The sequence below is a fragment of the Papaver somniferum genome, chromosome 10, assembly GCF_003573695.1.
Source record: "Papaver somniferum cultivar HN1 chromosome 10, ASM357369v1, whole genome shotgun sequence".
Classification (NCBI taxonomy): domain Eukaryota; kingdom Viridiplantae; phylum Streptophyta; class Magnoliopsida; order Ranunculales; family Papaveraceae; genus Papaver; species Papaver somniferum.
Window position 1 is genome coordinate 21,541,000 of NC_039367.1, and position 144,179 is coordinate 21,685,178.

Sequence of the window (144,179 nt, forward strand, 5' to 3'; positions counted from 1 at the left end):
TGAGTCTTTAGTACGCAAGTATGGCATAACTCACAAGGTTGCTACTCCGTACCACCCTCAGACTAGTGGACAAGTGGAAGTGTCTAATAGGGAAATTAAGCACATTCTGGAGAAGACGGTCAACCCGTCCAGGAAAGATTGGTCATTGAGATTGAATGATGCTTTGTGGGCCTATAGAACAGCTTATAAGACACCAATTGGCATGTCCCCCTATCGTCTAGTGTATGGAAAGCCGTGCCATCTACCTGTGGAATTAGAACATCGTGCCTACTGGGCAATCAAAGAGCTGAACTTCTCTCTGGACGAAGCTGGAATTCAAAGGAAACTTCAACTCAACGAGTTGGAAGAATTGAGAAATGAGGCTTATGACAGTGCCAAGCTGTACAAGCAAAGATGAAGATATTTCATGATAAGCGTATTCTGCGCAAATCCTTCACTCCTGGTCAGAAAGTCTTGCTGTATGACTCCCGATTACATCTTTTTCCAGGAAAACTGCGTTCCAGATGGAAGGGTCCGTACCTAGTACGCACAGTTTTTCCTCATGGAGCTGTAGAGCTGGAGGATGTCTCCAACAAGAACGTTTTCAAAGTCAACGGGCAGAGATTAAAGCCATTCCTTGAGCCATTTCCACCCGACATTGAAACAACCAACCTGGAGGACCCAGTCTATGTGGACTAAACTGGTCCACTCTTTCCCTAAATAACCAAAAAGTTTTCCAAATCTTTCCCTAAAAACCAAAATTTTCGTTTTCCCAACAAAACCAAATTTTTTCCAAAAAGTCCAATCCCATTAAAAACCAAATTTTCTTGTAGATAATGTGTTAGTTAAATTTCCTTTTGTATATTTTGTGCTCATCCATTGTGACTCCTAATATGATGGATTTTTGCCTTGAATAACGGAGTTTTAATCGAGCTGCGCCGTACAATCGGGTATTCTCTCTCCTTTTACTCTACTCAGCATGTTCCTCTTCATATATTGTTTTATAATTCTTTCCATATTTTGAAACATTGAGGACAATGTTTAGTTTAGGTTTGGGGGTAGTAGATACCATGATAATTTGCCATAATTGAAAACGAACTCCTTCTTCTTTTTGAAAAAATTGAAAAATTCCAAAAAAAATTGAAAAATCAAAATTCAAAAAAATTAAAAATTAAAAAAAAATCATAAAAATGGAGCTCATTTACCTTGAAATGTTGACTCTTGTGCAAATATGTATTTATTAGGAGTCTTAGTCTAGATATTTAGGCACCCTGATTCTAGCACAATTCACATAGTGATAAGAAATTTGCACGCGCACGATCTACCAATACATGTATGGCCTCGATCTTCAAGGTGTTTGATAGGAAGTTACGATTGCCAATCACTTTAGAATACTGAACGAAACTTGACTAGCTTGTTCTTTGGTTGGTTGGGATAGAAGGTGGAGGTTACATTAAGAAAGACAACCATCGAATTTAACTGGGTGCATCAAAAAGGGCTACCTCTTGCAAAGTGTCATGTAATTTTGTTTCCTTTTGTATGTATCAAAAGTGTTTCCAAAAAAAAAAAAAAAAAAAAAAAAAAAAAAATATCAGAAAAATACAAAAAAAAATCAAGTATTTATCAATTCCATCATCTCTTGTTCCAAAAATAAAAAGAGAATAGTCAATGTAAATAAGAGTCATGTAAAGTCATTTTGTTGTTTTTTGTAATAAGCAAGGAGGGTGTATGCCATTGATGTACAACGCGAGTAATTGTGAAATACCTCCAACTCATTCACAATTCTCGTAAAGTCCGGACAGCTAGCTAGATTTCGACCTCAGTTCTTAGCCTGAGAAACTATCTCTTGGTGATTAGTAGTCATAACTTCAGATCTTTCTTTACACATGTGTAGATACACTTTACACTCTTATCACATGTCTTTTTTGTTATCAGTGCTAGGATTGTGCCTTCGATAGCTAGATTGACATCTCCATTTTGCTGTGAGCTTAAACTGTTTTGCACATGTCACATTTGATGGAATCTGAGCTTATATTTTGACCTAGAACTTTGTAGGTACGTTCTAAGCAAACCTTCACGAGACTTCAACTCGTCCACTAGGGACACTTAGTGGTTTAAAAGGCTTAGTGCATACGCTAAATGCATTCGAGAGACCAGCGACAGTGGTATAGTTAGGATTTCCTTAGTTTTGTTTTACTTGAGGACAAGTAAAATTCAATTTGATGAGTGCCAAATATGTATATATTTATCCCTTTTTGTTGGCATTTAACTCATCTTTTGCATTAATTCTACATTTTATCCCATATTCTGTATTTTCATTGTTTTCAAGAATAAATATTTTTTACTTAATTTTGCATTTTTAGGTAATAAATAAAGTTGGATGAGTTGCGGAGCAAAAAGAGCAGAAAAGTAGTGAAAAGCCGGGAGAAATTACGCAAGGAAGCCGCAAAGAATGGAGCGCACGTCCAAAAAGCTGGAAATGGGCTCAAGAAGAAGAAAGTTGTTCTTAAAGAAGAAGTGGGCTCAAGGTTTTCCAAGCCCAAACTCATTTCCCAAACCCATATTCTATACCCAAAACCTAAAACCCAAATCCATACCCGCTTGCGTCTTCAGCCGTCAGATCAGTTCTCAGAAGCATCCGACGGTCGCTCCCTTGATGTGCATCGAAGTCTGATATCTCCGCCTTACACTACAGTACCTAACTCCATCAAGTACCGTTCGTTCGTTGTATCTCTTCATCCGACGGTCGCTCATCGCCTTCCTCCGCATCGCCGTCAGATCCACCTACCATCTTCCCATCCATCGGTCCAGCTTCGCGAAACATCAAAATCCTCTACACCTGCTCAACACCCTAGTCCTAACCTATACCCTTGCCAAACACACCCTTCTCAAACCCCATCGACACCATCTTTCCCCCCTCTCTGCAACAGTACCACCATGTCCGTCTCCATCACCACCATCCCTTCCCCCAAATCACTCCACCATCCTCTCCCCAATCATTCAACCATCACCATTCGAGCCATCATTCCCCTACTCCTCTAGCTTTCTATAACATCAATTCTTCTATCTTTTCCTCTCACAGGAACCCTAGAAGAGAAATTGATGAAATAGATGAGCTAGAAAAGCAATTAGGGCATGGGAAGAACAAGAGAAGCATCAGGAGAAGGATTGGAGGCATGGGTCGACATCCACCAGTGTCAACAGTGATTAGGTAAAAAATTTAATAATTTTATAAGAACCCTAATTTTTCTGATTTGGGAAATTTTTGGGGAAATCAATTGTACGTTTAATTGAAGCATGGGTTAGTCCAATTAGGGTTGTTATCATAGTTAGGTAGGATTTTATTTGATTTATTTTGTATTTTCACCAAACCCTAATTGGACTGATGTAGTCCTGATTTTTGGGATTTTGTTGTTGGGTATAAATAGGTGTAAGGGTTGTGAATTAGAGGGGGGATGCTCTCTGGACTAGCCAGTAGAGAATTTGCCACAAAATTTTATGCAATTCCAATTTCAGTCTTCTTATGCAATTAACAGTTGATTGTTATGTTATGTTTGAATTATTTCTGTATGATGAATGCTTGTGTTTGTAACATGTTGAGCATGAGCTAAGTAGTACTAAGCTAAGGCTCTGTTGAAGCCTTGTGTACTGTCAATTGACAGGTTGCTAGGATAGTTCTCCTGATGTATGTTTTGATTGAGCAAATGGGAGATACCAATGCTCATAGTGCCTGTGATTGGATGTGCTGTCAAAAGACAGCCAATGCTAGGGGCAAACTATTGAGCAATTTAGTATTCTTCTATTTCTAGATGTATGCATAGGATCAAATTCAACCTAGAAACATGTTGTTTGATTAGGACACAAGGTGGATCCTAAGCCTTGGCTTAACCACCAATCCCTTTGCAGTCACCTCTATTCAGTTCTATTTTGCTTCCTGATCAGTTATTCTCCTTGCCTGTTTTTCTTGTTTAAATTCCTGCAATTTATAGCTGTTGTGCACTGAAATCAGTGCACAATCCTCACCTTGCCCTTGGCTTATAGCCTTGGTTCCCTGCTATTGTTAGTCTGCTGTGCTGCTTTGTTGTGTAACTGTTTTAGTTCTTTGAATCTGCCACATTACCTTGCTTTGCTCACTGCCATAGTGCCCTGTCTCCATTGTTAGCTTAGGTTTCTCTCTAGTTTGCTCCCACTCCCTGTGGACTTTCCCCTGCTTACCTTCTATATCATAACTTGGCCTTGTATACTTGCAAGCTTTTTCTGTGTGTCTTTGCTTGTCACACCACCCAGTCCGTGAACCGGCGAAGTTCTCATTCCCGAGAATTTCTGCTGGAGTTTGTAAACTCTGCCCGGTAACTTAAGTCCGCGAACCTAGTCTGCGAACTTGAGAAGGTTATATATTTGAAGATGATTTCTGAACTTCAAATTTAAAAATACTAAGGAATGCAGTTTGCAAACCGTGTCTATAAAAGTTCATGAACCGATTCAAGTGAATCAAATCATCTTTGCTTCAATTGTGTCTTGTGTAGTACATAAGATTTCCTTGCAATTGAACAACCCTCTAACTAGTTTGTTTGAAGTCATTTGAACTAGTTACGGTGAAGAAGAACATGGTTGATATGAAATGATCATATGGCTAACCATTTGGTTCACTGTTGTTGAACCAACAAGTGCATACGTTTGAGTACGGTTAACAAACCTAGAAGCGTGCATTGTCAAGTGTGTTTAACAAGCTAAGTTTTCGATCTAACGGTTGAGAAATATTAGCCTGAATCAAAATCAGGTTTTCATCTAACGGTAAATATTGAATTGCTTTGTTACTAAGCTAACATTGATTGCAAACCCTGATTTGAAAGACTATATAAAGGAGACATCTAGTATTGTGCAAAACTAATCCCCACACCTCACATGTGATACTACTTTGCATACTAGAGTCGATTCTCCTTTAACCTTTGGTTTTCTTCTTCTAAAACCAGGTTAACGACTTAAAGACTTCATTGGGATTATGAAGCCATACCGATACTAATTTTATCGTAGTTGTGTGATCTGATCTTGCATCTTCTATTGTACGAGTACAATCAGATTGATTGGCTTGAGATTGATATCTCCGATAGGCAAGATATAAAAAGTAATCACAAACATCTTCGTCTCATTGTTTGTGATACCGCAACATCTTGTTTCGCTACCATACGATTAAGATTGTTATGAGGTGACTGATAACTCTAGGTTGTTCTTCGGGAATACAAGACCGAATTATCAATTGGTTCCTGTTCACCTTGATTATTATCAAAAGACGGAACAAATCCTTTAGGGTTTATCTGTGGGAGACATATTGATCCTTTGATAGACTTGTCTGTGGGAGATATATTTGTTTATTGTCAAAGCTTGCGATTTTGGGTCGTATCAACTCTTAGTTGTGGGTGAGATTAGCTAAGGGAATCAAGTGCGCAGTATCCTGCTGGGATCGGAGGCGTAGGAGCATAACTGTACCTTAGATCAGTGGGAGATTAATTGGGGTTCAACTACAGTCCAGTCCGAAGTTAGCTTGGAGTAGGATAGTGTCTGTAGCGGCTTAATACAATGTGTGTTCAATCTGGACTAGGTCCCGGGTTTTTTCTACATTTGCAGTTTCCTCGTTAACAAAATTTCTAGTGTCTGTGTTATTTCAATTTCTGCATTATATTGTTTTATCTTTATAATTGAAATAATACAGGTTGTGCGTTTAGATCATCAATTAGAATAATCCAAACTTTGGTTGTCGATTGTCATTGATTGATCCTTGGATATTGGTCTTTGGTACCATCTAAGTTATTCCTTGTGTTTGATTAAAAACTTGCTGATTTCTATTAGCTCGAGTAAGTCAAAACAAGAAAGAGATATTAACTCCTTGAGATACTTTTACCTAGATTGAGTCTGACTGTCTAGTTGATTCTCTAGAAAGTATTTCGGAGTTAGTCCATACAGATTGCTAAGCGAAATATTGGGTGGTGGTGTTAGACCCCCGCTTTTTCAATCTCTATGAAAATTTCATGAGGATCCCACTAGTTTTCGTACCTTTGCCAATTTATATTGACAAAAAGAGGGAGAATTAATGTGTAGTTTCATACTAAAAATACATATGGTTTACAGATCATTATGTAAGGGGGAGTGGTTTTCATGTTGAGATGAAGTATTGACTAAGGGGGAGTGATGCATATCACCATAGTATTATTGTCAAAATTTTGATACAATTAAACTTTGATATTGTATAATAATACTATGACACTGTATAACAATGATTGAGAGCATTTGTTTTCTCATTGTTATTGCTATGAATCTTCAACAACTATGATGCTGAGTTGAACACGTTTAGAATCATGGAGTACTTGGAAGTGACGAAGCTTTTGAGTCGTGTTGAAGATGCCAAGGAGATCAAGCATTTCGATGAGAATCTACAAATTTTTATTTATTTTGTAATCCATATGTATTGATAGTTCTGTCACTAAAATTGACAAAGAGGGAGATTGTTAGAGCACTGCTCGGTCGAACCTCGCATGCGTTGCTATATAAAGCATGTTTGTCAATGTTAGTGATCAAAACTATAAGTCTTGATTTCTATCCTATTTATAGATGTCTCGGACTAGGACATAGATTGTATAGTTAAGCTTAGTTTTCACGACGTTCATCATTTGAAGACGAAGAACTACTAAGGGAAACTTGTGGAACTTCATCGACAAAAGGTATGTGGAGACTTAAACACATCTATCACTTGGAAAGTCTATTTCTACTCCATCTCATATATTGAGACATAATTCGTATTACAATATAGTTTTCTATATACACATTTGAGATTTCGAGCTGAGTTTAACTCGCTTACATATTTATCGAAATATGTGTTGGCAAGATTTCGCTTCGAACAAGTTCATCTCATATCATGTGAAAATTCCTGAGTAACATCTTACATGGTTTGTGTAATACAATCATTTGGTGTTGTCTTGGAATGTGTCGTAATGATTATTTCAATAACTTGAAAATTGCTTTGATGCTAATAGTGTGTGAAAATGGCTATTGTCATCCTCTAAGAAAGTTTCAATGATTGAAATAAGAGTTTAGAACACTTAACCATTATTGGATATGTCATGTTGTGCACTCTTGCACATATGTAATCCATGTACGGGAACCATAGTATGCGCACCCGTTTGCATACCTGTTGGTTTGAGAAATCCGGGAACCTAAGTATGCGTACTGGCGTACAAGTTCATGTCCGAGAATTTTTACTGGGATTTGAAGTTTGCGTACTGGCGTAACTCAATCTTAGTCAGGGTATTTCAAGTATGCGTACCCGTTTGCATACTTGAAGGTTAAAGTTCTAAAATCGGGTTTAAACATGAACAAAAACATTTATTTAATAAGAAATGAAATCTTTGCAAACTGTGGCTATAATGTTCATGATCGATTCGAGTGAATCAAACCGATTTTGCTTCCATTGTGTTCTTGTATCATTCTATGAGAAGATAGCAATTGAATGACTCTTTAACTAGTTTCATTTGAGTCATTTGAACTAGTTATGGTTAAGATGAATAAGGTTGATATGAGAGTAATCATATGGCTAACCTCGGTTAACTATTTATTGAACCAACATGGTGTACACGTGTAGGTACGGTTACATAAACCTAAATGAGGGTACATTTCATTTTTGTGTAACAAGTTAAGTTCGATCTAACGGTTGAAAGATATTAGCTTAATTGAATCAGGTTTTTCATCTAACAATGAATATTGAATGCTTTGTTACCAAGGTAACTTGGATTGCAAACCCTGATTTGAAAACTATATAAAGGAGAACTCTAGCAACTGGGAAACCTAATCCCCACACCTCCTGTGTGTTACTAGTTGCATAACTAGAGTCGATTATCCTTTAACCTTAGATTTCTGTCGAGACCCTGTAGGTTAACGACTTCAAAGACTTCATTGGGATTGTGAAGCCAGACCCAACTATTTTCTTTGTAGTTGCGTGTTCTGATCTTGCCCGATTCTATCATATTGAGTACAATTGAAATAATTGATTCAAGATTAATTTCTGCAATAGGCAAGATAAAAGTAATCACAAACATCTTCGTCTCATCGTTTGTGATTCCACAATATCTTATTTCGCTAGTCGATTAACATTATTGTGAGGTGATTGATAATACTAGGCTGTTCTTCGGGAATATAAGTCCGATTTATCAATTGGTTCATGTTCACCTTGATTTATCAAAATAAGGAACAAAAACTCTTGGGTATTTCTGCGGGAAACAGATTTATTCAATCTATATACTTTTCTGTGTGAGACATATTTGTTTATCAAGTCTTCGACTTCGGGTCGTAGCAACTCTTGGTTGTGGGTGAGATCAACTAAGGGAATCAAGTACATAATATCCTGCTGGGATCAGAGACGTAAGGAACACAACTGTACCTTGAATCAACGTGAGATTGATTATGGTTCAATTACAGTCCAGTCCGAAGTTATTTGGTAGTAGGCTAGAGTCTGTAGCGGCTTAATACAGTGTGGTGCTCAATCTGGACTAGGTCCCGGGGTTTTTCTGCATTTGCGGTTTCCTCGTTAACAAAATTCTGGCGTCTGTGTTATTTCTTTTCCGCATTATATTTTGTTATATAATTGAAATATCACAGGTTGTGCGTTAACATCAATCAATTAGAATATCCAACCTTTGGTTGTTGATTACATTGATTGACACTTGAACATTGGTCTTTGGTACCGTTCAAGTAACTCCTCTTATATTCAATCGGGATCGCACATTTCTATTTGCTGATTACGGATTGAATTAAGAGTTAAAGATATTAAGCTCTTTGATATACTTTACTCTAGATTGAGTCTGACTGTCTAGTTGATTCTCTAGAAAGTATATTGGAGTAAGTCCTCTCAAATTTCCAAACGAATTGTTGGGTGTGGTTGTTAGACCCCCGCATTTTCATCTTCTACATGCAAATTCGAGTTGTAACAAGAACCAAGTTTCATAATCATACATGACTATATAAACCATTGAAGAATTTATTACAACTGTTCTATATTTATTTCATCATCTTTAATTTAAAATTTCTCCATGTTTTCTTGTTATCTTCAATTGCCTCTTGCAAACAGTATTTTTTCAATCACCAGAACCCATGGCAGCTAGCACCATCTCGTCCAACAACACTTCCCATCTCTACTTTTACGACCATAAATTCAGTCTAGGTCTTTCGTGATTCAGACATAAACTAAATGGAAGACACATCTCCTGACTGTTAAATTCCACCAAAGCCATGTCAATTCAAACCCATAATTGCAGCAACAACCTTTAGCAGATATCCATCAGAACCACTATCGTCTCCACTTCTACATCAATGAGAGCAACATCTTCTTCTTCACTGATTTCTCGGTTAAAATTAAACCTATCTGCCGATTCATCACAAACCTTTGACAAACACCCATGTATCCATGACAAAAAACTCTTATGTCTAATAATTTCTCAACTAAACTCTGTCAAATTTGTCAGTTGATTAGTACCCAATTTTCATAACATTATCACGAATCACTTACCTCGAAAATAATCAACAATATCCATGTTTCAGACACCATTTAAATAACAACGTCCCCTTTCTTCAACTGATCATTGAATTTGCAATACCAAATTTTTTACTGATATACACGTAATTCCAAAAATCCATGTAACTCCTCATTCTTTTCATAATCCTCTCAATTGATCCACACAAATTGATGGCAATATAGACAGTGGTGGAGGTCTGCTCGGCTGTAGGGAAAAGGAGGAGGTATAAATGTAACGCAATTGTGTTGTAGAAGGTAATGGTTAATCAGCGGTTACTCATATTTGAGATCCCATCTTGACTGTTAATCTAGTTTAGGGCATAAAAATTAGGACACATACTATGTGGGCGTTAGGATAAGTGTAGGCATTGTTAGCAATCATAAGACCAATAAGGTAATGGCATATTTTTTGTAACAGAATTATAACAAAGTTTAGTCAACAGTTTGACTTGAAAGTCAACGCCAGTTTTAGGTACCAACCGTTAATATTTTAAATGTTGGGTACCAAAACTAGGTGTTGGTCATTTTCTGGATACTTTTCGTTAAATAACCCTCTTTTATTGTTAGTTCAAACTCATTAATTTGATAGTCGCAAAACCAAGTGACAGGAATTCAAAAGTTTGGACTAACTTTGAATTTCACTCATTTGACAGTACCTTAATCTTTAATTATTGGAGGTTGTTTTTTCCGGAACCATTTTGGTTTATATACATATTTCACTGACAGTGCAAACTTGTGTTTTATATACAGTAAAAAAGATTCTTACATGATTAACAAGAACCTGAGACTGGCATAAATATGACGAAAGTCATATCAGAAGTCAATTTGGTTGGAAATTCTAGAGAATGGTGGATAGATAGCGGAGCTACTAGGCACGTTTGTGCCGATAGGAACATGTTTACTTATTATCAAAGTGTGAATGATGATATACTTTTCATGGGAAATTGTCTGACATCAAAAGTCATCAGAAAGGGAAAAATTGTTCTCAAAATGATTTTCGGAAAAGAACTCACTTTGAATAACGTTGTACATGCTTCAACTATTCGCATTAATTTAACCTCTTGTTCATTACTAGTAAATCATGGATTTAAAATTGTTTTTATATCCGACAAAGCTATCATATCAAAGCATAATATATATGTGGGTAAAGGGATCCTTGTGTGATAGGTTGTCTAAATTAAATTTATTCATGAATATTCCCAAAGGGAATAAAAAAGAAATTTCTTCTTCTTATTTGGTTGACTCAACAAATATATGTCATGCTTCTTCTAAAAATAATTAACATGGATCTAATACCCAAGCGTCACATTGATTTGAATCATAGATGTGAAATTTGTTTAGAAGCAAAATTAAAAAGGTCATCCTTTCATCTGGTTGAAGAAATACTGAACTATTATATTTGGTTCATACTGATGTTTGTGACTTTAAATCAGTGCAAACAAGAAATTAAAAAAAGTATTTTATTATTTTTATTGATGATTGCACTTGTTATTGCTAAGTCTATCTAATGAGAGGGATGCAATAGACATATTTAAGCACAATAAGAATGAGGTTGGAAACCAATTGAATAGAAAGATTAAGATTCTGAAAAGTGATAGAGGCATTGAGTATATATGATTCACCATTCGCGGAATTTTGTTCGGAGCATGGAATTATCCACCAAACCACTGCTCCTTTATAATCCACAATCAAACGGTATTGCGAAACGCAAGAATCGTACATTGAAAGAAATGATGAATGCTCTACTATTAAGTTCAAGATTGTCGGGGAAGCTGTGCTTACCACAAATTATATCCTTAAAAACTACCACATAAGAAAAAGAAAATTACCTCTTATGAATTACGGAAAGGCCATAAACCTCCCTATAAATTCTTAAAGGTGCGGGGTGTCTTGCAAAAGTGGAAGTTTTTATTTTACCTAAAAAGGTAAAAATAGGTCCCAAGTAACCTTTGATGGAATTTTCATTGGATATGCAGAAAATAGTAGTGCTTATAGATTTTTAATGCATAAATCGAAAATTTCAGATATTCACACAAATACGATAACTGAATATAGAAATGCAGTACTTTTCGAAGATATCTTAATCATGTAAAGATGGAAGTAAAGATACGAGTTTAAGTGATTCAAATGAACAATTGAGTAAGAAGAGAACTTTTGGTCAAATTGATGGAAATCAATCTAATCAAAATAGTTCTAACTTACGGATTGACGAGCTAGACGAAATAAAATAATGAGAAATTGGATATGATTTTCTGACATTCTTTCTTGATAGAAAATGAACCTCAATATTGTAAAGAGGCAACGCCTACTCCAGAAGCACCTTTCTAAAAAGAGGCTATAAATAGAGAGTTTGAATTTGTTTTGCAAAATCATACTTGGGAATGGGTTGATCTTCCCCTTGGTTGTAAACCTTTGGATTGCAAGTGGATTTTCAAAAGAACGATGAAAACAGATAGTTCAATGTACAAGTACAAGGCAAGACCTGTATCTAAGGGTTATAAATAAAATTCAGGATTAAATTATTTAGATACATACTCTCTTGTAACGAGAATAATCTCATGTCCAAGTATTAATTGCAATTGCTGCATTATATAACCTTGAGATACATCAAATGGATGTTAGAACAAATTTATTAAATGGTAAATTAAATGTGGAAATCTACATGGAACAACCTGAGGGTTTTGTGGTTCCTGGTCAAGAAAAGAAAGTTTAGAAATTGGTAAAATCACTTTATGGATTAAAACAAGTATCGAAGCAATGACACCAAGAATTTGATAGTGTGATGATATCCAATGGTTTTAAAATAAGGGAATGTGATAAATGTGTCTATTTCAAGCATACACCAAAGAGTTATGTGATTTTGTCTCTTTACGTTGATGATATGCTTATCACAGGTAATATAACATGGAAGTTGTTACAGATACAAAGAAACTGCTAAAGAGCAAGTTTGACATGAAAGACCCAGGTGTTGCTGATGTTATTTTAGGAATAAAAATTTCTAAGACATCAGATGTCTAAGTATTATCTCAATCCCATTACATTGAGAGCATACTAAGTAAATTTGATAAAAGTGATGGAAGTGTTTCAAAAACTCCTACTGATCCAACTCTTCATCTAGCGAAAAATCGTGATCAAAGCATATCACAAGTAGAGTATTCTCGTATAATTGGTAGCTTAATGTATGTGATGAACTGTACTCGTCCGGACATAGCTTGTGCAGTAAATAAATTAAGCAGATTTACGAGTAATCCTAGAATGCACAATTGGAAGGCTATAATCCGATTATTAAAATACTTGAGATATACACTTAATCACGGATCACACTATACGAGATATCCACCTGTATTAGAAATATACTCTGGCGTGAATTGGATATCAGATTCTAAAGGTATTAAATCCACTAGTGGGTATGTATTTACAATAGGTGGTGGAGTAGTATCTTGGAAATCTTCTAAACAAACGTGTATATCCAGATCCAAAATGGAATATGAGTTTACTGCTTTAGATAAAACAGGGGAAGAAACAACGTGGCTTCAAAACTGTTTAGAAGATATTCCAATATGGCCAAAACTAGTGCTTACAATATGTATTCATTATGATAGTCAATCTGCAATTGGCAGCGCAAGGAGTGATATATATATAATGGTAAGTCTGGACATATAAGAAGGAGACACAAGACCGTAAAAGAATTGCTCCCAACTAGAATTATAACGATCGATCATGTGAAATCCAAGGACAACCTAGCGGATCCATTTACTAAATGTTTGTCCAAAAAGAAAGTCTTTAGATCATCGAGGGGAATGGGCTTAAAGCTTACATCTAACGAATCGTATTAAGGGAAACCCAACGTAGTTTACTTGAGATCCCAAGATTTAGGTTCAACGGGATAACAGGAGTTAAGAAAGATTCACTTGAAGCACTGGGGAACGTAAAATATAAATAGGTTTCTACCTATTGCTATGATGAAACAGTGTTGCCTGTCGCGTAGTTAAGGTAAGCATTGCTTTTAATGACTCCTAATACTGGAAATTACAAATAGGGTATTGTTGATAGTGGTTTTTAGATTAGGGTTAAAATCGTAAAACTGTACATCTGACATGATATCACTATGACCATTAGCGCATTTATTGGACCAATCAGTATGCCTACGTAAGAATTACCAAGGGTACCTTTTTTTATATATACATGTGTCATGTTCCACGGCAGAACCCTTAACATTGACCGACATCATCTATGCCAAACCCTAATTCTCATGCTACCGTGCCAATGACAAACCATACCAGCCACATCTCCGCGCAAAGGCATGCTAACCATGCCAGCCGCACCACCGTGCCAATGGCAAACCATGCCATCCACGTCTCCGCGCCAAGGCATGCCAACCATGCCAGCCACACCACCATGCCAATGAAAAACCATGTCAGCCACATCTCCGCGCCAAGGCATGCCAACCATGCCAGCCGCACCACCGTGCCAATGGCAAACCATGACAGCAACGTCTCCGCGCCAAGGCATGCCAACCATGCCAGCCGCATCAACGTGCCAATAGAAAACCATGCCATCCACGTCTCTGCGCCAAGGCATGCCAACCATGCCAGCCGCACCACCGTGCCAATGGAAAACCATGCCAGCCACGTCTCCACGCCAAGGCATGCCAACCATGCCAGCCGCACCAACTTGCCAATGGAAAACCATGTCAGCCACGTCTATGCGCCAAGGCATGCCATCCGCACCACAGGCGCCAATGGCATGCCATGCCAGCGGCATCTATGCACCACATGCGCCAATGGCATGTCGTGCCAGCTGCATCTGCGCGCCAAGGCATGCCAACCATGCCAGCCGCGACACCGTGCCAATGGCAAACCATGCCATCCACGTTCCCATGCCAAAGCCATGCTGGCCTCGCTACATGCCGCCGGCTGCCAAAACGAAGGGTTGCAACAATCAACGACCACCCTTCCATCTGAGACGCAGATCTTAGCCGCCCAAGGTCACCAAACAACGCATGGTAACCTTTGGACCAACGCCAAAAACCTAGTTTTGGACGCGCCTAAACCACGCCAAGGCATGCCGACCATGCCACATGTGCCAATGACATGCTGTGCCAGCCACCTTGCCGCGCCTAAACCATGCCATGCCGGCCTTTCCTTTACGACTGCCAAAACGAAGGGTTGCAACAATCAAAGGCCACCCTTCCATCTGAGACGCAGATCTTAGCCGTCCAAGGTCACCAACCAATGCATGGTAACCTTTGGCCCAACGCCAAAACCCTAGTTTTGGCCGCGCCTAAACCGCGCCAAAGCATGCCGACCATGCCACATGTGCCAATGGCATGCTATGCCATCCACCTTGCCGCGCCTAAACCATGCCATGCCGTCCTTTCCTTTACGGCTGCCAAAATGAAGGGTTGCAACAATCAACGACCACCCTTCCATCTGAGACGCATATCTTAGTCGTCCAAGGTCACCAACCAACGCATGGTAACCTTTGGCCCAACGTCAAAACCCTAGTTTTGTCCGCGCCTAAACCGCGCCAAGGCATGCCGACCATGCCATATGTACCAATGGAATGATATGCCCTAAACCATGCCATGCCGGACTTTCCTTTACGGCTGCCAAAACGAAGGGTTGAAACAATCAACATCCACCCTTCCATCTGAGACGCAGATCTCAGCTGTCCAAGGTCACCAACCAACGCATGGTAACCTTTGGCCCAACGCCAAAACCCTAGTTTTGGCCGCGCCTAAACCGCGCCAAGGCATGACGACCGTGCCACATGTGCCAATGGCATGCCGTGCCAGCCACCTTGCGACGCCTAAACTATGCCGTGCCGGCCTTTCCTTTACGACTGTCAAAACGAAGGGTTGAAACAATCAACGACCACCCTTCCATCTGAGATACAGATCTTAGCCGTCCAAGGTCACCAACCAACGCATGGTAACCTTTGGCCCAACGCCAAAACCACGCCAAGGCATGCCAACCATGCCACATGTGCCAATGGCATGTCGCGCCAGCCACACCTCCACGCCAAGGCATGCCAACCATGCCATCCGCACTGCTACGCCAAAATCCTAGCTTGGACACGCCTAATCATATCAAAGCCGTGCCGGCCATACTTTTATACCGCTGGCTACCAAGCGAAGGGTTGCAATAATCAACGTCTACCCTTCCTCTCAAGATGCAAAATCTCGACCGTCGAAGGTCACCACCGAACCCGCAAGTCTCCCAAGCTCAACTTGCCAAACAGGAGCAACATGCTACATGTTTTCCACAGAAACACTCGAGACATCAACACATATCACAAACTGGGGATGCTCATTGGGTATTGGTTTGGCGGCTTACAGTGTGCGGCATGCACTACGCCCGTTACAAGACAGTGTCATGAGAATGAGGCGGTTAGTAAATACAAGGAGTAATGGTGAAACGCTTTCCTTCATTATGGAACATCAATTCCAGGCACTTCCGGTTACCACCTCCTCCCATTTACTCATCCGTTTTCCATTTCTTACGAGACCAGAGTACGTTTCACTTCAACTTGTATAAATATGTCTTACCTATTACCACTAAAAAACAAGTTTTGATTAGGAGCATACAACACTCAGAAAACATTTGTTAGCTTTCCCATATGTTATCTCACGCTTTCTGATACAAGTCAAACAACTACTCTTCCAGAACCAACTAATCTGGTCTCAACACTCTCTCCGCTTCCCTCCCCAAAACCAACCATTCTCCTCCTCTTTGTGACCGAAGCAAGTCTGGAACGACCATTTCTTGGTTTAGGCCAGATTTGTACAAATTGATCTCTCGAATCTAAAGTACTCCCTTGCAATACATTTTTTAGGGTTTAGACTTGTTTCTCACCCACTCACACAAAATTACCGAAATCAGCAGAAACCGTTTTCACCCTCAAACAATTGGCGACCACAGTGGGAGATCAATCTCTTGGTTGCAATATCGATTTCCAATTTCCGATATCACCTTTCACTTCCAACTTCAACATGGTGGAACTCAGATCCGGATCAGCTGCAAACTCTGAGAATACCAACGCAGAATCTGTCCCTGGCGTTAACCCTACTTCCAGCGGCATCACTACACCACCTACTAACCCCAGCAACACCGAAATCACTCCTTCAGGTGTAACACCACCAATCACCAGCGCCAGAGCCGCTGCCGCCTCTAATGTTCCTGCACAACTTGCTAATTCCTGGCAGCACCAAAAGAGCTCCTTCAGGCGTTACGCCGCCAGTCACCAGGGCCAGAGCTGCCGCTACCGCTCCTAATGCTTCGTCAAGCATGGCGCCTCCAACCTTCACTAAGACTTCAATTACCCTACCAATGGGACGAGAAACCGGAGGAACCAGAGGAAGCCGACCCTATATCACCGTCACTGATTTGATGGAACGACTGGAGGTTCTCGCAAGAGCCCAGACGGACATGGTCTCGAGGCAGAAAGAAGTACTCGTCTTTCTCAAAGCCCTGATAGAGCGGATACCACAGGAGTCACGCCCTCCAGAGCCGATGAGAAACTCCTCCAACACCCCTGGCGCCAGCACCTCGGCAGAACGCATCTCCGCGGACGAAGAGATTCGTGCCAGAACCTCATTGGAAAGAAATCAGCCGTCCAATTTTGTCACACGAGAGGATCTGGAGCAACTTGTTCGGAATCGAATCAAGAGTGACGAAATAGACATTCATCATCATCAACCCCCTTACCCACCTGGAATACAAAGAATTACTCTTCCAAGAGGATACTCCTCTCCTCAATTCACCCTGTACGACGACACCGGAAATGCACGTGAGCATATCTCTCGATTCCTGGAGTCCTTAAGTGAACACGAATACAATCACGTTCTTCGTCTGAGGAAGTTTTCTAAATCGCTTACCGGAAGAGCGTACACGTGGTACAACAACATCGCGCCAAACAGCATCCCCAACTGGGGTGACATGGTTACCGCATTTTACAAGAAGTACTTCTTTGTGTCTGAACAAGTTACCTTCTCGGACCTAGGAAGGATGTACCAACGGGACAACGAACATCCAAATGATTTTTTCAAGAGATTCAGGGTTCAAGCACTAGACTGTCAGGACCCAAACGTGACCGAGCAACAGTTAGTGAATTCATGCATCAACGATATGGCTCCCATTTACCGCGCCTTGCTAGAAAACCTGCGTTTTCAGACATTCTCTGAACTCCATGAAGCTGCCAAGCGATCAACAACGACAGCACCAACATTATTAGAAAGAGCTAGACCAACCAGAGCCGAAGACGTGCGCGAAACTCGCGGGAATAGACGTCTCATCAACAAGCAGTACAAGGCCGGTCCCTCCTCTGTGAGCGTAGTAACGAGGGAGGAAAAAGGAAGGCCCCAGCTGCAAACCAGCAGCCTAAACACGAAGCACCAGCACGACGAGCAACTCCGCCACGGAAGGACGCCACTAAAGCTCTCGTGCGTCATCACGAAGCTGAAGGAAATGCTCTGGATTTTCCATTTTCCATTGAGGAGGTGATCGAACTTTTAGAAGCATGGATTCAAGATGATGTTATCAGACTACCATCTCCCAGACGCCCACCGACCGAGGCCGAGATGGCAAACCCCAAATACTGCCACTACCACAGATTTGTTCATCACCCAACCAGTGATTGTAATAGACTAAAGCATATCTTCAAAGAAAAGATATAAGAATGGGAACTTCAGCTGGGAAACGAGGGAGTACATCGAGATCCACTTCCGGTGAGAAATTGTGGAGTCTATTGGGACTCCGTGCACGATACTGTAAGTCCATGATGCAGCATGTATATGAAATTCTCTACCTTTCCAAGGTGCATCGTCAAGATATCTTCACAGCTCTCAATCGTGTCGTGTCGGGCAAACGGATTTTTCCTACTACGGAAGCCGCGCCAAGAGCCCAAGCTCTCTCAGGAAGCGGAACTGAAAAGGACAACTGGGGACTGTTGACCACGTCCTATTTAAGAGGTAGTGAATTCGGCAACACACTAATCGACGCGTTCTCTGACTTTAACATTGTACCTTCAAGACTCTGAAAGCTGCGTGATTTTCAAAAAAAGAGACTACCCATCCCCCATCCGTGATTAAGAACCCGGAAGGGGAAGCCTTGAACGCGTACAGCTACATTAACCTCGAGATCAAGATGGGAGACGTTATAATGCTTAGCAAGTTCCATTTGTCAAAGAACTAGGTTACGACATGATATTAGGGCACTTGTGGGTACTCGATAACAAGGAGAAACTGGGAAAATTCCCTCTACCAATTTCAATGCCCGAAAGAATCTCCAACAAGCCGTCCCACCTGATGCCGTACCAATGGAACTCGGTCACCTGGAGAAAACCGGTTGGCGCTAACTCATAGATTCCAAACGCAAGTAAGTTTGGCCGAACGATCTTTTCTACAACCAGTCATTTATTCTCTTATCCCGTCATGGGGACTCAGTGCGATTACCGGCGCGGATGCTGTCAAGAGATGTGAGTAGGGCGCTGGGCCATTCAAACGCTTTGCTAAGAATTTGGAAGATGCAATCGAAACTGACGAGACCAAGATTCAAGTGGTTACACAACACCCGAACTCGTTTCAAATCAGAGATATGGTGGTGAAAGCGACCTCGTTTCAAGTCGGAAAGATGACGGTGAAGATAGCTGTTCGGACCGATTTACCCAAGGAAAAAGAAGACGAGCCATATCTGGTGGCGGATGTTCTTATGGGGGTTTATTGCAAGCTCATCAACACAGACAAGCTGGGGGGTGTGATGGTTCACTCGCGGTGGCTCAAGACTTTCAATCCCTAAAAACGCTGTACTACTTCCTCTTCCAGCACTCTCTCTTTAGTATTTTCTTCAGCAATTTCTCTTTCCACTCGATATTTGTACCCCCCCGAGATGAATGCACCGCTTGCATTCTTCATTAGGGTATCGTTTTTTGTTTAAAAGCATACCTTTCCTTCCAAAATGAGTTCCCCGAATCTCAAAATTAAAAAAAAAAAACAAAAAAAAAAACATATACCAAAGAAACCATATACCAAATAAATCCCAAACCATTGAGAAACCATTAACCATCAGATCACAACCAGAAATACCTTATTCAATTATCCAAAGCTATGAAGGAAAAAATATACAGACATGGAAAGTCGAACAACCCATTCTAATGGAAGATTTGGGTCTTTCAAATGAGAAGTTTTATTCAAAGAGGGAAACCGCAAGCGGGATGCTAATTGGAGAAACCCTAACTTCGCCACAAATACAAGAAAGGTAAAAATGAGTCTGCAAAGCATCAGGACGACTAAGCAACAAATAGAAACAGTAAAAAAGGAGAAGCTAGTCATCGAAATCTAATGTGTGAATTGCCAACGCCTCAGTCAGAGCTCTTTCAAACACTTTCCTAACAATCTATCGGGCAACAAAATTCCATCCGAAAGCCGCATCAGCAATAGAAACCTCGACATTCCACCCAGAAGTCGTCTCATCAGCAACAAGATCTGTCTCTTTACCGACATCCGCCTCAACAACCGACCTAGCATATGCCATCATGACTCCCCTAATGTCATCGACAACAGTTTCGTCGTCTACTCCGAAGCTGTTTCAGTTCACCAACCGCAGCATCATCGTCTTCCTCGGAAGTCTTCTCAGCGACCTTTCGAGGAGAATTTCCCGATTCATTTACATCAGAATCAAGGGTTATGACACCGTCCTGTACAGGAGATCTACGTTGATTTTCCCCTAAAAGTTTCACAAACTCGGTCTTCCGCCGTTTCAACTGAGAAGCAAACTGTCCCGCCCTAGCAGTGGGCCGTCAAGAATTTTTGTTGCACCAAAGCCTCTCAACGCACTGGGAGGCTTTGCCGCCTTCCCGTTATTCCTCCAAAGGTATGTCCCGAATAATTCGCCAGCTTCACGGAATAGAGATTCAATTCTATTCAATGCCTCCCCATGAGAAGAAAACTGGCTTTCATCGATTCCAAAGTTTCTCCCCGAAGAGTTGGAAGTATGTCTGTCACTGGAAGATCCCATTATGCGCTACAAAACCAGAGAAGAGGGGTAAGTTTTCACCATGTCTACACCAGCAACCTACATAAGAAAGAGGACAAAATGGGAAACCAGGAGAAAACACGAGACGATACCTGTAGAGAGGATAAGCACGATTTCAGGACGACCTGTGCGAATGAAGGATTCAAGATCATCTCTTATATCCCGCAGAACGATGATGTCCCGAAAAGGAAAGCCTTCTACAAGCCGCGAATTGAGGCGTGACATCATATTCTAATGGAACCATTTTCTACCATCAAATATAAGGAAATGCATGGCCATGCGAGATAAATTAGGGTTTGGTGAGAAAAACATGAAGTACATGTTTAAGACACACTTGCCTGCATTGTTACTTCTCTGTCACAGCACTGAGACATGAAAACAAAACCGAAAAGGTGACATGAGGAGAAGGAGTAACGCCCCCTTTCTATAGGAATAACACTTTCGGAGTTTGAATAAGGAAAAGACTTCCTATGTGAGTCAAGTAAGGAAAAGAGGCAATTGGGCCCGCGAAGACAAGCCACCATCGTGCCAAGCCGTCCGCTCCATGCTTGCCTCGCCAAACCGTGTCATTCCTTGCCCCACCGTGCCGCACCATGTCTTACCACGTCAAGCCATCGACCAAGCCCATTCCCACACTCGCGTCGTACCAAGTACAAACCAACCAACGCAATGCCTGCGGCCCCCTTCCAAACCGCTGCAACGCCAACAACTCGCCGAGCCAGCGTCTCAGTGTTCCCTAACCCATCCAAGATGACGCATGAACAAACTAAGCCGATGATATTCATATCACCACTTCACGGTCTACATCGCAGATAGAATCTATGCAAGGCCGCCAAACACGAGAATCATGAACTCTCCTTACCTCTCGAAAAAGGTTAGTCGGACCTTCTTGACCATCTTTTCACGACTTGTCGCTTAGATTTTTGTACTCGCATGTCACCATCTTATGCTTACCTCGCAACAATGCTCCTGTTCCGAGCTAAGCAGGGGACTTAATGTTGATGGTGGTTTTTAGCCTAGGGTTAAAATCGTAAAACTATACATCTGACATGATGTCACTATGACCATTAGCACATTTATTGGACCAATCAGCATGCCTACGTAAGAATTACCAGGGTACCTTTTTTATATATATACATGTGTCATGTTCCACGGCAGAACCCTTAACATTGACCGACATCATCTATGCCAAATCCTAATTCTCATGCTACCGTGCCAATGGCAAACCATGCAATCCACGTCTCCGCGCCAAGGCATGCCAACCATGCCAGCCGCACCACCGTGCCAATGGCAAACCATGCCAGCCAGGTCTCCGCACCAAGGCATGCCAACCATGCCAGCCGTACCACCGTGCCAATGGCAAAACATGCCAGCCACGTCTCCGCGCCAAGGCATGCCAACCATGCCAGCCGCACCAGCGTGCCAATGGAAAACCATGCCATCCACGTCTCCGCGCCAAGGCATGCCAACCATGCCAGCCGCACCACCGTGCCAATGACAAACCATGCCAGCCACGTCTCCGCGCCAAGGCATGCCAACCATGCCAGTCACACCACCATGCCAGCCGCACCACCGTGCCAATGGCAAACCATGCCAGCCACGTCTTCGCGCCAAGGCATGCCATGCTAGCCGCATCTCTGCACCACATGCACCAATGGCATGCCGTGCCAGACGCATCTCCGCGCCAAGGCATGCCAAAAATGCCAACTCGATACCGTGTCAATGGCAAACTATGCCAACCACGTTCCCATGCCAAAGCCATGCCGGCCCCGCTACATGCCGCCGGCTGCCAAAACGAAGGGTTGCAACAATCAACAGCCACCCTTCCATCTGAGACGCACATCTTAGCCGTCCAAGATCACCAACCAACACATGGTAACCTTTGGCCCAACGCCAAAACCTCTCCAAGGCATGCCGTCCATGTCACATGTGCCAATGGCATGCTATGCCAGCCACCTTGCCGCGCCTAAACCATGCCATGCCGGCCTTTCCTCTACGGCTTCCAAAACGAAGGGTTGCAACAATCAATGACCACCCTTCCATATGAGACGCAGATCTTAGCCGGCCAAGGTCACCAACCAACGCATGGTAACCTCTGGCCCAACGCCAAAACCCTAGTTTTAGCCGCGCCTAAACCTTGCCAAGGCATACCGACCATGCCACATGTGCCAATGGCATGCTATGCCAGCCACCTTGTCGCGCCTAAACCATTCCATGCCGGCCTTTCCTTTACGGCTGCCAAAACGAAGGGTTGCAACACTCAACGGCCACCCTTCCATCTGAGACGCAGTTCTTAGCTGTCCAAGGTCACCATCCAACGCATGGTAACCTTTGGCACAACGCCAAAATCCTAGTTTTGGCCGCGCCTAAACCTATGCCAAGGCATGCCGACCATGCGACATGTGCCAATGGCATGCCGTGCCAACCACCTTGCCGCGCCTAAACCTTGCCATGCCAGCCTTTCCTTTACGTCTGCCATAACGAAGGGTTGCAACAATCAACGACCACCCTTCCATCTGAGACGCAGATCTTATCCGTCCAAGGTCACCAACCAACGCATGGTAACCTTTGGCCCAACGCCAAAACCGTAGTTTTGGCCGCTCCTAAACCGCGCCAAGGCATGCTGACCATGCCACATGTGCCAATGGCATGCCGTGCCATCCAACTTGCCACGCCTAAACCATGTTATGCCGGCCTTTCCTTTACGGCTGCCAAAACGAAGGGTTGCAACAATCAACGGCCACCCTTCCATCTGAGATGCATATCTTAGCCGTCCAAGGGCACCAACCAACGCATGATAACCTTTGTCCCAACGCCAAAACCCTAGTTTTGGTCGCGCTTAAACCGCGCCAAGGCATGCTGACCATGTCACATGTGCCAATGGCATGCTATGCCAGCCACCTTGCCGCGCCTAAACCATGCCATGCCGACCTTTCTTTTACGGCTGCCAAAACGAAGGGTTGCAACAATCAGCGACCACCCTTCCACCTGAGATACATATCTTAGCCGTCCAAGGTCACCAACCAACGCATGGTAACCTTTGGCCCAATGCCGAAACCCTAGTTTTGGCCGTGCCTAAACCACGCCAAGGCATGCCAACCATGCCACATGTGCCAATGGCATGCCGCGCCAGCCACACCTCCGCGCCAAGGCATGACAACCATGTCAGCCGCACTACTATGATAAAATCCTGGCTTGGCCACGCATAATCATACCAAAGCCATGTCGGCCATGCTTTCATACCGCTGGATACCAAGCGAAGGGTTGCAATAATCAACTGCTACCCTTCCTCTCAAGATGCAAAATCTCGACCGTCGAAGGTCACCACCGAGCGGGCTAGTCTTCGAAGATCAACTTGCCAAACAGCAACAACATGCTACATGTTTTCCATAGAAACACTCGAGACATCAACACATATCACAAACTGGGGGATGCTCATTGGGTATTGGTTTGGAGGCTTACAGCGTGCGGCGTACACTACGCCCGTTACAAGACAGTGTCATAAGGATGAGGTGGTTAGTAAATACAGGAAGTAATGGTGAAACACATTCCGTCATTATGGAACATAAATTCCAGGCGTTACCGGTTACCACCTCCTCCCATTTACTCATCCGTTTTCCATTTATTACGAGACCAGAGTACGTTTCACTTCGACTTGTATAAATAGGTCTTATCTATTTCCATCAAAAAATAAGTTTTAATCAGGATCATACAACACTCAGAAAATATTTGTTAGCTTTCCCATCTGTTAGCTTACGCTTTCTGATATAAGTCAAAACAACTATTCTTCCAGAACCAACTATTCTAGTCTCAACACTCTCTTCGCTTCCCTTCCCAAAACCAACCGTTCTCCTCCTCTTTGTGACCGAAGCAAGTCTGGAACGACCATTTCTTGGTTTAGGCCGGATTTGTACAGATTGATCTCTCGAATCTAAAGTACTCCCTTGCAGTACATTGTTTAGGGTTTAGACTCGTTTCTTACCCACTCACGCGAAATTACCGAAATCAACAGAAACCGTTTTCACCCTCAAACAGGTATAAAAGGATACTCTTAACAGGAAATCACGTATATGAAGTGAGAAGTGTGGCCGCTTAAGAGAGAACCTTTGATAGGCTAAGTTCATCTAAAAGCGCTTCATGAATTCCGGGAATTGTTTAGGGCTGAAACAAACATAACCATAAGAACCAATTTGGTGAAGAATAAATTGTGTGATAGTTGTTGCCTTGGTTTACACTAAACGACTGACAGTTCAAAGCCTTTGACAGACTGACCCAGTAGTAATCCCGATAGTTATGCACTAAGGAAGGTTCAAGGCGAAAGCTACATATCCCCATGCAATTTGTTTCCCTTCGAACTATCTTCGATGTCTGTTGCATTTTCATTTGCATTGTTAGTCAGTGAACTTTCATTCATGTGAGGGATTGTTAGAAAATTAAGCAGAATTTTCATATGAATGGAAAATCTCTTGTCTAATACCTAATGTAGTTGGGTTTGAGTTGATTGGATTTCGCCAATTAAGTTTCTGGCCCAGTTAGTTAGGGTAGTTTCGATTTAGAAACTAAAAGAAATTAGAAACGTTAAAGGACATAACCTTTCATACGAAACACTTGGAAATAAAACAACTCCATGAACCATCGTGATGCTTCAGTGAAGAGGTATTACTATATTCTATAAATATCCGCACATATAGGTTAGAAAAGAATATCAATTAGAAACTTAATTATCATTCTACTGCATTCTAAAATCATCAATTAAGTTTGTGTCAAAGAGAGAGTTCATCATTTCAAATTTTGGTTCGCCGTTTCTCGAAGTTTGGAGTGCTACTAAATCGAGAAGAAAGTCGTTGTATCATGGAAGACATACATCGATAGTCCGTAAGCACCCATGCAATGTGAATCTGTCTCAAGGATAGGGGATATAATCATTCCCCGAATTTGGCATGGTCTAATTTGGGTTCGTATCCTTCTTCTTATCTGTTTCTTATTGAGGGAGGATCCTCTCACACCATGGGAGACATTTTTCTATATGAAACTTATATGGTAGTGTATTTGTAGCTAATATTTTGGGGATATGCTCGTCTTAAAAGGCTCTATATACCCACAAATAATGAGCTCATTCCGAAATATCAAACCTCACCATCTATCAATCTTAATTTTAGCGGTTGAAAATCCGTTGATTTTCGACGGTTGAGTTTTAAAATAGTAGATGGTGGAGTTATACGTATCAGAATTTTTGTAATTTTTTATGGATATGTGGATCTTGGTAAGACGGACATATCCCCAAAATATTAGCTTCAAATATGTTGTTGTTTAGATTTTAATTTTTTTTTTAAATATATATGGGATAATCTTATAAAGCATGGACAACATATAGTCTCAAAAAAAAATTGAACTTAATTTCTTACAGGAATGATTCAGAATATTATATATTGAGTGCATCTACGTGCACCCCTGCTAAACTAGGGGTGCACGTTCCTCCCTTTACCATTGGCTTATATTAAACCATGGTTTATTGGAGTAAATAAGATCATAAATATGACGTGGGGAATTGAGCTGTGTCTCTCCATTGTTTTTTACCTTTTTTTTTTAGTTTTTACATTTAAACTAAGCTGTCAAGTAAGAGAAACGAAAAAGAGAAAAACGATTTTGATTAAAGAAACGATCTCCCAAAGACATCTCTACAAATCAAAGCTCATTTTCTAGCTTGGAGATATGTTTTGAACAAATAATTCTCTTTAAATTTGGTGATGTTGTTTTTGCTTTGGATTTAATCTTTCATTAGTCTACTGTCTTTTTATTTCCTTATAACTTTGTTTTATAACTTTCTTCTTTTTAATGAACCCCCTTCTCTGAATAAAAAAGAAGAAGAAAAGCAAAAAAGCTCTACAAATCCAAATCAAGCACAACAAGTGAATTAATAAATCAACCCTCAAAAATCCCAAACATAAAGTCTTCATGAGACTATAATCTAACCCTACCGAATCGTGAATAATCTTTGAGATTATAATTGATAAACTTATATGCTGTTTGCATAACTATCTTTGTCAATTCATGTCAATCATCTTCCAAAATCTACACAAATAAATGAAACAGTCCACACGGTATGATACATATCAGGGAAATCCTTAGCCAAACCATCCATTAAGTTTCACATCATACATTCATCCCTTCCATCATAGTCAAGATATTAAAAGAAAACCAATTTCATAAGAAAAAAGAGGGTGAAATGTAAAGAAAGGAAAGGAAAGCCGAGTCATCTGGTTTTATTTCCAATATTTGTTCCCCAATTCCTCGTATCATGATAGGCTGTACTGATTTTCTCAGAAAAAAAATAAAAATAAACTATAGTTAAATTTAATCCAATGATAATGGGAGGAATGTGCACCCCTGGTCTAGCACCTCTTAAATTAAAATCTGAGGACCAGCTTTTTTTTGGGCTTCACCCGCATGTTCTTTATTAAAAGAAACAACGGAAAAAGAAAAACCTAGGGTTTGGACGGGAAGGAACTCCGATTTTTTCTCCCTTTCTTTGCGTTTCACGTTTTCTCGGATTTGCGCGTTCATGGCGCAAAATCAAGTTCCGCCTGATTTAGGCGAACAATCACAGCCTGTATATCATGCACGTGGTCGTTTCTTAAACAATACTAACCATGTTAAATCACGCTCGAAATCAAGATCACGACAGTTCTATAGGCCGAAGGAAAATAACCCTAATTCTAGCGGGTCTGGAAAACAGGTTGTAGATGGTAATATGGTTGCGGGTGATGGTGGTAATCGATCATGGGCATCCATAGTTAAGAAGAGAACTCATGTTCTTTCTAAGATTGATGCAGACTCTTTGTCACATCCTCCAGTTAGAACATCAATATGTGAAGTTTTTATTACAATTCCGCGTGAAACTCATGTTAGAATTAGAGTTGTTTGAAAGTTTAGTTTGGTTGGTCGTTTAGATTTTAGAACACTCAAATTTGATGCTGTTAAGAGGGAATTATTGAATCAATGGAAGCTGGGAGGCTCGGTTCAATTTATTCCATGGGTTAAAGGTTATTTTGTTATCAAGTTAGACAATGAGGATGATCGCAAGAGGGTTAGCTATGATGGTCCGTGGAAGATTAATGAGCAACATCTTAAAATTCAGCCATGGAGACCAATGTTTGATCCTGAGTCGTACAAGGTTACAATGGCTGTTGTTTGGGTTTGTTTTCCAGCTCTTCCATGGGAATATTGGGATGAGGAATCATTGTTTAGAATGGCTAGAGGTTTAGGTAAGCCATGTGCGGTTGATCCGCGAACCTTAAATTATGAGTATGGTTATTTTGTTGCGGTTTTGATTGATATTGATTTCTCGAAGCCACTTGGTAAGATTATTATTAATGGTGAAGATGGTGAGGAAACTTTTGTTCAAAATTATGAAATCCTTAATTGGCCTAGCTTTTGTGATCACTGCATATCCATTGGTCATATTAATGTTGAGTGTCGTATTAAGAAACATAGAGATTTACAAGAACAAGCTGACGCTGAAAAGGATCCAGAGATCAAGAACAGAATTGAAGCTGAGATTGCTGAGCTTCGAAATTTTTGGAAGAAGGAGAAAATATCAAAGGATAAAGTCCCAAATCTGGTGGATCAATCGGACGCAAAAACTACGCCACCATTACTTATTCCAACAACGAAAGTCCCAATTACAAAGGTTTTTGCTGGAACCCATAGATATATTGATAGCCCTTCAATGAGTATTTTTGATGAATCTATTCCTCCAGTTAATAATGTGGGTGCGTCTGATGATGCTCTGCATAGTGATAATTCGGAGAAGTGCAAAGATAGCGCAAGCCAGCGCAAAGATTGCGCTTCTTCTGAATGCAATGATTGTGTTGCTGTGGAGATGCTTAATGATGGTGCTTTAAGTGCTTCTTTAGTCACGACTTCTTCTGAGGATATTGACTTGGTGGATGATGAAGAACTTGATGCTATTAAAAAACTTGAAGAGTTGAAGAAAAGGACTTATGATTTGCAAAGAGATGCGGAGGTGGCCAGAATTGAGCAAGAAATGGCTTATACTAGGGTTGAGACTCTTAGAAAACTATCTCTGGATAAGAGGAATCTGGCCCTTGAGCAGGAGAAGCAAGTTGAGATCAATTTTGTTCAAGATAATATTGAAAACCTTGTTGAAACTATAGCTACAGGTTTACTCCCTACAAATCCTGTGTTGGAACCTGTTGACGAGGCTGGTTTTAGTGCTGCTACTAAAACATCTAGAAGATCATCTTTGGAAAATTTTGTTGATAATATAACTTTATCAAACAGATTTGATTCTGGCATTGAGGAAAAAGAGGCGGAGGAGGTTGTTTCTGATATTCCTCCTGATACTTCACAACCAAGTACTAATCTTGTAGATGTTGAATCTAAGAAGCTTGAATAGAGTGCTCTGATGGATCAAAAGGAGCGGGAAAAGAAGGCAGCAACAGACAAATTGAAACAAGAAACTTTGGAAAAGAAAACGGCTGGCACTACAAAAGCTAAACCAAAAAAGAAACCGGGCACTAAACCTGCGGAGAGTACTAGCCATTTTGAAACAAGAAATAAGATGAAATTAAGGGGTTCAGCAAGCCCTACACGTGATAGGGGTAATGAATGAGGGTCTTCTATTGGAATGCTCAAGGCTTGGCCAAAGATGGTGCAAAGGCCAAGTTAAAAGAGCTCTATCACTTGCACAAACCTGATGTCATTTGTATTGCATAACCGAAAGTTTTTTGCACTACACATTTTGTTAGGTCTTTAAGATTGGATGAGTTTTGTGAAGATGTTATCACTAATGTGGATGCTGGTGAAAAAGGTAACATATGGGTTCTGTGGAAGAATTCTTTGGCAAGACCAGGTATTTTATATTCTTCCAAACAAGCAATTACTTTAGACTTTGATGGTGTTTGGATTACGGCTGTGCATGCTTCTTGTGATCCAGTTACAAGGAGATTATTGTGGCAAAAATTGGGGTTTGGTTTTATATCTATTCCTTGGTTGGTGCTTGGCGATTTTAATTGTGTTCTTCGTCTGGATGAAAAGAATGGCGGTAGGCCAACTTTAAGTATTTATATGAATGAATTTCGAAGTTGGATTTCTGATAATGGGCTAGTGGAAGCGGATTCGATTGGCAAAAAATACACTTGGTATAATTGTCAGAGTGGTGATCGTCGTACTGTTTCAAGGAATGATAGGGCGATTGTGAATGATGCTTGGATTACAAATATGAAAATTGGAGGTGCAAAGCTTTGCCAAGGGTCTGTTCAAATCATTCCCCTCTTTTTGGGTTTGCTTTTGACAGTCCAAGGCCGGCAAGAGCTCCATTTAGAATCCAAAAGATGTGGTTTGATCATCTTGGGTTTTATGCAGCTGGTAAAAGATAACTGGAATTTGCGCCTTGTTGGTGCGCCTCCTTTTGTTTTTGCTGGAAAGTTAAAACGTTTGAAGGAAGTCTTGAAGCTATGGAATAGAACTGTGTTTGGTGATGTTCAATTTTGCTTGAAACATGCTGAACTTAGTCTTGAATCTGAAAATGATCTTCTAGATTTATATCCGGCGGATGAAGTCCAATTCACTAAGGTGGCAGATGCCAAGAATGTTGTGGATGCAATGCGGACTGATTTTGCAGTAATTCTTAAGATGAAATCGAGAGTTACTTGGTTGGAGGATGGTGACCAAAACACTCGATTTTTTCATAATAGCATTAGTATGAGGAGAAGTCAAAATACAATATCTGAACTTCGGATTTCATCTAACTCTACTTTGTTTTTGCAGGATGAAATTAAAGATTTCATTGTCAATCACTATAAGGATAAGTTTCATGGTGGAGCGGCTGTCGTTGATCCAAATTTGTTTGAGTTTGAACATGAAAGAATCTCAGTCCCTGAGAGTTCTTTTATGAATGTTGTGCCAACTCTAGACGAGATTAAAAGAGCTGTTTTTGACTTGGGAGCAGATTCGGCGCCTGGCCCAGATGGTTTCTCGGGTTCTTTCTACAAACATTGTTGGAATATTATTGCTACTGATCTTTTTAGTGCCATTAAAAATTGTTGTTTGATGAGGAAAATTCCTAATGGCATTAATTCTAGTTTTATTGTTCTCATTCCAAAAAACACAAGGTCGGATGCTATTAAGGATTTTAGGCCTATTGGTTTGAGTAATTTTTTCTTCAAAATCATTACAAAATTTTTGGCTACCAGACTTGGTACAGTTCTGAATAGACTGATTTTGAAGAACAAGTGGCTTTTATGAAGGGAAGGACCATTCATGAAAATATAGCTCTTGCGTCTGAATTGATTAATGAGATTTCTACGCCAAGGAACTTTGGTAATGTCGGCTTAAAACTTGACATTTCTCAAGCTTTTGATACTGTAAGTCGGGAGTTTATAACTGAAGTTTTCCGTCAATATGGTTTTTCTGAAACCTGGTGCTCTTGGATTCATAATATTCTTAGTTCGGCAAGGATTTTTGTGCTAATAAATGGCAGTCCAAAGGGTTTCTTTAGCATCACTAGAGGGTTGCGCCAAGGTGATCCTCTTTCACCTTTGATTTTTGTTCTTATTGAAGATATTTTGAGTTGTAATCTCTCTAAATTGTTTACTAATATAAGTATGCACAACATGGTTAGTAAGAAAGGTGTGGCTCTAACACACCTTCTCTTTGCGGATGATATTCTTGTTTTCTGCAGAGGTGATCTTCATAGTTTGCAAAATTTGAAGACTATGCTTATTGTCTATGAGAAGGCTTCAGGCCAGTGCGTAAATTATGCGAAGAACAAATTTTATTACGGCGGTGGAACTTATTCTCGGAGTATTGCTATTGCTAATTATTTGGGCATGGAAAGAGCCTTATTTCCGGATAAATATATGGGAATTCAATTGAAGCCTGGCATTGTGCGGCACATTCATGTCAGGCAGGTAGTTGAAAAGATTATGGACAAGTTGGCTGGTTGGAAGGGTAAACTTTTATCTTTTCAAGCTAGACTGGTTTTGATCAGATCAGTGATTGCTAGCTATGTTATTCACTCTATGGCTATTTATAAATGGCCTTGCAATATCATTAAACAGGTTGAGAGGGCCATTAGGAATTTTCTTTGGTCGGGTGAAAAACGTAAGTTCTTTACGGTGTTGTTTGACAACCTGTGTTGTTCAAGACGTGAAGGTGGTCTAGGCCTTAGAAGATTGGTTTATGTTAACAAGGATATGCTTATGAAGTTATGGATTTCAATTCGCGGACAAGACTTGGGCCAGATTTTTGAGGGCGAAGTACTTCAAATTGAATGGAGTTTTGATTGATTACAAACTGGGTTCTACAGTTTTTCATGTAATCAGGTGGGTTTATGATTTTGTGCAGCAACACACTAGGAAAATTATAGGTGATGGCTCTAATACTTCCTTATTCTTTGATAATTGACTTGGTGATTTTTCGATTGCGAAGAGATTAGGTATTACTTCCAAAGGCCCTAATGATTTTAAGGCTAAGGTTAGTGATATCATTTTTGATGGTGCTTGGGCTATTCCTCAAAGCACTCGGGATTTGATGGTTCGGCTCATTATTGATGTTGGAAACTTGCTTATTATTGCTGGGGGCGATGATTATAAGATTTGGGATTTAGATAGCAAAGTAGTCTTCTCAGTTAAATCTGCAAAGGCTGCCATTAGAGAGAATGTGAAAACTCTGCCAACTGCAACTTTATTTTCTCGGCCAGTTGTGCACCCTACTCTAAGTGTTAAATATTGGAAGATCTGAGAAAAGCAGTGTTGTGCTAGTGATGATAATGTTATTAAGAAGACTGGAAGGTTTTTGCCTTCAATGTGCCGTTTGTGTAGACGGGATTGCGAAACTCTTAGTCATATTACTTGGCAGTGCAGATTTTCCAAGATAATTTGGGATTGGGCGGCTCGTATTTTTAATCTACAACCAAGAAAAGATTTGGTGGCTTCGTATAAGGCTGCTAAGGGGTGCAGTAGGATGATTAAGGATCTGTGGTTGGTTGCTAATCTTGCAATCACTACGGAGTTATGGAGACTGCGCAACAAAGTTTATTTTGAAGATGCTGTTGTACATTGGCTAGGTTTTAAAGGTAGATTTTATCATTTAATTCGTGATAACTCAATACGAATGAAGGGCCATATGAATAATACAATGGAGGATTTACGCATCTTGAATTATTTCAAAGTGAAGCATAGATCGTGCAAAGTTTCTTCTCCAATTGAGGTAAGGTGGTGTCCTCCTAACCAAGATGAAATCATGATTTGCTGTGATGGTGCGTCCCTTGGAAATCCATGCCCGGCTGGTGTTGGCGTTACTTTTCGTGATGCAAACGCAGCTGTTTGGGTGTCCTCTGCGTTGGCCTGGGATTGCAGACAAACTTTTATGCGGAAGCGTGCGCAGTTATATATGGTGCTATGTTGGCCAGAAGGTGGAATTTTAGGAGTATCTGCGTACAATCTGATTCGATGAGTTGCATTCAAGCTTTCCAAAATGAGGGTTTACCTTGGCAATTAAATCAGAAGTGGAGATTGGCGAGGAGTTTTTACTCCAATATTCGCTACACTCATAAATATAGGGAAATTAATTTTTCTGCAGATGCTTCGGCTAAGCAAGCATGTTTGCTAGATGAGGACATTTTTGAGTTTTATGAGGGGAGGTCAATTTCTATGCTTTCTGTAGAATGGCCAGGTGAGGTTTATTTCTGTTTTAAATAGGCTAGTTTTGTTGGTAGCCCATGGCTAGCTCATTATAGCCTAGGACATGTACAATTTTTGCTTTTTAATCTATTTTATTGACCGAGTAAAAAAAATAAAAAAAAATAAAAGAAACAACGGAAAATGGGTCATTTGCCCAAATATTTTTAAAACATGGTTCTAATGGACGAATAAAAATTAATATGGGTGAAATGGACACCAAAAAAATAGCAGGAATGAAATTGGATTCATCCTGCCTTAAACTTAAAAAATAGCGAGGATGAAACTGGATGCATCCTGATGTGAATTAAAAATTAAAAAAAAGTATTTGAAAATGGATAGGATAAAACTATTTACATCCTGACTATTTTTACACTCTCGTCTATTTAAACAGTATCAAATTTTACATATTTTTTTCATCTAGAAATTATCGTTATTGGGTTAATCGATCAATTTTGTGAAAAAACAAACGGTAGAATGCTCAGATTTTTTTGGTTCATTTGTGTAACCAACTCTCCAACTTTCGGAACACAGTGGTGCTCCCCGGAAAACAACCAGATTTCTTTTTGTAGTTTCTCGATACTTGTCATCTAAAGGCTAAAGGGCGGGGAATCCAAATGGAACCAAAATATATATACCAACAATGTGAAGACAGACAAGAAGTTTTGTCACGTATTACAGAACATAACCTGCTCTGATTAAATCCCAAATCACACCCTCCCCAGGAAACAAAAACCAGTTTTACTTGTCTCTGAATAAGCCAACACTCAAAATTGTCGTCTTCAAACATCCATACTTTCCCGTCCCTTTCTTTTCATTTGGTTTGAAAATTTTAACTCTTATTCAATGATACGTGTTAGCTGGTGATAATCGTTCGTTCACATTAAGTCCTGGTTGGATCGGTCCCACTTATCCACAGTGTCACATGTCAATTTTTGTCTTAAGTGGGTCAACGTCAGAAGTCTTTCTTTGGCAAAAATGCTGTCCAAAATGGGCGCTGCTAGGTTTACCGAGGAACCCGATCCTCGCGAAAAATCCCTTCCGTGGATTAAGGCTGTAGTTCCATCTCGGTGTGAGAGGCGGGACAAATCGTGAAATTCGACCCATGATCTATATCTCATTTTCGATCCGGTTACATCTTATTGTATGTCCGTCTCTATTGAGACAGACGTGTATCCGAGACTAATTAGGAAAGTCTCAGATGTACACGACTCATAGATGATAAACTAGGAAAGACTTATTTTAGGAAACCGAGACTGATATGGAATGTGTTTATTGTAGGAGTCTTATTCTAGGAAACCGAGACTGATATGGAATGTGTTTATTCTAGGACTTTTTAGTTTAGCTTAAAGAAGGGTCGCACATATATATACTCTTGTAATCAATTTCTGAAGATTAAGAAATAAATACACAAATTCGTAACATGGCATCAAGAGCCTGGTTCAAAACCTAAAAAAAAAAAAAACAAACCTAAAGATGGCTAGCGAAATTGAATCATCCAAAGGGAAGACGGTGGAATATGATGTGCAAAAGAAGAACCCTGTATATTACCTAGGTTCGAGTGATGGACCAGGAAATATCATCACGCCAATAAGTTTGAGAGGAAATAATTATGATGAATGGGCAAGAGCCATAAGAAGATCGTTAATAGCCAAGAGAAAATTTGGTTTTATTGATGGAACAGTTACAAGACCTGTAGATCCGGATCAATTAGAAGAATGGATAGCTGTGCAATCAACGCTGGTTTCATGGATCAGTAACACGTTGGAGTTGTCAGTGAGATCAACTCTGGGAGATTATGAGGATGCAAGCCTATTATGGGCACACTTGAAGAGAAGATTTTGCGTCGTTAGTGGAACAAGAATTTGCCAACTAAAAGCATCTTTAAGTGACTGTAAACAGAAGAAAACGGAGGAAGTTGCTATATATTTTGGAAGATTGAACAAAATATGGGATGAGATGGTGACTTATACGAAGATACCCCAATGCAAGTGTGGACAATGCACATGTGATATTGCGTCTCAGGTAAGTACGTTGAGAGACGAAGATTTCTTGCATTATTTTCTGATTGGGTTGGATTCTATATACAGTTCTTTGCGTGAACAATTGCTTGCAAGAGAACCATTGCCGTCTGTGGATGTGGCATATCAGACAATTGTGAACTCAGAACGCCTGAAAATTGGAGATGGAGTGGTGACTACAGAGATGCAAGAGAATACTATGGTTTTTAAGGTGCAATCTGAGCAACGGATGCTTAATAGTGCTTATGATCCCACCAAGTACTGCAAAACTTGTAGCAGACAAGGACACTCGGATGATGGTTGTTTTAAGATTATTGGATATCCAGAATGGTGGGGAGACAGACCAAAGAATGGAAGAGGAGGAAGAACTGGAGGCAGAGGACGTACTGGAAGAGGAGGTAGAGGACAAGGAGGAAATCCTGTTCGTGCTCATAACCTGCATATTTCGGCAGCAAAGGAGAGTGCTGGTACGTCATCAACTGATGGAATGGGTCTCGCAGGAGTTACAGCAGCACAGGTTCAACAGGTGATGGAGTTTTTAAACTCAAGAAAGTCTGGTTCTCATCTACAAGGTAAAAAGAATGAAACATCCTGGATTGTTGATACAGGTGCAACAAATCATGTTACGTATGAACTTCTTAACATGATAAGTGTAAGAGATATTAGGGCATGTTCAGTTGGATTGCCTGATGGAAAATATGCATACTCTGAGAAAATTGGAACTGTGATTCTCCCTGATGGATTGAAACTTGAAAATGTCCTTTATGTACCACAGATAACCTGTAACCTAATTTCAGTCACACAACTTATTGATGAGATGAGTTGTATTATTCAATGTACTAAAAAATTATGTCTTATACAGGACCGGTCTACGAGGAGGATGATTGGAGTGGCTGAGAGACAAGGTGGACTATATATTTTCTGTGGTGTGCTGCATGTTGAAGTTATGGCTGTGCATGAAGATTCATATGAGTTGTGGCATCAGCGTATGGGACATCCTTCAGAAAAAGTTTTGCAGAAATTGCAAGGTGTGAGTAGATTAATAAAGAAGAATAATGATGCTTGTGATATTTGTCCCCGGGCAAAGCATCGTAGAAGCAGTTTTGCTAGTAGTTTGAGTAAATCGAATTGTATTTTTGATTTAGTTCATATATATTTATGGGGTCCTTATAAGATCAGTTCATCATGTGGAGCTCAATATTTCCTGACAATAGTAGATGATTTTTCAAGAGGTGTTTGGATTTATTTAATTCAGAATAAAACAACAGTTGAATTAATATTTCGTGAATTTGTTGCTCTTGTGAAGCGTCAATTTAACAAAGATATTAAAATTGTTAGAAGTGATAATGGAACGGAATTTAATGCATTATGTGGGTATTTTAAGACTAGTGGAATAGTCTTTGAGACGTCATGTGTAGGTACTCCACAACAGAATGGCAGAGTTGAGAGAAAACATCAACATATAATGAATGTGGCACGGGCTTTAAGATTTCAAGCAAACTTGCCGAAACGGTTTTGGGGAGAGTGTGCATTGACAGCGGTGTACTTGATCAATCGTACGCCTACTCCTATCCTAAATAATAAAACACCATATGAAGTATTGTTTGGAAAACCACCTTTATATAAACAGTTGAAGGTCTTTGGATGTTTGTGTTATGTATATGATCAAAGTAGCAAAGGAGATAAGTTTGCTAGTCGAGGAAGAAGGTGTGTGTTTCTGGGTTATCCATTCGGTAAGAAGGCATGGAAAGTGTATGATCTCGACACAAGAAGGTTTCTAGTGTCTAGAGATGTAAAATTCTATGAAACACAATTTCCATATAAGACCGAGTTTGATGGTACTAGAACTCATATAACGAATGATGTTGCTGGCACTACATATGAGACAGACGTTGGTGATGAACAATCAATAATAGCTGGCGGTGAAGAGGCTGCAGAAATACAGCGACAGATAGATGCAGATATCGTTGTACAGACTGCAGAACCTGGTGGAAATGTAGCAGCGCAGACTGAGACATCTACAGAAACTGTAGCGGAACAGACAACGACGTCTGTGACGCCTGCAGAAACTGCAGCAGTAAAAACTGCGACATCAGCTGAAGATAACGCTGTTAAGAACAAATCTACAGCGACAGAAACGCAGGCAGCTGTGAATGGTGATGGAAAACCCACAGATATCGTTGATGTGAACAAAGATTTGGGTAAGGGCAAGCGTCAGAAGTTCCCCTCAAGTAGGATGAAAGTTTTTGTGATGCACACCATTCGAGAACATAGTCCATCTCACTCTCAATCATCACAGTCATCATCCTCAGGTACACCTTATCCTTTGACATATTATGTTAGTTGTGACAGGTTTTCTGACATGCATAAAAATTATATTGCTGCACTGTCTGCAAAGTCTGAGCCGACAAATTTCAGAGAAGCAATGACACATCCAGGTTGGAGGAAAGCAATGGCGGAAGAAATACGGGCTTTAGAAGAACAAGGCACATGGGATCTCACCGAATTTCCACCTGGTAAGAAGGCTCTAGGAAGTAAATGGATATACACCGAAAAATATGATGAAAATGGTACTTTGGTACATTTAAAGGCAAGACTTGTGATTTTTGGAAATCATCAAGTTGAAGGTTTGGATTACAATGAGACGTTTTCTCCAGTGGCAAAGATGACAACTGTTCGTATGTTTTTGGCTGTGGCTGCGGCTAAGCAGTGAGATGTGCATCAGATGGATGTGCATAATGCATTCCTACATGGAGATTTGGAAGAGGAAGTATATATGAAGATACCACCTGGATTTGCTAAGGGTAATCCTAATATGGTGTGTAAGATGAAGAAATCATTGTATGGCCTAAAACAAGCACCGCGGTGTTGGTTTGCGAAGCTGTCCACTGCATTGAAGAATTATGGGTTTCGGCAATCGTACTCAGATTATTCTCTCTTTACTATGCTAAAGGGAAAGATGCAACTTAATGTGCTGGTGTATGTTGATGATTTGATTATTGCAGGAAATAATCTGGTTGCGCTTACACAATTTAAAGCATACTTGGGTCAATGTTTTAAGATGAAAGATTTGGGAAAGTTGAAATACTTCCTAGGATTGGAAGTGGCAAGGAGTAAAAAGGGTTTCTACATATGTCAACGAAAATATGCGTTGGATATTATAATGGAAACAGGTTTATTGGGTGCGAAACCTGCAGAATTTCCTATGGAAACAAATCATCGTCTTGCCTTAGCAACAGGAGAGTTGCTTAATGATGTAGAGAAGTATAGAAGATTGATTGGGCGTTTAATATATTTATCCGTCACCAGACCAGACCTTGCTTACACAGTGCATATCTTATCTCAGTTTATGCAGCGACCTAGACTGGAGCATTGGGAAGCAGCACTTCGTGTGATTAGATATTTAAAAAAAAATCCTGGACAAGGAATTCTGTTGCGCTCTGATAGTAGTTTCAAATTGAGAGGTTGGTGTGATTCGGATTGGGCAAGTTGTCCTATATCTAGGCGCTCACTGACGGGGTGGTTTGTTCTCTTTGGTGATTCACCAGTATCTTGGAAGACTAAGAAGCAACAAACTGTGTCTCGTAGCTCGGCTGAAGCAGAATATCGTTCCATGGCGGCGGCTACATGTGAATTAACATGGTTGAAACAGTTACTCCGAGATTTGGGAGTTCACCATACACAAGCAATGAGTCTTCTTTGCGATAGTCAATCAGCGCTATATATTGCGAAGAACCCTGTGTTTCATGAAAGAACGAAACACATTGAAGTGGACTGTCATCTAGTCAGAGATGCGATAATAAGGAAGATTATTTCACCTTCTTATACTCCTACCACAATACAGTTGGCGGATATATTCACGAAGTCGTTGGGAAAAGCTCAGTTCCATGGTCTATTGTCCAAGATGGGCATTTGTGACCTGCATGCTCCGTCTTGAGGGGGGGTATTGAGACAGACGTGTATCTGAGACTAATTAGGAAAGTCTCAGATGTACACGACTCATAGATGCTAAACTAGGAAAGACTTGTTCTAGGAAACCGAGACTGATATGGAATGTGTTTATTCTAGGAGTCTTATTTTAGGAAACCGAGTCTGATATGGAATGTGTTTATTGTAGGACTCTTTAATTTAGCTTAAAGAAGAGTCGCACATATATATACTCTTGTAATCAATTTCTGAAGATTAAGAAATAAATACACAAATTCGTAACAGTCTCTCATAGAGTTGAGACCCAATAACTAAAAGACTAGCCTAGTCCCTTGCTACTCTACTGGTCGCCCTCAATATTGCAACTGGGGGATGCAAAATCCCAGCCTAATAACAGCGAAGCTCATGTGTAGGGACAGTTTTTCATTTCATTTTGACCAGTGTTATCATGCACCCCAGTACACAACTAGTACTAGTATATATTTATAAGCTGTCAGATTTGGTATTATAGAGATGCACACGCATAGATGTAAAATCTGGCGGATCAAAAGCACATGTTCATTGTGCCCCAGGAAACACTTGTACAATCGAGCTGTTGCATGAGACCGAGATACAAATGCTGTCCATCGACTGGCTAGCAAAGTACTGACAATTTAAATTTGTCCCAAAACTGTATCGGTATCATCGACTTGTTTGTTTTCATCGAAAAAGAAAAATCAGCTGTGCAAGTTGTAATCATAAAAACAAAATCAACCAAGAAACAAAAAATCTTATCTGTAAGTTTTATATATATACCCATGTTCATTTATAATCCTTATGTAATCGCTCCATTCTTCTCATTGACTGGAACTAATCAATTTTTTTGCCATTAATTGAGCTGTAAGAAAACCTTAACAAGCAAGCTAGGAAGAACAAGAAAAATATGGAGATGACACCGGTTAAGTGCGAAGTAAACACCGGTGTAAGACGTCGTTTGTGTAATGAAAACAATGAAACTCGAGTTGTTAAAAATGTCAAGAGAAGACGAAGAGAACCCATTGTAGGTGTTACTAGTACCAGTACCAATACCGAGTCGAAAGAACAACAACAGGTTGATGGATCTTCTGCTACTAGTACTACAACTACAACAATCAAAAGAAGTTCGAGATTTCGTGGTGTTAGTAGGTATGAGTTTATAACTTTACTCTCTTTTTCGAAATACTAGTTGGTTAAGCATCCATCTGACTTAGGGACATGCACACAGGCATAGATGGACTGGTAGATTTGAAGCTCATCTATGGGATAAAGGCTCCTGGAATGTAACGCAAAAGAAGAAAGGAAAACAAGGTAATCAACAGTATGTAAAACATTCAAAGTTTCTACTTTTGTTTTTGATTTGTAGTAGTTGCCATTCATTTCCACTTACATACTCAAGGATACTATTTTCTGGTGTTGTTCATTGTTCTCGGACCTTATTGTTGCCATCAAACAGTTTATCTTGGAGCATATGATGATGAAGAATGCGCAGCAAGAGCTTACGATTTAGCTGCACTCAAGTACTGGGGTCCGACGACTTTCACAAATTTCCCGGTATTTTAACTTGAAAACTCTCGGCATGTTCTTTGTTACTATTGGAAGAGAATAGAGTGATTAAATTTCATTTCTGATTTTGGTAGCTAACTGATTATGAGAAAGCGATTCAAATAATGCAAAATGTGACAAAGGAAGAGTACTTGGCCTCTTTGAGAAGGAAAAGCAGTGGTTTCTCAAGAGGAGTGTCAAAATATAGAGGTGTTGCAAGGCATCATCATAATGGGAGATGGGAAGCAAGAATAGGAAGGGTTTTTGGGAACAAGTATCTTTACCTTGGTACTTACAGTAAGTCTCATGTATTAAGCAAATGATACTACGTTTACTAAGTTTCATTAACTGTACTATAAGAATTACATTACATACTTGTCTTGTGTGCTGATCTATAGGTACTCAAGAAGAGGCTGCACATGCATATGATATTGCAGCAATCGAATATCGAGGGATTAACGCAGTAACAAATTTCGATTTGAGCACATATATAAGGTGGCTAAGACCAGGGACTAATGCACTAGTTCCTTGTCAAGAACAACAATCCAACTCAGAACCGCAGACATTCCCCAAATCGTCCATGTTAATCCCATCGAACAGTCTCACAGTAGACGAGTTTGGTTCACCTAGAAATCAAGAAGCTCTTGGGAAAGAAATTTCAGTCAGTTCTTGCAGTAACAGGTCATCTTCGTCACCCACTGCACTAAGTCTGTTATTACGGTCATCGGTATTCAGAGAACTTGTGGAGAGAAACTCTTATGCAACCAACGACGAAACCGACGCGGAAGTAGCTAGACACCAAGCTCGGGTAGCAGGTGAAGATGAATTCAACAGGATTCTTTGCCGCAGAATCGCAGATCTCCCATATGGGTGTCCTCCATCAGAGGATATGCCTAGTATCGAACTGCAACGACAAGGAGAGAGTGAGAGTGCCTCCCCAGTATATAATCAGAGCGGACAATCTCTTTGGAATGGTATGCTAACTATGCCTCCTACACTGCACTGAGATTATGCCCTTAGGTGCACTAAATCACCACATATGAATGTATCACCTCTACCGTTGCATCATTAAATAAATCTGAAGTTCTGAACTGATTGGGCTTTATGGACAGAATCAAATTTCATGTGCTGGCTGCTCCATGTATTTATTTCTCGTACTCCAATACTTGTGATGGCTATAATGCAAGAGAATCATCATATTTATTGAACTATTGAACATCTGTAAGAAAAAAGCACTTTACCTGCTGCTTATACTCCAAAGAACCTAGCTTCCCATCCTGAAAGAACAAACAAAAGGACAACGATTGAATATTGGAGAGCTCCCTACGAGTTTCGGAAACCTGTTTGACATCCAGTTTAAATAAAAAAGATACTAACGCAACAGTTTCGTAACCTAGTTCGTGATAAAAGAAGGTGGAAGCCATATTCTGCTTGCAATGCTAACAGCCATCAGACAGTTGTTCCAGGCCAACAACCACAGACCCCAATCGTTTTGCATGCGACATATTGATCTCAAGTTATAGTGTGCGTCACATCTTTAAGACGTAGTCATGTTATAAACCGTACATAAACAGACGCCCCTGGCAGATGCTAGTGCCAAAGACGAAAGGTGAATAAGTCGCTGCAGGATATCCCTTTGTTATACAGAGTACAATAATTCTTTTCAGCCCACCTTAAATCTCACGGTCAATCCGTTTTTTCTTATTTTTCAATCTCTAGAAAAAAAAAATTAATCATCTCAAAGTACAAGTCTTTCCATTGTCTATTATCTCAAAGTTTCAAACATCGGATCCATGGAATAAAGTTGTTTAGTACATTGAACAGTTCACTGCAACATTAAGATTTTTTCTTATAAATCTGAAATTTAATCCGCTGAACCCAGATATCAAACCGATGTTCATCGATTCAGGTAATTTTTATCTCTATGTACATCGATTTACTGGCTTATTACAACGCTCATGAAAAGTGAATTGAATGAGCTGAAGGAATTGGAGAAGGAGATGTTTTATGAGATGAAGAAAACATTGATGAGGTAATATACTGATTTTGATTCTCTCTTTATCTAGACCTTTTCAAGATTCAGTTCTATTAGATTATTGAGACATATTTTGTATGTACGGAAAATGATGGATTCATAATTTTTTATTCATTTCATAGATTGTTGTATCGTTTTTATATTTTGCAAACACTTATAGTCCAAGGTTACAGTCATCGTTTGGATAATCAACCAACTCAGAATTTATTAGTTTTAATTCTAACTGATGTTGCTTCCTTTGGAGTGTTCTTTTTGTTTTTTGGATGTACAATAAAATTACTCCATCTCATCATACTTTATGAAAATAAAGAATACTCTTTCTTGTTATGTGTTGCATTAAGGTTTAAATTGTTGAATCCTAGAGCTATAAGCAAGACCAATTCACCATTACACCTAAAAAGATAGTGCTTCACGATGATGATACAATGAACTTAACAAATGGAACGTTCATAAGATTCAGATATGCAGTGATTATTGCAGATTTAGTCCTATCATAGCTCTCACCGAAGAATGTAGGTTCCATTGGTGTGTTACTGGCAACTCAAATGTAAAATCACCCATAAACAACATTTGTATTGCTCTCTTAAGTGTTTTTTTATGGAACCTACCATGACTTGGAGTATTGATAGACTTTGTAGTGTAGCTTTTGCAGAATTCACTCAAAACCAAGTGCCTGAGAACATATGCAGTGACTGCATTGCCAGGTTCAGAAACATCAATCTAACTAGTACTAATGGCTTCTACTTGTTCTTGCAGGTTTTCTATGGTCCTGCAATGCTAACCTAAAAATCGTCAAAATTATACAACAAAAACAAGAAAACCAGTGACTTTACCCCCCTGTACTACAGTGACACTGCGGTTGTTAAACCTAGCTATAGATTCAAATGGAGAAGAAGAAACACCAATAGTATCTATCGATCTTCTCCCTGGAGAGATCACATTGAACAATATATTTACTCGATTGCCTTCTGAGACAGTCTTACATTGCAAACTCGTTTGCAAAAGTTGGAGAAATCTTTTACGTTCGTGCAAGCACTTCCCTTATATGCACTTACGACGACAACAGTTGGATGATTCTAAGGTAAGTTACATACTCACATGTAATCATTCCTGCAGAAACGTGGACTACCACCTTTACTAAAGAGAGTATTCTACTTGTAGTAATAGTAAAGCAAATCTTACTAATAATAAGCCGTCTATCTTAGGGTTGAGCACATTTGTTAAGATCTTCCATCCTACTAGTCCGTTTTATTCTTTTGTTCTTGGTTCATGCAACGGCTTGATTATGTGCCAACCTTTGATGCATAACCCCGAAACCCTTTACCTATCTAATCCAATGACAAGAGAATATCTGAATATTCCGATAACGAAGGATTTAGGTGTTTGTGGATTCGGTTATGATACTTCCGCTGGTGTATACATAATTGTACGAGTAGATCGATGTTACCGTGAGTGGGTTTATAAGGTACGTGCGTACACTGTTGGGAGTGGAATTGGGTGGAGAATGAAAGAAAACATTACATCTCATTTAATACAGCGTCCAGGTATTCCTTCAAATGGAGCTCTTCACTGGCTTGATGTCATTAAATACAGGATTTGGGCTTTCGATTTGGCAGAAGAAGAGTTCAGGTGTATCCCATCACCACAACTCCACCGTGCAGCTGGTGATTATTTTGAACTCCGGTTATTGGGGGAGTGTTTATCTATGGTTCATTACAGGAAGAATTCAACATCAGTCATGGACATATGGTTACTAGGAGAAATAACAATAAGAAAGGAAAGAGGAATGGTAGTGATACTGTCAATGAGAAACTGGAATACTACCAACTGTTATCTTGGAATTGGAACAAAGAGTTTAGTTTAAAAGAAGTTTTATCAGGTGAGCATCATAACGTGTAGCATAACGTTGTTCCTTATGCTCTTACAAAGGATGGTGAACTTCTATTGTTTTGTAGAACAACAACCAAGATATATCGTTATACGGTGAAATCTTCCATTTCTGACAAGGAAAATCTTGATAATGTTGATGGTCATGGTAAATTGTATTTGCATGATGCGATACCATATAAGAAAAGCTTTGTTTCCCTGAAAGATCTTGGAGAAGATGTTAAGATATTTGATCTAGGTAGGTGCATGTGAAATATGGTGTTATTCATTCTTCCCATCTATGGACTTTTTTTTAAGCATCCCACCTATGGATTTGAGTAATTAGTGGTATTTATTTTATTTTATTTGCTTTTTCTTTTTTGTAATGTGGACCCAAGTATATACTTTTATGCCTTGGTCCAAATTTGAAATTTCAGTTCATTTTGTCTTAAGTAGAGGCTTCACTTACCATAATTTGTTCTAACCTGAGTCAGTCATCCGTAGATTTTCTTTTTTTAGCCAGCCAACTTCTTTTAGAACGGATACTTTCACAAATTGAGAAATAATAGGTAGTTTTGGCGGTCATCTTCGTTTCTCAAAGGTTGATGCGTTTTAGGAGGTTCCAAATTCGAGTCCTCAATAGCACAATATTACAGAATTTGGCATGCAAGGTAGAGTTAGCTTATCCCTTACTACTTCATCAGGTCCCCCTATCCGCTTCAACGTTCAACTAATGTGGTAATACGTTGTTGGAGCTTAGCTTGTTAGTCTTTCGACTAGTTTATTGTGATAATACTTTTTACCTAATAATTCAATACTTTATAATAATAATAATAATAAAAATATATATTATGAAGTAGTTGAAGTGTCCCTGATCTAAGTATCTCCCGAGTATGTTAAGATTAAACTTAAATTCTAATTTTATCTTTTTAAGTTTTAGTTATAGAAGAAGAAAAAGGATTCGAGGAATTTGAGAGATATAAGAGATTCCAGTGCGGAATTTGACGTCGGGGAATCCTCGTTACAATCGATATTAAAACATCTTAGGAGCATTGCTGCATCCATATTGTCGGCATTGAGTTATAAACAATCGACATTGAAAAAATGTTTTCCGAGCATGCAGACAAAGAGTAATTTCACAATAGAGATATTGTACCTCTGTCAGCCTAGACGTAATTAATACATATAATACCGACTCCGGACATGTAAAAAATCCCAAAAAACATTACATTGGTGTCAGCATTGTATTCAACCACAAAACAATACCGACTACAACTGTTGACATTGAGTTCATCTTAAAAGCAATACTGACTACTGCAATCGGCATCTCATTCATACATCAATTAATGTCGATAGTTACTATGTAACTGAAAATCATACCTAAATTTTACAACTTATCAATTAAATGCAATTTATTTTTGAGATTTTTATTTTGCTTGAGCGAGATTTCGACTGCAGGGTCAAGGAAATGCCTAAAACATTATTCCGATTTCGGTTTTATTTTTATAAAAAATATTAATTAAGTAAGAAACTTTTGGAACCGTAGCTCAATTATGATGAGTCGAGGAAGTAAGGAAGAAAAAAAGAGATACCATCAATTTATGTTTAAAATTTTCTTTTTTAAAGGGGAATAAAAGAATAAAAAGAAAAGGAGGATATATACTAAAAAGATATCCACTTAACCAGAATCTAACCCTATATAATTGTTAGTATCCCTCAATTCATGGGAATATCCCGCAATTGTGAGTTCTTCTTTTACTCAGAGCATTGGTGTTTTTGGATTCTTCAGGGTTTACCTATTACGTTCTCAAGCCATTTCCAATTTCCCGTACGGTGGACTATATCGATATCTATGTTAGATACCATGTGCTTGTAACAGACCCAATATAGATTTTTGCAGCAATAAGACTTAGAAAAAGGTGAAATTTTGCGTCTCTCAAAATTCTCAAATATTCCCAAAAAGGAAAATAAGACCAAAAGAGTAGAATATAACCCAAAAAATACCGCCAACGTTCCTGAAATGATGACGTACATGACTGCATGTTTAATGCAGTACTAGCAAATCTCGGAGTGCATTAATAGTGTGTTCAAAATATTGACCGGTCAACTTGACTCGTGTTAACTGGTCAACATCACAATTTGACTGGTCAAGAAAACTACTTCGAGTGTCCATTAGGGATGCACCTTTGTCCTTGACTAGTCAACAATGCACAGTCAACTGGTCAACAGTACGTTGGGTCAGTCAACTGGACTCTAAAAGTCCTTGTTCACCGAAAAATATTGTGAAAAGTCTGCTATGGAGGGGGAAAAGGATAACAAAATATCGCAAAAAGAAAAAAAAATGTCTCATTTGAAATTTTGATAAGAAAAGGTAAGTGCCCGAAATTACACCCTTTTTTAACACTGTTTAATTGGGGGTCCTGGAAAATAATTAGTGGCCCCTAGCTACATGACAAAAAATGTCATGAAATAGTAATTGGTGGTTACCCTTGTCCTTATATTTTTTAATGGCTAAACTGTCCCTAAATGATTAGTGTTAATAGTTAGTTAAGTTAGTGTGGTTAGATTAAAATTATAATTTTTTAGAATTAAAATTCGAAAACAAAAAGGGTTTATGAAGAGTTGTTGTCATCTCAAAATGAGGGTGCTGATGAAGATCCCATTGATCATAATGAAGAAACCAATTTTCAAAATGAAAACACGAAGTTCAAAATACTCGTGTAAATTTCTTATACTCTTCGAATTGTCTGGATGGTGCTCTAAGTGGTATATATATACACACTATGCCAGAACTCAGAGAAAGAGTCATCATTGTCGAGGGATATATACCCCAACGACTCTGAAAAGTCGTCAATTAATTGACACCACCATTGACGATTCAAACCTGTAACTTTTTCAGGTTATGAAAAATCGTCATGGTAATACGATAATCCTTGACGACTCTAACAAGGATCGTCATCCAAAAATTTAACACGTAAACAATCCTCAAATTCCAAATGACGGCCTGCAATTTTTTCAGGTTATGAAAAATTGTCATGGTAATATGATAAACCTTTACGACTTTAACAAGAGTCGTCACCCAATATTTTTACACGTAGACGACCCTCAAATTCCAAATGACGACCCCATGATAACTGGTAGCGACCCTCAAGTTACGAATGACGATTCTCTAATACTTAAATTGATGACTCTATGATAAACTTTCTCTGTTTATAGTGTCGTGGAGGAAAGCATGACTTAAGTTGACGACTCAATGCTTTCTCTGTTTATAGTGCCATGGAGGAAAACATTATTTGGAAAACATAACAAAGGCCCGTTAGCTTCAAAGCCCTTTGTAGCAAAATCTGATAATAACTACAAAGATAAGTGAGTAAGCATTAAAATCATCACAGTTCTTTAAGGTTATTTGGATGCACATTAATCGTACACGTATATGCTATTGTTAAAGTTACTCTTGAACTTAGCTTCTAATCTCTGCATTTTTCTCTATAAGAGCCTTTGTTGCTTGTTTCACTTGCCATGTACTTTGATCGCCTTTGTAGCTATAATGGCCACTACTCTCAAGATGATGGCTTTATTCACCGTCTTTTGCTTTCTCTTTTCGTCGAGGTTTAATTTTTCTACGTTTCATCATGCATGCCTTTGTTTTTGTTTTTGATTTGTTTCTGATGATAGAATGACAGTAGATAGACAAAGCTTCTGATCTTCAAGTGCTTATTGTATTTAATTTGTTTGCATGGTTACAGCTTCAGGTCAACAGTGAAGGATTCCATCCGGCGGAAGCGCTAAAAATGAGTAAGAATTAGAAAAGTTCATACAAATGACAACTCTTTAAAACTTAAGTTGACGACCCTTTCCATTTTTAGGACAGATGCTGTTTGTTTGCCTTTAACTTTTAAAAAGGGACCGTTCGCAAAGGATCGTTATATGTTTCTATATTACGGCAACGACTCTAAACTAGAGCAAAGAAAATGAAAAACCAAAATTAAGGTCGTTATCTCCCTCCTCGTATACCCTAACGATTTTTCGTAGTCTCTACATGCATATGAAAAATCGTTAGGCTTTAGGATTTTCGGGTTGACGACTCTTTAACTATAACTGTTTTTTTTCTTCTTCGTGTCGTTAATGAAAGAGTAGATAGTTGAGAGAGGGAGAGGGAAGGAGAAGAAATTCCGATTCTTTTTGTAAAAAGATGGAAATGAAATGGAGGCTCGGGGTTAATGGTGAATAGAATTTTAAGTTTTATTATTAGTGAAGGACAAATTAGTATTTTCACTATATATTGAAATCTCCTAAAGTATCTGGAATGGGTATAAATTTGGTGAAGCCCCCTGTTATTTCGAGGGCCACCAATTAAACGGTGTTTTTTAAGTCCCTTCTCGCCTAACAACTTTACTCGGTATTAGGGTGTAAAATCAAGAAACGTAAGGTCGCATGTGGAGTTAAAAGAATCTAACAAGTTAGTTTAATTAGTTATATAGGATAAGTTAGAATTCTCTAAATAAACCTGAAATATGTCAAGTCCAGAAACTTCTGTAATGTAAACAAATAAAGATAAGAAAAGAAATCTCTAGATCGAGTAGTCTAGCGCAGGTTCTTGTAGCCTACATATAGGCATTTGTATCAAGATTTGTAAGCAAGCGAGTGTTACAAGTTTTCTATTAAAAAAATTCGACAAGAACATACATTAGTTCCAGCTAACAACATACTGTCGTGTACCCGGTATCGAAATGACTCGAGTGCCCCTATCATATTCGAGTCGGTTATTAGTACTTAGCTTACTGTAGTTCCTTTTATCATTTGTAAGGGTACTAAATAGTACTTGTCTTTACTCTTAACCTAGCTATATAAGGCTAATGGTCTGTAATGGAAACGCTATCGAATTATTAATGAATCCAAGTAGAATTTCTTCTTCGTGTAGGCTGTGTTCTTTGAACCAGTAGGCTCTTACCGTGAGGTTTGAGAATAAACCCTATCTATCTTTACCAATTTATGATCCAAATCTTGTCATCGTACTCAGGTACATGACAATTGGTATCTAGAGCTATTTCGATCCATACCCTAATCATGGATGCAGAAATGGATTTAGAGGAAAAGTGGGTGCAAATGAATGGAAAATTGGTACCAATAATCAAGTTAGAGAGGTTAGCAAGAGATGATTTAGATGGATGCATAAAGTGGTATAAGTTTTGGATGGAAAGAATTAACTCTCCATCTCAAAATTCTTGCCTTCGGAGATGGTCAAAAAATATGGACAAGGCGTTGAAGAGATTGAAATCGATCCAGTTTATTAGATATACTTCTCCATCTCTTCCACCTCCTTTCAGGGTGAAAGAAATTTCTACAGATATTTGTGACTCTTCCGTTGAGTTGATTCCTTCTTACTTCTTTGAAGAAATGGTTGATTCAACAAATAGTTTGAGTTCTCAAGCTGAAGAAGTTTCAACTGTGGTTAACTCAATTCCTTCCGCTGTCAACGAAGAGGAAGTTTCTCTCAATTTATGGTCAAATGGATTCAAAATCTGGGAAGTAAATCAGTTCACGAATGAACTACTGGTGAGAAATTGCGTCAAATTTTTTTCAGAACACCGGGAATATGTTGACTTTTTGAACGAATTATTATTTCTCCACAGCAAAATTTTAGGTATGGCTTATATCCACTTCAAACTTGATGATTCTCGTTTGTTATTTGATCGTGGAAAGTATTTTGGAACGTTGATTCTTAGCTCTGGGTTTAAATCAGATTATGGGTTTCTAGATTCGATCATTCATGTATTTGCTAAAGATACTGAGATTCGAAATGATAGTAAAATGTTTGTTAAAATGCCTAAGAGAGAATCTGGGAGTTTGAGCAGTGACAGAGATGATTTTGTCTTACAACTTCATCAAGATAAGATGTTTGTTAAAACATTTCCGTTGGATACTGTGTGTTTTGAGTACAAATTTTTTTTCAACCACACATTGCACACTAGGAAATCTTCTCAGGGTTGTTTATGGTCTGCTGATAAAGTATTTGATCGTGGAAAAGAGTTCCAACTTCTCAAGGGGTTATTTTCTTTTAACTGTGAATCTGAAGACTATTTAGATGCCATTACTTCTTCTGTGATTGTTATTCTTGGGTACTGTTTCGATTTGCTGTTAGAGTATTCAAATATGACTTTGTTTGTTCAAAATGGTGATAGCTATGATGATAGCCAGATGTTTCATAACAGGCCTCAACAAAGCAATGTTCCCTGAACTACTTTGATATTTCAAGGGCCAAGGCAAGGTAACCACACTGAAAAATTTGTTCATGTGCTTGTTAGTGAGCATGGGTTTGAATCATATTCTTCCTTTTGTGCTTCGATTTTCTTGGTGTCTGTTACAACTGGTGATCGTGGTCGGTTGTTTTCAGAATCATCACAAGGACATAGTACAACACTGCCTACTTATTTGTCTGCGTGGACGCTCATGTGTGAGATTAAGAATGTTAGTTGTTTCATCAAATGCTTGAGATGTGGGAAGAGGAAAATTTTATTTTCCAGCTGAAGTATGTTTTGCCTAATGCGATGTCGATTCGTCAGTTTGAGGCTTTTGGTGTTGGTTGTATTCATAAAGAAGATTTTAACCCAGCAACTGCATGTTCTAACCAAGTGATTAAAGTCTTGACTTCAGCTAGTGATCGGAAATTTTCTTGTCATATACCACTGTGGAGTTTGACTTGTGGTGCAGGCAATGTGGTTTTTCCTTCTGCTGCAGTGATTTTCTATGGGTTATTAATGCTTATAGCTGCTAGACGAGGAGCTGATGTTCTACTTGGTGAGTGGTTGGGGGTTTGTGGTGTTTCACATGGGCATACAATTATGCTACCATAACCTTTCCAGGAGTTTCCCCTGTTGAAGCTCATTTTATCAGTTCCCAGAAGTGTGAGAGTTTTTTCACAATCCTCGAGAATCAGTTACTTCTTACCTACACCTAATATCTATAGCAGTGGTATGATGCCAGGGGGAATTCTAATGGGAACTCCAATCTTAGTCACGGAGTTTCAGATTCTAAAAATGTTATTGTGGATGGGGTACTTACGGAGGAAATTCTGATTGGTTCCATCTGGTTTGTGGAGTATAGCTAGTTATGATGTTTTCAATTGGGTTTTTATTGCGCTAGCTGGAGCACCTGGTACTATTTGTTGTGGTCGCTGGTTATTTGATAGAGGAAAAATGCGTAAATCCATATCAGGGGATTTTCGTTTGAGGAGTTTTTCTGGTGCGGATGACAGTATGTTGCAGATTCAAGTTAGTTTATTTGCTGCTACAAGGGTCCTTTATGATGAATTGTTGAAGATTGGTGTTGTTTCCCATGAACATACAGATGTAGCACAATCTGTTTTCCTTGAATTTAAACTCATATTTATGCTTCCTTTGCGGATTTTCACAATTGTAAGAATGTTTGTTTATCCTTTGAGCCGCGACTGTTCAGGTACTTCACAAGATAAAGGAATTCTCTATGTTGGACCATTACAGGTCAAAGAAAAAATGAGTATGAAATTTCTGAAATATAATCAGATTGGTAATTACACCTTGGATAATGCTCGTCGATGCTTGCCTGGTTGCAGTCAGTTGTTAGGTTTCTTATTTCGAAACAAAGTACGTTACCGAGGAGTGTAATTCTGTGAATGGGCATCAGAAATCACACTTACTCCCACAAGGATTGATGGAGTTGTTTTAGATGTTTGGATTAGTTGTTTATCATGCAGTGGCAGTTGGTTGTTGGTGGTGGAGAAAGATGAACTACTTCAGTTGGATATTTTATTGGTGATAACCAACAGCTCTTGGCGCAACTGAATATCTCTACAACTATTGGCAGCACAGTACAAGGGACAAAGAGGTCATCAACTCACATGCTTGCAACTATACTAGATACGATTGTATGGTCACTGAGAAATCTATTCTGCTTGCAACTCACATGTACTCTAGTTTTGATGATAAAAGCGGGCAGACCTACAACAGTCAGCTAAGTTCACTGGTTGATCTTGAGGCAGTAACTACCATCAGGTGTGCGCAAATGCAGTCCGCAAGGGAGTGGGCAAAATGGTAGGTGGACTTCTGAACCTAGTGTTGGAGTGTTTAGGTACATGACACATACGAGCAAGGATTTTGTTACCATTATAATGTCGTGGGAAGCTGACAAGAATAAAACTAGTTTGAAGGCCGTGGACGCTTCCACACAAATCTCAGGGAACACAACCACTGCGTGTTTGGGATTGGGAAGATATTTTAACCCTAATACTAAAAGACTACACATGCTTTTTCTTTTTTTTGACTTAAAAGGGTTAACTTCATCGACAAAAATCACAAAAATCACAGGAGAAGAAACGCATGGGAGAGTCCAAGGGAAGTCAAAGGCCAACGAAAACAACAAAGAAAATTCCTTTTCGCACAAGAGAATCACGAACAGGAACGTAGAACAAACAAACTTCTTACTACAGGAGAAATTAAAGTCAGACCAACTGATAGGGCATTGCTCGGTCGAACTCACAAGTGTTGCTATATCAAGCTTGTTGTCAAATTTATTTTATTAAAACTATATTTTGATTTCTAGTCTATAATTAGTCAAGTCTCGGATTAGGATAGAAGTATAAACTTGAGAATGGGACATCACCGCATTCTATCGTTTGAAGGTAAAGATCAACTGAAGTTTTTGGAGAACTTCTTCAACAAGAGGTAAGTGAAGACTGAACCACCTATTTCTCAATTTATATTCATATTTGTATATGTGAGACTATGTCGCATGGCTAATTAAACTATTGCAAGCATATCAAGAATTTCGAGTCAAGTTTATCTTGGTAGTAATATCGTTCTCGAAATATATATGACTAAGCGTAATGAACATTTGTTCATACTTGATGAATTTCGGTTAAGAACAATTCATTGTTCATGATCTAAATTGTGATTCAAGATTATCATTCTAAAATAGCCTTGAATAGTGATGTGTGTCATTGATGGTATTTGGGAATGTTTCAAATTGATTTAGAGAGAAACATAGAACTACTGTAAATCTGGACACAAAACAGTATACATACCAGTTTCACACATTGGAAAAATTGTTATAGGTCTGGAGCCGTAGTACATGTACTCAGTACACATACTGGAGTAGCTATAGTTAGGCAACGATTTTTTGGTACGCATACCCGGTATCCATACCATAAAAAGTTTGTTGCTCGTGAACCAGGAATGGTGCGCATACCAAGTATCCATACCGTAAAGAAACTATTGGTTTTGAAACCAAAGTGGTATCCATACCCAGTAGCAAACCGGAAAAGTTCTGTGAGTTCCTGAACTCAATTTTGTTTTAAAGGTACACATACCCGGCACATGTACCATGACAAAAACAGTCACGAACAAGGTAGAGTACACGTACCTGGTACACCGACTTTCCCTGTAGAATATTTTCAGATGCACAAAATATATTTTTGTGAGATAATTGACATTTGAATAAATCTCTAAAAACACTATATAGACATGATTGATCACATTATAACCTATGGTTGTTAATAAGCACTTAGATGCTATATTTTATATCCATATTTATATTAGCTAAGACTCGATATTTTGACTAATAACATAATTTTAGTGCTTTTGTAGAAATTACAAGTGGATTCGATCCTCAGATAAAAAATGGCTAAATAGAAGCAGTATGGCGTTTGGGGCATATATGTTACTCCCTGTGTCAAGAAGACGAAGCTTAATGGACAGTGGGCCACCAAGTTAACCATTTAAACTAGCCCACCCACACATACATTTCACGGCCAGAAGGTGGTGATGTTTTGAGAACAGACGGGGACCTGAGCAGCTGCCGTCACCACCATTTCCAATGGTGCGAAGATTAATTTGTTGACGAGAAAACAGGGCAAGGAAGGAGTTGGAGACTTCAGATGAATTGGAAAACCAATCAACATCAAGGTTAAAGATGTCCCTGGATTTAATAGCATCTATTGTTCTAATGGCTGAAATTCGACAATGGGTTTTGTTCTTGCTGTCCTGATTTTGAGAAATTGATTAATTGAATCAATTAGGTGAAGAAAGGCGTGAATGAGGATGGTTTGTTGTGGACTGAAATGGGTCTAATTTGATCTCAAATGATTTGAGATGCAGTCAATTGAATGAAGGCTTGAGTAGTTGAATTGACGGTGTATGAACCTGATTGCAGCAGCGGTTATTCTTTAAGTAACTACAATAGGTATGGCAGGTCCGTTGCAGGCAGCATTTTTGTATAGGAAAGAACAACAGCAATGGCAGCTGTTGGTACTGAATTTAAGGGATTTCTGGTGGTTGTTTTTGAGAGATTGAGAATGGATACTAGATGATGCTGCTACTGCAATTAATTGCTCGAATGAATGGCATGAAGTTTTATTGTTTTAGGGTCCTGGTATGCTTGGGAAATTCGTGGTCTTGTGAATTCGAAATTGCAGGTGCAACTAAGATATAAGAGGAGCTTCATACAACCAGCTGGAGGCTACCTCTGTACGTACTGAAGTTGCACTGCAGTTGCTCGCAGAATTGCCTGAAAGAAGAATTTAGAAATAGAAAGTGGTGATGTGGTGCTCACTGGTTGCATTCGATGGAGGCCATTAGCTGACGCAGTAGATGATGTAGGAGTTGTGTTAACTGAACTCGTTCTGTTGTGTATGCCGGTGTTGGTTCGAATGAAGATGGATTTGGCCTGAAATGATCTTGATGCGGTCGTGGTTAATGGAAATGGCTACAACAATGCGGTTGTTTGGAGATATTTGTGGTTGTTGATGCGAACGGAGAAGAAGGCTTGTTTACTGTGATGGAGCTGCACTATGGAGTCGTTGTTGCTTACTCGACTGTACGTACAACAATGATATTTAGGAGTTCGATTCATTGAAGCATATGGACTGAATAAGAAGAACTGATGGGGGAAACAATGGAATTACGATGGTCGTGAATTGTGGCCGACAGTGCAGCTGGAGTTCGTACCTTGTGTATCGATGAAGCAAACAAAAGAGTTGTTGTTGCCCGCTGAATGGAGAGTTGGACGTGACTGAGAAGGTGGCAGTAGCGAGAATGGAGATGACATCGAACTGCCGATACTCTAATGGCAGATGGCTGCAGAAGAAGAAATTTGTGTTGATGAACGAGAACAAAGGGAGTTGGTTTATCTGTCTTGAGCTTGGCAGTAAGGAATAAGGATGCAGGATTGGTTAGACAACAGTTTGAGGAACAAAGGGTTTATATGAAAGTTCTCGATGGAGAAATAGTCACAGCAACAGGGGATGAAGAAACGGAGACCTGGCCGGACGATGAAGGAAATTCGATGGGGTGTTGCGCAGTTGATGGATATCAGTCGATGGCAGGCAAATAATTGCCGTGTACACAGCCAAGTTGGTGGCGCTGTTAACATGGTGAAGTTGGAGGTTAAGAAGAGCTTTTGATTCCAGGGACGTTTAGAAAGAAATGGAAGTTTTTGCTCGATTTGATTTGGGTTTGGCAGAGACTACACATGGAGCTGTTGCCGGTGAATTATAACTGCAGTTGAGAGAAGATCGGAGTTGTACTGCTGGTGATGATGGCGATAGTTTGGATTATTGATGCTGTAGCCGGACTTGGATTATTGATGTGTTGGTTGGATGATATGCTGGTTTGTTGTGGGCTGAATATGGAAAGTGGTGTCGAGGCCAGAGTTCAGGAAATCAGTGCGATATTGGACTGGGCCTAAGCATTTTACTATGTCTTAGTCAGATTTGTTTGCAAGACTATAAGAAGAAGGAAAATTTGCTATTTGGTCCTAAGTCCATATAGTTATTTATAGTAGGGTCCCCAGAATTTTCTTTTGTCCGAAGGTCCAAAATTAATTAAAACATGGAAATGGTCATAATACCCTCGACTACCAAACATGTGTGTCTACATGCTCATTATATTGAGTACATATCTGCTACATTGTTTACAAATTCGAGTACATATCTGCTACACTGCTTACATAATTTGAGTACATATCTACTACACTGCTTACATAATTTGGGTACATATCTGCTACACTGCTTGCAGGTTAAATTTCATTATTTGCGTAAGTTCATCACTTACTTTAGTTGTTTTTTACAATATAATTCATCAGTACATATATGATGTACTTAAAAGAAACGGGTTAAAATGAAATTTTTCACTACATATATGTAAAAATTCATATACTACAAAAAACAGGATCTCTCTAGTGCTCCACTCCCATTGGACCACGTCCTCCCAAAGCGCCAACACTCTTCTTAACAGTAGACATATTGAACCTGTAAATGTGACCAAAATGTAACAATTAAAACACAACAACAATCCATATATGAATAATAGATAAAAATGAACAGTACAAGTAATATGACAAACATCAAAATTAATATTACCTAACGATGGTTCAATTTTATTTTGGTATTCCATATATGCATTGCCAAAATCATAAGAATTAACTGACTAAAATCTATGTATAAAACAGATTCAAAAAGCAGTTTTTCAATATTTAATATATGTACTGTTATTTCACTATATAAAACAACTCCATGGAAGAAAAAAATAACAGAATCGAGATAGTCTTATTTCAGTATCGCATATATGTACTTGTGGATGAAACAACAACAAGTGATAAAACTAAGAATAAAACATAATCAAAAGCAGTTCGTATAAGTATGCCACATATGTACTGCTGATTCATGAACTAAAAAACAACTACATGCAATGAATCTATCAAAAAAACATAATCGAGATAATCTTATTTGAGTATCGAAGATATGTACTTATGGATCAAACAACAAGTGATAAAACTAAGAATAAAATAGAATCAAAAGTAGTTTGTATTAGTATGCAACATATGTATTGATGGATAATACCCCTGAAACAACAAATAAGTATGATTTTGAGAAAATAAAGAACGGAAATAACAAGAAAATCAAATTGAGAGTTCAAATAAGTTAAAACCATCGTAATCTAACCAAAAAATCGAATAATTACGATCAAGAAAAACAATACGTCATATACATATTGATGTTTAATACACAAGCAAAAGCTGAAACCAAACATATAGAAGCATTGTAAACACAGAAAAATCGGTACGTCATATACGTACTGATGGTTAATACACAAAACCAAACTAAAACCAAACCAAAAGCCACCAAAATGAAACTAAAATACCAGATCTACAAACGAAACGAACGTAAAACATGATTTTATAACTAAATCTGGACTATTTCCATCAAAACCCACCAATACATCATATACGTATTGATGATTAATACACAAAAGCAAACTAAAAACAAACCAAAGACCAACAAAATGGGATTAAAACATCAGATCTACTAATGAAATGAACATAAAACATGACTTTCTATCGAGATCTGAAGGATTTTTACCAAAATTGAAGTAAAAAATTAACGAATCAAGCATGAAGATCGTAAACACAAAAAAAACGAATTCAATTCCTCTTTTCGGAACCCTAAAATCTGAATTTTGAATTTTTCTCCATGAAATTAAGAGATTTGGATCTCAGATTAAGATAAAATCAAGAATAAACTTAAAATAATTAAAGATCAATATAGGTAAATCAACTTACAAGATACCTCAGGATATCTTCATAGCCGGAGCTCTTCACCAAAGCACATATGAGAAAATGAAGAAGAAAAAGAATAGATCGAGAAAATGAAGAAAAAATGGATTTGGTTACTGCTTTTATATACTTAAGGGTGTTTTCGGTATTTAAAAATACGTCCTCATATGTTCAACACGTGTACAGGACCAGGGGATAAAGTTTTAGGTCCAATTTTGTTGTTTTCTTTTTATTATGGACCTCCAATTACTGGGCTTTAGTGGGTGGACCTGCCACTAACTAAGACCATTGTAATAGTACCTATTGGTAAATCCTACTAAGAAGAAAAGGAACACAGAGAAGAAGAGGGAGACCGGTTTTGGGGGTTGCGGCTACAGAGCCAAAACCAGAGGAGAAAGGAGGCGGCTACACTGTCGTTTGGTGAGAATTTTGAAGCGGACAAACAAGGAGAGAAGAAGAGGATCGATGCCGGTGATACGGTTTAATTATCTTTCTCTTGTTATTATTTTTGATGGGTTTTGAGAAACCCATAATCATGTCTTGCTAGAATTTTATAACTAGGGTTTGTGTTGAAACCACTCTTGAGCATTAGACCACTTTGATTGGAAACACATATGGTTTTGAGGCTATTTTGATTTGAATAAATTAATTTCATGATCTTATTTATTGATTAATTGAAATATGGGTTGTCGCTTCACCGGTTTTGTATAACCTTTGTGCATAATTGTTAGAATCGAAAATATATCTGTCTACTTATTTGATATTCCATGCTTGGGTTAAATCCTTTGATTGGGTATACTTAGAATAGCCAGGTATTATTTGAGGACCTAAATTTAGATTCGTATAACCTTCTCGCTAACGCAATTTGATGGTTCATGCTTTGGTTTAGTCTTTTGATGTGCCATGCTTAGAGTGTCCTAGTGATATTTACGACTCTAATAAATATAATAGGTGATGTTGATAGAACGGACGATAAATAAATATTCATGAATTATGTTTCATTTCAGTAATTGAATGGAAATAGTGGTGGATACTATAAACCCTGGTTACCGACTCTCCCATTGGATTTTTTTTATTAGTTTAGTTTAATTTTATTATTTCGTTTTACATTTCTCATTCTAAAAAAAAAAAAACATTTCTGGTGGGTTCATTGGAGATATTGATTAGTATATCTCCACCGCTCCTTGTGGGTTCGACCCGTACTTGTCTCTGTCTACTAGTTAGACACCATGCGATTGCGGTATTATATATCTAGGCAATCCCGAAAGCTTATCAATTTTTGGCGCCGCTGCCGGGGAGTGGTTGCAAAATACTCTCTAATTGATATCTTTTTGTACATAATTTTATTTTGTTTTTCTTTTAGATTTCTTTTGGTTCTTTTTATGCATTTTATTTGATTTTTTTTAGGTACCTTAGCCTGAAGTGTTGTGGGCGAAAGTATGCACTCGCAAGACTTTTGCAAGAACCACTCGGAAGATCCATTAGAGGTTTGCTTAGCTCATTTTGGGTATGATTTTGATGATGATAGTGTTATTTGTGAAGTCAATGCCTTATTAGACTCCACACCACTGCTAGACACTAATAAATGGAAGCCCAAACTAGAACCTCTAGTTCATCCCGAGTCTCGACTAGTTTCATCAGTCGAGAAAGCTCCGACCTTGACCCATAAACCATTGTCAGACCTATCTAGTTCTTATTTTTCACATAATGAAACTATTCTAGATGATATTGGGTCTGCGAGTCGTGATATTATTTCTCAATTGAGCCCCTGTTCAACGAGTAAATTTGAACCAATATCTGCCGAGCAAGTTATTTCTTTGGACTTAGAACCTGATTTAAGGATTTCAACAACTGTTCAATTCTTTAAGCAATCATTACTAATTATCTGCGAATCTGATTTACTTTACAGTACCACATATGGCTGGGTAGGTTCGAATAAGATTGAATTTAGTTTCTGCTTTCTGGGTATTAATCATTCTTGCTGCAGGTTCATGTTTTCGACTGACCAGATTAGTTGGTTGATCCTCAACTTTTTAGGCTGTACATATATGATTGCCAGCTTACTTTGAGGTACTAACCTCACCTTGTTTGAGAACGTGCTACTGGTAAAAAGGGAGACAAATACCTTTCGCTTCATGGGAGTCAACCCATCAGATTTGTTCCCTTCACTCTATCTTTTATATTTATTTGTTTAGTTTTTGCATATTTTATTTTAGAATTTCCCACCTAAATTTCTAATTGGATGACTCAATTACATTGAGGACAATGTAATATTTAAGTGTGGGGGAGTGGCACTGTTGTTGGGAATTTTGAATTAATTTTTTTTTTATATTACGACCAGCTGTGTAGCGGGTCTAAAAAAAAAGATGATCAGCAGTGTAGCGGGTCTTAAAAAAATTATTATCATTATAACTTTTAGGGTTATGACCAGTTGTGTAGCGGGTCTTATGTATGGTATTTATCATGACCAGCTGTGTAGCGGGTATTTTGTAGGGTATTTTTTTATGACCAGTTGTGTAGCGGGTATAATTCTCTCTTATGATGTGACCAGCTGTTTAGCGGGTCAATTTTTTGTTTTGTTCTAGGACTAGCAAAATATAAGTGTGGGGGTATTGATAAGCACGTAGATGCTATATTTTATGTCCATACTTATATTAGTTAAGACTCGATATTTTGACTAATAACACAATTTTAGTGCTGTTGTAGAAATTACAAGTGAATTCGATCCTCGGATCAAAAATGGCTAAATAGAAGCAGTATGGCGTTTGCCGCATATATGTTACTCCCTGTGTCAAGAAGACAAAACTTAATGGACTGTGGGCCACCAAGTTAACCAGTTAAGCTAGCCCACCCACACATACATTTCACGGCCAGAAGGTGGTGATGTTTTGAGAACAGAACGGGGACCTGAGCAGCTGCCTTCACCACCATTTCCAATGGTGCGTAGATTAATTTGTTGACGAGAAAACAGGGCAAGGAATGAGTTGGAGACTTCAGATGAATTGGAAAACCAATCAACATCAAGGTTAAAGATGTCCCTGGATTTAATATCATCTATTGTTCTAATGGCTGAAATTCGACAATGGGTTTTGTTCTTGCTGTCCTGATTTTGAGAAATTGATTCATTGAATCAATTAGGTGAAGAAAGGCGTGAATGAGGATGGTTTGTTGTGGACTGAAATGGGTCTAATTTGATCTCAAATGATTTGAGATGCAGTCAATTGAATGAAGGCTTGAGTAGTTGAATTGACGGTGAATGAACCTGATTGTAGCAGCGGCTATTCTTTAAGTAACTACAATGGGTATGGCAGGTCCGTTGCAGGCAGCATTTTTGTACAGGAAAGAACAACAGCAATGGCAGCTGTTGGTACTGAATTTAAGGGATTTCTGGTGGTTGTTTTTGAGAGATTGAGAATGGATACTAGATGATGCTGCTACTGCAATTAATTGCTCGAATGAATGGCATGAAGTTTTATTGTTTTAGAGTCCTGGTATGCTTGGGAAATTCGTGGTCTTGTGAATTCGAAATTGCAGGTGCAACTAAGATATAAGAGGAGCTTCATACAACCAGCTGGAGGCTACCTCTGGACGTACTGAAGTTGCACTGCAGTTGCTCGCAGAATTGCCTGAAAGAAAAATTTAGAAATAGAAAGTGGTGATGTGGTGCTCACTGGTTGCATTCGATGGAGGCCATTAGATGACGCAGTAGATGATGGAGGAGTTTGAACTCGTTCTGTTGTGTATGCGGTGTTGGTTCGAATGAAGATGGATTTGGCCTGAAATGATCTTGATGCGATCGTGGTTAATGGAAATGGCTACAGCAATGCGGTTGTTTGGAGAGACTTGTGGCTGTTGATGCGAACGGAGAAGAAGGCTTGTTTACTGTGATGGAGCTCCACTATGGAGTCGTTGTTGCTTACTCGACTGTACGTACAACAATGATATTTAGGAGTTCGATTCATTGAAGCATATGGAATGAATAAGAAGAACTGATGGGGGAAACAATGTAATTACTATGGTCGTGAATTGTGGCCGACAGTGCAGCTGGAGTTCGTACCTTGTGTGTCGATGAAGCAAACAAAAGAGTTGTTGTCGCCCGCTGAATGGAGAGTTGGACGTGACTGAGAAGGTGGCAGTAGCGAGAATGGAGATGGCATCGAACTGCCGATACTCTAATGGCAGATGGATGCAGAAGAAGAAATCTGTGTTGATGAACGAGAACAAAGGGAGTTGGTTTATCTGTCTTGAGCTTGGCAGTAAGGATGCAGGATTGGTTAGACAACAGTTGAGGAACAAAGGGTTTATATGAAAGTTTTCGATGGAGAAATAGTCACAGCAACAGGGGATGAAGAAACGGAGACCTGGCCGGACGATGAAGGAAATTCGATGGAGTGTTGCGCAGTTGATGGATATCAGTCGATGGCAGGCAAATAATTGTCGTGTACACAGCCAAGTTGGTGGCGCTATTAACATGGTGAAGTTGGAGGTTAAGAAGAGCTTTTGATTCCAGGGACGTTTAAAAAGAAATGGAAGTTTTTGCTCGATTTGATTTGGGTTTGGCAGAGACTACACATGGAGCTGTTGCCGGTGAATTATAACTGGAGTTGAGAGAAGATCGGAGTTGTACTGCTGGTGATGATGACGATAGTTTGGATTATCGATGCTGTAGCCGGACTTGGATTATTGATGTGTTGGTTGGATGATATGCTGGTTTGCTGTGGGCTGAATATGGAAAGTGGTGTCGAGGCCAGAGTGCAGTAAATCAGTGCGATATTGGACTGGGCCTAAGAATTTTACTATGTCTTAATCAGATTTGTTTGCAAGACTATAAGGAGAAAAGGAACACAGAAAAGAAGAGGGAGACCGGTTTTGGGGGTTGCGGCTACAGAGCCAAAACCAGAGGAGAAAGGAGGCGGCTACACTGTCGTTTGGTGAGAATTTTGGTGCCGACAAAACAAGGAGAAAAGAAGAGGGTCGATTGCCGGTGATGACGGTGATACGGTTTAGTTATATTTTTCTTGTTATTATTTTTGATGGGTTTTGAGAAATCCATAATCATGTCTTGCTAGAACTTTATAACTAGGGTTTGTGTTGAAACCACTCTTGAGCATTAGACCACTTTGATTGGAAACACATATGATTTTGAGGCTATTTTGATTTGAATAAATTAATTTCATGATCTTATTTATTGTTTAATTGAAATATGGGTTGTCGCTTCACCGGTTTTGTATAACCTTTGTGCATAATTGTTAGAATCGAAAATATATCTGTCTACTTATTTGATATTCCATGCTTGGGTTAAATCCTTTGATTGGGTATGCTTAGAATAGCCAGGTATTATTTGAGGACCTAAATTTAGTTTCGTATAACCTTCTCGCTAACGCAATTTGATGGTTCATGCTTTGGTTTAGTCTTTTGATGTGCCATGCTTACGGTGTCCTAGTGATATTTGCGACTCTAATAAATATAATAGGTGATGTTGATAGAACGGAAGATAAATAAATATTTATGAATTATGTTTCATTTCAGTAATTGAATAGAAATAGTGGTGGATACTATAAACCCTGGTTACCGACTCTCCCATTGGATTTCTTTTATTAGTTTAGTTTAATTTTATTATTTCGTTTTACATTTCTCATTCTAAAAAAAAAAAAACATTTCTGGTGGGTTCATTAGAGATATTGATTAGAGTATCTCCACCGCTCCCTGTGGGTTCGACCCATACTTGCCTCTGTCTACTAGTTAGACACCATGCGATTGCGGTATTATTATATAGGGTATTCTCATATCCTATCAGTTGTGATTCAATCTTAAAGTCTTAAGTGTTATATGAAAATGATTAAGCTTATGGTTCGATCGGCTAGTCTTGGCTAACCGTCCATGAACAGTGTCTTTATATACGGTTCGGTTACGGTTCATCCTAACCAGAGTGTATATTTTGGTATGTTAATCTAATTTGAAAGATTCATCTAACTGTGGATATTGTTTTCTTGGTTCCAACTTCCAAATCTATTTTAGCTTAAACCTAAAACAACTTATACTTAAGTCTATATGAGGGAGAACCTCGAGCAACTAGGATTTTTAAATCCCTAACACTATTCTTGTATGTCCTAGTTGTAAACTAGAGTCGTCATCTCCCCCAAACCCTTTCTAGTGTTTATCAACCAAAAAGACTTCACCTAAGGATTCGTGAAGACATGTCCAACTATCTTTATCTTTATATTTCGAGTATCCTGAGCTTGTTTTGATTGTTGAGATGCTCACTCGAACAAGATAGATAGAAATCGTAAAGTTCTCTGCATCTCAAACTTTGTGATTCCACAGGTTTTATACTTGTGAGGTGAATAAGAATCTAGGAGGGAGTCATAAGTTCCGGAATTTTAGGTTTGATAGACTTTATCTGTTGCAATCGGTTTCGTGTCTCCCCTTGATCTACGATCAAAAAGGAAATCACATATATGCTTATCTGCGGGAGGCAGATTGGTTTAAAGTCTTCAATTGGTTTGAATCAACTTTTAGGATATAAAGGACGTCAGCTAAGGGAATCAAATGGGGAGGAGTCCTGCTGTGATTCAAGAGGCGTAAGGAGCATGACTGTAACTGAATTGCTGTGAGGGTTTAATTTCCGTCTCAACTACATTCCAGTCCGAAGTTATTTGTAGTAGGCTAGATTTTGTAGCATTTTAATACAGTTTGGTGTTCAATCTGGACTAGGTCCCACGTTTTTTTTGCATTTGCGGTTTCCTCGTTAACAAAATTTATGGTGTATGTGTTATTTCTTTCTCACATTATATTGTTTATCTTTATAATTGAAATTTCACAGTTGTGCGTAAATCAATCAAAGTATATGCATACATCTTTGTTTGTTGGATACGACTTGATTGATTCCTGGATATTTATCTTTGGAATAGTCCAAGAACTCTCACACGTAAATCAGGTTCATAGACTAGTCTCTGTAAATTTTCTGATTGTGGGATAAAGAGATATAACTATGATTATTATTCCTTAATTGAGATTCATTAACTTGAACTCTCGGAATTGTATTTAGGTTTTTTCCATACATGTTTACTAAGAAAAAGTTGGTGGTGTATTTTGGTACCCCTGCATTTTCACCAAAAAGCTAACACACAAAACTAATACTTTTTTTTTGCTTGGGGTTCTAAGGCCTCTACCTAAGCTTTCCTGACAAATTTCCTTCATACTTTCACAACTTAACCTTACAAGTTCTCGTTGAGTCCTCTTCAATGTATTTCTTTGAGAGGAAGATGACCAGTTCTCCTCCCGAATTCACCATCAGAACAATATTCTCCTCAATACAATTTTCAATCAACACTTTATCTTCCATGTTCTTTGATAGCATTTGAGGGAGCTAGAAGATTTAGATGCAATTTTAAGCAGGTGTAAGACTCCACTCTTCTCTCAATTTCCTTCCACCAAACCCACCTTGTTGATGAAGTCACTTTACACAATAAAAGGATTCATTTTAGGTGATTGTTTCTTTTTGAGGGAAAAATTCTTCTTGCTTTAACTAAGGTCCAATCACCCTCTGAAGAACCTTTATTCCCATCACCTTTATCATTAATGAATTATAAGTTTATCCATTTGTTACTTTATCATTCTTTGCATCACTACCCACTGAACCATTCTTACAACTATTCACTTGAGTATTACCTTCTATTAGAGCACTGCTCGGTCAAACTCGCAAGCATTGCTATCTCAAGCTTGTTTGTCAATGTTAGTGATCAAACTATAAGTGTTGATTTCTAGTCTACTTATAGCGATGTCTCGGACTAGGATAGATTGTTTAGTTGAGCATTAGACTTCACGGTGTTCATCATTTGAAGACGAAGAACTACTAAAGAGAGCTTGTGGAACTTCATCAACAAAAGGTATGTGGAGACTGAAACTCATTTATCACTTGGAAAGTCTATTTCTACTTTATCTCCTATATTGAGCCAAAAATCGTATTGTTATATAGTATTCGATTATGCACATTTGAGATTTCGGGCTGAGTTTAACTCGCTTACATATTTCTCGAAATATGTGTTAGTAAGCTTTCGCTTCGACCAAGTTCATCTTATATTCTTGACGAAAGTCAAAAGATGATCATGTGAAAATTGCCGAGTAACATATTATATGGTTTGTGTGATACAATCATTTGGTGTAGACTTGGAATGTTTCGTAATGATTATTTCAATAAATTAAAAATTGCTTTGATACTAATAGTTCATGAAAACAGCTATTGTCATCCTCTAAGAATGTTTCAATGATTGAAATAGAGTTTGGAACACTTAACCATTATTGGATTATGAACATAGCATGTGTTCTTGCATATATGTAATCCATATCCGGGAACCATAGTATGCATACCCGTATCCGTACCTGTTGGTTTGTGAAAGTCAGGGAGCCTAAGTACACATACCGGTACGTGTACTGGCGTAAGGTTTGGATCCGGGAATTTCTTCTTAGTTTAAAGGTATGCGTAACCGTTCGCATACTGGCGAACCCAAACTTAGTCCGGCTACTTAAGTATGCATTCCCGTTTGTGTACTTGAGTGGTTAAAGTTCTAAAATCGGTTTGTTCATGAACTAACACATTTATATAATAAGGAATGCAATCTTTGCAAACCGTGGCTACAATGTTCATGAATTGGTTCGAGTAAATTAAACCGATTTTGCTTCAATTGTGTTCTTGCACACTTCTATGAGAATATAACAATTGAACAACTCTACAACTAGTTTCATTTGAGTCATTTGAACTAGTTGTGGTTAAGATGAATAAGGTTGACATGAAAGTGATAATATAGATAACTTTGGTTAACTACTGTTGAGCCAACCTAGTGTACACGTTTAGGTACGGTTAATCAAACCTTAATGAAGGTACATTTCATTTATGTGTAACAAGCTAAGTTCGATCTAACAGTTGAAATATATTAGCTTGAATCTAATCAGGTTTTCATCTAACGGTGAATATTGAATGCTTTGTTACCAAGGTAACTTAAATTGCAAACCATGATTTGAAAACTATATAAGGGAGAACTCTAGCAACTGGGAAACCTAATCCCTACACCTTCTCTATGATACTAGTTGCGACTAGAATCACTTCTCCTTTAACCTTAGGTTTTTCACGTAACCCTGTAGGTTAACGACTTGAAGACTTCATTGGGATTGTGAAGCCAGACCCAACTATTTTCTCTGTAGTTGCGTGTTCTGATCTTACTTCTACTATCGTGATTGAGTATTATCTTTGCTAAGATTTGCTTGAAATTTACCTCCGATAGGTAAGATTAAAAGTAGTCACAAACATCTTCGTCTCATCGTTTGTGATTCCACAATATCTTGTTTCACTTTCATACGATTAAGATTATTATGAGGTGATTGATAATACTTGGTTGTTCTTCGGGAATATAAGTCCGGTTTATCAATTGGTTCCTGTGCACCTTGATTTATCATAAGACGAAACAAAACTCATATGTTTTTTTGTGGGAGACAGGTTTATCTATTCCAATAGACTTTTCCGTGTGAGACATATTTGTTTATCAAGTCTTCTACTTTGGGTGTAGCTGATGAGTGCCAAATATTGTATATATTTATCCCTTTTTGTTGGCATTTAACTCATCTTTTGTGCATTAATTCTACATTTTATCCCATATTATGTATTTTCTTTGTTTTCAAGAATAAATATTTTTATTAATTAATTTTGCATTTTTAGGTAATAAATAAAGTTTGGATGAATAGCGGAGCGGAAAAGAGCAGAAAAGTAGTGAAAATCCGGGAGGAATTACACAAGGAAGCCACGAAGAATGTTGTGCACAAGACCAAAAGGCTAGAAGTGGGCTTGAAGAAGAAGAATTGTCCTTAAAGAAGATATGGGCTTGGCATACCCAAGGCCCAAAACCCTTACTCAAACACATTTCCACTATCCAAGCCCGTCTCGGATTTCAGCCGTCAGATCGAAGCATCTCAGCATCCTACGGTCGCTCCATCATCGCACATCAAACTCCGAAGCCCCCGCTTTACATCGCAACGCCCATCTCCATCTTGGGTCGTCCGTTTTGCTACATCCCTTCATCCGACGGTCGCTCCACGCTTACCTCCGTATCGCCGTTGGATCCACCTACCATCTTCCCATCCATCGCTCCTTGTCGCAGATCATCAAACCGCGCTATCCCCGCTTCACACCGTAGAACCCGATACCCTATACCCAAACAAACACTTCCTTTCTCCCAAAACAGTCGAGCTTCTTCCCCTTCTCCCAAAATCAGTTGCAGAACCACCACCACCTCCATACCCTGTCTCTGCAAACTGTCACTACCTCGCCTTTTCCACCACCATCACGTCCCCTTCTTCTCTAGCCATCTATTACATCAACTTCTCAACCCGAAAACCCTAGTTTAGAAGTTGATGAAATAGGTGAGGTTAGAGACAGAAATTGAAGCAGCCGAGAAGACCAGGAAGGTCAGAGGAAGCATGGGTCGAGACTACATGGAAGAAATTTCCTCGATTTGGGTGAGTATCACTAACCCTAATTTCTCTGTAATTTGGGGGTTTCTCTAGAAACCCTAATTCATGTTGGGACCGTACCAGGAGAGGATTAGAGTAGGGAAATGGGCTCAATTAGACCCATGACATTAGAAAAACAGTAAACCTAATTGTACTGTTTTATTTTGGGATTTTGGGAAAATGGGTGATAACCCTAATTTGATGTTTTGGGTATAAATAGAACTGGAGGGTGTGTGTGAGAGAATATCTCTGGGCTAGCCAGTGAACAATATTTTCAATCAATTTTCATTTTCCAATTTCTATTTTAGCAACAGTTGATTGTGTGTAACCTGTATGCATGTTGCATCTTAATTTAGTTTGTTTGATGAATGTTGTTGTTATACTCATGTCTAGTATGAGCTAATTCACTGCAACTAAGGCTCTGATGAAGCCTAGTGCACTGTTAGATGATGCATGGTTAGGATAGTTTTCCTGATGCCTGTCTTGCTTGAGCAATGGGAAGTACTCAGTGCTCTGGCATGCCTGTGATTGATTGTGCTGTCAAAAGACAGTCAATGCTAGGGGCATATCAGTGAGCAAGCTGATTTTCCTCCCATTCTAGATGTATGCATAGGATTTCCAACTCAACCTAGATTGCATTGCTTGACTAGGGCACAAGGTGGATTCAATTGCCTTAGTAACTTCACACAGTTCTGCATCTTTCTCCTTTTCTGTCACTGTTTTGCTCAATACCTTTGCCTTAGGCTGCTGCCTTTGTTTCACTATCACTGTCACCATAGTTACTGCCCTTAGCTCACTGTAAACTTTAGCTAGGAAGACTTCATCACACTCACCACTCCCTGTGGACAAACCCCTACTCATCCCTATACTATAAAACTTGGCCTTGTATACTTGCAAGTTTTGTGTGCAACCTCATTTTCACACCAAGTTTTTGGCGCCGCTGCCGGGGAGCTGGCTGCCATATTTTTGAAGTTTTCATAGCTGTTGTGGCCTTGCTGTGCTTGCAGAGTTGTCTGAGCTCATTGCTATCTTGTTCACTTGCAGGTGCTGCTGGAGCTGTGCTGTATTGTTGTTGCTGCTGTTGCTGCTGCTGTTGCTGCTGCTGCCAAGTGAAGCAACTGGGCTGCCAACTGAAGCTGCTGGGCTCTGCCTTCTACTGGTGGGCTTGTACTTCTCTGAATTGGGCTTCACCAACTTCAACTGAACTGGGCTTGCCAAGTGCTGCTGGGCTTTTTCAAAAAGTTTTTCCCAAATCACAAGACTGCGACAATTCGTCAAAGTCTGAATAGCTTTGTGCAATTAGAGGGTGAGACCTTAGCTAGATACCTGGAGAGATTCAATGAATTATTGCTCCAATGTCCCCATCATGGTTTTGAAAAATGGAGACTTGTGCAAATTTTGTATGAGGGTCTAGATGTGTCCACCCGAACAACGGTTGAGTCAATGTGTAATGGTCTATTCGTAGACAAAACTGCTGATGCGTCTTGGGACTTCTTGATTGAAGTAGCTGAAAAGACGCAACAGTGGGAATCCATCCGTGAACCCAGAAAGACTACATCCGAAGCTAAGGCTTTTAGGATTGAAGCAGATTTCGAGGGAAGAGCAAACATGGCATCGATAGTTAGGAGATTAGAAGAGTTAAAACTACATAAAAATTCAAAACCTTCCACCACTACTCTCCGAGAACATGTCGCTTCGTCTGTATGTGCCGCTTGTAACGATCCCAACCATCAATTCCAAAATTGCCCCGATTTGCTTGCAATCCAGGAATCTAGGCTTGAACAGGCACATGCCATGTTTCAAAAACAAGAGCATAACCCCTATTCACAGACCTACAATCCAGGATGGAGAAACCACCCTAACTTTTCATGGTCCAAAGGACCCACTCAGGGAGGACCATCTCAACCCAATCAGAGCTATCAAAACAATCAGGGATCTCAGAACAATCAAGGTTATCAATATCCTAGGAACCCTCAACAACAATCAAACTCTCAACAACAATCATATCCTCAACACAATACCGACAAGAGATTATCCGCCCTAGAGGAGATTTTCCAGAGTCTAGTGCAAAGTCAGAAAAGTCTTGATCAAAAGATGGGTCAAATCTGTGATTCCATAAGTGAGAGAGAAAAGGGTAAACTTCCTAGCCAACCCCAACAAAATCCAAAGAGGATATTTCAAACAGGCACAACATCCTGCACTGAAACCTCACCCGATCAAGTCCATGCCATTACCACCCTCCGAAGCGGTAAAGTCATCGAGAACAACGTGGGAGAACCTAATGAATCTGATACAAATTCCACGCTGTCTCCACAACCCCAGAAAACCAAAGAATCTGAGCAAGTTGGAAAGCCTGACAATTCTACTGCTGTGAATGTCCCTTTGCCAACTCATTCTCCTGTTGCCCCATTTCCTCAAAGATTGATCTATCAACAGAAAAGTACCCATTATAATGAGATGTTAGATCTGTTCAAGAGAGTCAAACATCAACATTCCTTTTCTTGAAGCAATTAGGCAAATCCTTGCTTATGCTAAATTCCTCAAAGACTTGTGTACTCAAAAGCGCAAGCTTAATGTGCACAAACGTGCTTTCTTAGCTGAACAGGTGAGTTCCATCATTCTGAACAAAACTCCACCCAAGTTTAGGGATCCAGGATGTCCAACAATTTCTTGCACTATAGGAGAACACACGGTCAATAAAGCGTTATTAGACCTGGGTGCAAGTGTTAACCTACTGCCATATTCTGTTTATGAGCAGTTAGGTCTTGGGGAGTTGAAGCCAACATCTATCACTCTACAACTGGCAGACCGATCTGTCAAGATTCCTCGTGGAGTGGTCGAAGACGTTTTGATCAAGGTTGACAAATTCTATTTTCCCGTAGACTTCATTGTCTTAGACACTCAACCTGTACAAAACCCAGACTGTCACATTCCTGTCATCTTAGGACGTCCTTTCTTGGCTACGTCCAACGCGATCATTAATTGTCGTAATGGAGTGTTGAAACTGTCTTTTGGCAACATGACGGTAGAATTGAATGTGTTCGATATTAGTCAACAACCTGTGAATCTTGATGATGATGATGTGCATGAAGTTAATATGATTGAAGGATTAATACAAGATTCGTTGACTAACATTCTATCCGTTGACCCCTTTCAAGCATGTATGGAGAACTTTAACTCAGATTCCTATGATGATACATACTGTAGTGACGTCCTATCTCTGCTCGAATCTGTACCTCAAATGGACGTCACTGAAAGAAGATATGAAGTGGAACCACCCTTACTCTCTGATTCCAAGCTCATTCCATCCATTGTTGAGCCACCCAAGCTTGAATTGAAAACATTGCCTAGTACGTTGAAGTACGCATTCCTAGGTTCTTCTGATACTCTACCTGTCATTATTTCATCATGTTTAGACACGGAACAGGAAAGTAAGCTTTTAGAAGTACTTAAGGAACACAAAGAGGCCTTAGGATGGACCATCTCAGACCTCAAAGGAATAAGCCCCACCATTTGCATGCACCACATTAATCTCGAAGAGAATGCCAAACCATCTAGGGAAATGCAAAGGAGACTTAATCCTAACATGAGAGATGTAGTCAAAGGAGAAATCCTGAAACTACTTGATGCGGGTATCATATACCCAATACCAGATAGTAAATGGGTTAGTCCCATTCAAGTTGTGCCTAAGAAGTCAGGCATTACTGTAGTTCAGAACGACAAGAATGAGTTAGTCCCTTCACGTACAACCACAGGATGGCGAGTATGTATCGACTACAGAAAGTTGAACACAGTAACTAGGAAGGATCACTTCCCACTCCCTTTCATAGACCAAATGCTAGAACGTGTGTCTGGACACAGTCACTACTGTTTTCTAGATGGCTTTTCCGGTTATAACCAAATCCACATTGCACCAGAAGATCAGGAAAAAACTACGTTCACGTGTCCCTTTGGGACATTTGCTTATAGACGCATGCCCTTTGGCTTGTGTAATGCACCTGCTACTTTTCAGCGATGCATGATGAGCATTTTTTCTGACATGATAGATAGTTTTCTCGAGATCTTCATGGATGATTTCTCCGTGTTCGGTTCTTCGTTTGATAAATGTTTAAGACATCTTACCCTTGTGCTGTCCAGATGTAAGAAAAGGAACCTTGTTCTAAATTGGGAAAAGTGCCATTTTATGGTGAATTCAGGAATAGTTCTAGGACACATCATCTCGGAAAAATGCATTGAAGTAGATAAAGCTAAAGTAGACCTCATCCGACATTTAACAAAACCCCGCTCTGTGAGGGAAATTCGATCATTTTTAGGTCATGCTGGTTTTTACCGGCGATTCATCAAAGACTTTAGCAAAATCTCAAGACCTCTGTGTAGTCTACTCGCCAAAGATGTTACCTTCAATTTCGATGATGCTTGTGTGAAAGCTTGGGAGGAATTAAAAACTCTTCTCACCGCCGCTCCTATAGTCCGACCACCCAACTGGGAACTACCGTTTGAACTCATGTGTGATGCCTCTGATTATGCTGTTGGTGCTGTTTTAGGACAGCGTGTTGATAGACTACCATACGTGATATACTACGCTAGCAAAACCCTTAATGATACTCAACTCAATTACACAACTACCGAGAAGGAATTGCTTGATGTCGTTTTCGCATTAGACAAGTTTAGATCTTATCTCATAGGATCTAAGATCATCATATACACTGACCATGCGGCTTTGAAGTATCTTCTTTCCAAGAAGGATTCTAAAGCTCGCCTTATTCGATGGATACTCTTATTACAGGAATTCGATCTCGAAATCCGTGATAAGAAAGGTTGTGAGAATGTGGTTGCTGATCATTTGTCTAGATTAACCATTGAGTCTATTGATGAGTCCATGCTAATCAGAGAATCATTTCCTGATGAGCAATTGATGTCTGTGTCAAACCTTCCTTGGTTTGCCGACATCGTTAACTACCTTGCTGAAGGTAGGATGCCCTCACATTGGTCGAGACAAGACCGCTATAAGTTTTTGGCTGAAGTTAAACATTTCCTTTGGGATGACCCATATTTGTTTAAGTACTGCCGGGACCAAATCATTAGGAGATGTGTCCCCAACACCGCACAGAAAGATGTGATATCTTTCTGTCATGACCAAGCATGTGGAGGCCATTTCAGTGCCAAGAAAACCGCTGCAAATATCTTGCAGTGTGGATTCTATTGGCCATCATTGTTCAAGGATTTCCATGATTATTGTGTTGCTTGTGAACGCTGTCAAAAGCTAGGAAGCATTTCGAGGAGAAACATGATGCCATTGAACCCCATTTTGATTGTGGAGATTTTTGATGTTTGGGGGATCGACTTCATGGGTCCATTCCCTATTTCTGACGGTATATTGTACATCCTAGTCGCAGTTGATTACGTTTCTAAGTGGGTAGAAGCCATAGCAACCAGAACAAATGACCACAAGGTGGTACTTTCATTTCTAAAGGAAAACATATTTGCACGTTTTGGTACCCCTAGAGCTATCATCAGTGACGGCGGTTCACATTTTCGTAACAAGTACTTTGAGTCTTTAGTACGCAAGTATGGCATAACTCACAAGGTTGCTACTCCGTACCACCCTCAGACGAGTGGACAAGTAGAAGTTTCTAATAGGGAAATTAAGCACATTCTCGAGAAGACAGTTAACCCGTCTAGGAAAGATTGGTCATTAAGATTGAATGATGCTTTGTGGGCCTTTAGAACAGCTTATAAGACACCAATTGGCATGTCCCCCTATCGTCTAGTGTATGGAAAGTCGTGCCATCTACCTGTGGAATTAGAACATCGTGCCTACTGGGCAATCAAAGAGCTGAACTTCTCTCTGGACGAAGCTGGAATTCAAAGGAAACTTCAACTCAACGAGTTAGAAGAATTGAGAAATGAGGCTTATGACAGTGCCAAGTTATATAAACAGAAGATGAAGATGTTTCATGATAAGCGTATTCTGCGCAAATCCTTCACTCCTGGTCAGAAAGTCTTGCTGTATGACTCCCGATTACATCTTTTTCCGGGAAAACTGCGTTCCAGATGGAAGGGTCCGTACCTAGTACGCACAGTTTTTCCTCATGGAGCTGTGGAGCTAGAAGATGTCTCCAACAAGAACATTTTCAAAGTAAATGGGCAGAGATTGAAGCCATTCCTTGAACCATTTCCACCCGACATTGAAACAACCAACCTGGAGGACCCGGTCTATGTGGACTAAACTGGTCCACTCTTTCCCTAAATAACCAAAAAGTTTTCCAAATGTTTCCCTAAAAACCAAAATTTTTCTTTTTCCCATCAAAACCAAATGTCTCCCGACAAAACCAAATTTTTCCCAAAAAGTCCAATCCCATTAAAAACCAAATTTTCTTGTAGATAATGTGTTAGTTAAATTTCCTTTTGTATATATTTTGTGCTCATCCATTGTGACTCCTAATATGATGGATTTTTGCCTTGAATAACGGAGTTTTAATCGAGCTTTCGCCGTACAATCGGGTATTCTCTCTCCTTTTACTCTACTCAGCATGTTCCTCTTCATATATTGTTTTATAATTCTTTCCATATTTTTAAACATTGAGGACAATGTTTAGTTTAGGTTTGGGGGTATAGAGTAGATACTTTGATAATTTGCCATAATTGAAAACAAAACTCCATCTTTTTGAAAAAATTGAAAAATTCCAAAAAAAAAAAAAAATTAAAAAATGAAAAATCATAAAAATGGAGCTCATTTACCTTGAAATGTTGACTCTTGTGCAAATATGTATTTTTATTAGGAGTCTTAGTCTAGATATTTAGGCACCCTGATTCTAGCACAATTCACATAGTGATAAGAAATTTGCACGCGCACGATCTACCAATACATGTATGGCCTCGATCTTCAAGGTGTTTGATAGGAAGTTACGATTGCCAATCACTTTAGAATACTGAACTAAACTTGACTAGCTTGTTCTTTGGTTGGTTGGGATAGAAGGTGGAGGTTACATTAAGAAAAACAACCATCGAATTTAACTGGGTGCATCAAAAAGGGCTACCTCTTGCAAAGTGTCATGTAATTTTTTGTTTCTTTTTGTTATGTATCAAAAGAGCTACCATATGTAAAAATCAATTTTTAGCTACAAAAAAAAAATAAAAAAAAATCAAGTATTTATCAATTCCATCCTCTCTTGTTCCAAAAATAAAAGAGAGTAGTCAATGTAAATAAGAGTCTTGTAAAGAGTCATCTTTTGTTTTATTGTAATAAGCAAGGAAGGGTGTATGCCATTGATGTACAACGCGAGTAATTGTGAAATACCTCCAACTCATTCACAATTCTCGTAAAGTCCGGACAGCTAGCTAGATTTCGACCTTGGTTCTTAGCCTGAGAAACTATCTCTTGGTGATTAGTAGTCATAACATCCGATCTTTCTTTACACATGTGTAGATACACTTTACACTCTTATCACATGTCTTTATTTGTTATCAGTGCTAGGATTGTGCCTTCGATAGCTAGATTGACATCTCCATTTTGCTGTGAGCTTAACTGACTTGCACATGTCACATTTGATGGAATCTGAGCTTATATTTTGACCTAGAACTTTGTAGGTACGTTCTAAGCAAACCTTCACGAGACTTCAACTCGTCCACTAGGGACACTTAGTGGTTTAAAAGGCTTAGTGCATACGCTAAATGCATTCGAGAGACCAGCGACAGTGGTATAGGTAGGATTTCCTTAGTTTTGTTTTACTTGAGGACAAGTAAAATTCAGGTTTGGGGGTATTTGATGAGTGCCAAATATTGTATATGTTTATCCCTTTTTGTTGGCATTTAAGTCATCTTTTGTGCATTAATTCTACATTTTATCCCATATTCTGTATTTTCTTTGTTTTCAAGAATAAATATTTTTATTAATTAATTTTGCATTTTTAGGTAATAAATAAAGTTTGGATGAATAGCGGAGCGGAAAAGAGCAGAAAAGTAGTGAAAAGCCGGGAGGAATTACACAAGGAAGCCACGAAGAATGTTGTGCACAAGACCAAAAGGCTAGAAGTGGGCTTGAAGAAGAAGAATTGTCCTTAAAGAAGATATGGGCTTGGCATACCCAAGGCCCAAAACCCTTACTCAAACACATTTCCACTATCCAAGCCCGTCTCGGATTTCAGCCGTCAGATCGAAGCATCTCAGCATCCTACGGTCGCTCCATCATCGCACATCAAACTCCGAAGCCCCCGCTTTACATCGCAACGCCCATCTCCATCTTGGGTCGTCCGTTTTGCTACATCCCTTCATCCGACGGTCGCTCCACGCTTACCTCCGTATCGCCGTTGGATCCACCTACCATCTTCCCATCCATCGCTCCTTGTCGCAGATCATCAAACCGCGCTATCCCCGCTTCACACCGTAGAACCCGATACCCTATACCCAAACAAACACTTCCTTTCTCCCAAAACAGTCGAGCTTCTTCCCCTTCTCCCAAAATCAGTTGCAGAACCACCACCACCTCCATACCCTGTCTCTGCAAACTGTCACTACCTCGCCTTTTCCACCACCATCACGTCCCCTTCTTCTCTAGCCATCTATTACATCAACTTCTCAACCCGAAAACCCTAGTTTAGAAGTTGATGAAATAGGTGAGGTTAGAGACAGAAATTGAAGCAGCCGAGAAGAGCAGGAAGGTCAGAGGAAGCATGGGTCGAGACTACATGGAAGAAATTTCCTCGATTTGGGTGAGTATCACTAACCCTAATTTCTCTGTAATTTGGGGGTTTCTCTAGAAACCCTAATTCATGTTGGGACCGTACCAGGAGAGGATTAGAGTAGGGAAATGGGCTCAATTAGACCCATGACATTAGAAAAACAGTAAACCTAATTGTACTGTTTTATTTTGGGATTTTGGGAAAATGGGTGATAACCCTAATTTGATGTTTTGGGTATAAATAGAACTGGAGGGTGTGTGTGAGAGGATATGCCTGGAATAGCCGGCGTCCAGAACTTAGTTCTGTTAAATGTTCATTTTGCTGTTCACTGTTTATCCATTTTAATGTTTTGATTTTCTCCATTTTATGTCACTGTGATGTTGTTATGTGTTGTTCCTGTTATGAACTCCACTGTTTTGTTATGTTTGTTCTTTGCTGTCACTCCCATATTCCTGTTATGTTATGTTTCTGTAATGTTTGTATCATGTTCTGTAATGTTCTTGTTATGTATGTTCTAAACCTCAAATGCTAGGACTAGATGAAACCATGAATCAATAAGATAGTCTTCATCATGTGCAGCTCATGTCCAATGTTGTTAAGCCCTTAGACTAGTTGTACTTTAATCAGACAATTAGTACTTTGGTAACTATTTTAGCTGTGAGTAGAATATCCCCTAGGTTAATGGTGGATTCAACATCCTAGTGTTCTTTCATCACTCATGTTTACTGTTTTGTGTGAATGTTAGGCTAAAGCCTTTAGAGCATTGTGTTGATTGAGCAGTGGGGAGAAACTAGTGCTCACTAGTGACTGTGAGCAAACTAGTTCTCTTCCCACTCTAGTAGTATGCCTAGAGCCACTGCCTTGGCCTTGCATTGTCACCACTGTTAGCTTCTCATCTTCACTGCCCTTGGCTTAGGCCTTGGTATGTAACTGTTTCCAGTCGCTGTCATCACCTAGTAGTTTCTTTGATATTTTTTTAGTTTACTTGTTCATTGTCTCACATTTTGTCACTTTCATTGTCACCTTAACTTTTACTTTGTTCCACTCTGTTTTGCTTTTGTTTTCTGTTTAGTCTCATTGTTTAGTTTCACTTCCATTCTGTTTAGTTTCATTGTTTTGCTTTTGTTTAATTTCACTTTGTTCCATTCTGTTTAGTTTCATTGATCTGTTTACTTTTGTTCTGTTTAGTTCATTTTGTTCATAGTTACTGTTTACTTTTGATTCTGTTCACTGTCCAAATTCAATTCTATTTTCTGTCACAAAAGCCCACTGTAAATTCTTAAGGTTATAGCCAAAGGCTAAAAGCCCAAGTCACTTCAGGCCCAGTCCAGTTCATTGTTTGAGCCTGAGCCCAAGTTCACAGTTAACCAAAGCCCATAGCCCATTGTTATCACCTTAACTCAAAAGCCCAATAGCAATTTAGAACCCAAAAATAGCTAGAAAACTCCAAAACACACCCAGTCTCTGTGGATCGACCCGTACTTGCACGAGCTACAACTGACGACCGTGCACTTGCGGTATTACTGTAGGCCCGCGTTTCATTTCGCTTCAAATTTATACGCTTCCCCGGGCCCATCAAGTTTTTGGGTTGATCCTCAACTCTTTAGACTTTTGGTGTATGGTGAATTTTTTGTATATAATCCAGTAGCTAAAATTTCTTAAAAACCCTTTTGTTCCTTTTGTATATATTTTGCTAAATCCAATATGATCTCGGCTGACATATGTTGGATTCTTGCCGTGAATAACGGAGTTTTAATTCTGCTTTCGCCGAAATCGGGTATTCTCTCTCCTTTTACTCTACTCAGCATGTTCCTCTTCATATATTGTTTTATAATTCTTTCCATATTTTGAAACATTGAGGACAATGTTTAGTTTAGGTTTGGGGGTATAGAGTAGATACTTTGATAATTTGCCATAATTGAAAACGAACTCCTCCTTCTTTTTGAAAAAAATTGAAAAATCAAAATTGAAAAAAAAAAAAATTAAAAAATGAAAAATCATAAAAATGGAGCTCATTTACCTTGAAATGTTGACTCTTGTGCAAATATGTATTTTTATTAGGAGTCTTAGTCTAGATATTTAGGCACCCTGATTCTAGCACAATTCACATAGTGATAAGAAATTTGCACGCGCACGATCTACCAATACATGTATGTCCTCGATCTTCAAGGTGTTTGATAGGAAGTTACGATTGCCAATCACTTTAGAATACTGAACGAAACTTGACTAGCTTGTTCTTTGGTTGGTTGGGATAGAAGGTGGAGGTTACATTAAGAAAGACAACCATCGAATTTAACTGGGTGCATCAAAAAGGGCTACCTCTTGCAAAGTGTCATGTAATCTTTTGTTTCCTTTTGTACATGTATCAAAAGTGTTTCCAAAAAAATCAAGTATTTATCAATTCCATCATCTCTTGTTCCAAAAATAAAAAGAGAATAGTCAATGTAAATAAGAGTCATGTAAAGAGTCATTTTGTTGTTTCATTGTAATAAGCAAGGAGGGTGTATGCCATTGATGTACAACGCGAGTAATTGTGAAATACCTCCAACTCATTCACAATTCTCGTAAAGTCCGGACAGCTAGCTAGATTTCGACCTTGGTTCTTAGCCTGAGAAACTCTCTCTTGGTGATTAGTAGTCATAACATCCGATCTTTCTTTACACATGTGTAGATACACTTTACACTCTTATCACATGTCTTTATTTGTTATCAGTGCTAGGATTGTGCCTTCGATAGCTAGATTGACATCTCCATTTTGCTGTGAGCTTAACTGACTTGCACATGTCACATTTGATGGAATCTGAGCTTATATTTTGACCTAGAACTTTGTAGGTACGTTCTAAGCAAACCTTCACGAGACTTCAACTCGTCCACTAGGGACACTTAGTGGTTTAAAAGGCTTAGTGCATACGCTAAATGCATTCGAGAGACCAGCGACAGTGGTATAGGTAGGATTTCCTTAGTTTTGTTTTACTTGAGGACAAGTAAAATTCAGGTTTGGGGGTATTTGATGAGTGCCAAATATTGTATATATTTATCCCTTTTTGTTGGCATTTAACTCATCTTTTGTGCATTAATTCTACATTTTATCCCATATTCTGTATTTTCATTGTTTTCAAGAATAAATATTTTTCTTACTTAATTTTGCATTTTTAGGTAATAAATAAAGTTTGGATGAATAGCAGAGCGGAAAAGAGCAGAAAAGTAGTGAAAAGCCGGGAGGAATTACACAAGGAAGCCGCGAAGAATGGTGTGCACAAGACCAAAAGGCTAGAAATGGGCTTGAAGAAGAAGAATTGTCCTTAAAGAAGATATGGGCTTGGCATACCCAAGGCCCAAAACCCTTACTCAAACACATTTCCACTATCCAAGCCCATCTCGGATTTCAACCGTCAGATCGAAGCATCTCAGCATCCTACGGTCGCTCCATCATCGCACATCAAACTCCGAAGCCCCCGCTTTACATCGCAACGCCCATCTCCATCTTGGGTCGTCCGTTTTGCTACATCCCTTCATCCGACGGTCGCTCCACGCTTACCTCCGTATCGCCGTTGGATCCACCTACCATCTTCCCATCCATCGCTCCTTGTCGCAGATCATCAAACCGCGCTATCCCCGCTTCACACCGTAGAACCCGATACCCTATACCCAAACAAACACTTCCTTTCTCCCAAAACAGTCGAGCTTCTTCCCCTTCTCCCAAAATCAGTTGCAGAACCACCACCACCTCCATGCCCTGTCTCTGCAAACTGTCACTACCTCGCCTTCTCCACCACCATCACTTCTTCCCCGACCGTAGCAGATACCACCATCACGTCCCCTTCTTCTCTAGCCATCTATTACATCAACTTCTCAACCCGAAAACCCTAGTTTAGAAGTTGATGAAATAGGTGAGGTTAGAGACAGAAATTGAAGCAGCCGAGAAGACCAGGAAGGTCAGAGGAAGCATGGGTCGAGACTACATGGAAGAAATTTCCTCGATTTGGGTGAGTATCACTAACCCTAATTTATCTGTAATTTGGGGGTTTCTCTAGAAACCCTAATTCATGTTGGGACCGTACCAGGAGAGGATTAGAGTAGGGAAATGGGCTCAATTAGACCCATGACATTAGAAAAACAGTAAACCTAATTGTACTGTTTTATTTTGGGATTTTGGGAAAATGGGTGATAACCCTAATTTGATGTTTTGGGTATAAATAGAACTGGAGGGTGTGTGTGAGAGAATATCTCTGGGCTAGCCAGTGAACAATATTTTCAATCAATTTTCATTTTCCAATTTCTATTTTAGCAACAGTTGATTGTGTGTAACCTGTATGCATGTTGCATCTTAATTTAGTTTGTTTGATGAATGTTGTTGTTATACTCATGTCTAGCATGAGCTAATTCACTGCAACTAAGGCTCTGATGAAGCCTAGTGCACTGTTAGATGATGCATGGTTAGGATAGTTTTCCTGATGCCTGTCTTGCTTGAGCAATGGGAAGTACTCAGTGCTCTGGCATGCCTGTGATTGATTGTGCTGTCAAAAGACAGTCAATGCTAGGGGCATATCAGTGAGCAAGCTGATTTTCCTCCCATTCTAGATGTATGCATAGGATTTCCAACTCAACCTAGATTGCATTGCTTGACTAGGGCACAAGGTGGATTCAATTGCCTTAGTAACTTCACACAGTTCTGCATCTTTCTCCTTTTCTGTCACTGTTTTGCTCAATACCTTTGCCTTAGGCTGCTGCCTTTGTTTCACTATCACTGTCACCATAGTTACTGCCCTTAGCTCACTGTAAACTTTAGCTAGGAAGACTTCATCACACTCACCACTCCCTGTGGACAAACCCCTACTCATCCCTATACTATAAAACTTGGCCTTGTATACTTGCAAGTTTTGTGTGCAACCTCATTTTCACACCAGTAGCAACTCTTGGTTGTGGGTGAGATCAGTTAAGGGAATCAAGTGCATAGAATCCTGCTGGGGTTCAGAGACGTAAGGAGCGCAATTGTACCTTGATCAGTGTGATTGATTAGGGCTCAATTACATTCCAGTCTGAAGTTCATTGGTAGTAAGCTAGTGTCTGTAGCGGCTTAATACAGTGTGGTGTTGAAAGCTGGACTAGGTCTCGGGGTTTTTCTGCATTTGTGGTTTCCTCGTTAACAAAATTTATGATGTCTGTGTTATTTCTTTTCCGCATTATATGTTGTTATATAATAGAAATGTCACAGGTTGTGTGTTAAGTTCAATCAATTCTTGAATCCGGCCTTTGGGTTGTTGATTAATTGATTGACACTTGGATATTGGTCTGTGATACCGTCCAAGTTATTTCTCTTATTCAAACAGGGCTCACAAATTCCTATTTGTTTGATTGCAGATTGAATTGAGAAATTGAGATATAACTCTTTAATATATACCTTTCTATAGATTGAGTCTGACTGTCTAGTTGATTCTCTTGAAAGTATATTGTAGTTTGTCCATTCAGATTGCCAAACGAAATATTGGGTATGGTTGTTAGACCCCTGCTTTTTCACCTTCAATGGAGCTTGTTCCATTTGCAGTTTTCACAGAATACCCAAAAACATTATTTGCAGAAGAAATATTTTTTTCCACCAATAACGGTTTCAATTTCATAGTTCCTACCACTACCACTTGGTGAGATCCACCTTGCCAGAATCTATCAATACAACCATATCCGCAATCCCTTTAGACAAACCATCACATTCAGTCACATTTGAAAAAGATGAATCAATTCCTATAATTACCCATTTTATAAATTTCCCCCAGAAACATTTCTACCACTGTTTCCATTCAAAACTCCCTTCATCGACACCAATTGCAAATTCATGTCCTTCTTGGGGTTGCATCTATACTTTCTTTTCCAAGCACAATTCTTATTGAAATGACCAAAGACCATACAATTAGAGCACAATTCTTATTGCATCTATACTTTCACTAGAAGTTTCATTTTTATCTTACCATCAATTAGCAAAAGAATGCTAGTTATTGATGGGGTAATATGATACTAGGTCTACATGCCCAGGTCACAATAATGACATCACCTTGTCCTAGAATAGTAAGAGAGGGAACCTCCTTTCCATTATACTACCTTCCTCTTTTTATAGGTTTTCCCCGAGTTTCCCCTTTTTATGACATCATGCCACGTATTCTCAAAGTCTTCTTATTTACCCTTATTGTCGTTACTATTAATAGAACCTTTGGTTTTCCATTAATTCCTCTCTAATCCTTTATTTATGGATATATCCATGGAGATTTGGTCGTTAGTCCCCAGTCTCGATATCCGGCATCATTATTATCACTATTATTGACATCTATTACCGTTGGTGGCAGCTCGATTTCATTATTTGTTACACATTGCTCGAGTAACCCGACGACCTTCTCTAGGCTGCATGGTATGGTTGGTAACCTTCTATTATCCAACCTGACACTCTTTCCCCCTTCTCGTCCTCCATTATATTGTTGGAGGGGAGGTGTCTTCCAATCCTCTTGTCAATTGTTTAGGCGCGTATTACGTGGTGTGTTGATGCCTTGTTGACTGTATATCTCCAAGTATGGTCCATACTCAAATCATAGATACATTCAACAATTCTTGTCGTTGCTTCTTCCAATTTAACGAAGGTTTGGAATCGGAAGTTGGCTAGATTTATTCTAAACGCGGGTATCATTCCTGGAATACAAATTTCTACCAAAGGTTCCTCCTTATCTTCCACATGAGATTCGAACACAAAGTGTCTAACCCGAGTAATGTATTTCCCTATTTTTGCTCCTAGTCACTGGTTATATTTGCTCAGATCTATCGCCCTAACTTTCCTTTTGGCTGAGTAAAATTTTCTAAGGAAAATATAGGACATGGAAACCCACGAGTCTATGTTTGCTGGCTTCAGGTTATCGTACAAGTGAAGGTTGTATTTGTAAGTGACTTAGGGAACTCTTTCAGGCATAATCTCATATTGGATGCATGCTAATTCATGGTTGATAAGAACCGTCTAAGATGTTCTCGCGCGTTTCCTTGCACTTTGTATGCTTTAAACTTTTGCGATGTATAGTCTTCCGGGTAATGATACTTGAAAACTTCATGAGAGTACGAACTATTCATGAAGTCGTAATTATCTTGCTTCACCATGCGGTAAGTCGTCTTTAGGTACTTCTCTATTGCTTCTTGTGACATTCTCGGGGAGCGTCCTCCCCATATTTGTTTCTTTTAGACGCCTCCTTAGTGGCCCTTTGTGTTACTTCCGCTGCCTGTTTCATGAGTTTTCTCAACTCTTCTTGTACCCACATACTTACATAATTCGTTTAATTTAATTACTAAATATCCTTTTGTATAGTAACCTCAATAACCTCTTTTGGTAAATCTAGGATGGTTGATGCTCTCGCCTTCCACCCATGATTTCCACGACCGAACCAAATCACCCCAATAACTTATTTTTCTTTTAAATAAAGTAACATAATATTTTATAACTCTTTTTAAAAGTCTTTGTACCATAATATTTCATAACTCTTTTAAAAAGTCGTTGTACAGTATAATCACTACTCTTTTTCAAGACGTTGTCGTGTTTTATTTTCATTACTGCTCTTTTTATTCACAGTTGGATATCATAACAAACTAAGACGTTTCATAGGATAAAGGTAGTGAAAATTACAACCTATTACGACATAAGCAGTGAACGTCGTAAAACAACAGTAGTAAAAGGGATTTTCCCCGTAGTGTGTCTCCGGGTATGACCTTCCAACTCTCTCCGCATATCTTGTAGAGTAAATGGTGTTGGGAATGTGTCGCCTGATGTTTGTTTTTTTCCTACGCATCTTATGTCCTTCCTTCATGTGGTCTTTGTACGATTAGATGCGTAACTATCCCTCTTATCAGTACTTCACTGTCTTCACACGCGTTTTCTATCGTCATCTCGTCAAGGTTGACTGGTCGACCGGTCAGTTGCTTCCCCGCGCGACTGCTTTGGTGTTTTCCGGGTATGTCATGTTGGAAGAGAGACGAGCCTCCCGCTGTGGTCGCCAAATGTTGATGGGATAATATGATACTAGGTTTACACGTCCAGTTCACAACAATGACAACACCTTTTCCTAGAACAGTAAGAGAGAGAACCTCATTTCCATTGTACTACCTTCCTCTTTTTATAAGCTTTCCCTAAGTTTCCCATTTTTATGACATCATGCCACATGTCTTCAAGTCTTCTTATATATCCTTATTACCATTCACACTAATATAACCTTTAGTTTTTCTTTAATTCCTCTCATATTCTTTGTGTTTATGGATGTATCCATGGCCATTTGAGCTTTATTCCCAAAGTATCCATATTACTTCATGGGATTGGCCTCTCTTTAGGGGTTACCTTGTCTCATTAAAGGGTAGTTATTTTTTCATGTATCGACATAAGTAGGATATACGAAATCACTGGAAGCAACTTATATTTGTATGTGAAGGCTGTGCAGGCAGTACCCCTCTTGCATCAATTCTTCTAATCCTAATATAGTCATAATCCTCTGAAACATTCTTTTTCTTATTTGTCTGCATTTCTAGATGGTTTTAAACTCCCAAGCATTAGTTATAAGTGCAATTTTTAAGCAAATCTTTTTTACCAGGAAAATACTATGTAGTGGATATTGAATATGCAAAAATGGATGGTTATTTGGGACCATACAAGGTGAAAGGTATCAAATTCAGATTTTCTTCGAGGTAACAAGCCAACCGGTTAAAAAGAAGGTATTCAACCAAATGCACTATTCCCTTAGGTTTGTGATTGAGTGCTCTTTTCGAGATATGCCAAGGTACCCGTATAGAAAATAAGTTCGGATAGTCCTTGCAATGATGGCCATTCATAACTATATAAGGAGACATGGTACTAGAGGATAGACATTTTGAAGATGTTGATAACGGTGTTTATGGTGCAACTAGTGAACCGGACAACGAAGAAGAACATAACATTACCAACCGAAGGGGATAAAAAAAAATGAAAAAATTGAGAGATGAAATTGCTAAAAGTTTAATGGGAACTCAATTACTAAAAGAAAACAGATATATTGTGAAATTTATTCATAAAAAAAATCAAAAACAAAAATAAGAATCAATATCAATATTATAATAATTGATAATTGTTTGATTTTAGTTTTATCTCAACTTATATATATAACATAAAGAAATAGTTATTCAAAATATATACAAATATCTTAATACAATAAAACAGAGTAAATAGTAAACGATTATGCATGTTTTTGTCATTTGCTACAACTACAGTAGTTTACCAAACACAATTTGATCACTTTTTTAATCAGCTTTAGCTTTTAGTATTGTTATCAAATACTTAACTACATTTTTTACACAGCACAACATAGCAGAAAAGTAGGGTTAATTGGTTTTTAGTACTTACATTTTGTCCAACATTAGTGTTTGGTCTAATATTTGTCCAACTTAAGGGTTGGTACTTGGAAATAGCGTTGACTTTGGTTGACTCCATTAAGTCTAATTTTAATTAAATTATCAGCTAAATATTTATACATTTACTATTTCACCCTTACTTGGACTAATTTACCCTCATTGTCACACGTACTTTCGACACACTTCAAAATTAAGAAAACCTAACCTAACTCTAGATACCACTTTCTTCCCATGTTCGTTTTTCTCTCTTGCGTTTCCTAATACACCACATCGCCACCGTCTTGCGACCAGATCTTGCTTATACAGTTGATTATCATCGAAAACAATATATAAAAAATAACAATTCATTCATCAATCAATCAAAACAATTACCAAAAAATATACCCATACCCGCAGCGATTTCAATTTCGTCATCATGGAACTAAAACATCAAAACTAGTTTGAGAATTTTCTGTACAAGCTTCACTCGAATCTAGTTATTTTCTCGGTTATAATTCCATCTATACCACCTGCAAGTATATATTAACAATAGAAAGAACACCATTTTTTTTATTTACTCACTGAATCCTACTACTGTTACTCATTTTATTTCACTTTTCCCCAAAACCCTAAATCGAATCTTGATTTCTTCAATTTTTGGATAAAATCAGATGTTGATAATTACACATTATTATTCGATCAAAATCTGTTAACCAATTTTAGGAAAACCCTTCTTTATCAATCTGTTCTTCACTATGTGGTTTGATTCACTTTCGAATCAAAACTCCATCCAAACGGAAGTGAATCAATGTCGTCTTCTTATTGTCAGGGTTTAAGAATTATCAGGGTTGGGGGAAGGAAGAGAAGATAGGTTTGGCAATAGAAAAGAGACGGAGAAAGTGAGAAGGTGGTTATCATTGTGATGGTGTTGCAGCGGTAGTAGTGATAGTGATACGGAGAAAGTGATGATGGTGGCGTCAAGGATTTGGAGAACAACCTATTTGGTTTTGAAACTGTTCTGAATGAATTCGGGTTAGTGAAAAAAATTGTGTAAATATTAATAAATTCAAGGGTATGAAAGTAAACTTGTTTATTAAATATATATTTTACAATTTTTTAATAACTGTTAACAGAGGTGAAGATTTTAAGTAGTCAAGGCAGGTCAACGTCATTTCTAAGTACTAACCCCTAAATTGGACAAAAGTTAGACCAAATACTAATGTTGGACAAAATATAAGTATCAAACATCAATTAACCCCAGAAAAATATTTTTGGAAAAGCGTTTTTTGCAAAAGCCACCTCACTGTCAAATTAACTAAGCCTAAATGTTGCTGCTACGACTGAATTCGTACGCAGACGTGGTTACTTTATATTTTTAACATGGTAATTTTACTTTTTATATATAACGTGGTATTTTTGGTTTAGATGGTATTTGAAGAAATATCCTACCAAGTCCTCGAAATGATATTCAAGAAGAAATCAGTATTGAAGTACTGCTTTGTAATTTCAAACCTATTTTGTACTCCCTCCGTTCTTTTTTAATAGGCCAGTTTTGTTTTTAGCGAAATTTAAGGAAATTAAGAGAAGTAATCATTGAAAGTGGTCCTCATGACACTTGTCAATAAAAGAAGTGAAGTGAAATGGTCCCCATGACACTTGTTAGCAAAAGAAGTAAAGTGAAGCGGTCCACATGACACTTGTCATCAAAAGAAGTTAAGAGAAAAGTGATCCCAAAAAATTAAAATAACATTTGATTTTCCCAATTAGAAAACTGGCATATTTTTTTAAAACTTTTATTTATAGAAACTGGCATATTAAAAAAGAACGGAGGGAGTACATCTCTTTGGAAGACTTATAAATTAAGTAAGCTTTTCAGCAATCAATTACTTAACATACGGCCAGTTCTTTCCACGACTAAAAAGTTCCAACCGATTGATATTTTGTCATTTCTACAAGACTTCTGGAGGCATGGAAAATTTGTCTGCATATTTGACAGTAACGGCAGTTCCAAATTTGCTATAAAAATTCATCATGTAAGCGAAACCTAAGACAATGACCATCCATAGAGATGTGCTATGCACTATGAATTAGTTCAAAACAAATTCATCGGTAGCGATTGACAAGTTTTGTCATATTGGAGGTGAGTTTGAAGCAGGATATATAGTACTATCATGTGATAATGTCTATCAAAAATGAATTGGAATTAAAATAAATCGATGAAAGAAAATCCGAAAGCATTTATAACTATTACATAATATCCTCTTAATAGTTGGCGCTTTCTTATAACATAAAAAAAATAAAAATAAAAAGTATTCACACACGGAATGAAATGAAATCGAACAGAATAATAAAATATCCCGTGTCGAGTTAATCCCTGGTGCATATATATATATAGAAAAATTATTGACTAACCCGATAAATGGAGTATAATTTGGTTTATTGACTTTAAAATCAGCGTTCCATGAGGTCCCAAATTCGAGTCCTCGATTGCACAATATTACAAAAGTTAACATGGAAGGTAGAGTTAGTTTGCCCCCTTACAATATATAATCAACCCTATCCAGTTCGTCTTCCTTAATTAATTTCTCATGAGGCTTATCGGTGGGCTTACACAACAACCTGTTCAACTAATGTAGTGGTACGCGGTTGGAGCTTAGCCTGTTACGCTTAACTAGTTTCTTGGAAATTGGAATACTCTTTATCATATAATAGTAATAAAAAGAAATTGACCTTATAAAAGAAATAAATAATAGTTTATCAAATGAAGCTTATACCGAGATCAAGTATCCTCACATCTTCACCAAGATCTTTAAGGGAAACAAAGCTTTTCTTATATGGAATTGCATTATAGAAATACAATTTACGATGAGCACCATCATTTAGCTCTTCCTTGTTGTATACGGACCTAGTAGATTTCACCGTATAGCGATGTATATTGGTTGTTGCTCTACTAAACAACAGAAGTTCGCCATTCTTTGCAAGAGCAAAAGGATCAAAAGATATCACCGGATCATGATGCGGACATAAAACTTCTGTTAAACTGAACTCTTTGCTCCAAGGATTAGATAGGTAAAGCGTTTTGTGTTTAGACGTAATATGACTCGGTTTGCATAAAATCAACCCGTTGCATGAACCAAGAATTAGATTATATGTAGGACAAGGATGGTGGATAGTAACAACAGGGTCAACCCTAACATAGACGACTCAAGATTATTAGCACTAGCATTAAAAGAAGAAAACTCTCCGTAGTAAAGTTGGAATTTTCCGGTGCCATCACCTGAAAGTCCACATGTGAGAATGTAACTTACTTTAGAATCATCCAATTGTTGTCGTCTTAAGTGCATATACGGGAAGTGCTTACACGAACATAAAAGAATTCTCTAGCTTTTGCAAACGAGTTTGCAGTCTAAGACCGTCTGAGAAGGTAATCGAGAAAATATGTCTAATGTGATCTCTGTTGGGAAAAGATCAACCATATCATTCGTATTATTTTTTCTACAACTCTTGGCACGTAATAAAAACAATCAAAATCAAATAAATGGATTCAAATCTATTTAGAGGTTTCTCATCTGGTTTTAAGCTCACAGGGTTCCAAAAATAGATGAAAGTACTATTTTACCCTTTTCCAAATAATAAAAACTTAAAACCTAATAACTCTTAATCTAAAAGCCCCAAATCAGAAAACCAAAACCCTCACCTGACTCCCATCTCTCTCTCGCCGTTAACGACAGCCGAAGAAAAAAAAATCTTCAATTGATTTGATCGTCGTAATCTTTGATTAGAAATTAAAACCCCGTAATTTATTTCCTGTTTGCGTTTAATTTGATGGTTTACTTTCGAAATTAGGTTTTCCAACCAAAAAATTGCAGTTACAGTTATAAGGTCATCATATCGATAGATTTATAACCTAACGATTTTTCATCTGCATTTTTTTATTTAAAAAAATCGTCAACGTGTAAGATATAGGAGATAACGACCCTAATTCTGGATTTTATGATTTAATGGCCTAGGTTAGAGTCGTTAGTGTTTTATGGGATCATTGACGATCCTTCAATGACGACTTGTTTTTATACAATAACGACTCTCGATGACCAAAATATCACCTCTCTGTCCAAAATATATGAGAGGATCGTCATCCCTTTACTTTGGGTCGTCATTTTAAATTTGAGAATCGTCACCATACATACATAGAGTCGTCAACTGTAATTTGTGGGTCGTTAGGGGTATTATTATTGTGTTGACAACCCTTTTAATGGGAGCACTGCAAATCTTAAACGACTAGTACCTCCGGTATGAACTTCATTAAATTGGAGTCTTCTAAGACTAGTTCCAGTACACATCCAAGCCATTGCCTTTAAAAGAACAATAAAGTCCAAATACTATCACGTCTACTGACCACATAGATTAATCTTAAAGAAGATTAAATCACCACAAGAATCCAACTGGTAGTAATCTAGCATATATTCCTAGCACACTTGAAACTTGATTTGGGAATTAGTACCTTGTAGACAGATCAGGCACACGGAAAACTCATTTTCATAGAAATTGATTCGTAGTGTCCGCAATAGATAAAGGAAAAATTGGAAATATGTCCCGTTTTCATTAATTGAGTTGGAGATCCATCCCCAAACGAAAAAAATTAAGGAATCTATCCCATCCATCCAAAAACTCAGTTAAATAGTCAATACTTCATTTTGACTGGTCATACTCTCTAAAATTTTTACCTACATACCCTCATTTTTATAACAAATGTTTACGGAGAAGATTAGAAACTGACTGAACAAAGAAAAGAAAAGGAGAAATTCATGCAGTGAAGGTATATAAAAATCGTATACAGTCAAAGTAGTTTGCCGATGATAAACTGATCGAAGCACTAAGTTTGATCCTATATGGATCGAATATCACTGCGTAAACAATACAAGATTTCCTGCTTCTCCTCTTTCAATCTTCAAATGGATCTTTACTTGCAAAATTGAGATATGGATGATGAATTGTAAATATCGGTTAGTATATCAAACTCACCTGTGTGATTGATTGTATTTCGCAGCTGTAATGTTTAATTTCGTTTAATTGTAACATGAAATATATGCTTGATTGGTTATATCAAACCCAGTTAGGAAACCAAAGATGATTATTTAAGGAACTTGTAATGGAAATTCTAATGGAACAACCAAGCAGCAGACCATAATACTATGCTTCCCCACTCAAAAAATTTCATTTTTGGTAATTTGTACATAACTGCGTCGATTCAATTTCCCAATATGTCTCCCACGTCTGTATCAGTTGAAGAACGTAAGTGTGTTATCTTCAAAAATGATGAAGAAATCAGTTTACAATGTTATAAGGACATCTGGGTCTTTTATTTGCACGTGTGTTGTCGTATGTGTGTCTAATTGACTCGTTAAATGAGTTTTTGGATGGATGGGATAGATTTCTTAATTTTTTCCCTTTGGGGACGGATTCCCAATTCAATTAGTGAAAATTAAATCAACACACATCTAACAGTGTCAATTTTAGTAAATCAAAATTGTAAGCAAAACCCAAGAACTTTCCATGCCAACGTATGAAAGGGTGTGAAACCCACATGAAGTAGACAAAGTGAAAATGACACCGTATCGGAATACCACAGAATGTTCACTCCAGATACATTGGATACACGTAGATGCTGGTTCTTGATATCTAATTCTGACTTGCATTACCCTAGTCAACAGCTACACCAAGGAGTAAAATGAAACATCGAAATCCCCGAAACGGAGCTAAATTCTAATGGCAGATGGTGGTGGAGATGAGATTGTGGAGGAGGAAGACTTCTCCGAAAATTGTAATGGCAGCTTAGAGTCGCTTGGGGTTTATACATAACCAAATGATGACTCCAGGAGGTATATTTATACAGAGTATTTGGGTTGTAGAGTCGTGTATGTATATAGACAAATCCTATAACGACTCTTTCTTAGGGTCGTTATGTTATAAAATAAAAGTTGCCGATTTTTCATAATCTGGAAAAGTTGTAGGTTTGAGTCATTTGGGTTTAGACCCCCGATATTGACGACTCTTTCACTGGGTGGTTACCAATTAGTTGTGATTCGACCACTTTGAGCAACATATAGACCATTAGAAGAGTATGAAGTTTACCTGGTTATTTTGAGCAACATTTCTCCCACTTAAATCACTCATTTGTATAAACCCTAGTTTTCCCTCTAAAACCTACTCTTCTTCTTCTCAACTCACAAAAATCGAACTTTTTTTTTTTCAATTCTAACTCTAAAACTTGATTTTAATCTAATCTAATTAATTAACTATTAACACTAATCATATAGGGGCATTTTAGCCATTTAAAAAAATTTGGGTTAAGGGATGCTTTTGAATTAGGTTTTGGTAACCTTTTTTGTCTTACAGTGCAGGCCCCCTAATTATTTTCTGGGGCCCCCAACTAAATGAGGATATCTATAGATGAAAAACATTTTGTAGATATGACTAAAAGTAGGTGAATGAAACTTCTCGGAGAAACTAAGCTTTTTAATGGGAAGAACTTTGCGTTTTGGAAGTCTCAGATGGAAGACTACCTGTATGAGAAAGACATTGTTGATCCGTTGGGTGGAGTTGCGAAAAAGGAAGCACGCAAAGACGATGAATGGACAACTTTTGATCGCAAGTGTGTAGCCATGATTCGTAGATGTCTAACGGAGGAAGTCTACAATAACGTACAAGAGGAAACTAGTACGAAGGATCTTATGGATAAACTTGAAAAGTTGTATCAAAAGTCATCATCCTCGGGGAAGAATATGTTGTGTGAACAATTATTTAATCTGAAGATGCAAGAAGGCGAAGCGATTTCAGCACATCTTGGGAAGTTTAAATTTATTATTTCTCAGCTTTCAAAAGTTAGTATTACTTTTGATGATGAAGTTCAAGCTTTGCGGTTGTTTTCGTCATTATCAAAGAGTTGGGAGACTGCAAGGACAACCATTAGCAATTTTGCAGGGAGCGAGAAGTTGAAGCTTGATGATGTGCATCAAAGGTTGATCGCTGGAGAGGAAAGAAGAATAGAACAAGTTTTTGGTTCTAATACTTCAAGCTCTGCCTTAAGTTTGCAGGAAGAAGATAGAGGCAGGAGTTCAAATCGGAACAACAACAACAAATCAAGATGGAAGTCTAGAGGGAAGTCTAGGGGGAGATCTCAATCCCGGCCTAGAGGTGTTGTTGAGTGTTGGGCGTGTAATAAAGTAGGACACTACAAGCAGAATTGTCCAGAAAACAAAGGTGTTAATAATGGTGTAAACAAAGGTAATCAAGAATAGGTCAACGTAGTTGCAGATGCGGAACCGGTGAAGGTCCTTGTTGATAACAAGAAGGTGATTACGGAAGGTTTTCTACTACTCTCTGAGGACAAGCAAGATGAGTCTTGGATTATAGACTCGGGAGCTTCTTTCCATGCAACGGGTGATAAGAGTATTATGATCTCTTATAAAGAAAGATACTATAGCCAAGTATTCTTAGGTGACGGTGAAGCATCCGACATCATTGGTTTGGGTGATGTGATCTTGAAAGTCAACGGTTCGACATGGAAATTGAAGGATGTACGACACATTCCAAATTTGAAGAAAAACTTGGTGTCTGTGGGCCAAGTTTGTGATGATGACTGTGAAGTTGTGCTTACGAAACACAATTGGAAAGTGAAGAAAGGAGCTATGGTATTAGCTCATGGAGTTAGAGTCGGTACTCTATACCGGACTTCAGATGGAACTACTTTAGCAATGGCTAGTAGTGGTGAAGACACTAACTTATGGCATAAAATATTAGGGCACATGAGTGAGAATAACATGAAGATTTTATGTTCGGGAGGATATCTACCTAAGGTGGAGCCTGTTGATATGAGTTTTTGTGAAGACTGTGCTCTTGGAAAGCGAAAACGGGTTAGTTTCAGTAGAGGAGGAAGAGCCTTGAGAAGTGACAAACTTGATTTGGTTCACAAGGATGTATGGGGACCAATTGATGTTGCATCTCACAGCGGGTTCCAATATTATGTAACCTTTATTGATGATCACTCAAGGAAGGTGTGGCTTTACTTCATGAAGAATAAGTTCGAGGTGTATGAAGTGTTTAAGAAGTAGAAATATTTAGTTGAAACAGAAACTGGTCTGAATTTGAAGTGTCTAAGGTCAGACAACGGTGGTGAGTATGACAAAACAGAATTCTTACAGTTATGTGTTACAAATAGAATTCGTTTGGAGAGGACAGTTCCAAGGACGCCACAGGAGAATGGAGTAGCATAACGTATGAATTGGACGTTGAATGCACGTGCTAGGTGCATGAGGTTGCAGTCTGGTTTGCCCGAGACCTTCTGGGCACATGCAACAGAGACGGCTGATTATCTAATCAATAGGACACCTAGTAGTCCATTAGATATGAAGATACCAGAGGAGGTTTGGACCGGAAAAAAGGTAAATCTTTCATATTTGAAAGTTTTTGGTTGTGTTGGTTATGTTCATCTTAGTCCCGGTGAGAGGTATAAGATAGGTGCTTAAGCAAAGAAGTGTATATTTCTTGGTTACGGAAATGACGCTTTTGGGTATAAACTTTCGGACTACGACGGTCACAAAGTTATTAGAAGTAGAGACGCTACTTTTAATGAGAATGAGCTGTACAAGGATAGGAATAAAACACAAGTTGAAGATGTCGGATCAAGCAACGTCGATAAGGAGTTGTATATCGATATTGATGATGTTTATGGAAAAGGTTTAGTACAAGAAGGGCACGACGTTACTGATGGCGGATAAGTACAAGGTGAAGAGACTTCTGCTGCAGTGGGAGTTACTCCTATAGTTCCACAAGAAGTACGAAGATCATCAAGAACTCCAAAACCAAACCCAGGGTATGCTCTGAATTATCTATTACTTACGGATGGAGGTGAACCTGAAGATATTAAAGAAGCACTAGCGGCTGATGATTCAGGAAAGTGGCAACTTGCTATGGAAGATGAGATGAATTCACTTGAGGAGAATGGAACTTGGGTGTTAGTAAAATTACCAAGAGGTAAGAAGGCGTTGCATAACAAGTGGGTTTATCGGATGAAGTCTGAAGCAAATGGAGATATTCGCTACAAAGCGAGGTTGGTTGTGAAAGGTTTCCAGCAAAAACCTGGTGTTGATTACAACGAGATATTTTCTCCAGTTGTGAAGATGACTACTATTCGCGTAGTGTTAAGTCTAGTGGATTCTGAAGATCTCTACCTTGAATAGTTGGATGTAAAGACAGCTTTTCTTCATGGTGACCTAGATGAAGAAATTTACATGAAGCATCCAGAAGGATTCATAGTAAAAGGCAAGGAAGAGATGGTGTGCAAGCTAAAGAAGAGTTTGTATGGTTTAAAACAAGCCCCGAGACAGTGGTACAAGAAGTTTGATAACTTAATGCATAAAGGTGGTTACTCACGGTGTAATGCAGATCATTGTTGTTACTTCAAAAGGTGTGGTTCTGACTACATCATATTATTATTGTATGTGGATGATATGTTGGTTGCCGGAACATCTGTACAAGAAGTTGAGAATTTGAAGCAACAATTAGCAAGTGATATTGCTATGAAAGATCCTGGTGAAGCAAAGCAGATTCTTGGTATGAGGATCGTAAGAGACAGATCTAAGGGTGTACTTATGCTTAGTCAGGCTGAATATATTGAACGAGTGTTGAAAAGGTTCAATATGGAAAATGTTAAACCAACTAGTTCTCCACTTGGAAGTCAAATTCGTCTTTCAAGTATGCAGTGTGCGAAGACAGATGAAGAAAATGAGTACATGGCTACCGTACCATATTTTTCGGCTATTGGGAGTCTAATGTGTGCTATGGTGTGCACGAGACCAGATATTTCACATGCAGTGGGAGTAGTGAGTAGATATGAAAGCAACCCAGGAAAACAACATTGGGAAGCTGTGAAGTGGATTCTCAGGTATTTGAGAGGTAACACAAACGTACCATTATGTTATAGAAGAGGTGGTTCTATGTTGACGGGTTATGTGGATGCAGACTTCGCAGGTGATGTAGATAAAAGGCGAAGTACGACCGGTTATGTTTATACTATGGCGTCAGCTGCAGTGAGTTGGAACTCACGGTTACAGAAGTTGGTAACATTGTCTACTACGGAAGCGGAGTACGTAGCAGTAACAGAAGCGAGCAAGGAAATGATTTGGCTACGAGGTTTATTAGATGAGTTGGGAAAGGAACAACGAGATAGTGTTATGTTTAGCGACGGTCAAAGCGCTATACATTTAGCCAAGAACTCAGCCTATCATGTTAGGATGAAGCATATAGATATTCGTTATCATTTCATTCGGGATCTATTAGAAGAAGGGGAGTTGAAGCTCGAGAAGATTCTTGGTTCGAAGAATCCGGCGGATATGTTTACCAAGGGAGTTACATCAGACAAGCTAAAGCTCCGCAAGGCTTTAGTTGGTCTCTCAGAATGAGGATCTGGGAGAGGAGCCGCACTGACATGAAGATGTTTTAGCACCATCAATCCAAAGTTGAAGAAAAGGAGAATTGAAGACAATAAATGAGTCTTCAAAGTGGGAGATTGTTAGTTATTGAAGACTAATTATTATTTCCTAAAGTTAGTCGTGGTTATTTAGGGAAGGGGTTTCCTAAAACGGCTAGAATTCTTGGTGGCCAAGTTTGTAACGTATATAAATAGGTAACTAGGCCTTGTAGAATTGTATTGTGTAGAAAACGATTAAGAGATCGGTTAGAGATTTCTTGTATAGCTTTTAGGGCTAAAGCTAGGGTTTCGTTATGATAGCATATTGGTGAGAAACAAGAGACAAGGTTATCTTCTCGGGTAATTGTTGCGGTGTAACCAAGGGTTTGCTGGGATTCACACGACGTTGTAATCGTTTTTCTTCATAGTGGATTTGAGTTGGTGCGTCAAAAAGTGGACATAAACAATATATACAAGTTGTATGTATTGGTCGAACCACTATAAATCTTGTGTCTTGTGAGTTGATTTATCTTTATCGTATTTTCATAGTTGCTTGTGCTTGGTTTACTTATTATTCATCATAATATCTCAAGATCCGTTATTCCGCGGTTGTCAGTGATTCCCTAAGAAAATCCTGACAAATGGTATCAGAGCTAGGATATGGCGCGATGTAAACCACATATGGCGCGATGTAAACCACATATGTATAGCTATGATAGTCCCACATGGAATAAGATGAAGTACATGTGGTGCCTAATAAGCTTGGGCATCTCCTTACATAGCACCGAGGCCTTTTAGATTAAAATCCCACGCCTGCTACAACATGTGGTCAAGTGGGGACAGTATCAGTGTTATGTGGTCGGGCCCAGAAGTAGGGTCTGGCGGCCCGTGAAGATCCTAACAACTGGTATCATAGCCTATGGTTGGGGCTACTGTCCGAACGGAGAAGTGGTTGTGGATGTCACCCGGTACGGCGCAGGTGGAGTCAGACTCAAGATGGAGCAGGCAAGGCCCAAGGTAGAGCTGGCGCTCAAGGTGGAGTTAATGTCGCACCCCATTAACTCAGGTGGAGCAGGGTTCTGTGGTGGGCAAGGTTATGCTCAAGGTGGAGTTAGTGCTAGCCTTCCCATTAACTCAAGGTGGAGTAGGTTCCAGGGCACGTAGTGACAATAATCATGTTCGATGGATAGCATATACGGACGGTGATCATATGGTGGAGTATGATTGGATTGGTGAGGTGGTTTAATCTCGGTGGAGATTGTTGGAGTATGTGGTGCGATGTAAACCACATATGTATAGCTAGGATATTCCCATATGGAATAAGAGGAAGTACATGTGATGCTTAATAAGCTTGGGCATCTCCTTACATAGCACCGAGGCCTTTTAGATTAAAATTCCACACCTGCTGCAACAGGTGGTTAAGTGGGGACAATATCGGTGCTATGTGATCGGGCTCAGAAGTAGGGTCTGGAGGTCTGTGAAGATCCTAACAGGAAATTCACTCCAGCAGGGGAATTCAACATTAAGTCGCTCTGAAAATTAGTGGGAAGGTTTTATATTTTAATTACAAATTTTTATGCAGTAGTCAAGAGTATTCGCATTAATTCAAATCCAAAATAACTGCGCAGCATCGAAAGCTTGATATAAAGAACTAAGCGCATTGAAGATAAAGATTGTGTGAAAGCCGTCAACTGTAAGAAATGAGCATGCTGATGAGGTACTTGCACCAGTAAAGAAAAATGGGCATGCTAGAGAGAGTGTGCTAAGATTTCTACTGATGAGGTTCTTAAAGAAGTTTGCATAAACCTGGCGAAGTAGGTGAAGTTTCAAAATCAGTCAGATAAGTCTGCCAGTAACACAGCATGAAAGCTAGATTCAAAAATTAAAACACATACATCTCTTGGTTAACGAGTAGAATCAGCAAGCAGCAGCATTGCGCTAATTTTTGAGACTACTACACCTGCTGCTGACATTTTTTTCTGGTTTTTCACAAAATACACCCCCAGTTACATATGAACTTGATAAATATTGTGGGACGACAGATTTACGCTACAAAAAATCACAACTTGATACCAGTTTTGCAAACAAGATACGGAAACCAAATTCATGATAAATATTTGTGGATGTCACCCGGTACGGCGCAGGTGGAGTCAGACTCAAGATGGAGCAGGCAAGGCCCAAGGTAGAGCTGGCGCTCAAGGTGGAGTTAATGTCGCACCCCATTAACTCAGGTGGAGCAGGGTTCTGTGGTGGGCAAGGTTATGCTCAAGGTGGAGTTAGTGCTAGCCTTCCCATTAACTCAAGGTGGAGTAGGTTCCAGGGCACGTAGTGACAATAATCATGTTCGATGGATAGCATATACGGACGGTGATCATATGGTGGAGTATGATTGGATTGGTGAGGTGGTTTAATCTCGGTGGAGATTGTTGGAGTATGTGGTGCGATGTAAACCACATATGTATAGCTAGGATATTCCCATATGGAATAAGAGGAAGTACATGTGATGCTTAATAAGCTTGGGCATCTCCTTACATAGCACCGAGGCCTTTTAGATTAAAATTCCACACCTGCTGCAACAGGTGGTTAAGTGGGGACAATATCGGTGCTATGTGATCGGGCTCAGAAGTAGGGTCTGGAGGTCTGTGAAGATCCTAACAGGAAATTCACTCCAGCAGGGGAATTCAACATTAAGTCGCTCTGAAAATTAGTGGGAAGGTTTTATATTTTAATTACAAATTTTTATGCAGTAGTCAAGAGTATTCGCATTAATTCAAATCCAAAATAACTGCGCAGCATCGAAAGCTTGATATAAAGAACTAAGCGCATTGAAGATAAAGATTGTGTGAAAGCCGTCAACTGTAAGAAATGAGCATGCTGATGAGGTACTTGCACCAGTAAAGAAAAATGGGCATGCTAGAGAGAGTGTGCTAAGATTTCTACTGATGAGGTTCTTAAAGAAGTTTGCATAAACCTGGCGAAGTAGGTGAAGTTTCAAAATCAGTCAGATAAGTCTGCCAGTAACACAGCATGAAAGCTAGATTCAAAAATTAAAACACATACATCTCTTGGTTAACGAGTAGAATCAGCAAGCAGCAGCATTGCGCTAATTTTTGAGACTACTACACCTGCTGCTGACATTTTTTCTGGTTTTTCACAAAATACATACCCCCAGTTACATATGAACTTGATAAATATTGTGGGACGACAGATTTACGCTACAAAAAATCACAACTTGATACCAGTTTTGCAAACAAGATACGGAAACCAAATTCATGATAAATATTGTGGATGTCACCCGGTACGGCGCAGGTGGAGTCAGACTCAAGATGGAGCAGGCAAGGCCCAAGGTAGAGCTGGCGCTCAAGGTGGAGTTAATGTCGCACCCCATTAACTCAGGTGGAGCAGGGTTCTGTGGTGGGCAAGGTTATGCTCAAGGTGGAGTTAGTGCTAGCCTTCCCATTAACTCAAGGTGGAGTAGGTTCCAGGGCACGTAGTGACAATAATCATGTTCGATGGATAGCATATACGGACGGTGATCATATGGTGGAGTATGATTGGATTGGTGAGGTGGTTTAATCTCGGTGGAGATTGTTGGAGTATGTGGTGCGATGTAAACCACATATGTATAGCTAGGATATTCCCATATGGAATAAGAGGAAGTACATGTGATGCTTAATAAGCTTGGGCATCTCCTTACATAGCACCGAGGCCTTTTAGATTAAAATTCCACACCTGCTGCAACAGGTGGTTAAGTGGGGACAATATCGGTGCTATGTGATCGGGCTCAGAAGTAGGGTCTGGAGGTCTGTGAAGATCCTAACAGGAAATTCACTCCAGCAGGGGAATTCAACATTAAGTCGCTCTGAAAATTAGTGGGAAGGTTTTATATTTTAATTACAAATTTTTATGCAGTAGTCAAGAGTATTCGCATTAATTCAAATCCAAAATAACTGCGCAGCATCGAAAGCTTGATATAAAGAACTAAGCGCATTGAAGATAAAGATTGTGTGAAAGCCGTCAACTGTAAGAAATGAGCATGCTGATGAGGTACTTGCACCAGTAAAGAAAAATGGGCATGCTAGAGAGAGTGTGCTAAGATTTCTACTGATGAGGTTCTTAAAGAAGTTTGCATAAACCTGGCGAAGTAGGTGAAGTTTCAAAATCAGTCAGATAAGTCTGCCAGTAACACAGCATGAAAGCTAGATTCAAAAATTAAAACACATACATCTCTTGGTTAACGAGTAGAATCAGCAAGCAGCAGCATTGCGCTAATTTTTGAGACTACTACACCTGCTGCTGACATTTTTTCTGGTTTTTCACAAAATACATACCCCCAGTTACATATGAACTTGATAAATATTGTGGGACGACAGATTTACGCTACAAAAAATCACAACTTGATACCAGTTTTGCAAACAAGATACGGAAACCAAATTCATGATCATCCCCCCCCCCCCCCCCCCCCCCCCCCCCCCAATTAACAGTCACATCGATCCGTTCATTTACATAACCTACATGAAAGCTACAACCTAACCAAAGCATTGTTAAAAGAGAGTCTCAACCTCAGTCAACTATTTCTGTAGTCGGTCAGTAGAAGAACAAAAAGGATCTTTAGTAGCTTAATATGTGTTGAATAAACTGATCTGAGTAGTTATCCAGGTCCCCTGCTTAATTCCCATCCATGAGAAACTTGCCCGATTTTTGTATTTTTCCACTTTTAACTGAAACCAAAATGAACTGCAGGCTAGACAAAAAGAAACTCAGCGCATTGGAGATGGTGTGGTAGCTTCCCCAACTCAGGGTGCAACTACTGGTGAAGCTACTTCAGAAACAGTGAAAGCGTCACCTGTAAGCAAAGAAACGAGAACACATATGAGGAACTTGCACCTGTAAAAGCAAATAGTGCAGAAAATCATAACAAACCAAAGAGCAAAAGGAACATGGCATTGACAACCGTACAGAAACCCAGGCACCCCAAAATCATATGTGACAGGAGCTAAATGCAAGAGTTGAGACAAGGAAAGAGAGTGAAGTTTTCTACTGATAATAGTGTGAAGAATCTGTTGGCAGAGTCTAAGAAAGTTGCAACGGAAAACGAAACCAGAAAACAGTTACAAGGAAGTTTTGATAATTTGAACAGAACTAAAAGAATCCTTCCTGCGTTTAGCGCTATGTTTCTAAAGAAAAGTGAGAACATTCCTATTGAAACGCAGTGTGCTTTTTGCCAGCCATCTAATGAGTCAGAGGTACATTCAGTTCATGCATATCACGATCTGTTTCTTTTTGTTAAAAGTTTCATTATTTCTCATTTATTGCAGGCATCGAATCCATTTTTGAAGTAAACGAGCTACTGAAGATATAAGTTATTACCTTAAACATGAATGGGTATAAACATGAATGACTAGTGTAAGACCGAATAACAAACATGAGAAAACAGTGCAACCTAAGACATATGCTAAAACAATTTCATACAAACATGAATGAGCTTACTATAGAAACACCTTTAAGTATTCAATGTAAATGATGTAGCAATCATGGCCTTTATAGTTACCTGAATTCATCGAACGAGAAAAAGCGACACGTCGTACTACAACCCTTAGAATCTTGCTTAGTTATTTTCTTCAATATTTTGACTTTGTGGAGATACACTAGGATTCTGCATCTCCATAGAGAAGCGTTCAAGAAGTACATTTTTTCCTGCACCAAGTTATTTCATTTTATATTCATCCTCAGTCTTAATTTCACTCGTTCCTGTTTCTTCAGCCCACTTTCGCTTGGGTGTTGAACCAACTGGCCATTCCTTCTTGCAACTAATCAGATGCGTGTCACATATTGGACCTGGTAAATGCCTCTCAAGTCTATTATCAGGTGGCGAATCGTCGTCACTTCCCGAACTATCTTCACTGTCACTAATTGCGATGAGACTATCAGATTCAATGTCTATAGGGATACTATAATCACCTCCAACATCTGGTAAAGCTTCATCATCTAAGTCGACTGAAGCTTCGTGCTGAATTTCTTCACTTTTGCTGCTTCTATCACTCGTAGATTCTTTATTTTTCTCTCTAGTTTCGTTCATGATTTCTGCACTTCTGCTTCTAGGCTCACTCATGATTTCTTCTCTTTCATTTCCAATTCCAGTCTGAATTTCCTCTATTTCATTTCTACTGTTGTTCTCTTCATCACTGTCAGAAACATCTTTTTCTGAAGAATCCGAATTCGCACTGTCTGTCCCAAACAGATCCCTCTTTTCCCTTCTCAAGTTCCATATTTCCTCATACAAATCAGTGATTTTGTTTAGTGCCACCTTCTCTCTTTCACAGATAAGAGAGTTTTGATCTCTCAGGGCATTGCACATTGCAATGTATCATTAAGTTCCTTCTCTATTTTATTCTTCTCAAGCTCCAATTCCACATTCTTCCTCTCGGCGACATCTTTCATCAAGCTCAATTCATTTAATGTCTCCTCAAGTCCAACACACTTCCTTCTCTTCTCCTCATCCAATTCCCCATTTTTCTTTTTAAGCTCCTCCTCTAGTCTATTCTTCTCAAGCTCCAATTCCCTATTCTTTCTCTCCAGTTGCTCACACTTGTCTTTCACATTTGACAAGTACAAAATCTGTTCTTGCTGCTTCTTCTCCCTTTCACACATAACCCTATGTCCATCTTCTAATTCAGTAACCAGCTTCTTAAGCTCGCTACACTCGATTTGAACACCTTTCAATTCGTTATCCACGACATCTTTCATCGAGCTTAACCCATTCAATTTCTCCTCAAGACCAACACATTCCATTCTCTTCTCTTCAACTAATGCCGACAACTCACCATTTCTCAATCTAAAAGCTTCTAGTTCTTTCTCATAATTGACTGCTTCTCTCAACATCTTAACTTTGCTTTCTAATTCCATGTCTCTATATTTCTTTTTCCATATCTTAGTTCCAGACTCAGCATTTGTATTAGCTCGCATCAAACATCGAATCTCTCTTCTAAGCTGATCTATGTACTCTGTCTCACTCTCTTGTTTCATTACTAGATCATTAAGTACTTCAATCTTGATTTCATACTTTTCTCTTTCAATCTTTCTCATGTTTTTCTTTGTACCACTCTTTTCTATCTTGATTTTTTCCAACTTGATCTTAGTACTACTCTCCATTTTGTGTAAAATTTTGCCTAAAACTGACTAACACTCAGCAGCTACATCACAATAGCTAAAAAATCAAGAAGCACAAAGAGGGAAACTTACTGTGATTATGAGGAAGAAGTGTTCCACTCCAGTGATCTTGAAAAGGGTTTGATAATTGTAGTTGGTTTAAGAATTTTAGATCTAGAAATGAAGAACCAAACAAGGGTTTTTTATTGCCCTGGATTTTTTTTCAGAGTGATCAGTGAGGAGGTGAGGTGAGGTGACTGATAGTCATAGTAGTACTGGCGCACTGCAATAGGCAAGGTGTACTTTAAGGAGATATGAACATTTTGACAATTTTGCCCTCGCTTTCTCTGTTTATAGACGTTATTTTAGGGGTAAAAATGTCATATTCTGTCTCTCAGAAGGTCACACTCACTTCATCATCAGTACATTTTTACACTCTACATAACAAACAAAATTAAATGCAAAGAAAAAAAACGTTGAAACACATTAGACTCGTCAAAAACCAAAATTAAATTTGAAGGCAGATTAGGAGAGCATTTATACACCTAAATCAATCTTGACAGTTTTAGTTGGGAGGCACATATTGTCAGCCTTGCGCAGCAGAACACACCGATCGAGCTCTAAACAAATTACGAAATGCCAAATGCACTCAGCTTTACAAATATCAAAAGCATAACATCATGAGAATTGCCAAACCCGGGGCAGATAAAATGTATCAGTAAGGATTACGTTGCAGTAGCTTGGATTTAATTAAAAGATAAATGACGTTTTCATTACAATCTAGTCTTTCTTTCTTTCTGCTGATGGGAAATATGAAGATCCTAACTTATGATGACCTGATAAATACTGGATATGGGACTAATCTCAAATAAAATCAAGCTTTGGTTTGCTAAGCCTTGGTGTGTATTCACATGCTTGGAATCTGTAATTATATTTTCAGAATCATTGTAGTTCTGTACTCCATCCAAAATGTAGATGAAAAACACCAAGAGATCATTGTCAAATAATAGCAAGTAATGGGGAAAAAATTAGTAATTACTATCCACACTGAACAAATCGAATTCAAGACAAGGCATTAAAGAATAGAAAATAAGCTGGACATGGATTTGTCCAAATGACGATTCAATCCACCTTGGACATTTACAACCATCCTCAAAAGTTCACAGGCAATTTTTCCTAGCAAAACCAAGTATATGGTTCACAAAACAAAAACCATGATACTGAATATGATTTGTTATATTTGAACATTAACTTTACACAAATTTATTCTAAAAGTCCATATATCCATGGGGATAGTCCAAACATCATCCGATCGACCATGTGCATTAAACTCCAATGGTAGCACTAGCAGACCTGCAATGGTAACAGTTCAAGTAGTGCATGAGAGAAATGTACAGCTTTCAACAAATATTTTCGACTCCAAAGTCCACTACCATGCTCATCTTCGTTTTCATCAATATAATCCAATTAACCATCACGGAATATCCCCCCCCCCCCTCTTAAGTTACATATTTTTGAGCACCCATAAATAGAAAAGTAAGGTTGGAATATTCAATACGCCACCTGTCAATTTTTATGTATTTAGCAGGAGTGTCATTTTGTGTAGCATTGGTGTTCCCTGATGCGACAATACCTCCAGACAAGCCATCTGTAAGTTGCTTAAGCCCCTGAGTAATGACAGAAGACATCTTAAGCCATCTGTATGTTTTTTCATCATTCAAATTTAGATTTAGATACATGTATATCTAGCTAAAAAATAGAGAAAATATACCATCATATTAGAGGCCTCTAATCCAGGGAAAGCACATTTAGGTTTAGGCAATGTCTGCAAGATAATGATAAACATGACTTTGTTAATTAAGCAAGGATAAAGGTGAGAGAATTAACTATAATAAAGCAATAAATAGCATGTAGCTCAGAGTGGCAAATAGATTAGTCATTTTCGACGAGTTTTACACTGTCAGCACCGAACCTTCTAAGATTAAAAAGCCCTAATAGAGATAACACAGGAGGTTACTAAGATGCACAAATCGCTTAACAAAAGAAAATAGTGCCTAGCTAGAGTAATACAACTGCATCCAGGAAAAAAAAAGCAAGGATCAAACTGAAGTAAAAGTCAATGCTAACCTTCGTAAAGCGCTTTATATCCCCTTGGTCTTTTCCATTCACAAAATTGCAGAGGTACTGCACACCCATGCATGTCATGTCCTGTCGTGAAAGTTATGTAAATGTAAGTGGATTGAAAAGATCTTAGTTAGAAGAAACAAATGGATGAAAATGCACGAAAAAGGTGACGCCACACTGACATTGCAGTCTGAGAACAATTATGATTCATTGAGAAGGGATACTTCCATGAGTAATATAAGAAGTATTAGAGAAACTTCTGTCTTAATTGTGTTTCTACAGAACTTTCACAGGATCCTTTAACTCGAACCTAAACCATACTGGACAGATTTAAACTTATAATATCTGAAGTATCCATCATAACAATCAGAGAGTAATGAAATAAATTGCATAACATCTTAAATTGCCATCACGGAGTTTTTTTCCCCAACAATCTAAGCCAATTCAGAAGTGCATCACAAAATAATTCTTCTATGGCCTCATGGCCATCCAAGGAGGCACACAGGGACACCCCACTTGTTTTCCATGTTAGTGCTAAATAGCTTGGTTTTTCAGAAATTTTAATCTCTTGTGGGGGCTAATATGATGGCACAATTGGTATTTTCCCTGACATAGGGTTAAATAAGTAGACTTTTGAAAGAGATTTTTATTTGACCCCACCAAAGAGACGTCTTGGCTCCGTCACTGCTCACCGCACTCACCAAATACTTGTAATGGTTATATTGCAAGAGAATCATCATATTTATTGAACTATTGAACATCTTGTAACAAAAAAGTACTTTACCTGCTTTATCTCCAAAGAATCCAACTTCCCATCCTGAAAGAACAAACAGAATATAAACAATATGAGAAGAGCCTACAAGGTGTTTTTCCCCAGTAAAGAAACGCTAAAGCTGACAAATCTTCTAGAGTAAAACCTCACCAGACTGCACATAAACGATTCTAGCTTACTCAAATCATTGTGAATATTGGAGAGCTCCCCACGAGTTTCAGAAACCTGTTTGACATCCAGTTTGATTAAAAAGAAACTCAAGCAACAGGCTTAATAACTTGGTTTGCGATAAAAGAAAGTGGTAGCCAGATTCTGCTTGCGTATAGCCAACAAACAATTGTTAGAGGCCAAAATCAAGACTTCTACAACCACAGACCCCAATCGTTTTGCACGCGACATATTGATCTGAAGTGATAGTGTATATCACCTCTTTAAGAGGTGGTCACGTCATAAACCGGACCATAAACATTTTATAGATGTTTGGAAGTTACTCTACCTCATCCCGGATAGATCTTGACATCGCCGCTTGATCATCCAACTTATCATCTAAATTCTGTAGCCTCTGTGTCAGATGCTTCTTAGTTTTCTGTTCAAAAGAAAGGGCTTGCAATAATGAGAAATCAAAGACAAATTTCATCATAAACATATATGGAAGACGCAACCATCATCAACATACATGACAAAGCAAACCGTAGCTGCTACACCATAATTCAGGAGATTTTATTATATATGACCTCATAGACTAACAAAAAAAAGATTATAGCGTTTGGATGTAACTCAAGCAAGTACTCAGAAATATACATCAAACTGATATGCTGCAATCCAAATCCAAGGCAACTTTAAGCACCTCACAGCACAAACAGCAGACCATAAAGTGTACCACCTAAAGATGTGAAGAACTAAAGATTGTGGAATAAAAAAGCCAGTTTTTTCAGTGAGAAGTTCGACCCAAATATCAGAAGTCTCGTTGGCATTTAAATATGAGATCCTCCCAAAAAGAAATCAAGTAAGACATCACTTTTCTATTAGAAAACTTATGTCTAGAATAGCACAGAAGTTCATAGGCATGAAATAAGAAAACACGGAAACTTACAGCAAGAGCTTCAGTTACACCCTCAAGATGCTTTTGCAAATTTGAAACAGCAGATGCCATGTTACTCCTAGTAACATACATGAGGTCTGAGAAAGATACACCCTAAACGTTTCAAATGAAAATGGAGAAACAGGTTAGTCATATTATACTGCGAGCAATTTGCAGCAAATAAGCAGAAACCAATATGTGGTAAAGACACAGAAGGTAAGAGCAAAATACAAAAGGAACAGAAAACTCAAGAATTTTCTACCTTCCACCACATGTATGCATAGCCCAATGCCCCGGCGGATGCTAGTGGCACCACAAGAGATGACGCATTTCCTGCCCAGAGATTAAACGTGAATAAGTCGTTGCAGTCAAATGACAGAAAGGACATCCCTTGGTTAAATATGCATGACACCAACCAGCAATTTGGCCAAACTTAAAGCAAGAGTATTCTCATGAAAAATAATTAGAATCAGTAGCTGTAGAAGTTGACATTCAATTTGATAAACGAGACGAAGTTGAAACTCCAAGAGAATAAAGAACACATCTGCTAACTATTCTTGGTTTCGAGTAAAAGAATAAAATACAGTTGCATGAGAATTCCCAGTGGAAGAGGAAGTATACCGAGAGAAGAACCTCCATTAAGAACAGTTATCTGGCCGCGCGATGAGGCTATCTGTCGGACCTCCATTGCAAGGCGACGCACCTACAAGAATAGTCATTACCAATTCAGAAAATTACGACACTTTCGTCTGGTATAAAGAGTGGAAGAACATGAACAGTATTGTGGTTAAAAACCTGTGTTACAACGATACGCCTAAAAACAAAATCAGCCGTATCCATACGTACTTACACGGATACGCGTACTAATACTCCAATACTTCAAGATACAACTCAGTTAGAAAACTTTGACTAAATATTAGATATCAACAACTGTCAAGACAAATCTCAATACCTTAATATTAGAAAATTTAGATATTTTACTAGATTCTATGAGAAGTGTTAACTATAGTGACAAAACATGATATTAGTTCCAAATCTGCCCACTGACCTTGCTCTAGACAATCTTACTTCTTATCCATTCTTTTTCTCTCCAGTAAGGTTGATCATACATATTATGTTTCAATCATGCAAACACATGTATGTATTTTGTTAAGTTTCTATCTTATATATAATATATATTTATGTTAAACTACTGATCAATATTGAGTATGCCGTATCGCCGTATTTTAGTTTTTCAAGTTGGTGTATCATAGTAGCATATTGGTATCTTGTATCCGATACCGTATCCGTATCGTTGCAACACAGTTAAAAACACCTTCCCAAAACAAGAAAGTTCTTTGATAGAAGGGGTCTGAATACTACACCAAGCGTCAGAGCATGAATAGTAATGCGGTCCAAAAGAAGTTACCAGAAACAGAATATGTACTTCATTCTAGGTAAAAAAAAAAAAAAAAAAGAGAGATTCTGCTTTTAACGAACCAATTTATCCCTGGAGTGCAGGGCTGTATGTTATTTATTTTTTCACGTAGTTATTTATCAAATTCTAACCCAATAGTTTACCATACAAGCTTCTCCAGATTTTATGCTATTGCACCCTATTGAGTAGATGATAGTAACTTATGGCTTCTTAGGTGCAAATTCCCCTTACGTCCTTTTATATGGAATTTACAGTTCTCTCTTTCGTTTTTTCTTTCCTTGACTTATCAACTCCTTAAACAATATAATAAACAAGCTTCCTCAAACTTTAGCTTCTCAAAAGATGTCATAGAAGTAGAAGCGTTTCAGCTTTCGGTATCCAACACCCTCTAAGCGTCAACCAAACTTGAAGTACACATACCAGAACGCTAAATCTGATTCTATCTATAACCTTTCAAATGTCTGGGAATTCACTAGACCCTGGCATTTAAAGACACTTGGCTTGCTTAGGTATCAACAATTCAGCATCACTCGCCAGTCGCCACTGTAGTAGTTAAAATTATTTGGTTATATCTTTCCTATTATCTTTCAGTGGATTCTACCAACTTCCATCATATTTTCTTTACTGCAGAGAATGCCCGAGCTAGCCTGCTTTATGATTTTCTCAGAATTTGTCTGAAGAAGCTGCTACTTAACTGCCCGAAGCTTTCTATATGGCAGTTTCTCATCTAACAAAGATAAGTAAATAACTACAGATGGATTTATGGATGTGGATACATATAGCCTCATAGTTGTTTATTCAAAACGTGACACCAATAAGCGACATAGTAAACCTCAGAAGACAAAATCCATGTTGTTCTTTCATAAATCCTCTAATTGAGTAGTGAAACAGTGGTTGCCTTTCAAATCATTGTGTAGGTCTACTACAAAAACACCATGAAATAAGAAAATGAATACTTACTTGAGCAACCACATCAGAATCTACCGCTGAATCTCCATTCTTTTCCATTCCCTTCACCATCGTCTGTGATTAAACATAAAAATCATCTATCATCATCACATAATACACAAAATCCAGTTATTAACTAACAATTCTAAAACTAATTCCCCTCTAAATTTCACCCCACCCAAAAAATTAAAAAGGAGAAAACTCAGCAAAACCAATCGAATGTTACAATATCACTAAGTACAAACTGAATGCCCCAAAAATTAGTTACGAGACACAAATAATAGATGGAAATTGATTTTGAGTAAACGACAAAAAGAATAAAAACCTGTAACTCGGCCAATATATCAGATAATCGACCTTTCCCCAGCACGATTGAACCAGTATATCCTAAAAATCGAAACAAAAATAATTAAAATCATTTTAGCTTCCGATGAAGTCAAAATCAAACAGTTGATGAATCAGAATAAACACCTGCTCCAACTATGAGCAAGATCCTTGAAAGCCCTATTCCTGCGTGCATCGCCATCGATTACTCTGATCAACACAGCACAAACCCTAGGGTTCGTAAGAAAAAACTTTGGAGTGTTTTAAGAGAGAGAAGGCGGTGGTGATGTCTGATGTTTTTACTGACTTTTGAAAGAAGTTTTCCTCCTAGTCTTGGCCCCTGGGTGATGTATACAGTCGCCGTCTTGACGCAGTTACAAAGACTATTTTACCTTTTCTTACATGCCGAGTTCTTATCGGGAAAAATGCTCGTCCTTCGGTCTTACTTGGTGAACCGATCTGCCCTCTCTGTGGCAGAGTTAATGTTGTACACGCCGTTGTTAGCTTTTTTTTCTTTTTCTTTTTTCCTTTTGAAAAATTGTCCGCAGGCCTTCTCTTTTTCTTTTTTTATAGCATGGTACAGAGGTTTTTTTCCTTTGATAAGAAGGTTGAATATGTTAATTAAGCAATATAGTATAGAAGTTCAACAATTTTATTTTTTCAAAAACATTAGAGAGGATATATTTTTTTTGAATTTTCTGTTGCATATGTTTCGAGATGTGTTGTGGTCTTCTTATTCTTGCTTCCTTTGCTACTAAATCTGCTGTTGTATTGTGATCTCTGTTTATAAATTTTATCTTGACTTGTGGAAGATTGTCTAGAATGGAAAGAATGTCTTCAGTGGTATTCTACGCCGTCCAGGCAATTGCTGCATCTTTTTTGTTAATGCAATCTGATAGAACTTTACAATCTGTAGCAATGTAGGCGCTAGAGAGGATATTGTGTTTTAGCCACTTTAGAGCCTTAAAAACTGATTTTTGCTTCTGCATGTAAAGCCGGGGACGCCCAATCTGATCCTGCAGAATTATGCATAAAAGCTTATTGTTCTACCGAGTAAAGAACGAAAGCATAACCCATGGACAGGTTTTCCTTGTTAAAGTAGGCGTTTGTAAAAATTATCCAATCTGAGTTGAAATTGTTCCACCTATAAGTCGTCGTTTTCTTTTCTTGGGTGTCTTTCTGCAGCTCTCCTTATTGATCGGTTGAGCTTGTATAAATTCTTAATTTGTTGTATCAAAGCATATGGATCTGGTTTAGTATTCCTAAAAATTACTTCGCATATATATTTCCACGGGAACCAAGTGACTGTTGCGATTTGTTCACAGTATTTTGAGTATTTAGTATCGGATATCCAGATATCAACCCACTTAACAATCGAATCTGTGTTGATTTGCGAGTTGAGTATGTTCAGGCCACAACCAAACCAAATTGCTCTAGCGAAAGGACATTTCCTGAAAAGATGGTCTTCAGTTTCCGCCTCTTGAAAAGTACATAGGGGGCACTCCGATGAGATTTCTGGATTGTGAGATGTTAATCTGCTATTTGTAGGTAGCGCCTTTTGGATCATTTTCCATATAAAAAGCCGAATCCGAGGTATTGTCTTCAAATTCCAAAGATTTTTCCAAGGAAAAATAATATTTTCCTCATCATTTTTATTTTGGTTGATAAGATAGTTGTATATGTTTTTTGCCGAGAAGACTCCCGAAATATGGTGTGCCCATCTGATTTTATCCCTGTTTTTCTTATTTGGGGTAATTGCTAGAATTTTTTCCTTAGTTTATGGGGAAAAGTATTCATCTAATTTTTCAATATCCCATTCACCCTCAGAGTTTAGTAGTTCATGGACTTTTTGAGGAATCGGGTCCGCTCTATCAATTGGATGGGTTAAATAATTTGTACTAGGTATCCATTTGTCTTCCCAGACTCTTGTAATTTCCCCATCTTTCACTTGCCAAATTTAGTTCCCTTTTAGAATAATAAGACCCTTCTGAATGCTTGTCCAGATCCACGAGAGTTCATAATTTCTTGTCGGATTAAAAGGATTCGATCCGTGGAAATACTTCGCTTCTAGCAGTTTTATCCATAATTGATCTTCTTATGTCATCACTCTACTTGCTAGCTTTGCTAGGAGGGCTATATTGAAATTATGGGGATTCTTAATTCCTAAACCGCCTTGAGATTTTGGTTTGCACATGCCTTTCCACGCTTTTATATAACCACCTTTTGCTTTGGACTTATCTTTATTCAACCAAAAATCTCTCCGGATTTTGTCAAGATTATCTAGAATATCTTTTGGAAGGGCAAGCATCTGCATTTGATATGTTGGATAAGACTGGAGAATTGATTGAATCAAAACCGTCCTACCCGCTTGCGAAAGTAACTTTGATTTCCACTGTTGCAGCATATTGTAGTACCTTTTAAAGAGGGGTTCAAAATTTTCTTTTCTATTTCTGTCGAAGAAACGAGGTGTACCAAGATATCTGTCCTGTTTTGTCAGCAATGGGACTTTTAGGATTTTTGTTATTATCTTTGCATGTTTCGGGTGGATTTTGGGGATGAAGTAAATCCCCAATTTTTGTAAATTCACTATTTGACCCGTAATTTCCCAAAATTGGATAATATATCCAACAAGTTTTTTGTTTCCCCCAAATCTGCCCTTGTGAAGAGAAAACAGTCGTCTGCGAAAAAAGATATAGTAGGGGCATGTTTGTTTATTTTAATTCCCGAGATTCTTTTTTCTATTGTGGCTTTCTCCAGGATCCTTGAAAGAACTTCCATGCAGATTAGAAACAATATAAGGAGATAGGAGATCTCCTTGTCTAAGGCCTCTAGAGGTGGAGAAAGTTGGGCCTATGGAACCGTTTAGCAGAATAGAGTATGAGGTTGTGGAAATACATAGGGAGATGAGGTTGATCCAGCAGTCACTAAAACCAAAGGAGGATAAGGATTTTATAATAAAGGACCACTTCACTCTATCAAAAGCTTTTGAAAGATCGATATTGAGAGCTATAAATCCTTTTTTCTTCTTAGACGTTTTCATCGAATGAATCAGCTCATGGTACAGAGATCCTGGTCCACTTTATGGATCCTTTAGGTAATCACGGGTTTCGAACCCCAATATTCCCTATAAGAGGGAGCATGGAAAATCAAACTACTTGATGATTTTTATGATTCTGGGTAAGTCAAAACCGAACTGAACCGAACCGATTAGGAGAGAAACGAATATTTATTAATGGTTTTGATTTTGATTTTGGTTTTGGTTTAGAACAATTATAAACATAGATAACTTATTTGGTTTTGGTTTAACGTAAAAAAAAACCGAAAAACCGATGTGAAATCGTTAATGTGAGCAGTAGATGTAACTGCCAGAATCTATACCGTCCAATCAAACTTATAAACTCTTCGCTTCACTCGACCTAGACATTAACTTCTTCACTTTATCTTTTTCATAGCAGTGAGTAACACCGATATGAAACCATCACTCTCTTATTAAAAGAGTATCAATAACACCATCTTCTTTTTCCTCCTCTTCTTCTCCTCCTTCTTTTTCTTATTCATCTTCTTCTCAATTCTATTTCTATTTGTAACCCTAAAATTCACTTCACCACCACATTTTCAGACGAAATGAAAAAATCTTAATTAGCACAAGTAATAGTAAGTTCTTATTTGTCAACTGCTTTCTAGGGTTTGAGTTGTGTTTGGCTTTGATTTTGATTGTGAATTAATGAAATTGTTAGTCAATATGTTTTTATTGTATGATATAGTTTTGATCATCTTTTGGTTCAAAGCATCGAAGTATATATATTTGCATGTTAATTGAGGTATCTTTTTCTTATATAATGTTTAAAATATACCTTCTTTAATTATTAGTTTTATTGTTTAGTTCTCTTGATTGTATCTGCATGACAATTGGGTTTCAGTTTCTGTGTTTGTATGATTTGATTGAGTTGTGTCTAATAAATCTTTCCCATCGAGAAACTATGGTAATATACAAACTTCCAACATTTGCCGACAGTAAATTATCAACACTTACAATCTCCCCGCATTTGACGAAAATCGAAGTTCTAAAACCTAAGTTCTCTTGACATTATTCTACTAACTGTCGACACATACAAGATACCATTATCTATCGATAATTATAACTCCAAAAATCGATTTTTTATGTATATTTTTGAGTTATTATCGGCACGTAAAAACTACTCGTATGTGTCGATCGTAGGGATCAAGCACAAACCGTAGTTCATCAGAATAGTTGATTCGAATAGAAAATGCAACTTAAGTCATTAAGACACAACCAACATTAATTTCAAAGACCAATCTGAAAAGACGAGGGTACCCAAATATACCCCAATCTAAAACTTTCCACCTATAAGTCCTTTCTCCGAAAGTGATTGTCTATAGACTGATTCGAGACAATACAACTAATCGGTTCATACTTCGTGTGATATTCTATGGATACGAGTTCAAGACAATACGACAACAAGATAACTTGCGTGATTGACTATGGATACAAGATCGAGACAATACAACAACGAAGCATGTTTACTTGATAAATAGTTCGGACTTAACCAAACACAACAAGATTACTATCAAGTAAATAGGAATTAATGTTTGTGTAATTTACTTTAAATTATAATAAAAAAAATTATAATTACGGAAAATAAAAGTAAATGACACAACAAGATTTTGTTGACGAGGAAACCACGGATGCAGAAAAACCCCGGGACCTTGTCCAGAATTGAATACTCTCAGGATTAAGCCTCTATACAAAATCAAACCAACTTCGTATAGTTGAGACCAAACAACTAAACATATAGTTCACCTAGTTCCGTCTGAATTCCCACGCCTCCGACTTGTAATAAGTCACGTACTTGGAACAATTCCTTTGGTTCGTATTCCAAACAGTAAAGGAACAACAAACCTGTTCGGTAACAACTCTTTTCAAACAAGTGATATGAGTTCGACAAAAGGCTCTTCCGTTTATCCCGATAAACTCCTTTGTCAGGTCCTTAGATCTATCTAATAACAACTACCAAAGTAATTGTCAAGATTTTGCAATCAATACTTTGAATCACAAAGAGTTGTATTGATGCCGATATACTCAACTAATCGATCCAATATACCACAAGGATAAACCGATTATAGTTGGATCCTCTTTACCCGAAACAAGTATTGTGCACACCAAAGATTATGAACCCAAATCAAAAATCTTCAAAGTCTTCTTTGTCTTCAAATCTTCTTAGATCTTCAATAAACACTTGTATACAATCAACTTGAATCTCTTGTGATCAATCACTCACAGAACGGAGTCCGTTAACAATGGATTATCACAAGACGTATTTAGATCTACAAACACTCTAAAGATCCCCGCCGAAACTTCGATCTAGTTTGAGTGAATCTTATATCACAAGAGAAGATTCCAAGCATAAACAAACTAGGTGCAATCAAAGTTCAACAACCATTAGTCAATCAAATCAATTGAATACTAATAATAAACTGAAATTATCTAGTTTCCCCCCAACGGTACTAATAGATATTCTCAATCCCAAAGAAGTCTTTAAACCGAGCGGCCGTAAGAGATTTCGCTTAATTAGGTTACTTTTCTCTCCGAATAGGCGGCTCCACCAATAACAACACAACTAGGTAGTTTTGCTGGCTTTGAGGATTAGTTTGCTTGAAATGCAAACTTTGATATTTATAGACCAAGGAAGTTTGGAAACCAAGGAATTTCCAAAACCGAAAATATTCTCAAGATATGCAATATATTTTCAAGTTCGGTTGCCATAATTCGTGGAAATGCTTTGTCCAAATAATGACCGAAATCTCTTAGAAAATCTCCAACTAGTAAATGCACATTACTAATTTTTATTTTTCCAAATATAAAATTAAAAACCTTAATTAAAAGATTCTCAATTTATTTTCGATCCGGGATTCTCCTTTAGCTATTAAGGGATATCTTTGAACAATAAAAGATAAGTGTTACTACACATGTTCAAAGTATGTAGACATCTTTTTTCTGTAAGTCCTCTTTCATACTTACACTCTTGGAATCGATTTGCCACACTTCCAAACAAGTTTAGAATTGGTTCATCTGACTTCCAAGAACTATGTGATTGATCAAGAACTCTCAATCACCAAACATGGGTTTCATGGTTATACCAAAACAAGTTTCGGTTCTACCTCCATGTGGGTATTGGAATTAGTCATGCTAGTTACCAAAACTTGGTTGACTAAGTACTAGGATCGGTTCCCACATATATGTAGTATCTAAATGTAGATGGGGAAAAACGATTTGCTGGTTTTCAGGGAATTGAAGAGACAAGTGTGTTGTCGAGACTCCTCAATCGAGCAAACTGTTCAACCTCACATAGATGCACTGCAAAAGGGAATGCTTAGATTCGAGAGATCAATCTGTAGGAATCCGGACTAAACCAAGTCAATGGCCATTCCAGAGTCAATTCGGTTGCAAAGAGGGAGATGGGTTGATCTGTAGGAGGGAAGTTGAGAATTGTGTGGGATCAAGGATTGTGGATGTGTTGAAGGTTTCTGCAAGTTTTTCTGTGAACTGATGAGTTCGAATAAGTTCTGAGATATTGATGAATTCTTGAGAGTAATTGCTCGAGAAATTCTGTGTAGACGAATTATGTCTCCCTCAATCATGTATTCAGATACTTATTTATATTGTCAACATAGTTCTCACTTTCCCACTCTTTCTCAATCATGTATTCAGATACTTATTTATATTGTCAAAATAGTAAACACCTTGATCCCTGTAAGTGTGACGGTTTCTTGAGTGAAAGAGTGGGAAAGTGGGAAATCGTGGTGAAACTAGTTATAGGTCGTGCGGAGACTTGGTTAACCATCCACCCACTACTCTTGCTAACTTCTTCAACCATTTGCACGACTTATTCACATTTCTCATCGTGGATGAATCCATGTGCCGTAGGCCGCCAGACCAAAACCCTAATTGATATCCCCCCATATGACGTGATTGATGTCTCATGAATTGTGGAGTCTGCATGACAGACGTCTACTGATTATACAATGATTCTAAGTTTTGTTGAATTGAGCATGAGTGATGAATGCTCAGTGATTCATGGATACAATGTACTGCTCTTATGTTGATATTGCTCGTCTGAGCAAATACTGTTAATTTCGAGCAATTGAGCAAGTATTGGTCGATTCGACGAACTACTGAATATTGATAGTTGGATCAATATTCGAGCAACTGAGCAAGTATTGCGATGAATTATTGATAAGTCACTGAATATTGGTAGTTGGATCAATATTCGAGCAACTGAGCAAGTATTGCTCAATTCAACGAATTATTTATTGGTGAACGACCCAATAAAATATTAATCAAAATATTGGTAGACTACCAAATATTGTATAATTAATCCAGATGTTGATTGCTGGATCAACATAAATTTATTAGTGTTTGAACTTTCTCAGAATGATGATTTGTGGAGCGTTTGTTCAAAACCCTAACTTTTGATCAATTGGTGAATTGTTGGCCGGTTGGTGAAAGAATGCTGATAAACTGCTGGTTTCATCATTTATTGAAATAGTGATTGATTGAGCATTAGGTGATAAAACCTAATTGTGTAAAAGTGAGAGACCGACCAAGAGGGCATGAAACTGGCCCTTGGTGGTCGTGGGACCAGTTGATGGTCGTTTGAGCAAATTCCAAGTCGGTTGGAAAGAGTTTGAACCCAATATGAGCAATTGAGCAAATTAGGTCAAAATTATGAAAAGTGTTGGACCGGATCCTTACAAGCCTTAGGGACGGCCTTGGTCGGTCAAGGAGGCATGCCGTTGTCACCATGATGTCCGTGTCTCAGTCCGGAGAGTTTCGGTATTTTCTGATGTGCGTTTGAGCAAAATTGTGGGTTTTCAGAAGAGCTTTATCTTGACTGAAATTCTTGATTTTTTGCTCGAATGAGCATGTGTGCTCATTTGATCAATATTTCGTAAACATTAAAATAATGGTATTTTTATATTTTTCGTAAGTAGCCTAGTCGGTCGTGTGACCATGTTGACTTTTGGCTTTTTCATGGTTTGAGCAATATTTGAGAAAATATGAAGAAATCACGATTTTTGCTCAAACGGAGGAGTTTCATGAAATTAGGGAAATAATAATAAAATAAGGGTTTGGAAAGTGTGGGATCGGCCGCGGACAAGGCATGGCCGGCCGGCTAGGAGCTCGGTCCCGTGACGCTTTCCTAATTTTATATTATTTTCCATGATTCTGAGGGAATTCCATGAAACCAAGGAGTTTTCTTGAAACCATGAAATTTCCATGAGATAAGGAAAATAATGATAATAAAATAAGGATTTGGAAAGTGTGGGACCGGCTACGGCCAGGCATGGACGACCGGCTAGGAGACCGGTCCGGCGACACTTTCCCTAATATTATATTATTTTTCATGATTCGGAGGAAATTCCATGAAACCAATGAGTTTTGTTGAAACCATGAAATTTCCATGAGATAAAGAAAATAATAATAAAATAAGGGTTTTGAAAATGCGGGACCGGTCATGGCCTAGGCATGGCCGGCCGGCTAGGGACCCGGTCCCACAACACTTTCCCTTAATTTAATATTATTTTTCATGATTACGTGAAAGTATGAAGAAACCATGAGTTTTGCTCAAACAAGGAAATTTGCTAGAATAGAGGAGTTTTCATAAGTTCATGAAAATAATAGGATAATTAAAATAAAGGAAAAAGGGCATGGGGACCGGCCAAGGCGGCATGACCGGGCGGCCGATGGGCCCGGCGTCACTTTATTATTTTAATAATATTTTCTCTCTCCCATTCCGTGTAGGATTCCTCATTTGTCCATATTTTGGAATGCTCGTGTGTGCATTTGGATGCTCGTCCGTGCATCATTGTCGAGTACACTTGCACCATTTTATGGGGCTTACTTAGTGATAGTCCAGATGCCCAATTGTTGAGTATTTATTATTAATTTATGAAATTCAGCGGAGAATGATTCATGAAACTGAGTAATAAAAGTAAATAGTTATTTATTATCAATCCATAGGATCAGCCGTGGATTCGACCATGGATTCGAAATAATAAAGCTGAGTATTACCATTCCATGAGATCGTGGATTCGACCATAGAATCGGAGTAACGAGATTACCAATTACCATTCCATGAGATCAGCCGTGGATTCGATCATGAAATCGGAGTAACGAGATTACCTATTACCATTCCATGAGATCATCCGTGGATTCGATCATGAAATCGGAGTAATGAGATAAAATAGATTATCTTCTAGGAATTCAGTGGTGAATGTCACGGTAGAATTAATCTATTACAGAAGGAGTATTAGCCAGTTAAAGTGTCATATACATTCTGAAGGTGCATAGTCAGGAGAGAGCGAGTGTTTCCGAAGTCCTGAAGACGTTATTGCTCTCAATCTACGGAGAACCGCCTGGATCTATACACGGTCTCTATACATAGTCAGGGAACACTGAGTGTCACCGACGTCCTGAAGGCGTCATTGCTCTCAATCTTACGTAGAACCGTCTAATCGTTCTTCTATGTAGAGGTGGGTCTTTCTCATGTAGTCATGGAACAGTGAGTGTCACCTACGTCCTGAAGGCGTTATTGCTCCCAATCTACGGAGAACCGCCCAATTATGTTATTCTACATAGAGGTCATGATGAAATGCAAGGTGTCAAATGCTCAGCTAGTGGAGGCTTTTCGAGAAACATGTTCATCATGGCTCATAAAATATGAATCGTCACATGCCTGAAAGTCGCGTCAGAAACATGCAATATCATGATTTTACGATTTTGACCTTTGCTGAAAATCCACCATCTACACTAACTTGTATTTGTTGCACATGTCCATCGGATCGGTTCCCAATATCTAAAAATGTGTTGCACATGTTCATAGGATCGATTCCCAATAACTAGAAACTTGTTGCACCTATTACAAGGATCGATTCCCCTCTTGTGATCGATTGCACCTCTTACTAGGATCGGTTCCCCTTTGCCTAGAGTTGGTCATACCAATTACAACAAATCGATCATACCATCTCAGGTGATTACTTAAGATCGGTTTCACTAATAAAAGTCATACCAATACAAAAGTCAGGCCTTGTGAATAGTTTTACCAAGAACATAAGCAAGTCATGAGCGATTATACTAATCACATATATTGGTAGTTCAATAGATTTGCAATGAATAACAACACCAATAAGCCTAACGATTTTCCTTTCGATTCACAAAACAAGTTCATGAATTTACTTTCTTTAAACGAATGTAAAACATTGTTTCCTAGGACGAAATCTTCACCTCATACCCATACGTAATCGCAATAGCATTCAAACGATTATGTCAATGTCTTATATACGAAGTTCAAAAGATAATAGTTACACTTCGTATTGTATTCCTTAATACTACGTCTAACTAGAGTGTAATCATTTATAGATTCGTAGTTTTGTTTTCAATATGCACGACTTGAAAGATACATTAGGGAATGAAACAGTTCAATTCAAATATTACTAACCTCAAGTGGAAGGATGATGTCATCGTTGTAGCTCCTTACTTCTTCACATTCTTCAAGTCTTCACGTAATACTTGTAATGTCTCATATCCTAATACTTTCAAGCTAACCTATACACTCTAGTATATAATCAAGCGACTCTTTAAATGAGTTTTGGTTCACTAAAATATGACAACCAAACTTGACATACCAACGCTTGGTGGGTTCAACCGAGCTATGCTCTAACAATCTCTCCCTTTGTCAATTTTAGTGGCAAAACTCTTACATCATATGGATAAACAAATTACAAGAATTAATTACACATACGCTTGATTCCCAAATTCAACAACACAATAATCTGTATGCATTCAATTCTTTAAATGCCGTTGTCGACATTATAATAACAAAGCTAATACTCCCCCTAAAGGTAAGATAGGTAGATTTTCAATCCGCACGTCTTTGTTATTTCCATTATCATATGATATGCTACTCCCCCTTAGTCCATGCTTTACTCTTTCGTTAGATAAAACGTTTAAGTACCAATGTCCTTTCCCTTAGTGATATCAATCAATATAAATCAATACCAATATCACTTGTTTACTCCATATATTTCTCCCGCTTTTTGTCACAAAATGACTAAGGTACGAGCAAATAAAGGACATGCCGAAAAGATCTTACAAATATTACGAGACTTGCAACCTATAAGAGTTAAGCACGAGGGTTCCACACACCATTTTTGATAACCAATATCAAAACCGAAACTATAAAGTAATTTTGCGTTGATATGTTACCAAGGAAATAATTCCCCGAAGCAATTTTCCCTAATAGTTTAGCAAACCAAAAATCAACTAAGCACCTTAGTTCCTTTGCTAAACCGATTGCACAAATACAATCGCTTGTTTGATAATACCAAAATAAAGATAACTCTATTTATCTCATCAGGTTCTAATTATCCATATAACTTAGACCTTTCACTTTTAAACAAGACAAGTACTAGGTTAGTTAACTAGCATTTTTTGTTAAGGCATTCGATTAGACTTGAATAACCGAAACCTCCACTTTGATAAGTCTAACTAAGATAAGAATTAACTTAGTTTATCTTATCCGGAATCGAAATGGACTAAACAATTCATCCCGAAACCTTTTATTCTGTTAAGCCATAAACAATTCATACAAACCAAATAAATCAACTTGTATAATTTTTTACCTCAACCGGAAGCAATTGAAATAACATAGACATTAAAGCACCGCAATTGCACCGAAATTTTGTAAGCCTAAACGATTGATACCAAACAATAAAGCAAGATAACAATATTTTTTCTTAACCGGAAACAATTGAATCACACACACATCCATACACAAGCAATGGAATAAAACATCAATTGTACCGAAATTTTGTTAAGCAAAATCAATAAACATATGCAATAAAATCAGGCTTTTATTAAACAGGAAAATGATTAACTAACAAAGTCATTACCTCAAATTTCGCATCCTCTTCTCCAATAATATATGTTTGCAACTTCTATCCAGGGAGAATTGATACTGAAATATCATTATGTTGTCATCCTCATGCAAGACAAAAGAATAACAACAACCAACCTTTACCAGAGAAAGGTTGAAAACCGGTTGCAAGCAAAAGTTGAAAACCCCGAAACACATATGCTTTTATGCTAAACCAAATGGTTCAACATATTATGACTTTTCGCATATTGTTTCAATCATAACCCATCATGATCCTTTGATAAGCCTACCAGCATGGGCTAGAACTTAATCCTGCTAAACCAAAAAGTCACCCAAACCATAAGGATTCTCATCATATGAGATCGAATATTAAGGCCATGAAAACCGAAATCAAACATCCCATAAACATACATTGCAATAAGATAAAGCATTCAAGCACATGCTATGTAAACCAAAAACTATCACAAGAAAAATTATAAACCAATAATTTTATTTATAATAAAATAGTTTTATTCATAATAGACTTTATTGAAATAATCAAAAACTAATGTCTATTTTTCAACAGATTTTTCAAAGATCATCTTAAATTTCCTCAAAATTTTCAGGATCTTCATCAACAGCATCTCGACTGATATCTCAGATTCTGCACACAGTACCTTGATTATGTTCACAGGCTAAAGTATTAACCTTTCGATTAATATTTCGATCATACTCCCTGTTACCGATTCCAAGTTTAATCAGCTTTCTTTGGTTACAAATAACAGTTCTTAGTAGTGTTTCCTGTCTATGATGAGTTTCAATAGTACTGAAGAGGACTTCTCGTAGATTGGTAATATCAATCTTAGCATCCAAACTATTTTGGACAAGGAGATGAGTGATATCTTCATTTTCATTTTCTATATCTTCACAACCAGATTTCTTGAAGGTATCATAAAGATGAACAGTTTCCTTATAAGTCATTCCACTCAAGGCTTTCAGAAGTTTTGCTTGAGATCTGGTTTGAGAATACATCCTTTAGCATAAATTCTCAGACACATTGAGTACATATACTTGAAATACCTTTAACACATACCAAACATATATATTAGCCTTAAATAAATAATTTTGATAAGATTTGAAAGGATTTTCGCATCTAATGTGTTACAGATTCACATCTTTCTTCCAAAAGAAATTATCTTCTAGATCAGTATCAAGAGATGCATTTAGATAGGAAACTTATCATGTTTTACACAAGTTGTTTGCAATACAACTTTTCCACACATGGAGACAGAATATGCATCTTTATGTAGATTTTGTAAAATCTCTATGTTGAATAAGAGATTATTGACAGGATACGGATTTCCCCAGATATATGTGCTTCCTTACATTATAGGATTGGGCATTGTAAGGATGCACATTCTAATGCGATTAAGCATTGGGATGAGGATCTTCCTCATCAAATACCTTTTGAGAAGAATCTTCCTCTTTTTCTTTAGGAGCATTATCATGTTCCTTTGCATGGGTTTTGAACCCATCCTCTTGGTTAGGGAAATTCCGAGATGCAATATCTTCGATTATATCTTGTGCCCAGGATGGAATGTTCTTTGAACTTGAACCCGTGTGATCTATATTTGCCATTCGAAAAATTGCTAATATCTCTTGTTCAAGAAATTATATATGTCCTCTTAAGGTATCCATTCCTTGTTGGAAATGTTTTTCTAAACACCGGTTTAGATATACCTCTTGACATGTTACTGTAAGAAGTTTCTCAATAAGGATCTTATTCATTATCTGTGAATGATCTAGCAATTGATTGAGAATTTCACACTCTGTAGTCTGTTGATGAGCATCATTCCATAAAGCGATTTTTGTTCCAGATAATCTGCCAGATTATTTTGAAGACTAAGTGATTCTCGCTTTCCTTCACAAATTCTTACATTCAATTGAACAATAAGTTCTAAGACATCGTCTAGACTGTCAATGGTTTTTCCCTTTTCTGGATAGCTTTCAACATGTTTGAATAATATTTCTAACATTTTACGAAAACCAGAAATAGGGCAGTCAAGTGAATCTAATCTCTTTTTAGACGATTTTTCACTAAAGATTGGAGTCGGATCCAAAACATTTTTAAGTTTCGGATTCATTCTTTTCTGATCAGGAACCTGATTCGCAATCAAGTTATTAGTCATAGACTTTTTCTTTGATTTCCGAAAAGACATACGAGACCAATTTCCATTGACCTTCTTCGATATATTATTCTCATTATCTTGACATACGTTAACTGAGTTCGTCATAAGTTTAACTTTGCTTTTGCTATTTTGACTTATATCTTATAGGTTGGATCTCACCAAACACAGATTGTTAGATCTTTTCGTGTTTCCCCGCTCTAATGCCAATTAAAAAGACGAGGGTACCCAATATACCTCAATCTAAAACTTTTCCACATATAAGTCCTTTTTCCGAAAGTGATTGTCTATAGACCGAGTCGAGACAATACAACTAATCGGTTCACACTTCGTGTGATCGTCTATGGATACGAGATCGAGACAATATGACAACAAGATAACTTGTGATTGACTATGGATACAAGATCGAGTAAATACAACAACGAAGTATGTTTACTTGATAAATGGTTCGTACTTAACCAAACACAATAGGATTACTATCAAGTAAATAGGAATTAACATTTGTGTAATTTAATTTAAATTATAATAACAACAATTATAATTGCAAAAAATAAAAGTAAATGACACATCAAGATTTTGTTAATGAGGAAACCGCAAATGCAGAAAACCCCCGGGACCTTGTCCAGAATTGAATACTCTCAGGATTAAGCCACTATACAAAATCAAACCAACTTCGTATAGTTGAGACCAAGAAACTAAACCTATAGTTCACATAGTTCCGTCTGTATTCCCACTCCTCCGACTTGTAATAAGTCACGTACTTGGAACAATTCCTTTGGTTCGTATTCCAGAAAGTAAAGGAATAAAAAATCTGTTCGGTAACAACTCTTTTCAACCAAGTGATATGAGTTCGACAAAAGGCTCTTCCGTTTATCCCAATAAACTCCTTTGTCAGGTCCTTAGATCTATCTAATAACAACTACCAAAGTAATTGTCAAGATTTTGAAATCAATACTTTGAACTACAAAGAATTATATTGATGCCGATATACTCAACTAATCAATCCAATCTACCACAAGGATAAACCGATTATAGTTGAATCCTCTTTACCCGAAACAAGTATTATGCACACCAAAGATTATGAACCCAATGAGAAATCTTCAAAGTCTTCTTAGATCTTCAATAAACACCTGCACACAATCAACTTGAATCTCTTGTGATCAATCACACACAGAACGGAGTCCGTTAACAATATATTATCACAAGACGTATTTAGATCTACAAACACTCTAAAGATCCCCGCAGAAACTTCGATCTAGTTTGAGTGAATCTTATATCAAAAGAGAAGATTCTCAAGCATAAACAAACTAGGTGCAATCAAAGTTTAACAACCGTTAATAAATCAAATCAATCAAAAACTAATAATAAACCGCAATTATCTAGTTTCCTACCAACGATACTAATAGAGATTCTCAATCCTAAAGAAGTCTTTAAACCGAGCGGCCTTAAGAGATTTCTCCTAATTAGGTTACTTTCCTCTCCGAATAGGCGGCTCCACCAGTAACAACACAACTAGGTAGTTTTGCTGGCTCTGAGGATTAGTTTGATCGAAATGCAAACTTTGATATTTATAAACCAAGGAAGTTTGGACACCAAGGAATTTCCAAAACCGAAAATATTCCCAAGATATGCAATATATTTCCAAATTTGGTTTCCATAATTCCTGGAAATGCTTTGTCCAAATTATGACCGAAATCTCTTAGAAAATCTCCAACTAGTAAATGCACATTACTAATTTTTATTTTTCCAAATATAAAATTAAAAACCTTAATTAAAAGATTCTCAATTTATTTTCGATCCAGGATTCTCCTTTAGATATTAAGGAATATCTTTGAACAATAAAAGATAAGCGTTACTACACATGTTCAAAGTATGTCGACATCTTTACTTTGTAAGTCCTCTTTCATACTTACACTCTTGGAATCGATTTTCCACACTTCCAAACAAGTTTAGATTTGGTTAATCTGACTTCCAAGAACTATGTGATTGATCAAGAACTCTCAATCACCAAACATGGGTTTCACGGTTCTACCAAAACAAGTTTCGGTTCTACCTCCATGTGGGTACTGGAATTAGTCACATGTTCATAGGATCGGTTCCCACATATATATGGTATCTAACTTGTATTTGTTGCACATGTCTATAGGCTCGGTTCCCAATATCTAAAAACGTGTTTCACATGTTCATAGGATCGGTTTCCAATAACTAGAAACTTGTTGCACCTCTTACAAGAATCGATTCCCCTCTTGTGATCGGTTTCACCTCTTACTAGGATCGGTTCCTCTTTTCCTAGAGTTGGTCATACCAATTACAACAAGTCGATCATACCATCTCAGGTGATTAGTTAAGATAGGTTTCACTATTAAAAGTCATACCAATATAAAAGTCAGGCCTTGTGAATAGTTTTACCAAGAACATAAGCAAGTCATGAGCGGTTATACTAATCACACATATTGGTAGTTCAATAGATTTGCAATGAATAACAATACCAATAAGCCTAGCGATTTCCCTTTCTATTCACAAAACAAGTTCATGAATTTACTTCCTTTAAACGAATGTAAAACATTGTTTCCTAGGATGAAATCTTCACCTCATACCCATACATAATAAAAATAGCATTCAAATTATTATGTTGATGTCTTATTGTTGATGGTGGTTTTTAGCTTAGGGTTAAAATCGTAAAACCGCACATCTGACATGACGTCACTATGACTATTAGCAGATTAAATTGAATCGATCAGCATGCCTACGTAAGAATTACCAGGGTACCTTTTTTTTTATGTGTCATGTTCCACGGCAGAACCCTTAACATTGACCGACATCATTTATGCCAGACCCTAATTCTCATGCTACCGTGCCAAGGCATGCCAACCATGCCAGCCGTACCACTTTGCCAATGGCAAACCATGTCAGCCACATCTCTGCGCCAAGGAATGCCAACCATGCCAGCCGCACCACTGTGCCAATGGAAAACCATGCCAGCCACATCTCCGCGCCAAGGCATGCCAACCATGCCAGCCGCACCACTGTGCCAATGGCAAACCATGCCAGCCACATCTACGCGCCAAGGTATGCCAACCATGCCATCTGCACCACTGTGCCAATGGCAAATCATTCCAGCCACATCTCCGCGCCAAGGCATGCCAACCATGCCAGCCGCACCACTGTGCCAATGATGAACCATGCCAGCCACATCTCCGCGCCAAGGCATGCCAACCATGCTAGCCGCACCACTGTGCAAATGGAAAACCATGCTAGCCGCACCATGAGCCAATGGCATGCCAAACCCTTGGCCCCACCATGCCAAGCCAACCGCACCTTGCCTTGGCCCCACCATGCTGGCTTTCCCTATGTGGCTACCAAAACGAAGGCGTGCAACGATCGATGACCACCCTTCCATCCTAGATGCAAATCCTAGCAGTCCAAAGTCGCCAAACAACTCATGGTAACCTTTGGCCCAAAACCCTATTTTTGGCCACGCCAAACCGCGCCAAGGCATGCCATGCCACATGTGCAATTGACATGCCAACCACCTGGCCGCGCCATACCATGCCGGCCTTCCCTACGCGTCTACCAAAATAAAGGCGTGCGACGATCAACGATCACCCTTCCATCCTAGATGCAAATCCTATCCATCCAAGGTCGCCAAACAACGGATGGTAACCTTTAGCCCAAAAACCTAGTTTTTGCCACGCCAAACCGCGCCAAGGCATGGAATGCCAACCACCTTGCCACGCCATACCATGCCGGCCTTCCCTATGTGGCTACCAAAACGAAGGCGTGCAACGATCAACGGCCACCCTTCCATCCTAGATGCAAATCCTAGCCGTCCAAGGTCGCCAAACCACGCATGGTAACCTTTGGCCCAAAACTCTAGTTTTGGCCACGCCAAACCGCGCCAAGGCATGCAATGCCACATGTGCCAATGGCATGCCAACCACCTTACCGCCCCATACCATGCCGGCCTTTCCTATGCGGCTACCAAAACAAAGGCGTGCGGCGATCAACGACCACCCTTCCATCCTAGATGCAAATCCTAGCCGTCCAAGGTCGCCAAACAACGCATGGTAACCTTTGGCCGAAAACCCTAGTTTTGGCCACGCCAAACCGCGCCAAGGCATGACATGCCACATGTGCCAATGGCATGCCAACCACCTTTCCGTGCCATACCATTCCGGCCTTCCCTACGCGGCTACCAAAACGAAGGAATGCGACGATCAACGACCACCCTTCCATCCTAGATGCAAATCCTAGCCGTCCAAGGTCGCCAAAGCACGCATGGTAACCTTTGGCCCAGAACTCTAGTTTTGGCCACGCCAAACCGTGCCAAGGCATGCCATGCCACATGTGCCAATGGCATGCCAACCACCTTGCCACGCCAACCATGCCGTCCTTCCCTATGCGGCTACCAAAACGAAGGCGTGCGACGATCAACGAACACCCTTCCATCCTAGATGCGAATCCTAGCCGTCCAAGGTTGCCAAACAACACATGGTAACCTTTGGCCCAAAACCCTAGTTTTGGCCACGCCATAACGGCCTTCCCTATGCGGCTACCAAAACGAAGGCCTGCAACAATCAACAACCACTTTTTCATCTAAGGTGCAGATCTTAGCCGTCCAAGGTTACCAGCTAACGCATGACAACCTTTGTCCCTAGTTTGGTCGCGCCTAATGAAAGACAAAACCCTAACTTTTGGTCGCGCCTAAACTAGGCCATATTAAAGCCATATTGATCATGCCTTCATGCCACTGGCTACCAAACGAATGGTTGCAATAATCAAGGGCTACCTTTCCTCTTAAGATGCAAAATCTCGACCGTCGAAGGTCACCACCGAGCCGGCAAGTCTCCCAAGCTCAACCTGCCAGACAACAACAACGGGCTACTTGTTTTCCATGAAAACACTCGAGACATCAACGCATGTCACAAACTGGGGGATGCTCATTGGGTATTGGTTTGGCGATTTACAGCGTGCGGCGTACACTATGCCTGTTATAATAGAGTGTCATAATGATGAGGCGGTTAGTACATACAGGGAGTAATGGTGAAACGATTTCTTTTATGGAACATCAATTCCAGGCGTTACCGGTTACCACCTCCTCCCATTTACTCACCTATTTTCCATTTTTTAATGAGACCAGAGTACGTTTCACTTCGACTTGTATAAATAGGCATTACCTATTTCCACCGAAACAAGTTTTGGTCAAGAGAATACAATACTCAGAAATCACCTGTTAGCTTTCCCATATGTTATCTTACGCTTTCTGATACAAGTCAAAACAACTACTCTTCCAGAATCAACCATTCTGGTCTCAACACTCTCTTCGCTTCCCTCCCCAAAACCAACCCTTCTCCTCCACTTTGTGATCGAAGCAAGTCTGGAACGGCCATTTCTTGGTTTAGGCCGGACTTGTACAGATTGATCTCTCGAACCTAAAGTACCCCCTTGCAGTACATTGTTTAGGTTTGAGACTTGTTTCTCACCCACATCACACGAAATTACTGAAACCAGCAGAAACTGTTTTCACCCGCAAACAATTGGCGACCAAAGTGGGAGATCAATCTCTTGGTTGCAATATCGATTTCCAAATTTCTGATATCACCCTTCACTTCCAACTCCAACATGGTGGAACTCGGATCCGGATCAGCTGCCAAGAACACCAACGCAAAATCTGTCGCCGGTGTTAACGCTACTTTCAACAGCATCACTACGCCACCTACTGACCCTAGTAACAACGAAAGCACTCCTTTAGGTATAACACCGCCGATCACCAGGGCCAGAGCCGTTGCCGCCTCTAATGTTCCTGCGTAACTTGCTAATCCTGGCAGTACTGAAAGCGCTCCTTCAGGCGTTACGCCACCATTCACCAGGGCCAGAGCTGCCGCTACCGCTCCTAACGCTTCGTCAAACATGGCACCTCCAACCGCCACTAAGACTCCAACTACCCCACCAACAGGTTGAGAAACCGGAGGAACCAGAGGAAGCCGACCCTATATCACCATCGCTGATTTGATGGAACGGCAGGAGGTTCTCGTTAGAGCCCAGACGGATATGGTTTCGACACAGAAAGAAGTAATCGTCTTTCTCAAAGCCCTGACAAAGTGGATGCCGCGTGAGTCACGCCCTCCAGAGCCGATTAGAAACGCTTCCAACACCTCCGACGCTAGCACCTCGGCGGAACGCGTCTCCGCGGACGAGGAGATTCGTACCAGAACCCCATTGGAATGAAGTCAGCCGTCCAGTTTTGTCACACGAGAGGATCTGGAACAACTTTTCCGGAATCGAATCAAGAATGATGAAATAGACATGCATCAGCATCAACCTCCTTACCCACCTGAAATACAAAGAATTCTTCTTCCAAGAGGATACTTCTCTCCTCAATTCACCTTGTACGATGGCACCGGAAATGCACGTGAGCATGACTCTCGCTTCCTGGAGTCCCTAGGTGAACATGAATACAATCAAGTTCTTCGTCTGAGGGAGTTTTCCAAATCGCTTACCGGAAGAGCGTACACATGGTACAACATCATCGCGCCAAACAACATCCCCAACTGGGGTGGCATGGTTACCGCATTTTACAAGAAGTACTTATTTGTGTTTGAACAAGTTACCTTCTCGGACCTAGGAAGGATGTACCAACGGGATAACGAACATCCAAATGATTTTGTTAAGAGATTCAGGGTTCAAGCACTAGACTGTCATGACCCAAACGTGACCGACCAACAACTGGTGAATTCATGCATCAATGGTATGGCTCCGATTTACCGCGCCTTGCTAGAGAACCTGCGTTTCCAGACATTCTCTGAGCTCCATGAGGCTTCCAGGCAATCAACAACGACAACACCATCATTATTATAAAGAGATGGACCAACCAGAGCCGAAGACGTATTCAAAACTCGCGGGAATAGATGTCTCATCAACAAACAGTACAACGTTGGTCCCTCCTCGGTGAGCGTAGTAAACGAATGAGGAAAAATGAAGTCCCAAGCTACAGACCAGCAGCCTAAACGCAAAGCACCAGCACGACGAGCAACTCCGCCACGGAAGGCCGCCGCTAAGTATCCCATGCGTCATCACGAAGCTGAAGGAAATACCCTGGATTTCTCGTTTCCCATTGAGGAGGTGATCGATCTCTTAGAATCATGGATTCAAGATGATGTTATCAGACTACCGTCTCCCAGACGCCCACTGACTGAGACCGAGATGGCAAACCCCAAATACTGCCACTACCACAGATTTGTTCACCACCCAACCAGTGATTGCAACAGACTGAAGCATATCTTCAAATAAAAGATAGAAGCAGGGGAACTTCAACTAGGAAACGAGGGAGTACATCGAGACCCACTTCCGGTGAGGAATTGTGGAGTCTCCGGTGACTCCATGCACGAGAATGTGCGATCCATGATGCAGCATGTATGTGAAATTCTCTACCTTTCCAAGGTGCAGCGCCAAGATATCTTCACGGCTCTCAATCGTGTCGTGTCGGGCAAACGGATTTTTCCCTCCATGGAAGCCACGCCAAGATCCCAAGCTCTCTCAGCGAGCGGAATCGAAAAGGACAACTGGGGACTGCTGACCACTTCCTATTTAAGAGGTATTGAATTCGACAACACGCTAATCGACACGACCTCTGACTTCAACATTGTTACTTTCAAGACTCTGAAGGCTGTGGGATTTACGAAACAAGAGGCTACCCATTCCCCATCCATGATTAAGAACCCGGGAGGGGAAGCCTTGAACGCGCATGGCTACATTAAACTCGAGATCAAGATGGGAGATGCTATAACGCATAGCAAATTCCACATTGTCAAAGAACTGGGTTACGACATGATATTAGGGCACTTGTGGGTACTCGACAAGAAGGAGAAATTGGGAACATCCCCTCTACCGATGTAAACGCCTGAAAGACTCTCCAACAAACCGTCCCACTTACTACCGCATCGGCGAGTTACCGATAGAACCCGGACACCTGGAGATGACCTGTTGGCGCTAACTCATAGATTCCAAACGCAAGTAAGTTTTTCCGAACGATCTTCTCTACAAACAGTCATTTTTCCCCTATTCCGTTATGGGGAGTCAGCGCGATTACTGGCGCGGACGCTGTCAAGAAATGTGAGTGGGGCGCTGGGCCATTCAAACGCTTTGCAAAGAATTTAGAAGCTGCCATCGAAACTGACGATACCAAGATTCAAACGGTTACACAATACCCGAACTCGTTTCAAATCGGAGATATGGTAGTCAAAGTGAACTCGTTTCAAGTTGGGAAGATGACGGTAAAGATAGCTGTTCGGACCGATTCACCCAATGAAAAAGAAGACGAGCCATATCTGGTGGCAGACGTCCTTTTGGGAGGTTACTGAAAGCTCATCAACACAGACAAGATGGGAGGTGTGGTAGTTCACTCGCGATGGCTCAAGCTTTTGAATCCCTAAAACGTTGTACTACCCTCTTCCAGCACTCTCTCTTTAGGATTTCTTCAGCAATTTCTCCTCCCGCTTGATATCTGTATTTCCCCAAGATGAATGCACCATTTGTATTCTTCTTTAGGGTTTCGTTTTTATTCAAAAGGCATACATTTCTTTCCGAATGAGTTTTGAAAATCTCAGAAAAATATACCAAACAAATCCCAAATCATTGAGAATCCATTAACCATCCAATCACAACCAGAAACACCAACCCACTCTAAGGGAAGGCTTGGGTATTTCAAAAAAAAAAATGAGAAGTTTTATTCGAAGACAGAAACTGCAAGCGGGATGCTAATTGAAGAAACCCTAACTTCGTCGTGAATACAAGGAAGGTGAAAAAAAATAAGTTTGCAAAATATCAGGACAACTAAGTAACGAATAGAAACAATGAAGAAGAAGAAGCTAGTCATAGAAAGATAATGTATGAATTGCCAATGCCTCGTCAGAGATTTTTTCAAACACTTTCCCCAACAATCTTTCAGGCAACAAAGGTTCCATCCGGAAGCCACATAAGCAGTAGCAGCCTCAACATCCCACCCGGAAGTCATCTCAGCAGTAACATCATCTGTCTTTTTACCGACATCCTCCTCGGAAACCAACCTAGCATATGCCATCACGACTTCTCCAATGCCACCGACAACAGTTTCGCCGTCTTCTCCAAAAGTTGTTTCAGTTTCATCAACCACAACATCATCATCTTCCTCGGAAGTCTTCTCAGCGACCTTTCTAGGAGAATTTCCCGATTCATCAGAATCAAGGGTTATGACACCGTCCTGGACAGGGGAGCTACGTTGATTTTCCCCTAAAAGTTTCAGAAGCTCGGTCTTCCGCCGTTTCAACTGAGAAGCAAATTGTCCCCCCCTAACAGTGGGCCGTGAAGAGGTTTTGTTGCACCAAATCCTCCCAACGCACTGGGATGCTTCGCTGGCTTCCCGTTCTTTCTCCAAAGGTATGTCCTGAATGGCTTCGCCAGCTTCACGAAACAAAGATTCAATTCTATTCAACGCCTCCCTATGAGAAAAAGACCGGTTTTCTTCGATTCCAAAGTTTCTCCTCGAAAAATTGGAGACATTTCTGTCATTGGAAGATCCCATTATGCGCTACAAAACCAGAGAAATAATAGAGGATAGACACGATTTCAGCACGACCTGTGCAAATGAAGGATTCAAGATCATCTCTTATAACCAGCAGAACGATGAGGTCCCGAAAAGGAAAGCCTCCTACCAGCCGCGGATTGAGGCGTGATATCAGATTCTAATGAAACCGTTTTCTACTAGCGAACATAAGGGAATGCCTGGCCACGTGAGGTAAGTTAGGGTTTGGTGAGAAAACGCGGAAGTACATGTTTAAGACACGCTTGCCCGCATTGTTACTTCTCTGCCGCCAGCACCGAGACTTGGAAAAAAAAACCCGACAAGGTGACATGAAGAGAAGGAATAACACCCCCTTTCTACGGGCATAAAACTTGCAGGGGTTTGAATAAGGAAAGAACTTCATATGTGAGTCACGTAAGGAAAAGAGACAACCATGCCCGCAAAGACAAGCCACTACTGGGTCAATCCGTCCGTGCCATGCTTCGCCTCACCAAACCGTGTCATGCCTTGCACCACCGTCCGTGCCATGCTTGCCTCGCCAAAGCGCGTCATGCCTTGCACCATCGTGCCGCGCCATGACTTGCCTCGCCAAACCGCGTCATGCCTTGCACCATCATGATGCGCCATGACTTGCCGTGCCAACATCAAAAAACTCGCGAAACCAGCGTCACGATGTTCCCTAACCCAGCCAAGGTGATGCATGGCCAGACTAGGCCGACGATTTTTATCTCACCACTCCACGGTCTGCACCACCAGTACAATTTATGCAAGGCCGCCAACACGGGAAGCACAAACTCTCTTTACCTCTCGAAAAAGCTTAGTCGGACCTTCCAGACCATTTCACGACTTGTTATTTTGATTTTTATCCTAGCCTGTCACCATCTTATGCTTACCTCGCAACGATGCTCCCGTTCTGAGCTAAGCAGGGGACTTAATGTTGATGGTAGTTTTTATCTAAAGGTTAAAATCGTAAAACTGTATATCTGACATGACGTCACTATGACCATTAGCACATTTATTGAATCGATCAGCATGCCTACGTAAAAATTACCAGGGTACCTTTTTTTTTATGTGTCAGTTCCACGGCAGAACCCTTAACATTGACCGACATCATCTATGTCAAACCCTAATTCTCGTACTACCGTGCCAAGGCATGCCAACCATGCCAGCCGCACCACTTTGCCAATGGAAAACCATGCAAGCCACATCTCCGCGCCAAGGCATGCCAACCATGGCAGCCGCACCTCTGTGCCAATGGCAAATCATGCCAGCCACATCTCCGCGCCAAGGCATGCCAGCCGCACCACTGTGCCAATGGAAAACCATGTCAGCCACATCTCGGCGCCAAGGCATGCCAACCATGCCACCCGCACCGCTGTGCCAATGGGAAACCATGTTAGCCGCACCATGCGCCAATGGCATGCCAAACCCTTGGCCCGACCATGCCAAGCCAACCGCACCTTACCTTGGCCCCAACCATGCTAGCCGCATCATGCGCCAATGTCATGCCAAACCCTTGGCCCCACCATGCCAAGCCGTCTGTGACAAACCCTTGGCCCCACTATGCCAAGGCATCCGCGACATTTTCCTTCGCCCCACCATGCTGGACTTCCCTATGCGGCTACCAAAACGAAGGCGTGCGATGATCAACGAACACCCTTCCATCCTAGATGTAAATCCTAGCAGTCCAAGGTCACCAAACAACGCATGGTAACCTTTGGCCCAAAACCCTAGTTTTGGCCACGCCAAGGCATGCCACGCCACATGTGTCAATGGCATGCCAACCACCTTGCCGCGCCATACCATGTCGGCCTTCCCTACGCGACTACCAAAACAAAGGCGTACGACGATCAACGGCCACCCTTCCATACTAGATGCAAATCCTAGCCGTCCAAGGTCGCCAAACAAGGCATGGTAACCTTTGGCCCAAAACCCTAGTTTTGGCCACGCCAAACCGTGCCAAGGCATGCCATACCACATGTGCCAATGGCATGCCAACCACCTTGCCGCGCCATAACATGCCGGCCTTCCCTACGTCGCTACCAAAACGAAGGCGTGCGACGATCAACGGCCACCCTTCCATCCTAGATGCAAATCCTAGCCGTCCAAGGTCGCCAAACCATGCATGGTAACCTTTGGCCCAAAACTCTAGTTTTGGCCACTCCAAACCGCGCCAAGGCATGCAATGCCACATGTGCCAATGGCATGCCAACCACCTTGCCGCGCCATACCATGCCGGCCTTCCCTATGCGGCTACCAAAACAAAGTCGTGCAACGATCAACGACCACCCTTCCATCCTAGATGCAAATCCTAGCCGTCCAAGGTCGCCAAACAACGCATGGTAACCTTTGGCCCGAAACCCTAGTTTTGGCCACGCCAAACCGCGCCAAGGCATGCCATGCCACATGTGCCAATGGCATGCCAACCACCTTGCCGCGCCATACCATTCCGGCTATCCCTATGCGACTACCCAAATGAAGGCATGCGACGATCAACGGCCACCCTTCCATCCTAGATGCAAATCGTAGCCGTCCAAGGTCGCCAAACAATGCATGGTAACCTTTGGCCCAAAACTCTAGTTTTGGCCACGCCAAAGGCATGCCAACCACCTTGCCGCGCCATACCATTCCGGCCTTCCCTATGCGGCTACCAAAACGAAGGCGTGCGACGATCAACGGCCACCCTTCCATCCTAGATGCTAATCCTAGCCGTCCAAGGTTTCCAAACAACACATGGTAACCTTTGGTCCAAAACCCTAGTTTTGGACACGCCATACCGGCCTTCCCTATGCGGCTACCAAAACGAAGGCCTGCAACAATCAACGTCCACTTTTTCATCTAAGGTGCAGATCTTAGCCGTCCAAGGTTACCAGCTAACGCATGGCAACCTATGGCCCTAGTTTGGTCGCGCCTAAAGAAAGCCAAAACCCTCACTTTTGGTCGCGCCTAAACTAGGCCATATTAAAGCCATACTGATCATGCCTTAATGCCACTGGCTACCAAACGAAGGGTTGCAATAATCAACGGCTACTTTTCCTCTTAAGATGCAAAATCTCGACCGTCGAAGGTCACCACCGAGCCGGCAAGTCTCCCAAGCTCAACTTGCCATACAACAACAACGGGCTACATGTTTTCCACGAAAACACTCGAGACATCAACACATGTCACAAACTTGGGAATGCTCATTAGGTATTGGTTTGGCGATTTACAGAATGCGGCGTACACTATGCCCGTTATAAGAGAGTGTCATAAGGATGAGGCGGTTAGTAAATACATGGAGTAATGGTGAAACGATTTCTTTTATGGAACATCAATTCCAGGCGTTACCGGTTACCACCTCCTCCCATTTACTCACCCGTTTTCCATTTCTTTAGGGTTTCGTTTTTATTCAAAAGTCATACGTTTCTTTCCGAATGAGTTTTGAAAATCTCAGAAAAATACACCAAACAAATCCCAAATCATTGAGAATCCATTAACCATCCAATCACAACCACAAACACCAACCCACTTTAAGGGAAGGCTTGGGTATTTCAAAAAAAAAAAAAATGAGAAGTTTTATTCGAAGACAGAAACCGCAAGCGGGATGCTAATTGAAGAAACCCTAACTTCGTCGTGAATACAAGGAAGGTAAAAAAAATAAGTTTGCAAAATATCAGGACAACTAAGTAACGAATAGAAAAAAATGAAGAAGAAGATAGTCATAGAAAGCTAATGTATGAATTGCCAATGCCTCGTCAGAGATTTTTTCAAACACTTTCCCCAACAATCTTTCAGGCAACAAAGGTTCCATCCGGAAGCCACGTCAGCAGTAGCAGCCTCAACATCCCACCCGGAAGTCGTCTCAGCAGTAACATCATCTGTCTTTTTACCGATATCCTCCTCGGCAACCAACCTAGCATATGCTATCACGACTTCTCCAATGCCACCGACAACAGTTTCGCCGTCTTCTCCAAAAGTTGTTTCAGTTTCATCAACCACAACATCATCATCTTCCTCGGAAGTCTTCTCAGCGACCTTTCGAGGAGAATTTCCCGATTCATCAGAATCAAGGGTTATGACACCGTCCTGGACAGGGGAGCTACGTTGATTTTCTCTTAAAAGTTTCAGAAGCTCGGTATTCCGCCGTTTCAACTGAGAAGCAAATTGTCCCGCCCTAACAGTGGGCCGTGAAGAGGTTTTGTTGCACCAAATCCTCCCAACGCACTGGGATGCTTCGCTGGCTTCCCGTTCTTTCTCCAAAGGTATGTCCTGAATGACTTCGCCAGCTTCATGAAACAAAGATTCAATTCTATTCAACGCCTCCCCATGAGAAGAAGACTGGTTTTCGTCGATTCCAAAGTTTCTCCTCGAAAAATTGGAGACATTTCTGTCATTGGAAGATCCCATTATGCGCTACAAAACCAGAGAAATAATAGAGGATAAACACGATTTCAGCACGACCTGTGCAAATGAAGGATTCAAGATCATCTCTTATAACCAGCAGAACGATGAGGTCCCGAAAAGGAAATCCTTCTACCAGCCGCGGATTGAGGTGTGATATCAGATTCTAATGAAACCGTTTTCTATACTAGAACATAAGGGAATGCCTGGCCACGTGAGGTAAGTTAGGGTTTGGTGAGAAAACACGGAAGTACATGTTTAAGACACGCTTGCCCGCATTGTTACTTCTCTGCCGCCAGCACCGAGACTTGGAGAAAAAACCGACAAGGTGACATGAAGAGAAGGAATAACGCCCCTTTCTACGGGCATAAAACTTGCAGGGTTTTGAATAAGGAAAGAACTTCCTATGTGAGTCACGTAAGGAAAAGAGACAACCATGCCCGCAAAGACAAGCCACTACTGGGTCAAGCCGTCTGCACATGCTTTGCCTCACCAAACCGTGTCATGCCTTGCACCACCGTCCGTGCCATGCTTGCTTCGCCAAAGCGCGTCATGCCTTGCACCATCGTGCCGCGCATTGTTACTTCTCTGCCGCCAGCACCGAGACTTGGGAAAAAAACCTGACAAGGTGACATGAAGAGAAGGAATAACGTCGCCTTTCTACGGGCACAACACTTGCGGGGTGAGTCATGTAAGGAAAAGAGACAATCATGCCCGCAAAGACAAGCCACTACTGGGTCAAGCCGTCCGCGCATGCTTTGCCTCACCAAACCGTGTCATGCCTTGCACCACCTTCCGCGCCATGCTTGCCTCGCCAAACCGCGTCATGCCTTGCACCATCGTGCCGCGCCATGACTTGCCTCGCCAAACCGTGTCATGCATTGCACCATCGTGATGCGCCATGACTTGCCGTGCCAACATCAACAAACTCGCCAATCCAGCGTCACGATGTTCCCTAACCCAGCCAAGGTGATGCATGGCCAGACTAAGCCGACGATTTTCATCTCACCACTCCACGGTCTGCACCACCAGTACAATTTATGCAAGGTCGCCAACACGGGAAGCACAAACTCTCTTTACCTCTCGAAAAAGGTTAGTCGGACCTTCCTGACCATCTTTTCACGACTTGTTATTTCGAATTTTTTCCTAGCCTGTCACCATCTTATGCTTACCTCGCAACGATGCTCCAGTTCTGAGCTAAGCAGGGGACTTAATGTTGATGGTGGTTTTTAGTTTAGGGTTAAAATCGTAAAACAATATATCTGACATGACGTCACTATCACCATTAGCACATTTAATGAATCGATCAGCATGCCTACGTAAAAATTACCAGGGTACCTTTTTTTTTATGTGTCATGTTCCACGGCAGAACCCTTAATATTGACCGACATCATCTATGCCAAACCCTAATTCTCATGCTACCGTGCCAAGGCATGCCAACCATGCCAGCCGCACCACTTTGCCAATGTGAAACCAGGCAAGCCATCTCTGCGCCAAGGCATTCCAACCATGCCAGCCGCACCACTGTGCCAATGGCAAACCACGCCAGCCACATCTCGCGCCAAGGCATGCCAACCATGCCAGCCGCACCACTGTGCCAATGGAAAACCATGCCAGCAGCACCACTGTGCCAATGGCAAACCATGCCAGCCACATATCCGCGCCAAGGCAGCCAACCAGCCAGCCGCACCACTATGCCAATGGCAAACCATGCCAGCCACATCTCCGCGTCAAGGCATGCCAACCATGCCAACCGCACCACTGTGCCAATGGCAAACCATGCTAGCCGCACCATGCGCCAATGGCATGCCAAACCCTTGGCCCCACCATGCCAAGCCAACCGCACCTTATCTTGGCCCTAACCATGCTAGCCGCACCATGCGCCAATGTCATGCCAAACCCTTGGCCCCACCATGCCAAGCCGTCTGTGCCAAAACCTTGGCCCCACTATGCCAAGCCATCCGCGTCATTTGCCTTTGCCCCACCATGCTGGCCTTCCCTATGCGGCTACCAAAACGAAGGCGTGCGACGATCAACGGCCACCCTTCCATCCTAGATGCAAATACTAACAGTCCAAGGTCGTCAAACAACGCATGGTAACCTTTGCCCCAAAACCCTAGTTTTGGCCACACCAAACCGCGCCAAGGCATGCCATGCCACATGTGCCAATGGCATTCCAACCACCTTGCCGCGCCATACCATGCCAGTCTTCACTACGCTGCTACCAAAACAAAGGCGTGCGACGATCAACGACCACCCTTCCATCCTAGATGCAAATCCTAGCCGTCCAAGGTCACAAAATAACGCATGGTAACCTTTGGCCCAAAACCTTAGTTTTAGCCACGCCAAACCGCGCCAAGGCATGCCATGCCACCACGTGCCAATGGCATGCCAACCACCTTGTCGCGTCATACCATGCCGGCCTTCCCTACGCGGCTACCAAAACGAAGGCGTGCAACGATCAACGACCACCCTTCCATCCTAGATGCAAATCCTAGCCGTCCAAGGTCGCTAAACCATGCATGGTAACCTTTGGCCCAAAACTCTAGTTTTGGCCACGCCAAACTGTGCCAAGGCATGCCATGCCACATGTTCTAATGGCATGCCAACCACCTTTCCGCGCCATACCATGCCGGCCTTCCCTATGTGGCTACCAAAACAAAGGCGTGCAACGATCAACGGCCACCCTTCCATCCTAGATGCAAATCCTAGCAGTCCAAGGTCACCAAACAACGCATGGTAACCTTTGGCCCAAAACCCTAGTTTTGGCCACGCCAAGGCATGCCACGCCACATGTGTCAATGGCATGCCAACCACCTTGCCGCGCCATACCATGTCGGCCTTCCCTACGCGACTACCAAAACAAAGGCGTACGACGATCAACGGCCACCCTTCCATACTAGATGCAAATCCTAGCCGTCCAAGGTCGCCAAACAAGGCATGGTAACCTTTGGCCCAAAACCCTAGTTTTGGCCACGCCAAACCGTGCCAAGGCATGCCATACCACATGTGCCAATGGCATGCCAACCACCTTGCCGCGCCATAACATGCCGGCCTTCCCTACGTCGCTACCAAAACGAAGGCGTGCGACGATCAACGGCCACCCTTACATCCTAGATGAAAATCCTAGCCGTCCAAGGTCGCCAAACCATGCATGGTAACCTTTGGCCCAAAACTCTAGTTTTGGCCACTCCAAACCGCGCCAAGGCATGCAATGCCACATGTGCCAATGGCATGCCAACCACCTTGCCGCGCCATACCATGTCGGCCTTCCCTATGCGGCTACCAAAACAAAGTCGTGCAACGATCAACGACCACCCTTCCATCCTAGATGCAAATCCTAGCCGTCCAAGGTCGCCAAACAACGCATGGTAACCTTTGGCCCGAAACCCTAGTTTTGGCCACGCCAAACCGCGCCAAGGCATGCCATGCCACATGTGCCAATGGCATGCCAACCACCTTGCCGCGCCATACCATTCCGGCTATCCCTATGCGACTACCCAAATGAAGGCATGCGACGATCAACGGCCACCCTTCCATCCTAGATGCAAATCGTAGTCGTCCCAAGGTCGCCAAACAATGCATGGTAACCTTTGGCCCAAAACTCTAGTTTTGGCCACGCCAAAGGCATGCCAACCACCTTGCCGCGCCATACCATTCCGGCCTTCCCTATGCGGCTACCAAAACGAAGGCGTGCGACGATCAACGACCACCCTTCCATCCTAGATGCTAATCCTAGCCGTCCAAGGTTTCCAAACAACACATGGTAACCTTTGGTCCAAAACCCTAGTTTTGGACACGCCATACCGGCCTTCCCTATGCGCTACCAAAACGAAGGCCTGCAACAATCAACGTCCACTTTTTCATCTAAGGTGCAGATCTTAGCCGTCCAAGGTTACCAGCTAACGCATGGCAACCTATGGCCCTAGTTTGGTCGCGCCTAAAGAAAGCCAAAACCCTCACTTTTGGTCGCGCCTAAACTAGGCCATATTAAAGCCATACTGATCATGCCTTAATGCCACTGGCTATCAAACGAAGGGTTGCAATAATCAACGGCTACTTTTCCTCTTAAGATGCAAAATCTCGACCGTCGAAGGTCACCACCGAGCCGGCAAGTCTCCCAAGCTCAACTTGCCATACAACAACAACGGGCTACATGTTTTCCACGAAAACACTCGAGACATCAACACATGTCACAAACTGGGGAATGCTCATTAGGTATTGGTTTGGCGATTTACAGAATGCGGCGTACACTATGCCCGTTATAAGAGAGTGTCATAAGGATGAGGCGGTTAGTAAATACATGGAGTAATGGTGAAACGATTTCTTTTATGGAACATCAATTCCAGGCGTTACCGGTTACCACCTCCTCCCATTTACTCACCCGTTTTCCATTTCTTTAGGGTTTCGTTTTTATTCAAAAGTCATACGTTTCTTTCCGAATGAGTTTTGAAAATCTCAGAAAAATACACCAAACAAATCCCAAATCATTGAGAATCCATTAACCATCCAATCACAACCACAAACACCAACCCACTTTAAGGGAAGGCTTGGGTATTTCAAAAAAAAATAAATGAGAAGTTTTATTCGAAGACAGAAACCGCAAGCCGGATGCTAATTGAAGAAACCCTAACTTCGTCGTGAATACAAGGAAGGTAAAAAAAATAAGTTTGCAAAATATCAGGACAACTAAGTAACGAATAGAAACAATGAAGAAGAAGAAGATAGTCATAGAAAGCTAATGTATGAATTGCCAATGCCTCGTCAGAGATTTTTTCAAACACTTTCCCCAACAATCTTTCAGGCAACAAAGGTTCCATCCGGAAGCCACGTCAGCAGTAGCAGCCTCAACATCCCACCCGGAAGTCGTCTCAGCAGTAACATCATCTGTCTTTTTACCGATATCCGCCTCGGCAACCAACCTAGCATATGCCATCACGACTTCTCCAATGCCACCGACAACAGTTTCGCCGTCTTCTCCAAAAGTTGTTTCAGTTTCATCAACCAC

General features: G+C 39.6%; 5 protein-coding genes and 1 long non-coding RNA gene across 8 annotated transcripts; 4 read left to right on the top strand and 2 right to left on the bottom strand.

Annotated features, from left to right (window-relative positions):
- Positions 1–31,208: 31,208 nt before the first annotated feature.
- LOC113315387 lies at positions 31,209–33,051 on the top strand. Its single transcript, XM_026563675.1, has 3 exons — positions 31,209–31,853; positions 32,026–32,256; positions 32,347–33,051. Exons 1-3 carry the CDS (start codon positions 31,209–31,211, stop codon positions 33,049–33,051), a joined length of 1,581 nt encoding a protein of 526 aa, XP_026419460.1.
- Positions 33,052–40,145: 7,094 nt separating this feature from the next.
- LOC113317102 (AP2-like ethylene-responsive transcription factor At1g79700) lies at positions 40,146–41,925 on the top strand. Its single transcript, XM_026565241.1, has 5 exons — positions 40,146–40,387; positions 40,467–40,549; positions 40,695–40,792; positions 40,879–41,080; positions 41,182–41,925. The coding sequence occupies exons 1-5, from the start codon at positions 40,146–40,148 to the stop codon at positions 41,787–41,789; spliced, it is 1,233 nt and encodes a 410-aa protein (XP_026421026.1). The 3' UTR covers positions 41,790–41,925.
- A 514-nt stretch (positions 41,926–42,439) lies between these two features.
- On the top strand, positions 42,440–44,998 carry LOC113317544. Its single transcript, XR_003343629.1, has 2 exons — positions 42,440–42,815; positions 43,575–44,998. It is a non-coding gene; the product is annotated as an uncharacterized LOC113317544 (long non-coding RNA).
- Positions 44,999–49,545: 4,547 nt separating this feature from the next.
- Positions 49,546–56,739, top strand: LOC113318246. Of its 3 annotated transcripts, none has more exons than XM_026566380.1 (2): positions 49,546–50,952; positions 51,079–53,512. In XM_026566380.1, exon 1 carries the CDS (start codon positions 49,752–49,754, stop codon positions 50,919–50,921), a length of 1,170 nt encoding a protein of 389 aa, XP_026422165.1. In that variant the 5' UTR covers positions 49,546–49,751; the 3' UTR covers positions 50,922–50,952; positions 51,079–53,512. The 3 variants fall into 3 exon arrangements, 1 of the variants encoding a protein (XP_026422165.1); XR_003344366.1 differs by adding an exon at positions 54,294–56,739 and having other exon boundaries at positions 49,547–53,383; XR_003344365.1 differs by adding an exon at positions 54,305–56,739 and having other exon boundaries at positions 49,547–53,383.
- A 45,036-nt stretch (positions 56,740–101,775) lies between these two features.
- LOC113317230 (protein hook-like) lies at positions 101,776–104,758 on the bottom strand. The gene is made up of 2 exons (XM_026565369.1): positions 102,847–104,758; positions 101,776–102,141 (listed from the first exon to the last, which is right to left on the bottom strand). The coding sequence occupies exon 1, from the start codon at positions 104,445–104,447 to the stop codon at positions 103,638–103,640; it is 810 nt and encodes a 269-aa protein (XP_026421154.1). The 5' UTR covers positions 104,448–104,758; the 3' UTR covers positions 101,776–102,141; positions 102,847–103,637.
- Positions 104,759–105,453: 695 nt separating this feature from the next.
- Positions 105,454–111,568, bottom strand: LOC113319038. Its single transcript, XM_026567340.1, has 13 exons — positions 111,258–111,568; positions 111,112–111,173; positions 110,799–110,861; positions 109,043–109,124; positions 108,684–108,754; positions 108,434–108,535; positions 107,837–107,926; positions 107,491–107,565; positions 107,353–107,385; positions 106,572–106,652; positions 106,216–106,269; positions 106,008–106,111; positions 105,454–105,797 (listed from the first exon to the last, which is right to left on the bottom strand). Exons 1-13 carry the CDS (start codon positions 111,310–111,312, stop codon positions 105,770–105,772), a joined length of 900 nt encoding a protein of 299 aa, XP_026423125.1. The 5' UTR covers positions 111,313–111,568; the 3' UTR covers positions 105,454–105,769.
- Between the last annotated feature and the right edge of the window lie 32,611 nt (positions 111,569–144,179).

Bases quoted from the DNA above. Each gene is read 5' to 3' on its own strand.
- LOC113315387 (XM_026563675.1), top strand. From the start codon at position 31,209: ATGGTTAGTAAGAAAGGTGTGGCTCTAACACACCTTCTCTTTGCGGAT. The intron at 31,854-32,025 runs GTACTTCAAATT...TCGATTGCGAAG, and splicing joins GCCAGATTTTTGAGGGCGAA to AGATTAGGTATTACTTCCAA. The intron at 32,257-32,346 runs GTGAAAACTCTG...TGAGAAAAGCAG, and splicing joins AGGCTGCCATTAGAGAGAAT to TGTTGTGCTAGTGATGATAA.
- LOC113318246 (XM_026566380.1), top strand. From the start codon at position 49,752: ATGGATGCAGAAATGGATTTAGAGGAAAAGTGGGTGCAAATGAATGGA.
- LOC113317230 (XM_026565369.1), bottom strand. From the start codon at position 104,447: ATGGAGAGTAGTACTAAGATCAAGTTGGAAAAAATCAAGATAGAAAAG.
- LOC113317102 (XM_026565241.1), top strand. From the start codon at position 40,146: ATGGAGATGACACCGGTTAAGTGCGAAGTAAACACCGGTGTAAGACGT. The intron at 40,388-40,466 runs GTATGAGTTTAT...ACATGCACACAG, and splicing joins AGATTTCGTGGTGTTAGTAG to GCATAGATGGACTGGTAGAT. The intron at 41,081-41,181 runs GTAAGTCTCATG...GCTGATCTATAG, and splicing joins TCTTTACCTTGGTACTTACA to GTACTCAAGAAGAGGCTGCA.
- LOC113319038 (XM_026567340.1), bottom strand. From the start codon at position 111,312: ATGGCGATGCACGCAGGAATAGGGCTTTCAAGGATCTTGCTCATAGTT. The intron at 107,927-108,433 runs GTAAGTTTCCGT...TCTTTTGAACAG, and splicing joins GTGTAACTGAAGCTCTTGCT to AAAACTAAGAAGCATCTGAC. The intron at 105,798-106,007 runs GTGGCGTATTGA...TTACCATTGCAG, and splicing joins AAATACATAAAAATTGACAG to GTCTGCTAGTGCTACCATTG.